Source organism: Notolepis coatsorum (assembly GCF_963971535.1).
Source record: "Notolepis coatsorum genome assembly, chromosome: 2".
NCBI lineage: Eukaryota > Metazoa > Chordata > Actinopteri > Aulopiformes > Paralepididae > Notolepis > Notolepis coatsorum.
In genome coordinates this window covers 50386422-50530600 of record NC_140166.1, presented here as the reverse complement: position 1 = coordinate 50530600, position 144179 = coordinate 50386422, and the positions used below count along the sequence as shown (strand labels likewise).

Sequence of the window (144179 nt, the reverse complement as noted above, 5' to 3'; positions counted from 1 at the left end):
GGAATCAACCACCCTCTTGGTACAGACGGTGGTTGTTCCTATAACCCCTCAAGAAAAACTCCAAAACACACCTGCGGGTATACACCAGCTATACCGCAGTACAAGTGTTTCAGTTTCCAAAAGGGTTATCCCAGGCCTACGGTATCAACGAAACTTTACTTCGGACCGGGCCCGGCGGCTCGGGAAGCACAGGGTTACCAGAGGAGGTCCAAAAGACCACCCCAACAGCCCCCTCTTCGCCATGCGTGAGAGAGGAGCGAGAAAAGAGAACCAGCCCCTTATGATAGTGCAGAGTACAACATGTACCCAACAAGGGTCTCCATAACGCCTAACCTTGCGACACCCGGGCCGACCCGGCATTTTTCCCCCTGAAAAAAGCCCAAGTCCCTCAGGGTACCAGAACAGCAGATCTGCATCCCCGGCGGACAAATGGGTTAACTGACCTGGACCAGCGTGACCAGAACCAGTCCCGTGCCCTAACCACGCCGACATGCCTACTCCAGGAGAAGGGGCAGATATGCGTGTTGATCTAAAACATGAAAAGAGGGCGCCACCCAGACGGGCCGGTTTGAACCGTGCTCGGTGGCCCACCCCAAGGGCGTGAGACCCCTCTACCTATGTTCTGATCTATTCCGTTAACATCCCCCAGATAGGAACGAGAATTCATCGAGACAACCTAGTAAACTGGCGCTCGGAAGAGACAAAACTCCATCCCAGTTGCCCTATAAAAACGCTGTTTTAATAACAAGCAACCAAGGCGCACTTAGCCCCTGCGTGATTCTTAACAGAAACACACCGAGCCAGCACTATGTATGCGTCGAGACCCAAACACATCAATGGATAGTCTAGCAAGACACCAAACATTGTTCCTCCAAGTCGCCTGGGAGAACGACACGGAGCCGTCGTGCTTCATGTCCCTTCCTCTTTTTATTCAAAAAAGAAAGAAACACAGACTGACATGAATCCCACGTGACGCAGCTGAGGGTAAAAATTGTTTACATTCAGGGAGGAGACGGAAATCCCACGCGAGCTGTATAGATTGAAAAGAATATATTGCAACATTGAGCTATGTAATACTTGGGTTAGGGCTCTCCGAGGAGGAGGCACTGAACCAATACACACTCAATAATCGAATTGAATCGAATACACACACAATAGAGCAGAACTCCTTTTTGAAGTTCTACTCACCTTGACAATCTGAGGAGGAGGCTCTGAACTCTGAGGAGGCTCCCTCACAGGGAAGGAGAGTCCGAACTCACAGAAGGCCCGAGGAGGAGCTTTGTGAGGAGGAGCTCTGACAACTCCCTGAAACAGATCCATAACATGGACCTGAACAACCCACGGAAGTCTTACCAACAGAGACGCGCTCAGTGACGTACTCTATGGCGGGGGAATTTCCGCGGTACACACGCCCAATCTTCCAGGGCGTGGGACCAGGAAACTCCCTCCCCCCCCCCCCTCTTACCCTGTAACGTGCCGAACAGCAACGTAACAGGAACCTTGACGGACAGGAGGTTTTAACCCCTGACCAATCAGAAAAGGGGAGGAAAGGATTACCAGTTCACCCCTTTACGACCCCACACCCATGATATGATGTAATGACAAATAGAGCATGACACAGTCATAGCCCACTACATGAAGCATCGAAAAGCCTCACATAACTCATGTGCTAACCTGCTATCTGATTTTTACTAAGGAAAAAACACAGAACAGAGAGGGCCCCCTTTAAGAGCCCCGGTACCAGACTTACATATGTGCTTCTGTGGGCCAAACCTAACCCAGTTGTAGATCACAAGACACACAAAACCCTTCATCACAACAAAAAATGGCAAAAGTACACTCTTGCTACAGAGGAACGCCGTTTTTCATAACGAGAGAATACAGAATCCTCGATTACGTATTGGCCACAGGCCTTGCCAAGCACACATGATAAGTGACCAAACAATCTTTTCTTTAGGAAAAAATAGTTTCTCAAGCGGAAAGCACAACCCCAGCAATTAAGCAGAGGGTTACATCGTATCCCCACAAACACAGTGACATAACCTCCCACCTCTTGCAGAGACAAGTCGCATTTCTTTCCTCTCTCCCAAGGCCTTCAAGGCCGTTCCTACCGCCGCCTCTACTGCACCATGGAGCCGGACGCTGCTATGCCCTGCTTCGTGCCGGTGGCCGGACTATACTCAAATCAACTCTAAATGGATCTAATCAGTGGATTGCATATTTTCTTCAAGAAGCAGAATAAGGCTAACCCTCTCTGCCTATTGGGACATCATAATTGGGCTACAAACTTGAAGACGTGGTATTATTTGGATTATCGAAGCTTTTGGACTGCAATAAGAAGATTTTGGATCTGTTTACCACGCACAGGATCTACCAAAATGAACTGATAAGACACTTGGACACTTGTTAAAACTCACTCCACTCAAATCAATAGAGTTATATTCCACTCTATTCAAATCAAATTTAAAGGGACGTGGCTGGGATAAATTGTGCCAGTCAGTCAGCCAAAACAAATTCTTGGACCAAGGTCGAACCGAGAGCTCTGGAGTCGAAGGATCTCTGGGAGATAAGAGTGGCGAGCGGCGTCCCACAACCCCAATCCCTAGTCCCCCCCCCCCCCCCTTCCTCTGCATTGGCGCTGCACTGTCGGCTGCCTCGTGTGAGGGAGACCTCCCCCACCCAGGACTTGGCTTGTGCACTCCCCCCCACCTCCCCCCCCTCCCACTCCCCCCCCCCCCCCCTACAGCCCTGTAACAACCCCAACCCACTCCCCCCTCCTTCCGTAAATGGCGCTGCCTATGACGGCTGCCAGTCTGTTTGCGGTGGTGAATATGCATATGTTTGTCTCAAGGCTCTGTACCATTATTACTATCTAAAATGTAATAATTGTGGAATATTACTGTAATGAGCTGTATGTGTATGATCCAAGCGTCCTATGATCCTCATAGGAGCATAACAGAAAAAAGCATTCCATGTGAAGGTATTCTGTATCTTTGCATGTCAACTAATAAAGAAACTTGAAACTTGAACTTGAAACAATATAATGTAAACAACATGTCTGAGAGGAGGGTGGGGAAGCCCCAGGGAAACCGGGGGGACCACCCCTCCTTCCTTACCCTTGATACGACCAAGTTGAACAGGTAACCCTGTTAATATGTGAACACACTGTTCATTGTCATTACAGGCTGAGAAAAGAATTCATTCCTCAATCACATGTCACTAAGCATAGCTTCATAAGTTAATTAACCCCCTTAGTTGTGAGTTCACGTTACATGAACACACATGTTCTCATCACAACTAACCAGATAATTTTTACACATGTAAACAACAACCCGATTTATATGGAGAGAGAAGCTATACCAGTGACAAGACAATTCACACACAACACGCGTCGTATCCTCAATGTATTGCAGCAACAAACGTTTTGGAAAACATCGTTATTACAAAACATTTAGAAGGGAAGGAAAGATGGGCGGTTAGGTGGTTGAGCGGAGATTGCGTTCGTCACCAGCCCCGGAGCTGTGAGCTTGGTTCGCCTGTTCGAATCCAGCTCACAGCTCCGGGATTGTCACCAGCTTGGCTGGCCGTCTGCACTGATACAATTGGCTGTATCAGAGGGTGGGAGAAGCTGGCGGGGTGGGTCCGGGTCGTTGTAAACAGCGACTCCTACAGTTCGGTCGGGGCGCCTGCTAAGCGCGGATTGGACGTGAGGGGGATAGTGTGGTCCTCCCACACGCTACGCCCTCTCAATGAGAATCCGCGCTGCCAGGTGAAAAGAAGCGGTGATTGGCTGGACGTGTGTCGGAGGAAGCACGTGGTAGCCTCCACTCTCCCAAATGATCTGACTGTGGGGGGTAAAGCGCAGCGACCAGGAAGGGACTGGGAATTGGCATACGACTAACATTGGGATGGGAGAAAATCGGAGGAAAATGGAGGGGGAAAAAGACAAAAAAAAAAAAAAAAAAAAGCAGGGAAGGAAAGAAGAAGTGTTTAAAGTCCGGTCGGGACCTTCCTTCCTACCCTGAGCGCAGGCCAAGAGAACTGCAATCTGGCTAACGGGACACCGAAGTTGAACACAGCATCTCCTGTGTCGGCGACGAGGGTAGCGTCGCTGCGCCACCCAGCCGCTACGTTTCTCCATGTTGACGCAGTCCTCGCTGGCAGGGCTCCCGGTGTAGGTTCCACTAACATCCTCTGTCAAAGATGACGTCGTAGTCAGAGTGTTTAAGGCATGTTATAGTCATAGAAAAACGTTCAACAGTGTAGCATTAAGCTAACAGCCGTCCGACTGATAGCAACAAGCTAACGTTTACTAGCCTGGTAAACACAGCGAGCTAACGCCGCAGCTAACAGCTGACTGGCTAACACAGTAGGCCACAACTAGCACGCCAGCTAAGCAGCTATCCGACTGATAGCAACAAGCTAACGTTTACTAGCCTGGTAAACACATCGGGCTAGCGCTGCAGCTAACAGCTGACTGGCTAACACAGTAGGCCACAACTAGCACGCCAGCTAAGCAGCTATCACCTGAACTGTACACAACGACATAACAAGCCACACTTCAGACAGGCCGCTGTCCCTCCCCTAAGAGGGAAAAGAAAAAGAATGTCAAAACACAGTTTTCAACGGTGATCCAGACATACAGTGGGGCCAGCACAGTTCCCATTTCGGGCTGCAGCCAACTTTGAGCATGGAACTCCCGATAAAGAAGATCCTATGCCCACATTTCCTCGTTTAGGGTGTACTTTCATTTTTATATGAAAGATGGGGCCTGCACGGGACAGAGAAGCATCCGCTCGAGAATCCTGGGATCACCAGGTCCTGGTCACGGCCCACTAGATTGACCATCATGGGCGTCAGACCAAGATCCTCCGACCGCCGTTTAAGCCGAGCAGAGGACCCCAATCTGGAGTCTGCGTTTCGTAAAATTGTCAGTTAACCCCCACAGCATCAACAACAACCAGAGCTCGCAAGCAAAACAGTACTTACCCCACCCTGGAATACAACCGCTTCCCACAACAGTCGGTGTTTCCCACAGTCCAGCTGTATGGCCGGAGGGCCAAACCCATCCAGCCGCAGCAAGAGGACTGTAGATGGGGAGCATGTCAGCGGCGTGAGCTCCTAATACGAAAAAGCCGTTGAAGGTCAGAATGATCATCATCCTCCAGACACTCCAGTGACGAAGACAATATCGCCGTATTTTCTCGAAAATAGTGAGAGAGAAAATACAGATATAATGTCAACGTATCTCCTTGTTCTTCTGTTTTCCTTTCTCCAGCTAATACTTTCTTCCTCGTCAAGTGATTGGTATACAGGCACTATCTTGTGGATGAAATTTGAGAAGGAGATGAGTGTGTGGCCCCACCCCTGCTTATGTAGGCAGCAGATGGGGGTGTGGTCAGACGGATGTTGGTATGTAAAGGTACATTTTGAAATTTATTCAGTGCATATCCACTGAAGCGAGATACTATGCAACTGGTGCTGAGCGAAAGCCATAACGAAATAGAACTAACTAGTAAACCAAAAAAGCGCCAAAAGATAGAAAAGAAACTAGCAGAGCCAGAATTGTTCAACTCCCCTGGTGCCACAGCCAGCAGAGAAGCCTGTTTACTTTCGCTTTCAAACCAGCTGCAGCCTGAGAACTGGAGTGTGAGGGGCTGTAACACTAAAGATGGCGGCAACGACAGAGAATTGCTGCAAAATAAACATACATCTGTTGTTTATAAAAATATATATATAATAATTTTTTGCCATATCGCAACGCCCTACAAGTGGTTATAGTGTAACAGAGTATTTTCTGTTTCCCAAATAATAGATTCTTATCAAACTGGTGAACTACACACCTGTAGCCCCTAAAGCTGCTAAAATACACATTTTGTTTTGTTTCTAGAAGTAGAGTAGGTTGAAAACTAAAAGTATTACTCTCCCCAAAACCAAGACTTCTCCCCAAGCAGATTTTTTTTGAGTAACGCATACCTACTCCCATTATCGGCGGTAAGTGTGTACACAAAGTTAAAACACAGATATACACATTCTCTCCTCAAGTAGATAATGGTTCTTTTTGGGTTATCAATGAATACAATTTTTTTACATGTATTAACTCTAGAATTGCCACAGTTACCTACAATAGCAACGATAAAGAAGTGCCAACCACACATTATTATAATAATTCATGCAGTTTTGGGCGGCTAGGTGGCGCAGTGGGCAAGGCGCTCGCCACCAATGCAGGAGATGCTGGGTTCGAGCCCAGCTCTCGGCGTGGCCACCAGCTTGGCTGGTCGCTCATACTAATACAATTGGCAGTATTAGGGGGTGGGAAGCTGTTGGGTGGGGATCGGACGTTGTGGACAGCGACTCCCACAGGTCAGTTGGTGCGCCTGCGCAGTAGAATCAGGAAGCGACGAGGGCGGCATGTCCCTCCCACGCAGACCTTCACCGCTGAGAGATCGCGTTATGCAGGTGAAAAGATGAGACGGCTGCCTCCTCGAGTACCGGAGGGGACACATGATGCAAGGCTTCGTCCACATTGCAGCCGGCTTGTGGGAGGCATGGCCTAACAACGTTCGAGACAGGGGAGGGTAGTGTTAAAGTTAGATGTTATGTATGATTGCAAGTAACTGTCTAACTGTGTCTAACTGTTTCCACAAGAGGGCGCTATAGGCGGAGCTGCTAATGCTGCCGCCAGGTATAGAGGTATAAAAGGAGATGTCGACTCCCCCTCTGTCTCTTCCACCGTCGCTCTCGCAAGAGAAGGACTCTCATGTACTGCTGTGTACCAATGTGAAATAAACCACGCCGTTTAATGGCTAAAGAGAGAAACCATGCCTCATGAACATATTATTGTCGCCCCATAGCTGACTCTGTCAACAGGTTATGGGCCCAGATCACGCAGGGGCGAAATAATAAAGGGTAGCAAGTTTAGCTGAAGTATAGGCTAGGTTAGCACCGGGAGCACCGCGTGGCTAGACGCTAGGCCAACAAGAGCTAAAGCTACGCCTACCATCAAAAGAGCAACATGGAATCCAACACGACGATCCTGCGCATCAAGAGGAAGCGGGGCACCGACCCCACCGACGCGCTGCTGCTGGTGTACAAGCGGACCCGCCCAGAGAGCAGCACGCAGAGCCCCGGGGAGGCGGCACCGGGGGAGATGGAGCCTGCTGAGCCCAATGGAGACGAGGAGGAGAACTCCGTCTTCAAACTCGTGGCGACAAAAGGAAAGAGCAAATGGCCCTTGTTCAACGGAAGAGCCGAGGACTATGAGCTCTGGGAAGAGCGCATGTTGTGCTGCATGCACGGTGTGGGACTGAAGACGACGATCTTGGCGGCCCTCACGGGACCACTAACGGTGGAAGCGCAAGCCCTGGACAACAAGCATAATGCAGATGCATACTGTGAGTTAGCACCAATGCTCGACGACACAAGCTTGGGGCTGATATTCCGCGACACTAAGGACAAAGGCCGAGAAAGCCTGAAAGTGTTGAGAGAACATTATATCGGACAAGGAAGACCCTGAATCGTATCCCTCTACATAACACTAACAGCACTGAAGAAGGGGCACACCGAGACTGTGACCAAATACGTCATCAGAGCTGAGCAGATCATTACGGCGCTGAAGAGTGCAAGAGAAGCAGCAAGCGATGGACTAATGATGGCGATGGTGATGAGAGGACTACCGGAGCTGTACAAACCGTTCACACTACTGGTAACACACGGTTCAGCGGACATGACGCTGGGAGAGTTCAAGGCCAAGTTGCGAAATTTCGAGGCCTCAGAAGATACCCACCCAGCCGCCGTGGAGGCGGGAGAGAGGGTGCTGAAGGCCCGGGCGACGCCGAGAGAGAAGACCAGGCCCACGACGGAGCTGGCGTGTTGGCGATGCGGAGAAAAAAGGCCATCGGAAAGATAACTGCACAAAGACTGTTTGATGTAGCTTCTGCAAATCCACGGGGCACACAGACAAAGTGTGCAGAAAGAAACGCGACCAGAGCACGCAGTATGCGCATGGACAAGATGGCGGCAGTGGACAAGATGGCGATGACGGTGGACGTGAGACGAATCGAGACGACGCCCGGAGAGTAGCGGGACAAGAGGACTTCATCTTCGGGGCGCAGACAGCGTACGTCACCCGGCCAACGCAGCTGCAGCAGGCCCAAAGGAAGGGACTGATCGTGGACACAGGTGCGTCATCAACGACAGGAATCGATTCAAGAACTTTGACAACACCTTCGACCCGGAGAGACACAGCATGGAGCTGGCAGACGGGAAGCGCACCTACGGGTTGGCGCAAGGGAGAGGAGATGCACAGGTATGCCTCATAGACAGTGAGGGGCGCTGGTGTACAGTGACGTTAAAGAACGCTCTCTACATACCCTTGTTCCCACAATAACTATTCTCTGTCAAATCTGCTACTGCGAACAGAGCCAAAGTGTTCTTCAATGAAGGTAAAAATGTTCTTGTAGAGCTGTTAAGTGCCACAAGTCAACGAGTGACACGTTGTATAATGACATCCTGTTCTTATGGTTATTATATATGATTATGAGGAATGTCTGTATATTCTTCCTCCCACTTGTGTAAAACTGTGAGAACTTATATAACCTGTATATTCTTTATACACTTTAAAAAACTAATACTACATTTAATGATAATGTTATGTTATAGTGTTGTAGTCAGAATGGAGGCAGAAACAGGGGGCTGCTCCAGTCTCTGCTAGAAGGGAGTCAGAATGACAGGGGCCTCTGGGCTGTACAGGAATGTGTGGGGAGCTCGCGGCACTGGCCTGGACGGAGGAGCCTGCAGGGTTGAACTCATGCAGTCTGGAGGCAGAGAACTAGTGTACATTGTAATGATGTGTGAATCAGTATTGTTATGATTGTGATGTAAATGATTGTGTGTGTATATCTGTATGTATATATAGCCATATAAACTATTTTTCACATGTAATAATTATGGAAACATATATACTGTTGGTATAAAGGTATATATATGTATAATGCTATATTAATTATATGTTTCATCGGCAAATTATATGTTTCTGCTTAAGAATGATTTGCCTGGTCTGTACAGATGTGTCTGTAAGAGCAACATGTAGAAAGGGAGTTAACTATAAAAATGTGGCCTTGGCAGGCAGGGCCTCTTTCCTTGAAGAAGGGATTTTACCCACAGAAGGCCTTGCCTATCCTGCCTGCATTTTTACTGCCTGTTCCGTACTGATCCGTCTGTTTTTCTTACTGATAGTGTGAGGCAGAACGAGAGGCCCCAAGCCAGGGGAGGTAACGGCGGGAATGTGAAGGCCCAGAGAAGGCAGCCCTAGCCAGACGAGAGCTAACTAGCTCACCATCGGCTAACAAGCCAGAGCTAACTGGAAATGAACTGGCCCTAGCCAGACGAGAGCTAACTAGCTCACCATCGGCTAACAAGCCAGAGCTAACTGGAAATGAACTGGCCCTAGCCAGACGAGAGCTAACTAGCTCACCATCGGCTAACAAGCCAGTGCTAACACAAATGAGCTGGCCCTAGCCAGACGAGAGCTAACTAGCTCACCATCGGCTAACAAGCCAGAGCTAACTGGAAATGAACTGGCCCTAGCCAGACGAGAGCTAACTAGCTCACCATCGGCTAACAAGCCAGAGCTAACTGGAAATGAGCTGGCCCTAGCCAGATGAGAGCTAACTAGCTCACCATCGGCTAACAAGCCAGAGCTAACTGGAAATGAGCTGGCCCTAGCCAGACGAGAGCTAACTAGCTCACCATCGGCTAACAAGCCAGTGCTAACACAAATGAGCTGGCCCTAGCCAGACGAGAGCTAACTAGCTCACCATCGGCTAACAAGCCAGAGCTAACTAGCTCACCACAGGCTAACAAAGCCAGGAGCTAATTGATGGCTAACTAGCCAAGAGCTAATTAGCTCCCAACAGGCTAACAAGCCAGTGCTAACAGGAAGTGAACTGGCCCTAGCCAGACATGAGCTAACAACTGGCTACCAAGCCAGAGCTAACGGAAGTTAGGGAGGAGGTAGGCACTCCGAACCTCTAGCTTCCAACAGGCGGCGGTGGGACTGCGAAGTCCCGAGGGCACGTTAAAATATGATATATAGTGCTGGGGAGTTACTGAATGGCCCCCATGTCTGATGAGGTATGAATCAACATACCACCGTGGTACCGTCTAGTCGGCGTGTGTGTCGCACGTAAGTGTGGGGGCAACACGTGGTACGTGGATGACAGTCCACACCTAGCAGAAGTGCACTGGCACCTCTGTGAACAGGCAAGGTGGGTGAAAACGGTCAAAGTTTCCATACCCAAAGCAAAGTGGGGTGGGGATCAGACCGTCGGTTCTTACCTGGGTGGCCAACAACCACTACGGGGTCTAGGATCGCTATCGACTGGGTCACCTGTCGGTCGGATCGCATATGGCAGTAAGACCATGGGAATGGCCACCGCGTTCGGCTCAATGTACAGTCAGGCCACTATAAGCTGAAACCGAATGAGTTAGTAAGCGAGTAGTGTTTCTGTGATCGGTGTTTTTGAAAAGAAAATGCCGGGAAGCAGAAAGCTAAGGCTCGTCGGTCCAGAGGAGTCTGGATTGTAAAGCCTAGGGGTGGAAAGGGACCTAGCCTAGAACTGCACCCTGGTAAGGGAGGTTCAAAGGGTCTAAGTGACTAGTAGGCTAACTAGCCATTGCTAACAGTATCTGAAAGCAGGACTGAAACTACTGGAGGAAGCGGGTGTAATGGCCCAATACTCTGTACCCTACCAGCCCAATACGAACGGGGTGGCAGAGAGAGCTGTACGCTCTATAAAGGATCAGATGATCAAAGTGAATATGTTGCGATCCTGGAATGAACCGACCTCCCTCCTTAGGATACACCAAGGAGACCGACAGTACAGTTCGGACCGGAAGGATCAGAACCTGCCCTATCTCGGGCCAGGGGCATTCTTAGACAGGGGGGGCTGTCCCCCGGAGTCAGTGGACGACGCAGCGAATGGCAAAAAGGAATATACTGACCCAGATCAGAACTCAGAAATGGAGGAAGACCAGGATAGGTCAAGCTCCAGAGCATCCTCAAGGTCCTCATCTAGATCAAGATCTAGGGAGAGAGTTCGGTACCCAAGGGACGAACCTCCTAGACCGAACTAGACCTAGACCTCCTAGACCTCCTAGACCTCCTAGACCTCCTAGACCGAACAAGAGAGACATCGGCCTGGACCCAGGTTACAGGGCGACGAGAGCCCTGAATGGACCTGAAAGAGAGAAAATAAATGAGTCCTCTGTGGACTGTATCTGTGATGTCCTGCGAGGCCTACGGACAGGGTCACACGACCAGGCCAACCACACTTCAATAGAGTGACCCGGGGGGTCGCCCGAGAAGTGACACTTCGACCTACCTCAAACTACAGGAGAGATCCAAGAGGTCAGAGGGGGTGACCCCAAGATGACCAGATGACCAAGATGTCCAAGATGACCAAGATGTCCAAGATGACCAAGATGACCAAGATGACCAAGATTAGGGAGGGGATTAGGCCCCCCGAACCTTAGTCTTGAACAGGCGGCGGTGGGACTGCAAAATTCCGAGGGCACGTTAAATATGTTATATAGTGCTGGGGAGTTACTGAATGGCCCTCGTGTCTGATGAGGTATGAATCAACATACCACCGTGGTACCGTCTAGTCGGCGTGTGTGTCGCACGTAATTGTGGGGGCAACACGTGGTACGTGGATGACAGTCCACACCTAGCAGAAGTGCACGGGCACCTCTGTGAACAGGCAAGGCGGGTGAAAACTGTCAAAGTTTCCATACCCAAAGCAAAGTGGGGTGGGGATCAGACCGTCGGTTCTTACCTGGGTGGCCAACAACCACTACGGGGTCTAGGATCGCTATCGACTGGGTTAACTGCCGGTCGGATTGCATATGGCAGTAAGACCATGGGAATGGCCGCCGCGTTCGGCTCAATGTACAGTCAGGCCACTATAAGCTGAAACCAAATGAGTTAGTAAGCGAGTAGTGTTTCTGTGATCGGTGTTTTTGAAAAGAAAATGCCGGGAAGCAGAAAGCTAAGGCTTGTCGGTCCAGAGGAGTCTGGATTGTAAAGCCTAGGGGTGGAAAGGGACCCAGCCTAGAACTGCACCCTGGTAAGGGAGGTTCAAAGGGTCTAAGTGGATCACAAGACGACAACACCTGGGTGCATTGGCCGGGAACAACAGATGCAAGTCTTCCCGCCGGATACCAAGCAACGACGTGGCCCCTATCCTATCGGGCCGTCCAGCCAGGGAACAACAGATGCAAGTCTTCCCGCCGGCTACCAGGGTACCGAGGTACCAAGATGACAGAGGGGTTGTGGAGAGTCACAGCCATGTGACCCTGCAATCGCCATCTCGTCCCCCCGTACAGACGCTATCAAGACAGTGGAAAATGACAGAACAAGATGACAGAGGGGGTGTTAAGTGCCACAAGTCAACGAGTGACACGTTGTATAATGACATCCTGTTCTTATGGTTATTATATATGATTATGAGGAATGTCTGTATATTCTTCCTCCCACTTGTGTAAAACTGTGAGAACTTATATAACCTGTATATTCTTTATACACTTTAAAAAACTAATACTACATTTAATGATAATGTTATGTTATAGTGTTGTAGTCAGAATGGAGGCAGAAACAGGGGGCTGCTCCAGTCTCTGCTAGAAGGGAGTCAGAATGACAGGGGCCTCTGGGCTGTACAGGAATGTGTGGGGAGCTCGCGGCACTAGCCTGGACGGAGGAGCCTGCAGGGTTGAACTCATGCAGTCTGGAGGCAGAGAACTAGTGTACATTGTAATGATGTGTGAATCAGTATTGTTATGATTGTGATGTAAATGATTGTGTGTGTATATCTGTATGTATATATAGCCATATAAACTATTTTTCACATGTAATAATTATGGAAACATATATACTGTTGGTATAAAGGTATATATATGTATAATGCTATATTAATTATATGTTTCATCTGCAAATTATATGTTTCTGCTTAAGAATGATTTGCCTGGTCTGTACAGATGTGTCTGTAAGAGCAACATGTAGAAAGGGAGTTAACTATAAAAATGTGGCCTAGGCAGACAGGGCCTCTTTCCTTGAAGAGGGGATTTTACCCACAGAAGGCCTTGCCTATCCTGCCTGCATTTTTACTGCCTGTTCCGTACTGATCCGTCTGTTTTTCTTACTGATAGTGTGAGGCAGAACGAGAGGCCCCAAGCCAGGGGAGGTAACGGCGGGAATGTGAAGGCCCAGAGAAGGCAGCCCTAGTCAGAGGGGGCATTCAAGTTCAAGTTTCAAGTTTCTTTAATAGTTGTCATACAGAAGTACAGAATACTTTTGTACAAAATGCTTCTTACTGTTGCGCTCCAGAGACTGTGCATGACAAGATAAGTATGAAATAAAAACATAGTAAAAATTAGAAGAAAAAAAAGAGGTCACAGTGTTCAGTTTAGACATATGTACAATGTTCGTAGACGTAGTTACCATACAATATACAATACTGTGCAGTGTACTAATATACAATACTATATAGTGCAAGGCATAAATGGACGAGGTGCAGTTTAGGTACAATTCACAGTAGGTGTACGAGTTGTAGTGCAAATCCTTTATCAATAAATATAAAGTGTAAGTGTGTTTGTGTGATCTAAAGTGTGGAGAGTGGGTGCTGCAGTGTGTTGTTTGTTTGAGTGAGTGTGTGTGTGCGTGTGGGTGTGTGTGCTGTGTGCATTTGATGGTTGTTGCATAGTGATTATTGTTCGTTTAGCGATTATTGTTCGTTTAGCAGCCTGATGGCCTGGGGATAGAAGCTCCTTCTGAGTCTTTCTGAGTCTTTCTGTGCTCGCCATAAGACTCCGGTATCGCTTGCCTGACGGCAGCAGTTCATTGTATTCTTGTGTATTCTTATGAATTACTTGATTTGATAATGTAACGACAAAGTAACAAATAACTGAAGGAGGGATATGACACGTACTGTACAATGATTGGAAGCCAAGTACTGATGATGGCGTGACGTGACAAACCTTATAAAAAGGCTGGCTGGCTAGAAACAGGCAGATTTTTGGATGTTGCATTCTGACATGTTTTAGATGAACTTTTTGTACTTGTAAGCCTGATTGTGCATTTATTGTAATCTTGTATTTTTAAAATAAAACCTTTTGGAACCTACTTTGTGTAAATCCTTCTGACCATCCTGGTAAGCATTGAAATATGTTGCACTTGTAACTTTACCCATTTTTTGCATGATGAAGGAGGATCGGCAGAAACACTGCCCCGTGATGTTTATGATTTATGATGTAAAACTCTAGTGGTAATGATCACATATGTCTTTCTTCTCACAGAGACCTAAAAAAGGAAGTAGATAATATGGGCTTATTAAAAAATTATATAGAATCTTGACTCTGGATAATAAGCGTTGTATTGTGACTTCGTAAGAGTAACTCTCTCCTAGTTGCCGTGTGACGGATTAGGGAAATGGATATCATCTGATTAACGACAGTGTCATACTGGTCAGATAAATCCTTCCCGGTGATCAAATAAAATAAGAGATTCCGCAACTTCAATCACTTGACCATGGTCAATGACTGGGGGGGTCGGAACGGTGCATATGCTATCTCTGTCGGTCAGGTGTAACCACAGCATTTTGTAGACGCATTGGGTTCTGAATATCAAAGACATTGCAGGACGCTGCTTGATGTCGAGATGAGCGGACCAATGAGTTATGGAGTTATCAATCTGACCTGAGACCTAGCATGGGCATATATCAAGAGCCTAACGGTACGCGATTTAACATAGAGGTGTACAAGAGAATGTATTATCTACAAACAGAGTGTAATGACAACGACAAGTGTAATAATAATGATATGTGTAATGTGACTGTTAGTCACGATATTCAGACATGGCATGAGATTATGGGTCATTGTAATTACGAGGATTTACTGAAACTGCAAGCAGTGACAGAAGGCATGCACATTGAAGGTGAAAAGCGTAGACCTGACCAAGAATGTGTAGTGTGCATAAAGGGGAAGTTCACTCAATCGAGAAACAGAAATCCCACAGAAAAAGTAAAGGTACCACTTGCGCTAGTCAACACAGAGCTAGCCGGTCCAGTAAGCAATGAGTCCATAGGAGGCTTTAGATATGTACAGTATTTTACAGATGTGTGTACAGGGGCAGTGTTTGTTTACTTTCTCAAAGCAAAGAGTGACACACTCCAGGCCACGGAGAAATTCCTGGCAGACGTAGCCCCTTATGGTAACATAAGATGCTTGAGGTCCGACAACGGAACACAAACAGCTCACTGGTTTCGTGGAAAACAAAGAAGCAGCCCACAGTGGCACTATCAACTTGTGAAGCCGAATACATGGCTCTAGCTATGACAATACAGGAATGTATTTATCTAGAACAACTGCTTGAAGGAATGGATACCTATGTATATAGGAAAACTATTGTTTATGAAGACAACCAGGGAACCATTGCGATTGCTAGAAACCCACATGTTTACAGAGGTGTAAACATGTGGATATAAAATATAATTTCATCAGATCTGTCATCAGAGAAGAAAGAATGACACTGATTTATTGTCCAACAGACGACGGTAGCAGACGCTATGACGAAGCCTGTTTCCAAACTGAAATTGAGAAGATTTGCAGAGGTCATGTTTGGTGTGTAAATATTGACTTATCTAGTATTGACTGCCATATCCTTTTTGATGCTCTGAACTGTATTATTTTCTTTGTAAATTGTTTTTGAAGAAGTTGCACAGTATACTAGACAACCATAAGTGGGAGTGTTAAAGTTAGATGTTATGTATGATTGCAAGTAACTGTCTAACTGTGTCTAACTGTTTCCACAAGAGGGCGCTATAGGCGGAGCTGCTAATGCTGCCGCCAGGTATTGAGGTATAAAAGGAGATGTCGACTCCCCCTCTGTCTCTTCCACCGTCGCTCTCACAAGAGAAGGACTCTCATGTACTGCTGTGTACCAATGTGAAATAAACCACACCGTTTAATGGCTAAAGAGAGAAACCATGCCTCATGAACATATTATTGTCGCCCCATAGCTGACTCTGTCAACAGGTAGTATTGGACAATACGAAATTGGGGACGGGAGAAAAATAGAAAAAATGGGGAGAAAAAGTAGATAAAAAAAATTATTCATCCAGTTTTCTTAAGTGTTTTGGTTAATCAGAGTGTTTACCAATCGTATATTATCGTTTTTTTGTTCTAAGTGTTATTTTTGATTACATTACTAACAAAATAATAAAAGAAAAGACAAATTTAATCAGATTAATCACTTTATTCAAATTGAGGATTTAGTTTGAGGATATATAAAAAAAAGAATTTATAAAAAAAAGAATGAGAATATAATTATAAAAAAAATATTATAGGAGTCAAGTATGTCCTATGGATATAGTTAAGATTGATTTGTTGATGGTCCGGGTTCCTTGATGCAAGTCGAACATTTGCCCAGGCTTCTTGCCATTCAAAATCTATTTCCAGGTCTGGTATATCCCTCCTCCAAATAGAGTCTAGGTGGAGGGTTTCATACGAGGCCGTTAGTAATTGATGATAAAAATCTGATACAAAACCTCTCAATGTCTCTCTTTCATAGAAAAATGTGTGGTATCTGTGGTGTGCAATTGGTATCCTTAATGGAACACCATGAGACTTCAAACATAACAATAATTGTGCGTAAAAAAGGTATGTGGAACCGGTGAGATTAATTTTTTTTTTCTATTTCATCATAGCTACAAATACCCTGTTTGTTGAAAACATCTCCTAATGTATGTATGTCTTGCTTTTCCCATCTAGGGAATCTTATAGGTCGTTTTCTAATCAGGAGTGCATTGTTATTGAATAAGGGAGTATGATTATGCCATTTATGTGGTTTTTTTTTGTGTTTCACGCCATATCCGGATCGCATGTGTAATTATGCAGCCAAATTTCAGTTTGCATTGCTTAATTGATATTTTGGTGTATACTATGTCCTGCAGTCTCTGTGGTGCTACTATATTTACTTCTAAATTTCTCCAGGATACTGATGCTTGGGGTTCAAACCAGGTTGTCAGTGGTCTTAAAGTGTACGCCTTAAAATAGTGAAAAAAATTTGGAATTGCCATCCCTCCGTCGGCTTTGTTTCTCTGTGCGGTGGATCTTTTTATACGTGGTGGTTTGTTATTCCAAATAAATTTATATGCGGAAGAGTGTAATTTTTTCCAGTAACCATCTGGAGGGGGTAACGGAAGCATTGAGCTGATGAAGTTGATTCTAGGTAAGACATCCATCTTAACTATTGAAACCCATGCCTGTACTGAGTTTTTAAGTTTTGACCACCTGTCAAGGTCGTATCTGATTTTATTTTGGATTTCTATGTAATTGTGTTTCACCGTTTGGCTTATGGTAGGGAATACTTCAACTCCCAAGCATCTAAAGTGTTTAACCATTGGTATTTCTTCTGGAAGACTTGTATTCTTTGCAGGGGCGTTCAGTGGAAGGAAAGCCGACTTTGGCCAGTTTATTTTAAATCCCGATAGGTCGCTGTTGAAAGCTACAGGTCGCCTCTATACATCTCAATCACCTACTCGAGATATAAACCTGCGGCCGCTCGATATCCCCCGGCGAGGTGCTAAACTCGCCAAGTTCTCGAGTCAATTTACTATTTCTGTCTAGATTACTTCAAGTCACTGGTCTTGTGATATCCAGTTGATATGAAATGTAATCATGAAGAGTTGTTAATCTCTTCTTGTTTGAAATAAACCGAATGTTTTGTTTAGGAGAACTATTATATCATCCACCATCACCGTCCTCATTTGTGAGGAATGGTCTGTAATGCTGCTCATTTGAAAGCTTGATGATATTACTTCATCGTTTAATAAGTATTACCACTGTACTAACACGTAATCATTGTTTGCACTCCCCGGCCCCTCCTGTCCTCCTCCTCCTCCTCCTCCGTCAACGGAACCGACCGTCTGACCCTGCAGTGATTCAGACGGTCGAGATCCCACATAAGACAGAGTCAGTCTGGACACAGAGACACCGGAACCCGCAAACAACATCCATCTCCATGTATAGTATTTCTTATCAGTACATATCATATACACATATATATTTATATCTCTTAGCTGAAAAGCATTAACCAGTCAAGTGATTCAATCTGTAGTATGTTGCCAGTACAAATAGTCACCTTCAGAGGAAATCAGGGCGCGGCTGGTATTTTCTGGCATTGCTGGCAGGGATCAGTCCAAGAACTCAATGGATTATAAAAAGTCATTTTTATTTCAATGAAGTTACAGAAAAAGACTATATAAAAAATATCCATTACAGTTTAAAAGATTATATAAAACAAAACATGTCATCTCTTAATCTCGGCTTGTGCCTGCATCTTGTCTTCCAAGTCACACACTGGTAAAAACTTCAAAATCTGACTGTGAGCTGGCCAGTTGGCCTTTATAAAGGGCCCCAGATCTCTTTGTCATTGGTTCAGATACAGTGATGCAATTTTGCTAGCCAGTCAACGCACCATACGCAGTATATACTCATCCAATCGTTCCACTTTACGTGCACAGCAAGTGTCCCTCCCTTTCTAGTCATTACATCTACTGGGAAAAACCCCATTACCTCATTTGAACATGAATGCATGTCTGTTCTGCTTCCTTACTGTAAGGGTTAACTTCCTTACTTTCCTCCTTCTTCCATGGGCCTCTTTTGTTCTGAGACGAGGACGAGGCAGACTGCCGTAATATATCTTACATAGCCCAACACATACATATACAGATATATACAGGTACAATAGGTTACAGGTACAATACAGTACTCGGTGTACTATATTACATTAGTTTACATTACATTATAGTCATTATAGTCTGCTCTCCTCTCCTTCCTCTTCTGCGGCCTTTCCTGCTGCCTCTCAGGGTCACATTCTTTATGGTTAACTCCCTACTGCAGGCTTGCTCTTACAGACACCTCTATGCAGACCAGGCAATTCATTCTTAAGCAGAAACATATGATTTGCCGATAAAGCATATAATCAATATAGCATTATACATATCTATACCTTTATACCTACAGTATATATGTTTCCATCATTATTACATGTGAAAAATAGGTTAGATTCACACAATCACTGTCTTCCAACCAGAGTTTAGTTTTAAAGTGTATAAAGAATATATAGGTCATATACATGGCTCCAATCATATATAATGAACATAAGAATATTATACAAAGTGTCACTCGTTGACTTGTGGCACTTTAACATGTGTTTACACATAACGTGTTTCTATTCCATTGTCCAGGAAGAATCTACAGACATTCCCCATAATCATATATAAGATCAGGATGTCACCCTCAGTGTCACTTAGTTGGCTGTGACACTTTACACCCCCTCTGTCATCCTGGTCGGTCATTTTCCATTGTCTTAATAGCGTCTGTACTGGGGGACGAGATGGCGATTGTGGGGTCACGTGGCTGTGACTCTCCACACCCCCTCTGCCATCTTGGTACCTTGCTACCCTGGTAGCCGGCGGGAAGACTTGCATCTGTTGTTCCCTGGCTGGACGGCTCGACAGGATAGGGGTCACGTTGTTGCTTGGTATCCGGCGGGAAGACTTGCATCTGTTGTTCCCGGCCGATGCACCCAGGTTGTTGTCGTCTTCGTCATCTTGGTCCACTTAGTCATCTTGGGGTCACCCCCTCTGACCTCTTGGATCTCTCCCATAGTTTGAGGTAGGTTGATTTGTCACTTCTCGGGCGACCCCCACGGGTCCCCGAGAATTGTAGCAGCAGTCCTCCATTGAAGTGTGGTTGGCCTGGTCGCGTGACCCTGTCCGTAGGCCTCGCAGGACATCACAGATACAGTCCACAGAGGACTCATCTCTTTTCTCTCTTTCAGGTCCATTCAGGGCTCTCGTCGCCCTGTAACCTGGGTCCAGGCCGATGTCTCTCTGTCCTGTCTACGAGGTCTGGGAGGTCTGGGAGGTCTAGGAGGTCTGGGAGGTCTGGGAGGTCTAGGAGGTCTAGATGAGGACCTTGAGGATGCTCTGGAGCTTGACCTATCCCGGTCTTCCTCCAGTTCCGATTTCTGACCTGAGTCAGTATATTCCTTCTTGCCATCCGCTGCGTCGTTCGCTGATTCCGGGGGACCGCCCCCCCCCCCCCCCCCCCCGTCTAGGAGTGTGGCACTGATTCAGGTTTTGTCCCTTTACCAGCGCACCTTTACCAGCGCACATTGTTCACAGATCCTTCGGACTGTTGTTTCCGTCCACTTCCTTCTTGCACAGGGGGTCTACCCTGTGTTGTGCTTGTCTCGGTCCAGACTGGGTAGTTAGTTACTGTTTATGTCTGGTATTAGCTCCGGCTAGTTAGCCAGCTTGTAGATTCAGGCTATGTAGCCTCTTATAGACTCAGCTCCTGCTGATAACACCAGCCTGTATTATTACGCCGGTTCCATTTCCGTCCCAGTAGCAGGACTTATTCTGATTTTAAGTAAACATTAGGTTACTTCTGGTTGAGGTGACCTGGTACCTATTTTTTCTACTTAGGTTTCGACTGTAATTACGTTACTTTTTAGTCGTGAGTAAACTTTTACTGCTATCACAGAAATATACTTTAAGTGTGATTCTTTCTTTGAGTAGAAGCTTCTACGTTTTTTGACTGTAAGAAAACATTACGTAACTTTTTAGTCGTGAGTAAACTTTTACTGCTATCACAGAAATATACTTTAAGTGTGATTCTTTCTTTGAGTAGAACCTTCTACGTTTTTTGACTGTAAGAAAACATTACGTAACTTTCTAGTCGTGAGTAAACTTTTACTGCTATCACAGAAATATACTTTAAGTGTGATTCTTTCTTTGAGTAGAACCTTCTACGTTTTTTGACTGTAAGAAAACATTACGTAACTTTTTAGTCGTGAGTAAACTTTTACTGTTATCACAGAAATATACTTTAAGTGTGATTCTTTCTTTGAGTAGAACCTTCTACGTTTTTTGACTGTAAGAAAACATTACGTAACTTTTTAGTCGTGAGTAAACTTTTACTGCTATCACAGAAATATACTTTAAGTGTGATTCTTTCTTTGAGTAGAACCTTCTACGTTTTTTGACTGTAAGAAAACATTACGTAACTTTTTAGTCGTGAGTAAACTTTTACTGCTATCACAGAAATATACTTTAAGTGTGATTCTTTCTTTGAGTAGAACCTTCTACGTTTTTTGACTGTAAGAAAACATTACGTAACTTTTTAGTCGTGAGTAAACTTTTACTGCTATCACAGAAATATACTTTAAGTGTGATTCTTTCTTTGAGTAGAACCTTCTACGTTTTTTGACTGTAAGAAAACATTACGTAACTTTTTAGTCGTGAGTAAACTTTTACTGCTATCACAGAAATATACTTTAAGTGTGATTCTTTCTTTGAGTAGAACCTTCTACGTTTGGTTTTTTTCAAATCTGTAATTAATTCTACTCCAGAGGCACCCGACAGCAGTCATTTCGGTTCATATTCTTTCGGTTTTTGATACCTATTTAAATAGTATAAAGCCCAACTCACTTGAACTTATGTTCTTAGCCCCGGAACCTCCAATCCGTTTTGACAGACCTATAAACCAGTGACTTGGCCGCCCAAGCACCACAGCGTCCTGTATGCTGAGGCTTCCAAGTCCCCACAAATCTGATAGGACCGTCGGATACAGAGACCCTGATGCTCGCTCTGTCCCCCCGCGTCAAGGTGCTGAGCTTGATGAGAGTTTGCAGAGTCTCAATTTTTTACCCATAGGTGCTGGTGAGTGTACATCTCATGCAGCTGATATGGCTGGTAGGGTGCTAACCCACCAAATGGTTGCTGTCAGGAAATCCCTTCCGAATGAAATAGATTACAAATTCACTTTACTTTACTCTGGGTTTAGAGCAAGGACGGACATCTTTATATATTATACTTAGAATATATACAAAACTTTTGTAGTATTCTATGTCATGTTTCTTCCTAAATGACAATAACACTTTATATTATTCCTCTTGACAGATGAGCTGTATGTCAAGTGCAGTTTGCACTTGCTTGAGTCACTTGTGTCAGGGCCCCAGAGGGTAAGGATACTATTGATTCTCCTTCCGGGCTTTGAATTCCTCCCTTGTTGTCCTCACCTCTGCTTGCTGTTCTGGGGTTAGTGCGGCCCACTCGTCTGCAGGTAGGTATTGGTACTTCTTTTTCCCTGTTCTGTCCTTGGTTGTTTTCGGGGGGAACTCCTGGGAGGCCCCCCTTTTGTCAGATAGCATTTTAACTTGGTCATACAGCATACATTCGATACGTAACTGGTCTTGTGACCATGCTGCGCATCGGGCTGCCAGTGGGTTACCCCCTGGGACTCCTCTGAATTGCTTTTCAAGCAGTGAGCATGATCCTTGCATAGGTGTTCCATTCATGACTGATCCTGCTGCATCATTGAGAGACATGCTCCCACCTCGCACCTGTGGGATTAGTTTCTCCACCATCTTATACCCTGGATCTTGACCGGGGGTCCTTACTTCTCTTTCCATCAGTTGGTCCATTGAGCCCCTTTCGGGGATCTCTAGTCCTTTGAGATGTCTCAACATGCGAGCTAGCGTCTCGTGTGCTTGTATCTCCTGAGCGAGCATCTGCTGCGCCAGCTTCTCATGAGCTAGCATCTGCTGCGCCAGTTTCTTCTGAGCTACCCGTGCCAACTTCTCCTGAGCTAGCATCTCCTGGGCTAGCTCCTCCTGAGCTAGCTTCTCTTGTGCTAGCTTCTCCTGAGCTAGCTTCTGGCGTGCCAGCTCCTCCTGAGCTAGCATCTCCTGGGCTAGCTCCTCCTGAGCTAGCTTCTCTTGTGCTAGCTCCTCCTGAGCTAGCTTCTCTTGTGCTAGCTTCTCCTGAGCTAGCTTTGGGCATGCCAGCTCCTCCTGAGCTAGCATCTCCTGGGCTAGCTCCTCCTGAGCTAGCTTCTCTTGTGCTAGCTTCTCCTGAGCTAGCTTCTGGCGTGCCAGCTCCTCCTGAGCTAGCATCTCCTGGGCTAGCTCCTCCTGAGCTAGCTTCTCTTGTGCTAGCTCCTCCTGAGCTAGCTTCTCTTGTGCTAGCTTCTCCTGAGCTAGCTTTGGGCGTGCCAGCTCCTCCTGAGCTAGCGTTGGTCGTGCCAGCTCCTCCTGAGCTAGCTTCTCTCGTGCTAGCTCCTCCTGAGCTAGCTTCTCTCGTGCTAGCTCCTCCTGAGCTAGCTTCTCTTGTGCTAGCTCCTCCTGAGCTAGCTTCTGGCGTGCCAGCTCCTCCTGAGCTAGCATCTCCTGGGCTAGCTCCTCCTGAGCTAGCTTCTCTTGTGCTAGCTCCTCCTGAGCTAGCTTCTCTTGTGCTAGCTTCTCCTGAGCTAGCTTTGGGCGTGCCAGCTCCTCCTGAGCTAGCGTTGGTCGTGCCAGCTCCTCCTGAGCTAGCTTCTCTCGTGCTAGCTCCTCCTGAGCTAGCTTCTCTCGTGCTAGCTCCTCCTGAGCTAGCTTCTCTTGTGCTAGCTCCTCCTGAGCTAGCTTCTGGCGTGCCAGCTCCTCCTGAGCTAGCATCTCCTGGGCTAGCTCCTCCTGAGCTAGCTTCTCTTGTGCTAGCTTCTCCTGAGCTAGCTTCTGGCGTGCCAGCTCCTCCTGAGCTAGCATCTCCTGGGCTAGCTCCTCCTGAGCTAGCGTTGGTCGTGCCAGCTCCACCTGAGCTAGCTTCTCTCATGCTAGCTCCTCCTGAGCTAGCTTCTCTCGTGCTAGCTCCTCCTGAGCTAGCTTCTCTTGTGCTAGCTCCTCCTGAGCTAGGTTTCGACTGTAATTACGTTACTTTTTAGTCGTGAGTAAACTTTTACTGCTATCACAGAAATATACTTTAAGTGTGATTCTTTCTTTGAGTAGAACCTTCTACGTTTTTTGACTGTAAGAAAACATTACGTAACTTTTTAGTCGTGAGTAAACTTTTACTGCTATCACAGAAATATACTTTAAGTGTGATTCTTTCTTTGAGTAGAACCTTCTACGTTTTTTGACTGTAAGAAAACATTACGTAACTTTCTAGTCGTGAGTAAACTTTTACTGCTATCACAGAAATATACTTTAAGTGTGATTCTTTCTTTGAGTAGAACCTTCTACGTTTTTTGACTGTAAGAAAACATTACGTAACTTTTTAGTCGTGAGTAAACTTTTACTGTTATCACAGAAATATACTTTAAGTGTGATTCTTTCTTTGAGTAGAACCTTCTACGTTTTTTGACTGTAAGAAAACATTACGTAACTTTTTAGTCGTGAGTAAACTTTTACTGCTATCACAGAAATATACTTTAAGTGTGATTCTTTCTTTGAGTAGAACCTTCTACGTTTTTTGACTGTAAAAAAACATTACGTAACTTTTTAGTCGTGAGTAAACTTTTACTGCTATCACAGAAATATACTTTAAGTGTGATTCTTTCTTTGAGTAGAACCTTCTACGTTTTTTGACTGTAAGAAAACATTACGTAACTTTTTAGTCGTGAGTAAACTTTTACTGCTATCACAGAAATATACTTTAAGTGTGATTCTTTCTTTGAGTAGAACCTTCTACGTTTTTTGACTGTAAGAAAACATTACGTAACTTTTTAGTCGTGAGTAAACTTTTACTGCTATCACAGAAATATACTTTAAGTGTGATTCTTTCTTTGAGTAGAACCTTTTACGTTTGGTTTTTTTCAAATCTGTAATTAATTCTACTCCAGAGGCACCCGACAGCAGTCATTTCGGTTCATATTCTTTCGGTTTTTGATACCTATTTAAATAGTATAAAGCCCAACTCACTTGAACTTATGTTCTTAGCCCCGGAACCTCCAATCCGTTTTGACAGACCTATAAACCAGTGACTTGGCCGCCCAAGCACCACAGCGTCCTGTATGCTGAGGCTTCCAAGTCCCCACAAATCTGATAGGCCCGTCGGATACAGAGACCCTGATGCTCGCTCTGTCCCCCCGCGTCAAGGTGCTGAGCTTGATGAGAGTTTGCAGAGTCTCAATTTTTTACCCATAGGTGCTGGTGAGTGTACATCTCATGCAGCTGATATGGCTGGTAGGGTGCTAACCCACCAAATGGTTGCTGTCAGGAAATCCCTTCCGAATGAAATAGATTACAAATTCACTTTACTTTACTCTGGGTTTAGAGCAAGGACGGACATCTTTATATATTATACTTAGAATATATACAAAACTTTTGTAGTATTCTATGTCATGTTTCTTCCTAAATGACAATAACACTTTATATTATTCCTCTTGACAGATGAGCTGTATGTCAAGTGCAGTTTGCACTTGCTTGAGTCACTTGTGTCAGGGCCCCAGAGGGTAAGGATACTATTGATTCTCCTTCCGGGCTTTGAATTCCTCCCTTGTTGTCCTCACCTCTGCTTGCTGTTCTGGGGTTAGTGCGGCCCACTCGTCTGCAGGTAGGTATTGGTACTTCTTTTTCCCTGTTCTGTCCTTGGTTGTTTTCGGGGGGAACTCCTGGGAGGCCCCCCTTTTGTCAGATAGCATTTTAACTTGGTCATACAGCATACATTCGATACGTAACTGGTCTTGTGACCATGCTGCGCATCGGGCTGCCAGTGGGTTACCCCCTGGGACTCCTCTGAATTGCTTTTCAAGCAGTGAGCATGATCCTTGCATAGGTGTTCCATTCATGACTGATCCTGCTGCATCATTGAGAGACATGCTCCCGCCTCGCACCTGTGGGATTAGTTTCTCCACCATCTTATACCCTGGATCTTGACCGGGGGTCCTTACTTCTCTTTCCATCAGTTGGTCCATTGAGCCCCTTTCGGGGATCTCTAGTCCTTTGAGATGTCTCAACATGCGAGCTAGCGTCTCGTGTGCTTGTATCTCCTGAGCGAGCATCTGCTGCGCCAGCTTCTCATGAGCTAGCATCTGCTGCGCCAGTTTCTTCTGAGCTACCCGTGCCAACTTCTCCTGAGCTAGCATCTCCTGGGCTAGCTCCTCCTGAGCTAGCTTCTCTTGTGCTAGCTTCTCCTGAGCTAGCTTCTGGCGTGCCAGCTCCTCCTGAGCTAGCATCTCCTGGGCTAGCTCCTCCTGAGCTAGCTTCTCTTGTGCTAGCTCCTCCTGAGCTAGCTTCTCTTGTGCTAGCTTCTCCTGAGCTAGCTTTGGGCGTGCCAGCTCCTCCTGAGCTAGCATCTCCTGGGCTAGCTCCTCCTGAGCTAGCTTCTCTTGTGCTAGCTTCTCCTGAGCTAGCTTCTGGCGTGCCAGCTCCTCCTGAGCTAGCATCTCCTGGGCTAGCTCCTCCTGAGCTAGCTTCTCTTGTGCTAGCTCCTCCTGAGCTAGCTTCTCTTGTGCTAGCTTCTCCTGAGCTAGTTTTGGGCGTGCCAGCTCCTCCTGAGCTAGCGTTGGTCGTGCCAGCTCCTCCTGAGCTAGCTTCTCTCGTGCTAGCTCCTCCTGAGCTAGCTTCTCTCGTGCTAGCTCCTCCTGAGCTAGCTTCTCTTGTGCTAGCTCCTCCTGAGCTAGCTTCTGGCGTGCCAGCTCCTCCTGAGCTAGCATCTCCTGGGCTAGCTCCTCCTGAGCTAGCTTCTCTTGTGCTAGCTCCTCCTGAGCTAGCTTCTCTTGTGCTAGCTTCTCCTGAGCTAGCTTTGGGCGTGCCAGCTCCTCCTGAGCTAGCGTTGGTCGTGCCAGCTCCTCCTGAGCTAGCTTCTCTCGTGCTAGCTCCTCCTGAGCTAGCTTCTCTCGTGCTAGCTCCTCCTGAGCTAGCTTCTCTTGTGCTAGCTCCTCCTGAGCTAGCTTCTGGCGTGCCAGCTCCTCCTGAGCTAGCATCTCCTGGGCTAGCTCCTCCTGAGCTAGCTTCTCTTGTGCTAGCTTCTCCTGAGCTAGCTTCTGGCGTGCCAGCTCCTCCTGAGCTAGCATCTCCTGGGCTAGCTCCTCCTGAGCTAGCGTTGGTCGTGCCAGCTCCACCTGAGCTAGCTTCTCTCGTGCTAGCTCCTCCTGAGCTAGCTTCTCTCGTGCTAGCTCCTCCTGAGCTAGCTTCTCTCGTGCTAGCTCCTCCTGAGCTAGCTTCTCTTGTGCTAGCTCCTCCTGAGCTAGCTTCTGGCGTGCCAGCTCCTCCTGAGCTAGCATCTCCTGGGCTAGCTCCTCCTGAGCTAGCTTTTCTTGTGCTAGCTTCTCCTGAGCTAGCTTCTGGCGTGCCAGCTCCTCCTGAGCTAGCATCTCCTGGGCTAGCTCCTCCTGAGCTAGCGTTGGTCGTGCCAGCTCCTCCTGAGCTAGCTTCTCTCGTGCTAGCTCCTCCTGAGCTAGCTTCTCTCGTGCTAGCTCCTCCTGAGCTAGCTTCTCTTGTGCTAGCTCCTCCTGAGCTAGCTTCTGGCGTGCCAGCTCCTCCTGAGCTAGCATCTCCTGGGCTAGCTCCTCCTGAGCTAGCTTCTCTCGTGCTAGCTCCTCCTGAGCTAGCTTCTCTTGTGCTAGCTTCTCCTGAGCTAGCTTTGGGCGTGCCAGCTCCTCCTGAGCTAGCGTTGGTCGTGCCAGCTCCTCCTGAGCTAGCTTCTCTCGTGCTAGCTCCTCCTGAGCTAGCTTCTCTCGTGCTAGCTCCTCCTGAGCTAGCTTCTCTTGTGCTAGCTCCTCCTGAGCTAGCTTCTCTTGTGCTAGCTCCTCCTGAGCTAGCTTCTGGCGTGCCAGCTCCTCCTGAGCTAGCATCTCCTGGGCTAGCTCCTCCTGAGCTAGCTTCTCTCGTGCTAGCTCCTCTTGAGCTAGCTTCTGGCGTGCCAGCTCCTCCTGAGCTAGCATTGGTCGTGCTAGCTTCTCCTGAGCTAGCTTCTCTCGTGCTAGCTCCTCCTGAGCTAGCTTCTCTTGTGCTAGCTCCTCCTGAGCTAGCTTCTCTCGTGCTAGCTTCTCCTGAGCTAGCTTCTGGCGTGCCAGCTCCTGGGTGTTAGCACTGGCTTGTTAGCCGATGTAGTGCTAGTTAGCTTCCGTCTAGCTACGGCTAGCTCATGGGTCTTCCGTCTGGCTAAAGCCAGCTCATGGGTGTTAGCACTGGCTTGTTAGCCGATGTAGTGCTAGTTAGCTTCCGTCTGGCTACGGCCAGCTCCTGGGTCTTCCGTCTAGCCAGCTCATGGGTCGCACCGTCTGGCTAGCTCATGGGTCTTCCGTCTGGCTAAAGCCAGCTCATGGGTGTTAGCACTGGCTTGTTAGCCGATGTAGTGCTAGTTAGCTTCCGTCTGGCTACGGCCAGCTCCTGGGTCTTCCGTCTAGCCAGCTCATGGGTCGCACCGTCTGGCTAGCTCATGGGTCTTCCGTCTGGCTAAAGCCAGCTCATGGGTGTTAGCACTGGCTTGTTAGCCGATGTAGTGCTAGTTAGCTTCGCCTTTCTGTGAACGGTCGTTTTGACTGCGCTTCTGTCTCTCTAAACTGCCAGACATTTTAGAGAGAGGGTTTTCTTTACCCCCTTTTTTTTTTCTTTAATCCAATTTTGCGGGCTCAACCGCTCCACCAGCAATGCCCCCACTATGCAGATGCCTTTAATTTGCCACTGCTCTCCATCGAGGGCCCTACAGATCAATATCCTTTGACTGGTGTATTCTAAAACTCGGTTCTCCGTTTTTTTTTTTTTCAATATTTCTAGTTTATTTTATTTTGGCTGTTATCTTACCGATCTCAGCCCTAACCAGGGACGCCATGTTGAAAGCTACAGGTCGCCTCTATACATCTCAATCACCTACTCGAGATATAAACCTGCGGCCGCTCGATATCCCCCGGCGAGGTGCTAAACTCGCCAAGTTCTCGAGTCAATTTACTATTTCTGTCTAGATTACTTCAAGTCACTGGTCTTGTGATATCCAGTTGATATGAAATGTAATCATGAAGAGTTGTTAATCTCTTCTTGTTTGAAATAAACCGAATGTTTTGTTTAGGAGAACTATTATATCATCCACCATCACCGTCCTCATTTGTGAGGAATGGTCTGTAATGCTGCTCATTTGAAAGCTTGATGATATTACTTCATCGTTTAATAAGTATTACCACTGTACTAACACGTAATCATTGTTTGCACTCCCCGGCCCCTCCTGTCCTCCTCCTCCTCCTCCGTCAACGGAACCGACCGTCTGACCCTGCAGTGATTCAGACGGTCGAGATCCCACATAAGACAGAGTCAGTCTGGACACAGAGACACCGGAACCCGCAAACAACATCCATCTCCATGTATAGTATTTCTTATCAGTACATATCATATACACATATATATTTATATCTCTTAGCTGAAAAGCATTAACCAGTCAAGTGATTCAATCTGTAGTATGTTGCCAGTACAAATAGTCACCTTCAGAGGAAATCAGGGCGCGGCTGGTATTTTCTGGCATTGCTGGCAGGGATCAGTCCAAGAACTCAATGGATTATAAAAAGTCATTTTTATTTCAATGAAGTTACAGAAAAAGACTATATAAAAAATATCCATTACAGTTTAAAAGATTATATAAAACAAAACATGTCATCTCTTAATCTCGGCTTGTGCCTGCATCTTGTCTTCCAAGTCACACACTGGTAAAAACTTCAAAATCTGACTGTGAGCTGGCCAGTTGGCCTTTATAAAGGGCCCCAGATCTCTTTGTCATTGGTTCAGATACAGTGATGCAATTTTGCTAGCCAGTCAACGCACCATACGCAGTATATACTCATCCAATCGTTCCACTTTACGTGCACAGCAAGTGTCCCTCCCTTTCTAGTCATTACATCTACTGGGAAAAACCCCATTACCTCATTTGAACATGAATGCATGTCTGTTCTGCTTCCTTACTGTAAGGGTTAACTTCCTTACTTTCCTCCTTCTTCCATGGGCCTCTTTCGTTCTGAGACGAGGACGAGGCAGACTGCCGTAATATATCTTACATAGCCCAACACATACATATACAGATATATACAGGTACAATAGGTTACAGGTACAATACAGTACTCGGTGTACTATATTACATTAGTTTACATTACATTATAGTCATTATAGTCTGCTCTCCTCTCCTTCCTCTTCTGCGGCCTTTCCTGCTGCCTCTCAGGGTCACATTCTTTATGGTTAACTCCCTACTGCAGGCTTGCTCTTACAGACACCTCTATGCAGACCAGGCAATTCATTCTTAAGCAGAAACATATGATTTGCCGATAAAGCATATAATCAATATAGCATTATACATATCTATACCTTTATACCTACAGTATATATGTTTCCATCATTATTACATGTGAAAAATAGGTTAGATTCACACAATCACTGTCTTCCAACCAGAGTTTAGTTTTAAAGTGTATAAAGAATATATAGGTCATATACATGGCTCCAATCATATATAATGAACATAAGAATATTATACAAAGTGTCACTCGTTGACTTGTGGCACTTTAACATGTGTTTACACATAACGTGTTTCTATTCCATTGTCCAGGAAGAATCTACAGACATTCCCCATAATCATATATAAGATCAGGATGTCACCCTCAGTGTCACTTAGTTGGCTGTGACACTTTACAGTCGCCAAAGTCATTAATCAACTTGAGAAGATGAGGCATTGCGGTGTTTTGCATGAACAGTATTACGTCGTCCGCATATAGAAACATTTTGTGTTGTGTGCCCTTGATTACGATTGGTTCTATGAGTTGGGATTGTCTTATATATTGTGCTAAAGGTTCTAGTGATAAATCGAATAGTCCGGGACTAAGAGGGCAACCCTGTCTAGAAGAGCGTGATACCGGAAATATTCCGGAGGTGATTATACCTGTTGTAATCATGGCTGATGGGTCTTTGTATAATACTTTAATCATATCAATTAATCCTTTTCCTAACCCCATCCTTTCTAATACTGCCCATAGATACGACCATTCCAGCCTATCAAAAGCTTTCATTGCATCCAGGGACAGCATCGCCTTGGGTGTGGTGTCGTCCTTGCTGGCATCTAGTACGTATAGTAATCGTCTTATGTTGTCAGTGATCAAACGGTTTCTTATGAAGCCAGTTTGATCCGGATGAACTAAAGACGTCATATACTTTTGAAGTCTGATGGCTAATACCTTAGAGAACAGTTTGATATCGGTTCCGAGGAGGCTTACGGGTCTATAACTACCGCACTCGGTGGGGTCTTTGTCTTTTTTAAGGAGGACTGTTATGAGTGCAATATTGTCATTCTTATGAAAGTTCCCCTCCTTGACTGAGTATAAAATCATATTAAGTAATAGGGGTCCAATTATGTCCCAACATGAGAGGTACATTTCTGGTGGGATACCGTCTCTTCCAGGAGCCCTACCATTTTGCATTTCGGATATGGCCTTCCTGAGTTCCTCTAGTGTGATTGGTGTTTCTAACTGTTTAGCATCATCCTCTGAAAGTTTGGGGAGGTTAATTTGATTAAGATATGTGTCCATTTTGTTTTGATCGAAGGTCGTTTCTGATTTATACAAATTGGAGTAGAATTCTTTGAATGTCGCGTTTATTTCTTTGGTGTCTGTTATAGTCCTTGTTGTGCTTTAATGGAGGTTATATCTGCAAATGTTGCGTTAACTCTTAATCGCGTAGCTAGTAGGTGACTTGGTTTGGAACCTTGAGAGTAATGCTGTTGTCTTGTGCTATGTATTTGTACTTCAGATTGTTGTCTGTAAATGGCGTTAATCTCTATTTTTAGTAAATTAACTTGAGATTCCAGTCGAGCCGAGTCGTTATATTGTAAAGAAGTAAATAATGTAGAGTAAAGTGTTTCTAATTTCGCCAGGTTTTGAGCATCGATTCTTGCGTATTTTGGATGAAAAGCTATCCGTGAAATCCTTGATCATTCCCTTTACCGACATCCATAATATTCTAGGGTCCGGCACCGAGTTCACATTCTCTGGTAGGAATACTGAAAGAGCTTCTTTGAGTTGTGTAATGAATTCCTTGTTATTCAGCAGTGTTGTGTTAAAGCGCCATCTTGGGGCTCGGGATGATAGTACACCAAATTATCCTTTTAGGAGTAAATAACAGTGATCTGATAATGCATTGGGTACCATCTCCACTTCATAGTTATCAAATAGTCTCGGTGTTGCGAAAACATAATCTATTCTGGAGAGTGTTTTATGTCTTGCTGATCGACAAGAGTACTTCCGGGTCGTGGGGTTGAGTGATCGCCATAGATCATTTACACCTGTATTCTTTGCCCAATCCTTTAACGCATTAGATCACTTTTTTTGTTCGTTGGAAAAGTTGGGATAAGATTTATCCAACCCACGGTCCCAAATGGCATTAAAATCCGCACCAATTATAAATGAGTATTCTGGAAGGTTTAACATTTCCCTAGTGAGTGCAGTGTAGAAATTAGTTTCGTATAGATTTGGGGCATATACCGCTACCAGCGCTATTTTCCTATTCTTGTGTATAATCTTAGCTATGGTTATCCGACCATCTGCATCAGACCATACTCCCTTCAATTCAATATTCAATTTCCGTTTCACGACTATAGCAACTCCACGGGTTCTCATTCCAAAGGAAGAGTGACTAATGTTGTGGTATGTGTTGTCCGCTAACATAGCTTTGTCTCCCACTAAAATGTGCGTTTCGCTTAAGAGAGCCACATCAACCTGTTTGTTTTTCATCAATGTGAGCACGCTTTTGCATTTATGTTGATTATTTATTCCCCCAGTGTTCCAGATCATTATATTCAAACTAGCCATAATCTATACATATTGATTTGTATTTGTTGGTAATATTTCTGGAGTGCGAATTCACAATGGATTTACATCCCACCGTTGAGGTCCCGTTGAGAGCCGAGCATAAAAACATACATATATACAAAAAAAAAACTCCCTTACAGAGTCGTACAAGGTACCTATTTGATACCTCCTTCGCGTACAACTTCTTCCTTTCCTGCACCTCCGGTCTGCCCAGAATGAGCAATTTATCCTAAGCTTTCCTATGTATACCATAGAATCTTTTAATTCTAATTTAATAGAATGTCACCTGTGACCAAGCCTCTCTCCCGTCAATGTAATTATAACAGAATGAAAATTATACCTCAATTGGTATACTCATTTAAACCTATTTTTTTCTCTTTTTTTTTAAACCTTCTATTAACATTTATTGGTTAGAACATTTCAGAATAAAGAAATAAAGAATAAGAAATAGTGATGTTTAGAATTAGATATCGAAAACCCATATAATCCGGGAATATCTACTTAAATTTTTTTTAAATACCTTTGCATGTTTACACATCTAAACGACAAGGAGAATTTTAAATATTTGTATGCAGATCGTCCCCCGTCATGCGTGATCATTAATCTGTTATGGTGGTCGTTGTTCTTCACATCTATTTCCTGACCAAGTTTCATATCGTTGTTATTTCACGGGGCCATCATTGAAAAAGGTATTGTATTCCAGAGTGCTGCCCGCCGCTCGTGACTTGCAGATTGATGTTTTAATGTTCCAGTACATTCCTCGTGCCATAGAACAATAAACAATCCAGTATATTCCAGAATATTCCGTTATGACTCATGGCCTTCATGTAAGAAAAATAGAGTCGAAAATTCTAGAATGTTCCAACATGGTCGGTATCAACTCAAGATCTGCATATTACCGTGAATCTATATATATATGGTGTTTAGCGTTTTATATCAAATTACTTATTTCTCATTGTTGTCAAAAGTTTGTATGTTGCTGTTTTTGATGTCCATGCAATTGTAGCGTTTTCCATGAAAGATGAGTCTTGTCATCCACTTTTTATATTCTTCATGTAATCTTCTGCCGCCTCAAGCGAACGTAGCACGAATCTCTTTCCTTCTCCCTCAACTATGGAAAGATTAGCCGGATACCGTAAGATGGGGTGGAAACCTTTCTCATATAGCCGGTTTACTACACCCTTGTAGCGGGTGTAGTAGAATCCTAACAATAATCTAAGGTTATTGTACAGTACAAGGAGGTCACTTAACTGGAAGGAGGAAAAAGGATCATAAGTGATAGAATTTTGTCTACTCATCTGACTTCCAATATAGCCAGCAAGTAATAAAAGTGCAGTCCAGACAATAGAGTTCGAATTCAACTCATGGATTTATTTGTCTCTGCGGCCAGGAGTGAATAAAAAGGTTGCTTTTCACATACAAGGATTATCAGAATACATTAATCATGTCTGTTTTGTACACAGGATCAACAAGGTTTGCATCTCAAAACCCCAACATGTAGGTACATACAAGAGTCAAGTTAACATAAATGAACATAGAGAATTTACTGTAAGCCGCTTTTCATATAAGTAAGCCTGGTTTCTAAGATAAGTATCTTTATATTCTATTCTAACCAACATAATGGGTCCATCCAGCCTACTTACATGAACATCAGCCAACAGCCTTCTCTGGGTGGGTAGCGGTGGAGCCGCAGACCTGGGGAGGGGTCTGGGCTCCTGAATACCACTATGTTTTGCTCTTAAGTACTATGATTCCCCACCAATAATAGCACATGTTACTAATACATTTGGTCCAATCCGATTGGTCCTTCCCCCTGGTTTCCTCGGTGGGGGCTGGCTGCCCCCACCTCCTCGATTTCCTGTGTGGGTCTTCCTTTAAACATAGGGGGCCGCCAATGGCCCCCGTCGGTGTGGTTCCTGTGTGAGTCTTCTTTCAGTAAACAGAAGGGGGGGTCTTGGTGGCCCCCCTTGGTGTGGCCTCTTGAGGAGTACAGAGGCATGTTCCAATAAACCTTTTACCAGATGTATCTCCCGTGTATATGAATTTACACACTTCTAATATTATGGTTTTACTCTTGGCTTACCTTTTGATACTAAACAGTTGATTAATAGATAACTTTGTTTGTGAATTAGTGTCCATGACTAATCATCTCTTCAACAAGTCTAAACTGGTCTGCCCTGTGTTCAACCCAGCTGTCTCTGATTGATTGATTGAAAAGTTTATTAACAGATTGCAGAATGGGTACAGTACAGTACAGCTCAATACATACAATTGTTAAGGGGATGCAGACCAGAGAAAGACTTTCGTCTTGTTTACATCAGGGTCCCCCATTTTCAATTCATCATAACATATATGACATACATGACATACAGATAGACAGTACTGCTACATCTATACATTTATGACATATCAGATTTGCAAATACAGTACTGTTTGTGATACAAAAGTGTCCAGAAAAGGAATGTATATACATTTGGCGTAGAAACTGTACATTGGAGGAGGTTGGATGGGTGGGGTGGGGTTGGGTGGGTTGGGTGAGGGCTGTACATTGGAGGTGGGGGTTGGGTAGGGGACACACACACATTTTACACTGTACATTGGAATACTGACAAAGCCTTACTTGGTCATTTACTGTACAACTAGGTTAGGACATTTGTAGGGGCCAGTTTCTAATTGCAGTCTCACGTAGGTGTTTTTTGAGAGTGTTTTTGAAAGTGGGTAGTGATTCACATTCCTTTACAGCTTTAGGTAGGGCGTTCCACATTGATGTGGCATAATTGCGAAACGTGTTTAGTCCCTTGTTTGAGCCGAATCTGGGTTTTACATGATTTGTGGAGCTCTCTCTGGTGTTGTGATCGTGGTATTCACTGACCTTTGGGAAGTATTTTGACTCTGCTCCTACATTTACATACAGTCAATTCGAGAAGGTGTTGTTTGTTCTCTAAATTAGTCATTGCTTGAGTGGGGGTTGAAATACCTGTTCCTGCAGTTATTTGATGCAACTGTCTCAATCGTTCCTCATTTAGCCCTGCAACCCACTCTGCTGCTAAACAGTATACAAGGCATTTGCATATATTTTCTATTTACAGACATATTGATTATGAAATCCCAGTCAAGGGTACCACACCCGCAGAGTTATGGCTTCTTTGCACATATCTTCATAGAACCACACTCTTTTCCCTTTGTACATCAGTTTCCCCCATTTCTTGCGTGATTCCCTGATAATCGTGTCTCTTGTTGCAGTTTCCCGTAGACTAGCAATTATCACTCTTTCCTTGTTGTTATTATTGTAGTTTTCAGATCCAATTCTGTAGCGTTTGTCCACTATCGGTTCTGTAGTTAAAATTTCAGAACCTAGGATTTCGAATAGCACTGCAGCAAACTTGTCATCTGTGCAGATGACTGATTCATCCAAACCCACTATACGGAGATTGAATCTGCGGGCGTGCCGTTCTATTTCTATCAGATGGATCAAGTTTTCCTCCTTGTTGTCATGGATTGCCTGCCGGAGCTGTTTGTTTTCCAGTTGCATTTCCTTCAATACTTCGGCGATAGCTTCAGATAGTTCCTTATTCTTCTCCTCTTGCTTCCGTGAGTATTCGATCCCAGTATTTGCAACCGCCGTTATGCGATCGGATTGGGCTACAACCTGTGTCTTGATATATTCAAATTTAGCCTCTATGGCTATCTTAAATGCGGTAGCATTAATCTCGGCTCTTTCCACAGCTTTAGAAATATCAGTAACCTTGTCGGTTAAGATCTTCATCATATCTGTCATCAGCGTTTTGAAGTCGGGTGAAATACTCTCCATGACTGTCTCGGCTGAGGTCGTTTGGATGTTAGAATCCATGCTATTATCTGGCTTTTTATTCTCTATAGCAACTGCTTTTCCCTTCCCTGTGGAACGTGTGACCGCGCCGTCTGCCGTTGGAGAATCTGCTTCACGTCTTTTCGAGTTATCTTTCTTTGCTGGCATGTCTCGTTTGACTGTTTGATTGATTGATTGAAAACTTTATTAACAGATTGTAGAATGGGTACAATACAGTACAGCTCAATACACACAATTGTTAAGGGGATGCAGACCAGAGAAAGACTTTCGTCTTGTTTACATCAGGGTCCCCCATTTTCAATTCATCAGGATGAATTGATATAGTTAGTTGAAGGTCTTAGTTAATATATACGTCGAGGTTTAAACACATTAGTGTTGTATAAAGTAGGTTTTTAAGCGAAATTAACAAAAAATGGAGCGGAGCTTGTGACAGATGCGACCGTCACATACTGTCGTCAAACCGGAAGTCTGCTTGACCGGAAGTCATACTTGACTCCTATAAGACTGAACAGCATGGGTCTTAAACAAGACTCCAAATGCTCCTTATGTACAAATGGGGACGAGGGGACATTTATGCACATGTACTGGGACTGCCCACCAGTTAAGATATTCTGGAAAGAAGTGACTCAGCAATTATCAAATCTCTTAATTCTGAATATACCTGTACAGCCCTCTGTATTACTGCTGAATGATATTTTTGAGTATGCAGATTGGTTTTATCTGGTATTACAGTGGCTAAAAAAACTGATAGCATCACGATGGATTCAACCGGAAAAAATTTGCCGAAAGGTCTGGATTCTTACATATCTCGATGTGATTTATCTAGAAATATCTACAGCAAGAATTTTGGGTCTCAATGAATCCAAATTGACAATGTGGTTAGAAGTGGTGGAGAGAATAAAAGCTAGCATATAATGGTAGTGTCTGGTTAAGAGCGAATGATAATGGATGGATTATCCATTGGGGGGTCCAGGGTGGGTGTGAGAACTGTAGTCTGGAGCACAGCCCAATTGCTGAATACACGAGAAGAGAAAGGAGCGGTTTCAAGGGTGTTTAATGGAATTGAGCAACACAGGAATTGGGGGGAAATAGAACGGGGTTAATGTTCTGTCCTGTGGCTGCCACGGCGGCAGTGAGCGAGCAAGCGGTCCTGGTGCTTGTCGGGGGAGCTGCTGGGTGGCAGCGGGTGAATAGGTGTTCCTCTTCGGGAACAGGTGACGTCCAGACAGGGACGCTGGAGCTGCTGGGTGGCAGCGGGAGAATAGGTGTTCCTCTCGGGAACAGGTGACGTCCAGACAGGGATGCTGGAGCTGCTGGGTGGCAGCGGGAGAATAGGTGTTCCTCTCGGGAACAGGTGACGTCCACACAGGGACGGCGGTCCTTTGGGGCACAGGAGAGAAACGGGTTAGAGTAAGCCAATACACGGAGGGTATCTAGCAGTAGAGCTTGTGGCAGAGACGTCGTACCTGGGCAGTGGTAATTAATACCACGACAGCTTCTGGTCAGCGTCGAGGTGCAGATATAGTCCCCTCATCAGGGGAGGATAGGGTGCAGCTGGGGAGAGTGGGGTGTTTGCCCGTGTGTGAATTAGGGGGATGGACTACAGCTGGGTGAATGAGGGTGAAGGAAGGGGTGACTGAAGAAAGAGAGGATGATGAGGAGTGCGCAGTGGATAGAGAGGGGGATGAAGAGGAGCGTGTGGAGGACGTGAGGGGAAAAGGAGGGGGAGTGAAGTAGGCCCGTGCTGTGATTATGACAGTGGGGGGTGCGAGCAAGAGCATATGTGTGTAGGGGAATAGATAGCAGGTATTAGGGGCATATCTTGTATAAGACATTTATTTAAACAGTGATTTAATTTGATGTGCACTGTGAACAATGCTTGTATATCTAATCGTGTGTTGTCATGTTTGTTTATGTGTTTGTTTAAAAAATTATAAAAAAATAAAATACAAAAAAGAAATATATATATATATATATATATATATATATATATATATATATATATATATATATATATATATATATATATATATATATATATATATATATATATATATATATATATATATATATATATATATATATATTAAAACCCCTGATGAAGTTGAATCACTTTATTCAAATTGAGGATTTAGTTTGAGGATAAAAAAAAAGAAAAAATAATTTATAATTTGTATTATTTTTTATTTTACTTTTTAAATTAAAAACGAAGATTCGAACGTCCGTTCGAAGAACCCTGACGAAGTTTGAATCCCAAAAACAGGCTTCGGGGACAGCCTTACCAAACATTATTTATATTATTCAAATGAAACTCATGTTCCGTTGTGATGTCACAGTATGATGTCATAATAGATCATTCTAGAACATTTGTGATGTCACAGTATGATGTCATAATCAAACATTCTAGAACATTTGTGATGTCACAGTATGATGTCATAATAGAACATTCTACGCATTCTGTTAGATGATTATCCATTAGAAGAATATATTGGTCTACAATTGTGTCCATCAACGAGTTTCGTGACCATCAGCCAATGGCCATGCAGTATCATGTGGCCTGGCCTTCAGAGGGCGGGTTCAGTTGTCACATATAAATGGGGATTTCCTCTGTTTCGCGCACTAACAACTCGTCTTCCCTTGTTGTGATCAGACGGACCTCCAGACAAAATGAGGGAAATTGTCCATCTCCAAGCCGGTCAGTGTGGAAACCAGATTGGAGCCAAGGTTAGTAAATATTCTGTGTTTAATACAGTGGCGTCGCGTGGGTAAAATAACAGGGGATGCCACATTTTTTTTATTTATTTTTTTATGTATTAAACATTTGTATTAATATTTTTTTTTTCTTTTTAAGTCAAGCAGTCACCATGTATGGCTCGGCGGCCAGTCAAACTTTATTTTTATTTATTTAACAGATTGCAGAATGGGTACAATACAGTATGGCTCAATACACACATTTCTTTTTTTTTATCAAATATTTTTCTTTTCTTTTTCTTTTCTTTTTTCCAACATGAAACAAAACATATCACAATACAACAACAACAATACATAAAAAGACTTCCCAAGACAGTAACTCAACACCACATGACAAGACAACAACTGATACAACTGTACAGTGATCATCCTAACATGGACACTCGCTCGTTCTCTCCCCCCCTCCCCCCGCTCACCCCAGGACCTCAACATGAGTCACACTCACAATACATCACAATACATCACTCAGCAAAAAAAAACAAGAATCAAAACAAACATTTCCAAACTTATATGCGTTCCCTCAACTTTGCCACTGTAGCCAACCAAATTACGATATCAGATTCCCTAACCCCTATAACACGTGCCGTGGATATCTCCAAATAGATCACGTCAAGGTAGGTGAGAAACCATACCTTTGGACAGAGTCTATCTGGATGAAACCAACGTGAGGCAATACAAATTTTTGCGGCTGTGAGGCCGGCCAAAATGAGTTTTTTCACCTGTATAGAGGTCGGTAATTTAGAGAGATCATTCAGTAATAATACAGAAGGAGATGCAGGTATGGTTAGAGAGAAAATGTCTGAGAGCTGATATGTAAAATTTTCCCAAAAAATCACAACAGGAGGGCATTCCCAGTACATATGCATAAATGTACCTGTGGCGCCATTTGGACACAAGGTACATAGAGAGTCAGGTCTGAGACCCATTGAATTCAATCGTCTAGGGGTTAAATAAGTCCTGTGAATAAAATTTAGATGAATCTGTTGGTGATCTGGGTTGTGTGAGGATAACCGAACATTTTCCCAGACTGCATCCCAATCAAAATCTACATCCAACTCCGGAACATCCTTTCTCCAAATCGTATCCAGGGCGAGCTCTTTATACGAGGTCATGAGTAAATGGCGATAAAAGTCAGAGACAAAGCCTCTCGATGTCTCCTTGTCATAAAAGAACTTGTGAAAGCGGTGATGCACTAGTGGAGCATCCCATGGCACGCCATGAGCCTTCAGAGCTGCTCTTATTTGTAAATAAAAGAAAAAGGAGGTTCCGGGGAGATCATATCCGTTGGATATATCCTGGAAAGATCGGAGGCCAGAGTTATCAAAGATATCCCCCAATGTGTGGATGCCTTTCTTTTCCCATCTAGGATACCTAATAGGTTGTTGTCCAATAAGGAGAAGATTGTTATTAAATAGAGGGGAATGCGTGTGCCATTGATGGCGGTTTGTACCCACTTTCTGAGTGTCACGCCAAGTTTGGATCACATGTGTGATTAAAGGGCCAAATCTTAATTTACATTGTTTAATTGATATGTTGGTATACACAATATCCTGAAGTCTATATGGGGACACCAACTTCTCCTCCAATGGTCGCCAAGATACAGCTGCTTGAGCATCAAACCAAGTGATCAAAGGTCTCAGAGAGAAAGCCTGAAAATAATATTTAAAGTCTGGAAATGCTAAGCCCCCATCGAGTTTACTCCTTTGGGCAGTTGATCTCTTCAAGCTCGGGCGTTTATTGTTCCAAACGAATTTATACGAGGCAGAGTGCAATTTCTGCCAGTAACCAACAGGAGGAGGTAACGGGAGCATGGAGCTGATAAAGTTAATTATGGGTAAAATATTCATTTTAATTATTGACGCACAGGCCTGTAATGAATTTTTTTATTTGGACCATCTGTTAAAGTCATTCGTAATCCTGTCACCCAAGCTGGAGTAATTATACTTTACCGTCTGGCCAATAGTGGGGAATATTTCAATCCCGAGACATTTAAAGTGCTCCACCATAAGCATGTTTGCCGGTAAGATGGTAGCCTTCACAGGCTCATTAAGTGGAAGAAAAGCAGATTTTGGCCAGTTGATCTTAAAGCCGGACAGGCTGCCGAATTCATCTATCACGCCGAGCAGATGAGGTAGAGAGACGGAGGGATTTTGCATAAACAGGAGTACATCATCTGCGTATAAGCTAATTGATGATGTGTGCCCTGAATTGAAATAGGAGACATAATTTGGGATTGTCTTATGTATTGAGCTAGGGATTCGAGGGATAAAGCGAAGAGTCCGGGACTAAGAGGACAACCCTGTCTGGAAGAACGCGAGACAGAGAAGAGTGGCGAACAGAACTTTCCCGTTAAGATCATGGCCGAAGGCTCAGTGTATAGAACTTTGATCATATGAATGAAACCCTCACCCAACCCCATCCTTCTGAGAACTGCCCATAAGTAAGACCACTCCAATCTGTCAAATGCCTTCATTGCGTCCAAGGATATGACCGCTGTAGGGGCTGCAATATCCTTGCTGGCATTAATCACGTGCAGTAACCGTCTGATGTTGTCAGTAACCAGGCGGCCTCTTATGAAGCCGGTCTGATCAAGGTGAACTAGAGATGTCATGTGCTTTTGAAGTCTGGTGGCTAGAACCTTGGCATATAGCTTAAGATCGGCTCCGAGGAGACTTAGGGGCCTGTAGCTGCCACATTCGGTGGGGTCCTTATCCTTCTTGAGTAAAACAGATATAAGCGCCATATTGACATCTCTAGAAAAATGGCCCTCTTTGATTGAGTGTAAGATCATTGAGAGTAATAAGGGGCAGAGTACATCCCAGATTGCAAGATAGAGTTCCGGTGGAATGCCGTCCCATCCGGGAGCCTTGCCCCGTTGCATATCCGCAATCGCCTCTCTAAGTTCAACCAGCGTGATAGGTGCAGCTAACAACCTAGCACTATCTTCTGAGATCTGTGGTAGATTGATTTGATCAAGAAAATCCTCCAGCTTGGTATGATCAAAGACCACCTCTGACTTGTACAGATTGGAATAAAAACAGCTAAATGTATCATTAATCTTTTTTGGGTTGGTGGTTACCTCCCCCTGTTGGTTCTTAATGGAAGGGATATCCGCAAATTGCTCACTGGCACGTATCTTCATAGCTAATAGGTGACTAGGCCTGGAGGCGTGAAAGTAGTAGTGCTGTCTTGTTCTGTGCATCTGAAATTCAGATTGTTGTCTTAAAATGGAGTTAATCTCTTTTTTCACTACCTTAATTTGAAGCTCCAGTCGATTAGAGTAGTTGTGCTGCAAGGAAGAGATCAACATGGCTTGAAGCTTTTCCAGTTCCTCTAGCTTGGAGAGACGTCCCTTGCGGAGATTAGATGCAAAGAGAGTAGTGTTACTTCTGATAAATCCCTTAACCGAATTCCATAGGATTCTGGGGTCCTGTACAGAGCCAACATTAAACTGTAGGAATTCAGTGAGCTTCTCTTTAAATTGCAAGTTAAACTCCGTTTTTCAGAAGTGTTGAGTTAAAACGCCATCTAGGGGCAGGGGATGTTATTTTACTGAGTGAACCTTTGAGGAGGATACCTTTGTGGTCTGAGAGTGCTATGGGCACTAAGTCAACATCAAAGCTATCAAAGAGATGTGGGGAAGAAAAAACATAATCAATTCTGGAAGAGGTCTTATGTCTCGACGAGAAGAAGGAGTAATCCCTCGCAGATGGGTTGAGCGAACGCCACATATCAATTACCCCTGTGTCCTTAGACCAGGCATGTAGGGTTGTGGTAGCTTGCTTCTGATCAGAGTTTTCCGCGTGATTGGATCTATCGATCAATGGATCCCAAACTGCATTAAAATCAGCTCCTACTATTAAAGAGTAATCAGGTAGTTTCAACATAGCTGAAGTTAGTACAGCATAAAAGTTAGCATCATACAAATTAGGGGCATATGCAGAAATCAGCGCAATTTTCCGGTTAGAGCATTTGCATCAGACCACACATCTAACATTTAATATTCAAATTTTTCTTCGCCACTATGGCTACCCCTCGGGTCTTGGTGCCAAAAGAAGAAGAACTTATGTTATGATAAAATGTATTTGCCAATTTTGCATTATCCGCCAATAAAAGATGAGTTTCACTTAGTAAAGCCAGATCCACTTGCTTCCTTTTTAGCCACGTTAGTACACTTGTGCGTTTATGTGGTATATTGAGACCCCCTGTATTCCAGATCAGGATATTCAAATTAGCCATAGTCTAAAAGGGATGCAGTCTGGTTGAATGTAATTCGTTTGGAGTAGAAAACTATAATAGATACATATTCACTTGTTAAGGTTCCATTGAGTACCGAGCGTGAGCGTGAAAACAAAAATAAAACAGAGCGAGTCGACTGAAAAGAAAAACAAAAAACACAATCCCCCATTCCCTCCCCCCTCCCCCCCACTACTATAACTTCTCCTATCCGGAGATTAAGCTGCATCCCACCCGGTCGTCTGCAAACTAAAACGCAAACAGCCAGGTAAAAAGCAGACTTCCTTCTCAGTGGCTACATGCCACGCTCCCTCCCGAGTTTCGTGGTCTCTGTCCAGCAGAGAGATTTTTACAACTTTTTGAACTAAACCTATAAACTGAAGCTATGGCATCAGACATGGCCACAAGTAAATGTCTCACATTTAGCAGATGGACTTTATATGAACTAATAACTGCAATAAAGTGCATATACGTATTGCACGTGTGCCTGCGTTAATGCTGCACTTACACACCTGAAATGGGCTTTGAGTGAAAATAATAATAAGTGTGTGCGTGCACCTGCTGCCCATGCATAAATAAAAAAAATAAAATAAAAAAAGGCTTTAGATGAAATAGTAAATGCAGTATTCATACCAATGCAGTGAATGGGCTTTAAGCGAAATCATATTAAATGCATGCGTATAATGTGCTGCACCTATCTGCGCAGTAAGTAGGCTTTTTAGGAGAAATAATAATAAATGGCCCATCCATGATCAAACGTCAGACCTCAGATGGTAGAGCCGTGAAACTAAGAAGATTAGTGTGACAAACTGTTTTTACCATAATTCGTTTTGATAGAATATTGCGTGACTCACTTGATCACACAGTTTGCCTATATACTTTAATTAAGTGTCTCGAAAATAAAGCTGCAATAATAATAATAATAAAAAAAAGAGAACCGTAGTGAAGATGGTCGTGATAATAATAATGACAATAATAATAACACTAAGCAAAACACGTTACATTAATTAACACTTTGATTGCCATGAAACGTCTTTTCACGTCATTGCTGGCCATGCTCAAGTTGCCGGGGGACGCTGTACAGCGTCCTTATATCAATATTTCAAAAATCCGCGATCGGATTCATATGTCCCCTCCGCTGGCCTGAGATCCACCAGCAGGACCCACTGAGCTCTCTGGCGGTTCAGGAGCGCCATCTGGTGGCCGATCGGCGCAATCGCCAAACAGGATGTTGAATAGAGGTTGTCCTACCTAGACGACCGTAGTACTTCCGGCGCTCGCTATAGGTCCCGCGACTCTGGCTCGTCACACTACACAGTGATCGATTGCCAATAACTCGATAAACAACATGATTTGGACGTATATACCATTATACAAGCTGGAGATGGACCGGGTAAATTTACATCCCATAATGATAAGATTTCAACTCGACGATGATCGCCCAACGGCGCGCGGAGACTGGGGTGAGTTTCAGCGTGTAACGTTACCGTCTTCGATACTAACTGCTATTATCAACATTTGACCCACATTAGATGATTGGTATAACGCTGCCCACGGAATTATAAACGCCCCCTAGCCCATCCGGTCAACATCAGATGACGTGTAGTAACTTCTAGAAGTACGTCTAGTTGGAATTTTTTATATCGCGCTGATTGCCATAAAACTGTATTGCATCATCAATATAATGCATTTGGGGCTATAGATCACGTTCTGGAGAAAGCTGCAGAAAGAGATGAAAACATACTTATACATTAGACCATACTTTACTATGAATATGTGAATGAAAAAGTTTAACGTTGCTACACAATGAACAATACATATAGGACTTTGAATGGGCCCTAATAATGGCAATGTAGCAATAGAATTTAAAAAGTTATAGCCATGCAAAGAAGGGGTACTTCTCCATAGACAAATAGAGCCGGCAACCTATGGTATATCATTAATTTAACCCAAGGCAACCAAAGTGTTAAAGTATGTTGCGTGACTCACTTGATAGAGTTTGCATACTTTGATTAAGTGTCTCGAAAAAAGCGAATAACAAGCTGCAATAATAATAATAAATAAAAAATAAATAAAAGACAGTAGTGAAGATGATCATGATAATGATAATAATAATAATAATGGCAATGACAATAATAACACTAAACAAAAACCGCTATATTAAAGTATGGCAAGAGGCTTGACGAGCGAAACTAAACCAATACAGCTGCACTGTATTAAACAACAAGCTACTGCACAGCATAACCAAATTGACTGCTCTAATTCAACACAGTAGATCATTAATTAAATATAAATATGGCTATGGGCAAATGCCTATGGGTGGAAAAAAAATTAAGTAAAGAGATAGAAGTTCAAATGTTCATAGAACAGTCACTTATCTTGATCCGTTGGTTGTCATCTTAGTGTTCAACAGTTGCTGGGCCGCTTTTATTAGTTTTCTGATGAAGATTGTTCTGCTTGAGAAACAAATCAGCGTCCTCTTTTGAATGACACATCACCTGCTTCCCTTTGAAGTCGATCTGTAATGATGTGGGCCAGCGCATTCTATAGACAATGCCATTGTCTTGTAGGGCGATTTTGGCCTCGAGAAACATCTCCTTTCTCATCTTTTGAATGGCCGGTGGGATGTCCTGAAATATTTGGACTTTGGCACCTTCAAATGTGAGGGACCGCTTTTCCCTGGCCAGCTGTTGGATTTTATTCTTCTCTTGGAGACGGAGAAAGCGAACCCAAACATTACGAGGCGGGCGGCCTGCAGGTGGACGTGTGTTCGGGGCCCGGTGCGCTGTTTGTAGCTCGATGCGCCTCGGGAGCGCGTCAGGGCCGAACAAGTTCGAAAAGAACGTCTCGAAAAATGCGATTGGGTCGGGACCTTCTCTCCCCTCGGGAAGGCCGTGGATTTTAAGGTTAAACCTTCTGCTGCGATTTTCCAGGTCGATATTCCTCTCCGTCAGGTATGATATTTCTTTTTCTAATTTGTGGAGTCGGCTGTCAGCTTGTTGGGTGTGGTCCTCCACGTCACTGACCCGCTGTTCCATAGTGTCGACTCTTGTTGTCAAACCTGTCAGCTTTCCATCCATGGCTGTCAATGCAGATTGGATTTGATCCACTTGTTTGGCGATTTAGTTTGAGACATCAGTCCCGTCTTTAATAGCCTTCATTAGGTCACCTAGATTTAATTCCGCTGAGTCTGTCATGACTGTTGGCGGCGTGTGACGTATGCGTCGTCTTGGCTGTATGTCTACAAGCGTGTGTCGGGAGGGCCTTGGCTCCGTAGTCCTTTACTCATTTAATAAATGACATTTAAATTAAATCCGACAATAAACGAAATGTCTAAGCAGACAGGGCGGTTTCAGTGTAAAAGTGGCATTCGTCAATTCTTTAGGCAAGCATTAAGTTGCTATAATAAGATTGGCATCGGGAGCACAGGGAGCGTGCGACTACTCTAGCACTGCATCTCCCCCTCCAATACACAACATTTTATAAGGGATGCAAACTAGAGAAAGACGTTTGTCTTGTTTACATCAGGGTCCCCCATTTTCAATTCATAGTGACATTTATGACATACAAGACATCATGACATTTATGGCATAGGGACATACACAACATACATGACATTTATGGCATAGGGACATACATGACATACAGGTATTTAGTATGGTTACATTTGTGACATATACGATATTCAAATATACAGTACTGTTACCCATAGATCCTGACAGAGTATATACATATGATGTGGAGGGGACTGTACATTAGGAGGGGGTGGGTGGGTGGGAGAGAAATATACATACACAAACGTCTAGAGTCTAGACAAACAAGACAAGACAAACGTATTTCTCTGGTCTGCATCCCCTTAACAATTGTGTGTATTGAGCCGTACTGTATTGTACCCATTCTGCAATCTGTTAAATAAAGTTTTCATTCATTCATTCACGTGTCTGTTGCTCGGCGCGCCCAGCCATCAGAGCGCTCCTACTGTAAATGCGGAAGCAGCCATTTTAGCGAAGGCTAGCTCAGCCTCAGTTTTACTCGTTTATAAAAATGATTTAAAATGTTTATTAGCAACGCCGAGCTTTCAAACCCCGCCGCATCTGTGTGTGAAACCCTAATGGAACGCTGGGTACCTTTGACATTTATATCCGATATATTTTGGACCCACCGCTAGCTTTTAAGCAGTGCTTGATGGTGCACATTAACCTGGCTACTACGGAGGAATAAGTGACTGCGTATTCCAGCCCCTGGCTTGCATTGGAGTCATGAAAGGGTCTACAAGCTTGCCTGATAACGTTAGTTAGAAAGTTAGTTAGTCAGGCTGCTCAGTGCTTACCTGGTCAATAATGTGGTCCTCCTCTTGGACAGATAGATTTGTTAAATCATAATATCCACAGTGGTCTGCTCTGCTGGTCCTCAGTAAATGTCCCGCCGGCGAAAATAAGTTGCTATTAAAGTGCTAAATGTTAGATACACTAATAGAGGATTCGAACGTGCCTGCTCTGTTAATAAAATGTTCAATCAATCAATCCCGCGAGGGTATGACGTTCAGACATTGTCACGTGACTCACGTTAGATGCCTGTATGTGGACGCTAGAGTACTTTTCTGTCAGAGGGACCCGTGTTATCGTGTGGAAAGTGCTTTATTAAGCTCGAATCCTATTGGCTAATAATTGCCTCAGTGAGTCTGACAGTGTAGAGCGTGAGAAAATTCAAAAATAAATATAACACAGAGATGAAAAATAAAGATTTTTTATTATTATTGTAAACTATATAAAAATATATATATATTATTTTTATTTTTTATATTTCATATTTCATATTTCATATTCATATTTTAATGGTGAAGCCTGGCTTCCAAGAGGATTCGCCACTGGTTTAATATCTAAGATAAAGCAGAATCCTCTGTGGTTAGTGCAGAGCCCGGTGCTTTGTGTGCGTGTCTGTAACCACAGTACCACACCCTGCCGTTACCAATGTCACTTGTGTATGAGCTGGCCTTCTTCATGTCAAATAATTGTCATCTGTTTTCAATTGTTGTTGCACATTGATATTGTGGTGATGTTTTGTCAAATCACTTCGCATCATTTCATTTAGCCATTTTTGCGACATTATTTGTGACGACGGTTGAAATATTTTCTCGAAACTATCCAGATTATGTAAATTATGAAGTATATTATAAATCTATTTTGGCCCATATATTTTGGATTATTAAATGAAGACGTATATTCTTTACATGAATAAGTTTAATTTAACGTTACTATACATTTGGCCCACTGCAATACGCAAAAGAATAAGTAGGTTTAACGTTAGTCCTGGGGACAACTCGATGCCATCGTTTTAATTAAAGTATTGCAGTTGTAACGAAACTCCCAACGACCTTAATCGTCGCAGTTGTGATGTTTTTCTTTCATAATTAATGGTCAACGGCCTGCTCTTTATGGAATTCATTGAGCGCGCGCCGCGCCCCGGGTGTGGGCGGTTAGTCAATGATGTCAGCACGAACATTTAAAAATGGTCGTTTATGGATTTCAGCCAGCAGTTCCCGCACGTGCACCCAGTGCTGCACGGAGGGAGATTTTTAAATGTCTGCGCCAGTGACACAGTCTACTAATGATGACGACATGTGTTCTAAATTGTGAAATTTTTTACACTCGCCGTGACCAAACCCGATTTGATCCGCAAAGGGGGAGGTGCTCTGAAATGAAGAAAATGTCTTGCTGTTTAGAAAATCCTAAAAATCGATATCTTGATTTTTTTTACATATTTGAATTGTCATTGATGTGTTCCCTTATTTGCCCTTAGTTGCAAACTTAAATACAACTTGTAAATGAGGTAATTATTGTTATAATAGTTCCACAAATTTTCTTCCAAGTGAGGAGAAAAAACTACACGCGCGGGCTGTGGGGCCTGTCCACAGGGGTTAAGTACTGTACTTAATAGGTGTTAACACACAGACGTCATTAGCTTTAGAATAACACACTATTAATACACTATCTTAATGTTATAAGTTCAGATGATTTATAAGCAACGTAACGCAGTGTCTAAAAAAAAGATTAAAAAAAAGAGGCCTTTACGGCCTTTATAAAACGTGTGTTTTAACTTAATTAAAAACCATTAAAACACAGTTCGAATTTTATGAGCGAACGAATTTCGGTAGGGTGCATTTTTTCCAACCTAATGGCTAAAAGTAAATTAATTTAATACGGAAACGGAGTGATAAAAAATGGCTTTTTCATCGGCTTTTTCATTATTGTGGGGGCCCTGATGTAAACTGCTCTGCGGCGCGATGAGGGCGCGTTAACCCTTTCACTGCCACACTACAGAAGCTTAGTAATGCTTCGCCTCAACTCCGTTTCTGGTAGAACTAGTGAGCGAATCTTTAATATTTTTTTTTGATTCATATTCAGAGGTAATTCGTCGAGATATTTATAATTGGTATTTAGCCAAAATAAATATTAGAAATATGGTGAAAAAAACTATTTATCCGTTTTTTTATCCGTCACTACCACACTACAGAAGGTTAACCTTTCACTACCACACTACAGAAGGTTAACCTAGTTGTTGTGTCTTTCACTACCACACTACATGTATTTACATCTAAATGCTTATTGGTCAGGCGGTGACGTCATTAAGTTGATGCCATTGATCGGTGAGTATTAAACAGAGAGCAGGGCAGTGCATGTTTGCCAGTCACCATGGAACCCAGTCAGCAACCCACAGCGAGGGCACTTGCCGAGGCATTAAACCGGTTTGCTCACTTCGGAGCACACTGTGTTGAAGACGAACGCGCTTTAGGAACATTCATCACGGATTTCTTTCCGCAGAAGAAAAATCCAAAAAGAAACTCAGATTCTGGTTCAGAAGAAGAAGACAGTTGTGACGAGTTAGAGGCAGATGATGATGATGGTGACAACACTATTGAAGACGAGGCAGAGCCAGAAAATGATGGTGATGGTGGTGATGGTGACAAAACTAACGGATTTGAAGACGAGGCAGAGCCAGAATCTGATGATGGTGACAACACACCTAACGGATTTGGAGACAAGGTAGAACACGTAATGTGCGTTGTGGAAGTTGAATCTGACGAGAACCACGAACGCCAAATGGAAAGACTTTTGCGATTTACTTGTAAATGCGTCCAGGTTGATAAAGAAAATGACATTCTTAATCGGCGGTCATGTATCACAAAATTGGACCGTGATGAAGTTTACACAAGGCGTTTTGAGATAGCGGCTCTCGAAGAGGATCATAAAGACTTGATTATTATGGCGCAGCTCCAGGCTTTTGGTCGAAAGTCAGAATGGACTATCGGAAATAAATCGTTTTCCAAAAAAAGACAACGTGCTTACACAAACTATTTCTTCGGGGCGATACAAATCTGCCGTGAAGCTTTCCTCTTCATCCACGGGTAAGTTATTATTATTGTCTATTTAAAACTAATAGTACATCATGCCTATTTTTTTTAAATGATAATAAAATCTTGAAACTTGATTAGTCTTGTTTATTATCAGGGTCCCCCATTTTATTAAAACTAATTATAGTACATTATAGTAGAGTATAGTAGCATAGTATAGTATAAAGTACCGGTACTTGACAGGTACCGGTACTTGTGATGATGATGATGATTGATGATGATGATCTAACTATCTCTCTCTGTCTCCACAATCATGTAGACTGGGTGTGGTACAGACAGGTACCGGTACTTGTGATGATGATGATGATTGATGATGATGATCTAACTATCTCTCTCTGTCTCCACAATCATGTAGACTGGGTGTGGTACAGACAGGTACCGGTACTTGTGATGATGATGATTGATGATGATGATGATCTAACTTCTCTGTCTCTGTCTCCACAATCATGTAGACTGGGTGTGGTACAGACAGGTACCGGTACTTGTGATGATGATGATCTAACTATCTCTCTCTCTGTCTCCCCCCCCCCCCCCTCTTCTCTCCCAAGAATAGGTAAGGATCGCTTGATTGCAATAAGCAAACACATGTCAGAAAATGGCATGTGTCTTCGCACAAAAAAGCGATCACCACACAACAACAAGCATTGCATAAAATATGAAGATATCGAAAAAGTAGTTCAATTTGTGTTGAATTATGCAGAAGATCATGCTGTTCACCTCCCTGGACGCCAGGCACACCAAAAGAACTTTACCGGTCAGCTGTTACCATCTTGCGTCACGAAGGCATCTGTGTGGCGTTTATATACCAAGGCAATGCCAGTTGGTAGGTGTAAGCAAATCTTTGTCAAAGAAATAGGTCAAATAGGTCTTTGTCAAATAAAAACAAAGCTTGAAAATGAATGACATTGTGCTAACATGTGTTCTTATTAATCTTTCAGACCAGCGAGCAGTGGGCCTGTCCACATTTAAGTCCCTCTGGAGGCAATTACTGAGTCATATCAGAGCAATCAAACCAATGTCTGATCTTTGCTGGGTGTGTCAGAAGAACAATTATCTGGTTAGTGAACATCACAGTGTTATGAACTTTGAACTGCAACTTCTGTATGAAAAGTGTTATACAAATACAGTTTATTATTATTAATATTAATCATCATTTACTTAACTTTTTTTTTTCAGATTTTCAAAAGTGCCAATCTGCCAGAGGCTGAGAAGTCTGCAAAGCTGAAGCAGCAGGAACAACATCTGGCGCATGTAACCTCAGAGCGGGCTGCCTACAAGGGCATGCTTAAAGCCGCCAAGGAGATCGGTGATGGTCTTTCTCTGGGTGGTCATGTGCCACCGGCAAGCAAGCCCTTGACAATGCATTACAGTTTCGACTACGCTCAAAAGGTGACTACATACCAAGCCCTCTTTCACAACATCATGTTATAATTGTTATAACTACTGCATTGCTCCCTTTTTTTTCTTTCTAAAATCCTTATTCATTTATTGCAGGTGCACTACCCATCAGACCCCCTTCAACCAGGGCCCATGTACTTCTTGGCTCCACGCAAGTGCAGCATATTCGGTGTTTGCTGTGAGGCGATTCCACGGCAAGTCAACTATTTGGTGGATGAGGGGATGGAGTCCAGCAAAGGTAGCAACGCCGTCATAAGCTACCTGCACCACTTCTTCAAAGACCATGGTCTTGGGGAGACAGATGTTGACCTTCACTGTGACAACTGCAGTGGCCAAAACAAGAACAAGTACATGTTGTGGTACTTAGCGTGGCGAGCGCTACATGGTCTTCACCATCGTGTCAATCTCCACCTGCTGATTGTAGGCCACACAAAGTTTTCCCCGGACAGTTTCTTTGGGCTTCTCAAGCAGCGTTTCAGAAAGACCAAGGTGAACACTCTTGATGAGATTGCAGCAGTCGTAAGGGACAGCTCAGTGGCTGGAATCAACATACCACAGCTAGTGGGAAAGGAAGATGGCACTGTAATCGTGCAGTCCTACAACTGGCAGGAACATCTGGGGCCTTACTTCAAGCCACTGCCACAGATCAAGCAGTACCAGCACTTTAGGTGGGTGTGGTCACTGTGTGTTGTGTATTTACTGTAATTAATTATTCACACTTTAGTGCAAAGAATGTCATTGGTAAATGATACAAATGCATTGATATTGTTATGTGCCCTGTACTAACGTTTCACTTTATTATTGCAGCTTTGATTCCAAGGAACCTGGTGTGGTTGTGGCAAAGATGTCTATTGATGGCGCTGAAACCAGATTCCAGCTGCTCCGTGACGTCCGTGTCCTGCCGCCTATAGATGGACTTCCTGTGCTGCCACCACCGGGACTGGACTCTGCAAGACAACACTATCTGTTCCACAAGATCAGAGAGTTCTGTGATGAGGAAGCCCAGGACGTAACATGCCCGGCACCACCAGCCAAAATATCCAGCGGCGGTTCAAAAAGACCACGGTGATCATCTGGAGAGGCCATCAGAACATTGAACATTGACTTTAGCATGTCTATTTTTATCTCGTGTTATTTTAAATGCTAATAAAATCTTGAAACTTGATTTTGTCTCTTGTTTATTATCAGGGTCCCTTTCACTACCACACTACAGAAGGTTAACCCTTTCACTACCACACTACAGAAGGTTAACCTTTCACTACCACACTACAGAAGGTTAACCTTTCACTACCACACTACAGAAGGTTAACCCTTTCACTACCACACTACAGAAGGTTAACCTTTCACTACCAGACTACAGAAGGTTAACCTAGTTGTTGTGTCTTTCACTACCACACTACATGTATTTACATCTAAATGCTTCTGGAGAGGCCATCAGAACATTGAACATTGACTTTAGCATGTCTATTTTTATCTCGTGTTATTTTAAATGCTAATAAAATCTTGAAACTTGATTTTGTCTCTTGTTTATTATCAGGGTCCCTTTCACTACCACACTACAGAAGGTTAACCCTTTCACTACCACACTACAGAAGGTTAACCTTTCACTACCACACTACAGAAGGTTAACCTTTCACTACCACACTACAGAAGGTTAACCCTTTTACTACCACACTACAGAAGGTTAACCTTTCACTACCAGACTACAGAAGGTTAACCTAGTTGTTGTGTCTTTCACTACCACACTACATGTATTTACATCTAAATGCTTCTGGAGAGGCCATCAGAACATTGAACATTGACTTTAGCATGTCTATTTTTATCTCGTGTTATTTTAAATGCTAATAAAATCTTGAAACTTGATTAAGTTTCTTGTTTATTATCAGGGTCCCTTTCACTACCACTACCAGTCACCAGACTCATTTTAATAACAAAGAGCCTCAGACTGGAAAGCTGCCAGGTGTTAATTGCCCTAGAGAGAGGGGGGCCATGGATTACAATGACTTCTGGGTAGTGTTGTAGTTGTTTCACTATTGTCACTGAATAGCCTGCTCGTCTCTTGAAGGCTATTATCTCTGAATACGTTTTGTGATAATCACCATGAATCATAGGAAGTAGCTTGCAAAGTATCCCACCAAAATGTTCAAGTGATGGCTTATTTTGAAGGTATGAATCTGTACTTTCATAATATGTAAAAAAAAAAAAAATGAATATCCCTCAACATGACCCTGAAGTCCATACCTGGGCACAGTATTACATAAACATGGAAGTAGTTGATCCCCTGGGCTTGGAAGAATAATAGGGTTTTTGCCATTGCTCGTATATTATTGCTTAATGCTTACCTAATTCAATTACTTATCTCTTTCAGTTCTGGGAGGTGATTAGTGATGAACACGGCATTGACCCAACGGGCTCATACTGCGGAGACAGTGACCTGCAGTTGGACAGGATCAATGTCTACTACAATGAAGCATGCGGTAACTTTTAATTTTGGGAATTCCTAATTGGATGATGATGACATTCCATTTAGCCGATTTCAATTGCTGTTGTGTTTTTCTGACTTGCTCTCCCCTCTCTTTCCCCTAGGTGGTAAATACGTGCCCCGTGCTGTGCTTGTCGACCTAGAGCCAGGGACTATGGACTCAGTGAGATCCGGACCCTTCGGCCAGATCTTCAGACCAGACAACTTTGTGTTCGGTAGGTAATGAAATTGTCATAGATTGTGTGACAGACACAATGTGATTGTATTTGTGTTATTTAGTTGCAGTGCCATGTTTGGCCACTAAGTGGCGCTCCATTGTTTGTGCCTGATGTAGCTACAGGTTTAATTTGATTTAACCTGAGCCAGTGACTTCTTCACTTCCTGTTCCAAATGACGTCAGACGGCAGCATCAAGGGTCAACTTGTTATAGTAGTTTCCCTAGTAACGATGTGGCTAGTAGTTTTAATATAGTTGTGTATATTGAATAATGCTGTATGGCCATAGTCCTTATTGTATAATTTGTAAATAATAAATGAGTTTGTGCCAAATCCCAAAAGCAATGTCACTCTAAGCTATTGTGCTAAGCTATCCTGGTACTGTTCATGCTGACAAGTTGACGTCACACAGCCAGACATGTTACATTTAATGTTGCCACATGTCCTGTGCAATGGTGTAAAGTATTTTACTCAAAAGCACTGTACCAAGGTACATTTTTGAGGGAACTTTGTACTTCTACTGTACTACATTTCAATGGAAATATTTATCAGTTACTTTGAAGAAATATAATTTTTCATGCGAGACATGTCATGAAGCTGATTCACATTTTAAGTCTTGTCCAACTTCAAGAGGACATTGATGGGAGCAACCATAACTGGACCACACATAAAAACTAGAATATATACACATACAATTTTATATTTAATAAAGAAATACTTGCTAGTTCTAGCTGAAGCCGAACTAGAATGGAGAATTAAGACAACTCCTTCCCTCCACTAGTCTGAGGGTCCACCTTGGGCAAGTGTTGGTACCCTCTCTAGCCTCCCTACTTAGGGATACAGGGGCCGCACTGCCTTGTGTGTGTGCATAGGGATACGCAAAGGCTAAGGGGAGAACCCTGAAAGAAAACCGCACTGCCTTGTGTGTAGGAATACACAATGGCTAGGTCCTCACCATCAATGGGGTTACCTGTAAAGAAGGGCATCCGAGGTATAAAACGAGCTACAAACCAAAAATAATTACCCCAGTGGCGTGGAGTCATCGTCCGTCCAACTTCACTGTAGTGGGAAAATAGGGACGTAAAACGAAGATGATGATGATTCAATATCACTTTCTTTCTCTTACCAAGGTAGAATTGTGCATTTTAAGACCTGAGGTTTTCATCTGGGTATTTCTACTTTTTTTACTTGGTAAATGTAAATAAACTATGTTCCACCACTGGTCCTGTGAGATTAGTGCTGATGTGTTGTTGTTGTTTGCAGGCCAGAGCGGTGCAGGTAACAACTGGGCGAAGGGCCACTACACGGAAGGAGCGGAGCTGGTGGACTCTGTGATGGACGTGGTGAGGAAGGAAGCGGAGAACTGCGACTGCCTGCAGGGCTTCCAGCTCGCGCACTCCCTGGGCGGCGGCACGGGCTCCGGCTTTGGCACCCTGCTCATCAGCAAGATCCGTGAAGAATATCCAGACCGCATCCTGAACACGTTCAGCGTGGTGCCGTCGCCCAAAGTGTCGGACGTAGTCGTTGAGCCTTACAATGCTACGCTGTCGGTCCACCAGCTTGTAGAAAACACAGACGAGACCTTCTGCATTGACAACGAGGCCTTGTACGACATTTGCTTCCGCACCCTCAAACTTACAACCCCCTCATACGGCGACCTCAACCACCTGGTGTCGGCCACCATGAGTGGCGTCACCACCTGCCTCAGGTTCCCCGGACAGCTCAACGCCGACCTGCGCAAGCTGGCCGTCAACATGGTCCCGTTCCCCCGGCTGCACTTCTTCATGCCCGGGTTTGCCCCGCTCACCGCCAGGGGCAGCCAGCAGTACAGATCCCTGACAGTTCCAGAGCTCACCCAGCAGATGTTCGACGCCAAGAACATGATGGCCGCCTGCGACCCCCGTCACGGACGCTACCTCACCGTGGCGGCCATTTTCCGCGGGCGCATGTCCATGAAGGAGGTCGACGAGCAGATGCTGAATATACAGAATAAGAACAGCAGCTACTTCGTTGAGTGGATCCCCAACAACGTGAAGACCGCCGTCTGCGACATCCCTCCCCGCGGCCTCAAGATGGCGGCCACCTTCATCGGCAACAGCACGGCCATCCAGGAGCTGTTCAAGCGCATCTCCGACCAGTTCACCGCCATGTTCCGGCGCAAGGCCTTCCTCCATTGGTACACTGGCGAGGGCATGGATGAGATGGAGTTCACTGAGGCGGAGAGCAACATGAACGACCTGGTGTCGGAGTACCAGCAGTACCAGGACGCCACCGCCGACGATGAGGGCGAGTTCGAGGAGGGAGAGGAGGATGTAGTTTAAATTGGGTGTAATGGTGCCTCTACCAAGCTGTGTAATTCACTGACCTGTCAGATTACCTTTCCAGTTTGTTTCCATCATCTGTCCTTATGTTTTGTCACCTTTTTGCTGGCTCTTCTCTTGTCTGTTGATGAGTGTAGTTCAAAGAGTTCCACTATCTATTAAAGATAGATTGATGGGTGGGTGTAGTTCAAAGAGTTCCACTATATATTAAAGATAATTGATGGGTGGATGTAGTTCAAAGAGTTCCACTATATATTAAATATAGATTGATGGGTGGGTGTGGTTCAAAGAGTTCCACTATAAAGAAACCTTTATTAGACTACGACCAGAACTTTGTAACCAAATACTTTTTGAATACTTGAGAATCCAAGTATTGTGTGTACTTGTCATAGAGAATGCGTTGAGAGACCGTTTGCGGACGATTTCAATAAAAGCTCTATTCTTGATACCACTCTAATTTCACCGGTGTGGGACTCGATTCATCCGCATTCCTACATCGCATCTGACCAGTGGTCATTCACACACGTAAACAAAGTACTGGCCAAGATACGACAGTTTTGGTGCCGCGACGAAGACTTCATTGACCGCAACGGGGCCCCTGCGTAAGCTGACCAGAAGTTCGACAACTCAGGTGAGTAGACAAGTGATGCTTGGGGTTAGGGTGCCTGGGCCGCAGCGGGCACTGTCGCGCGGTTGTCAAGGGCCGGGGAAGCGGGCGACGTAATGCAGTAAGCAGTGGGAGTAGCGCCGGCCGCCAGGGCCAAGGCAGGGCGGGGACAACATCGACACTGTCGGAGGACGGGCTCGGTGCGGTCTCTGCCAGGTCAGGGCGAGGCGGGGATCAGGAGTGTGTGTAATGTGTATTGAAGTACGTGGTCAGCAAATATTTCAATTCAATAATTTGTTAGGGATAGCTTAGGGCAAGTAGGCGTTATGAGAGTGAGGTAGGGGGATGTGAATATACCGAAGTTAGGATAGAAATTATACGGATTTGGAATGAGTGATTTTTTATTTTGTAAGACGAACGGAACATGATTGCAGAACAGCGAGGATGCTGGATGGTAGGTTTGAATGTGGCGTCACGGAACGTGTCACCGCGCCGTCTGCCGTTGGAGAATCTGCTTCACGTCTTTTTGAGTTATCTTTCTTTGCTGGCATGTCGCGTTTGACTGTTGATATAGTTAGTTGAAGGTCTTAGTTAATATATACGTCGAGGTTTAAACACATTAGTGTTGTATAAAGTAGGTTTTTAAGCAAAATTAACAAAAAAAATGGAGCGGAGCTTGTGGCAGATGCGACCGTCACATACTGTCGTCAAACCGGAAGTCTGCTTGACCGGAAGTCATACTTGACTCCTATAAGACTGAACAGAATGGGTCTTAAACAAGACTCCAAATGCTCCTTATGTACAAATGGGGACGAGGGGACATTTATGCCCATGTACTGGGACTGCCCACCAGTTAAGATATTCTGGAAAGAAGTGACCCAGCAATTATCAAATCTCTTAATTCTGAATATACCTGTACACCCCTCTGTATTACTGCTGAATAATGTTTTTGAGTATGCAGTACATCCACAGCTAAAGAGATTGGTTTTATCTGGTATTACAGTGGCTAAAAAACTGATAGCATCACGATGGATTCAACAGGAAAAAATTTGCCGAAAGGTCTGGATTCTTACATATCTCGATGTGATTTATCTAGAAATATCTACAGCAAGAATTTTGGGTCTCAATGAATCCAAATTGACAATGTGGTTAGAAGTGGTGGAGAGAATAAAAGCTAGCATATAATGGTAGTGTCTGGTTAAGAGCGAATGATAATGTCCAAGTTCAAGTTCAAGTTCTTTAATAGTTGTCATACAGAAGTACAGAATACTTTCATACAAAATGCTTCTTACTGTTACGCTCCAGAGACTGTGCTAGACAAGATAGTATCAAATAACATAATAACATAATATAGCATGAATTTAGAAGAAGAAAATGAGGTCACAGTGTTCGGTATAGACATATGTACAATGTTCTGAGTTACCATATAATATACAATACACAATACTATGCAGTGTACTAATGTACAGTACTATCTAGTGCAAAGCAGAAATGGGATGAGGTACAATTTTAGGTACAATTTACAGTAAGGTGTACGAGTTGTAGTGCAATCCTTCATCCATAAATATAAAGTGTGGGGAGTGGGTGCTACAGTGTGTTTGTTTAAAGTGGGTGTGTGCTATAAAGTGTGTGGAGTGGGTGCTACAGTGTGTTTGTTTAAAGTGAGTGTGTGCGTGTGGATGTGTGTGCTATGTGCGTTTGGTGGTTGTTGTTGTGTAGTGTTCATTCATTGTTCGTTTAGCAGCCTGATGGCCTGGGGATAGAAGCTACTTCTGAGTCTTTCTGTGCTCGCCTTGAGACTCCTGTATCGCTTGCCTGACCGCAGCAGTTCGAAGAGGCAGTTGTTCGGGTGACTGGAGTCTTTAATGATTCTCTTAGCCTTGCCCTTGCAACGCTTGTAGTAAATGTTCTGGAGGGTGGGGAGCCCCCCTCCAATTGTGCGTTCGGCTGAACGTGTCACTCTTTGTAGTCTGCTTTGGTCTTTTGCAGTGCTATTCCCAAACCAGGAGGTGATGTTGCCGGTCAAGATGCTCTCTATTGTACATGAGTAGAAGTTCTTAAGGATCTTCTGGCTGACTTGGAACTTCCTTAGGCGCCTGAGGAAGTAGAGGCGTTGTCGTGCCTTCTTCACCACACTGTTAATGTGTGTGGTCCATGTCAAGTCCTCGGATATGTAGGCTCCGAGGTACTTGAAGCTGTTGACTCTCTCAACCGGTGCCCCGTCGATGCTGAGGGGGCTGTAGTCCTTGACCCCCGACCTCCTGAAGTCCACAATCATCTCCTTTGTTTTGCTGACGTTCAGGGAGAGGCTGTTTTCCTGGCACCATCCCGCCAGGACCTTGACCTCTTCCAGGTAGGCCCTCTCGTCGTTGGCAGAGATCAGGCCCACCACCACTGTGTCGTCAGCAAATTTGACGATTGTATTGCTACTCCGCTGAGCCACACAGTCGTGTGTGTACAGGGAGTAGAGGAGGGGACTCAGAACACAGCCCTGGGGGGCCCCTATGTTGAGGGTGATGGATGAGGAGGTGCAGTTGCCTGCTCTCACCACCTGGGGTCTGCCAGTCAGGAAGTCCAAGACCCACTGGCAGAGGTCATAGCCCAAGCCCAGGTCCCTGAGCTTGGCTATGAGTATGGAGGGGACTATGGTATTGAATGCCGAGCTGTAGTCGATGAATAGCATTCTCACATAGTTCCCCTGCCTCTTGTCCAGGTGTGATGCTGCTGTGTGCAGCACATGGGATATGGCGTCCTCCGTGGACCTGTTTGGGCGGTATGCAAATTGCAGGGGGTCCATGTTGATGGGGAGGGAGGAGCAGATGTAGCCCTTTACTAGCTTCTCAAAGCACTTCATGGCTATGGAGGTGAGAGCTACAGGGCGGTAGTCGTTGAGGCAAGCAGGCTTGGATTTTTTGGGTACAGGGATAATAGTGGACTTCTTCAGGCAGGTGGGGATGACAGCCTGTTCTAAGGACAGGTTAAATATGTCAGTGAATACTGGGGCCAGTTGGTCGGCACAGACTTTTAGGACGCGGCCGGGGATGCCGTCCGGACCTGCTGCCTTCCTGATATTCACTTTTTTAAAGGTCCGCCTCACCTCATGCTCTGTTACCCTGAACACTGCGCCTCCATCAGCAGCCGACCCCCCCCCCCCCCCATTGCCGAGGCTTGTGAGCTGGTGTTGTTATTACCAGCATCAAACCTCGCATAGAAGGTATTGAGGTCGTTTGCTAAGGAGATGTCACTGTTCAGTTTGAGGGAGGCGCCTTCAAATTGGATTATCCATTGGGGGGTCCAGGGTGGGGGGTGCGAGCAAGAGCATATGTGTGTAGGGCAATAGATAGCAGGTATTAGGGGCATATCTTGTATAAGACATTTATTTAAACAGTGATTTAATTTGATGTGCACTGTGAACAATGCTTGTATATCTAATCGTGTGTTGTCATGTTTGTTTATGTGTTTGTTTAAAAAATAATAAAAAAATAAAATACAAAAAAATATATATATATATATTAAAAACCCTGATGAAGATTGAATCACTTTATTCAAATTGAGGATTTAGTTTGAGGATAAAAAAAAAGAAAAAAGAATTTATAATTTGTATTCTTTTTTATTTTACTTTTTTAATTAAAAACGAAGATTCGAACGTCCGTTCGAAGAACCCTGACGAAGTTTGAATCCCAAAAACAGGCTTCGGGGACAGCCTTACCAAACATTATTTATATTATTCAAATGAAACTCATGTTCCGTTGTGATGTCACAGTATCATGTCATAATAGATCATTCTAGAACATTTGTGATGTCACAGTATGATGTCATAATCAAACATTCTAGAACATTTGTGATGTCACAGTATGATGTCATAATAGAACATTCTACGCATTCTGTTAGATGATTATCCATTAGAAGAATATATTGGTCTACAATTGTGTCCATCAACGAGTTTCGTGACCATCAGCCAATGGCCATGCAGTATCATGTGGCCTGGCCTTCAGAGGGCGGGTTCAGTTGTCACATATAAATGGGGATTTTCTCTGTTTCGCGCACTCTCAACTCGTCTTCCCTTGTTGTGATCAGACGGACCTCCAGACAAAATGAGGGAAATTGTCCATCTCCAAGCCGGTCAGTGTGGAAACCAGATTGGAGCCAAGGTTAGTAAATATTCTGTGTTTAATACAGTGGCGTCGCGTGGGTAAAATAACAGGGGATGCCACATTTTTTTTATTTTTTTTATGTATTAAACATTTGTATTAATTTTTTTTTAATTATTTTTTTTAAGTCAAGCAGTCACCATGTGCAGTATGGCTCGGCGGCCAGTCAAACTTTATTTTTATTTATTTAACAGATTGCAGAATGGGTACAATACAGTATGGCTCAATACACAAAATTTTATAAGGGGATACAGACCAGAGAAAGACATTTGTCTTGTTTACATCAGGGTCCCCCATTTTCAATTCATAGTGACATTTATGACATACCTGTACAAGACATCATGACATTTATGGCATAGGGACATACACAACATACATGACATGTATGGCATAGGGACATACATGACATACAGGTATTTAGTATGGTTACATTTGGCGAGCACAGAAAGACTCAGAAGAAGCTTCTATCCCCAGGCCATCAGGCTGCTAAACGAACAATAATCACTATGCAACAACCATCAAATGCACACAGCACACACACCCACACGCACACACTCACTCAAACAAACAACACACTGCAGCACCCACTCTCCACACTTTAGATCACACAAACACACTTACACTTATATTTATTGATAAAGGATTTGCACTACAACTCGTACACCTACTGTGAATTGTACCTAAATTGCACCTCGTCCCATTTCTCCATTTCTGCCTTGCACTATATAGTATTGTATATTAGTACACTGCACAGTATTGTATATTGTATGGTAACTACGTCTATTCTGCATCGAACATTGTACATATGTCTAAACTGAACACTGTGACCTCATTTTTTTTACTTCTAATTTTACTATGTTATTTTATTTCATACTTATCTTGTCTTGCACAGTCTCTGGAGCGCAACAGTAAGAAGCATTTTGTATAAAAGTATTCTGTACTTCTGTATGACAACTATTAAAGAAACTTGAAACTTGAAGAAACTTGAAACTTAGTATGGTTACATTTGTGACATATACGATATTCAAATATACAGTACTGTTACCCATAGATCCTGACAGAGTATATACATATGATGGGGAGGGGACTGTACATTAGGAGGGGGTGGGTGGGTGGGAGAGAAATATACATACGGCCGGAGAGAATATGACTTGTCTATTAGACAAACGTCTACTCTAGAGTCTAGACAAACAAGACAAGACAAACGTATTTCTCTGGTCTGCATCCCCTTAACAATTGTGTGTATTGAGCCGTACTGTATTGTACCCATTCTGCAATCTGTTAAATAAAGTTTTCATTCATTCATTCACGTGTCTGTTGCTCGGCACGCCCAGCCATCAGAGCGCTCCTACTGTAAAATGCGGAAGCAGCCATTTTAGCGAAGGCTAGCTCAGCCTCAGTTTTACTCGTTTATAAACTGCATAGACTGCAACTCGAAACTGGCCCCTGTAAATGTCCGAACACAACCCCCTCCAATGTACAGTAAATTACCAAACTCTTGTCAATATTCCAATGTACAGTTTTGTTTGTACAGTTGTACAGTGTCCCCCACCCACCCCTCCTACCCAACCTCCCCCCCCCCCACTCCCACCCAACCCCCCCCCCCCCCCCCCACCCAACCACCTCCAATGTACAGTCCCCCCCCCCCACCTACCCAATCCAATGTACAGTTTCTACGTCAAATGTATATACTCTTCTTTCTGGACTCTTTTTGTATCACAAACAGTACTGTATTTGCAAATCTGGTATATCATAAATGTATAGATGTAGCAGTACTGTCTATCTGTATGTCATGTATGTCATATATGTTACGATGAATTGAAAATGGGGGACCCTGATGTAAACAAGACGAAAGTCTTTCTCTGGTCTGCATTCCCTTAACAATTGTATGTATTGAGCTGTACTGTACTGTACCCATTCTGCAATCTGTTAATAAAGTTTTCAATCAATCAATCAATCAATTTAAAATGTTTATTAGCAACGCCGAGCTTTCAAACCCCGCCGCATCTGTGTGTGAAACCCTAATGCAGGGCTATTCAACTGGCGGCCCGCGCGCCAGATCCGGCCCGCGGGATGATTCTGACCGGCCCGCCAAAGATTACATGATAATAAAAAAAATGTAAAAAAAATATTTTTTTTAATATTTTTTTTTTTTTTTTTTTTTTTACTTTTTTCTTTTCATGTCAACGTTAACACGCACAATTGAGCCAAAAGTCACTCAATTAATGACAGATTTCATTGATAAATTGAGGGAAAACTTTGCAAGTCGATTTGATGAATTTGACATGTCCAGAGAATTGATGCATTTTGTGAGCAACCCATTTGCCAATGTAGCTGCTATTTCCACAAAAGGACAAGAGTTCCTTGCATCACTTCACATTGATGAAGGTCTCCTGCAACTTGAAATAATTTACATACAAGCATCATCTGCTCTGAAGCAGGCACTTGAGAATGAATCCACCACAACATTTTGGATAAAGTGTATTCATGTCAAGACATTCCCCAAAATAAAAACGCTGTGCTAACAATGTTTGGCTCAACATACACCTGTGAATCCAGTTTCTCTCACATGAATGCCATTAAAACAAGCAACCGTGCCTCCTTGACAAATGAGCATTTGCATCACTGTTTGCGGGTAGCCCTCACTTCCTATGAACCCTCTTTCTCTGCCATTGCCCAGTCAAAGAAGTGCAATCGCTCTCATTAGATGTGTGTATGTAGGCTAGGCCTGTCTGCCCCCCACCCCCCTGATGTTTGAGAGTTAAGAGTGGACAATAAGTGCTAATAAGATGCTGTGATTTGCTGTTGTTGCACAGACATGAAGCACTTTTTCATAAGCTCAGCTGCACTATAAATGTGTTTTTTTGTTCAAGTGTTGATGTTAGAATGTTCAGATGCACATCATGCACTTTTTTTATTTAATTTTTATATTGAAATGTTGAAGAGGAGATGTTGCAGTTGTTGCACAGTCATAAATGAAGCACTTTTTGCAGGAGATGTTGCAGATGTGGCACATAAATGAAGCACTCTTTTTGAAAAGTATACTACTTTTGCAATGTAGTTAAATAAAAGTTGTGAAAATGTGGTTGCGTGTTGTGTCAAGTGTACATATATTCATAGCACGGGGAGGCGCCGTGGCAGTCCGGCCCCTGGCCCCTTGGGTTTCTGACAATGTGGCCCCCTGAACAATTTAGTTGAATAGCCCTGCCCTAATGGAATGCTGGGTACCTTTGACATTTATATCCGATATATTTTGGACCCACCGCTAGCTTTTAAGCAGTGCTTGATGGTGCACATTAACCTGGCTACTACGGAGGAATAAGTGACTGCGTATTCCAGCCCCTGGCTTGCATTGCAGTCATGAAAGGGTCTACAAGCTTGCCTGATAACGTTAGTTAGAAAGTTAGTTAGTCAGGCTGCTCAGTGCTTACCTGGTCAATAATGTGGTCCTCCTCTTGGACAGATAGATTTGTTAAATCATAATATCCACAGTGGTCTGCTCTGCTGGTCCTCAGTAAATGTCCCGCCGGCGAAAATAAGTTGCTATTAAAGTGCTAAATGTTAGATACACTAATAGAGGATTCGAACGTGCCCGCTCTGTTAATAAAATGTTCAATCAATCCCGCGAGGGGATGACGTTCAGACATTGTCACGTGACTCACGTTAGATGCCTGTATGTGGAGCTAGAGTACTTTTCTGTCAGAGGGACCCGTGTTATCGTGTGGAAAGTGCTTTATTAAGCTCGAATCCTATTGGCTAATAATTGCCTCAGTGAGTCTGACAGTGTAGAGCAGGGGTCAGCAACCTTTTTGACATGGAGTGCCTGTTTGAAATATAGTTGTAACTAGTGTGCCTCAACAATATTCCATGCATTGTATTTATTTTTTTCTCATAATCAGGTCTTTTTAATGATAATTTTTACATTATTACATCATTATTGTTATTATTAACAATATTATTATGATGGTTGTATCAACCCTAAATCTGAGTGGGGGGGGGGAATGCAATGCAGACAAACAGCTGCATACAGTGCGACCATTTCACTCACATTTGCCCATTCATTTTTGGACACATCACACACCATCAGTGTGTGTACTGTACGTGTGCTGTCATAGCTCCACCTACAGGCCTAATGGAGAACACCAGGAGAACACCAGGATGTGAATGGAGGGTGAATGTGAGGTATATCGTGTAAATACGTTTTGATTGATCGCAAGACTACACTGTAAAAGAATAAATAATAATAAGTTACCAGAACTTAAAAATATTGAGTTCAGTTACTGTGCATTAAGGTTTTCAGTTTTCAATCCATAATTAGTTAACAGAAAAATAAGTACACAACCACATTATTTCAACCTAATAAAACTATGTTTATTGTCATTGTTTTAAGAACACAAGTTGACTTGGTAATACTCACATTTTGAGTAAAAAATTGCTTTTAACATGTGCAATGTTCAATGAAATAGAAAAATAAATAATAAAATGTGTTGATTAATCCCTGGTCACAATGGTGACCGTAATAATGTTTTTGTTATAAGGCTCTGCAAATGTTACTGAATGTTGTAGCAATGTATTTCCAGCTAAATTGAAATAATAAACAAATAAAGGGTCTCAATTAAATATGTGGTAGTAGAAATAACCTGTGGGAGGATTTCAACAAGATAAATGCGACAACAGTGCAAAATATTTCACTATAATATTTCAAAAAAAATATATATATATATTATTATTATAATTTATTTGTTAATTTTTTTAATGCTGCCCCCTGTGCCTATGAAAATGCCCCCGCGTGCCTGTGCAGGCACGCGTGCCTAGGGTTGCCTACCCCTGGTGTAGAGCGTGAGAAAATTCAAAAAAAAATATAACACAGAGATGAAAAATAAAGATTTTTTATTATTATTGTAAACTATATATTATTTTAATTTTTTATATTTCATATTCATATTTTAATGGTGAAGCCTGGCTTCCAAGAGGATTCGCCACTGGTTTAATATCTAAGATAAAGCAGAATCCTCGGTGGTTAGTTCAGAGCCCAGTGCTTTGTGTGCTTGTCTGTAACCACAGTACCACACCCTGCCGTTACCAATGTCACTTGTGTATGAGCTGGCCTTCTTCATGTCAAATAAATGTCATCTGTTTTCAATTGTTGTTGCACATTGATATTGTGGTGATGTTTTGTCAAATCACTTCGCATCATTTCATTTAGCCATTTTTGCGACATTATTTGTGACGACGGTTGAAATATTTTCTCGAAACTATCCAGATTATGTAAATTATGAAGTATATTATAAATCTATTTTGGCCCATATATTTTGGATTACTAAATGAAGACGTATATTTTTTACATGAATAAGCTTAATTTAACGTTACTATACATTTGGCCCACTGCAATGCGCAAAAAAAGAAGTAGGTTTAACGTTAGTCCTGGGGACAACTCGATGCCATCGTTTTAATTAAAGTATTGCAGTTGTAACGAAACTCCCAACGACCTTAATCGTCGCAGTTAAAACATTATTGTGATGTTTTTCTTTCATAATTAATGGTCAAGGCCTGCTCTTTATGGAATTCATTGAGGGCGCGCCGCGCCCCGGGTGTGGGCGGTTAGTCAATGATATCAGCACGAACATTTCAAAATGGTCGTTTATGGATTTCAGCCAGCAGTTCCCGCACGTGCACCCAGTGCTGCACGGAGGGAGATTTTTAAATTTCTGCGCCAGTGACAGACAGTCTACTAATGATGACGACATGTGTTCTAAATTGTGAAAAATGTAACATATTACATAAACATGGAAGTAGTTGATCCCCTGGGCTTGGAAGAATAATAGGGTTTTTGCCATTGCTCGTATATTATTGCTTAATTCTTACCTAATTCAATGACTTATCTCTTTCAGTTCTGGGAGGTGATTAGTGATGAACACGGCATTGACCCAACAGGCTCATACTGCGGAGACAGTGACCTGCAGTTGGACAGGATCAATGTCTACTACAATGAAGCATGCGGTAACTTTTAATTTTGGGAATTCCTAATTGGATGATGATGACATTCCATTTAGCCGATTTCAATTGCTGTTGTGTTTTTCTGACTTGCTCTCCCCTCTCTTTCCCCTAGGTGGTAAATACGTGCCCCGTGCTGTGCTTGTCGACCTAGAGCCAGGGACTATGGACTCAGTGAGGTCCGGACCCTTCGGCCAGATCTTCAGACCAGACAACTTTGTGTTCGGTAGGTAATGAAATTGTCATAGATTGTGTGACAGACACAATGTGATTGTATTTGTGTTATTTAGTTGCAGTGCCATGTTTGGCCACTAAGTGGCGCTCCATTGTTTGTGCCTGATGTAGCTACAGGTTTAATTTGATTTAACCTGAGCCAGTGACTTCTTCACTTCCTGTTCCAAATGAGGTCAGACGGCAGCATCAAGGGTCAACTTGTTATAGTAGTTTCCCTAGTAGCGATGTGGCTAGTAGTTTTAATATAGTTGTGTATATTGAATAATGCTGTATGGCCATAGTCCTTATTGTATAATTTGTAAATAATAAATGAGTTTGTGCCAAATCCCAAAAGCAATGTCACTCTAAGCTATTGTGCTAAGCTATCCTGGTACTGTTCATGCTGACAAGTTGACGTCACATAGCCAGACATGTTACATTTAATGTTGCCACATGTCCTGTGCAATGGTGTAAAGTATTTTACTCAAAAGCACTGTACCAAGGTACATTTTTGAGGGAACTTTGTACTTCTACTGTACTACATTTCAATGGAAATATTTATCAGTTACTTTGAAGAAATATAATTTTTCATGCGAGACATGTCATGGGTAGATGAAGCTGATTCACATTTTAAGTCTTGTCCAACTTCAAGAGGACATTGATGGGAGCAACCATAACTGGACCACTCATAAAAACTAGAATATATACACATACAATTTTTATACTTAATAAAGAAATACTTGGCTAGTTCTAGCTGAAGCCGAACTAGAATGGAGAATTAAGACAACTCCTTCCCTCCACTGAGGGAACTGAGGGTCCACCTTGGGCAAGTGTTGGTACCCTCTCTAGCCTCCCTACTTAGGGATACAGGGGCCGCACTGCCTTGTGTGTGTGCATAGGGATACGCAAAGGCTAAGGGGAGAACCCTGAAAGAAAACCGCACTGCCTTGTGTGTAGGAATACACAATGGCTAGGTCCTCACCATCAATGGGGTTACCTGTAAGGAAGGGCATCCGAGGTATAAAACTAGCTACAAACCAAAAATAATGACCCCAGTGGCGTGGAGTCATCGTCCGTCCAACTTCACTGTAGTGGGAAAATAGGGACGTAAAACGAAGATGATGATGATTCAATATCACTTTCTTTCTCTTACCAAGGTAGAATTGTGAATTTTAAGACCTGATGTTTTCATCTGGGTATTTCTACTTTTCTTACTTGGTAAATGTAAATAAACTATGTTCCACCACTGGTCCTGTGAGATTAGTGCTGATGTGTTTTTTTTTTTTTTTTTTTTTTGCAGGTCAGAGCGGTGCAGGTAACAACTGGGCGAAGGGCCACTACACGGAAGGAGCGGAGCTGGTGGACTCTGTGATGGACGTGGTGAGGAAGGAGGCGGAGAACTGTGACTGCCTGCAGGGCTTCCAGCTCGCGCACTCCCTGGGCGGCGGCACAGGCTCCGGCTTTGGCACCCTGCTCATCAGCAAGATCCGTGAAGAATATCCAGACCGCATCCTGAACACGTTCAGCGTGGTGCCGTCGCCCAAAGTGTCGGATGTAGTCGTTGAGCCTTACAATGCTACGCTGTCGGTCCACCAGCTTGTAGAAAACACAGACGAGACCTTCTGCATTGACAACGAGGCCTTGTACGACATTTGCTTCCGCACCCTCAAACTTACAACCCCCTCATACGGCGACCTCAACCACCTGGTGTCGGCCACCATGAGTGGCGTCACCACCTGCCTCAGGTTCCCCGGACAGCTCAACGCCGACCTGCGCAAGCTGGCCGTCAACATGGTCCCGTTCCCCCGGCTGCACTTCTTCATGCCCGGGTTTGCCCCGCTCACCGCCAGGGGCAGCCAGCAGTACAGATCCCTGACGGTTCCAGAGCTCACCCAGCAGATGTTCGACGCCAAGAACATGATGGCCGCCTGCGACCCCCGTCACGGACGCTACCTCACCGTGGCGGCCATTTTCCGCGGGCGCATGTCCATGAAGGAGGTCGACGAGCAGATGCTGAATATACAGAATAAGAACAGCAGCTACTTCGTTGAGTGGATCCCCAACAACGTGAAGACCGCCGTCTGCGACATCCCTCCCCGTGGCCTCAAGATGGCGGCCACCTTCATCGGCAACAGCACGGCCATCCAGGAGCTGTTCAAGCGCATCTCCGACCAGTTCACCGCCATGTTCCGGCGCAAGGCCTTCCTCCATTGGTACACTGGAGAGGGCATGGATGAGATGGAGTTCACTGAGGCGGAGAGCAACATGAACGACCTGGTGTCGGAGTACCAGCAGTACCAGGACGCCACCGCCGACGAGGAGGGCGAGTTCGAGGAGGGAGAGGAGGATGTAGTTTAAATTGGGTGTAATGGTGCCTCTACCAAGCTGTGTAATTCACTGACCTGTCAGATTACCTTTCCAGTTTGTTTCCATCATCTGTCCTTATGTTTTGTCACCTTTTTGCTGGCTCTTCTCTTGTCTGTTGATGAGTGTAGTTCAAAGAGTTCCACTATCTATTAAAGATAGATTGATGGGTGGGTGTAGTTCAAAGAGTTCCACTATATATTAAAGATAATTGATGGGTGGGTGTAGTTCAAAGAGTTCCACTATATATTAAATATAGATTGATGGGTGGGTGTGGTTCAAAGAGTTCCACTATACAGCTACCAGAATTATTATAATTTTTTACATATAGATTGATGGGTGGGTGTAGTTCAAAGAGTTCCACTATACACCTACCAGAATTATTATTATTTCTTACAGATAGATTGATGGGTGGGTGAAGTTCAAAGAGTTCCACTATACAGCTACCAGAATTATTATTTTTTACATGTAATAATAATAAAGTTCCTTTTGCTTAATCTTGGTCTTGGTGTAAACTAGTGATTGATTATCTGGTCTTCAATTCACTGATTCTTGACACAAATGACTGAAATGCAAGGTCTCAAATGATTTTATTATGAAATTTGACAAGTGAAGTGTGATATACTCGGCTTGTGTGGAAGATGGTGCTTTTTCACAAAAGGAATCCAGTCCATGGCAACCTAATGCCAAATCATGTGCTAGCTGTATGATTCATAACGTGGGGGATTTGCTTTTGAACCAGATTAGTGCACTTATTATTTCCCTTGATGGCCAAATAATCCACCACTGCTAAATGACAACTTTGTTAGGTGTTAAGTCACAAGACTAGTAAAGAACATTAACTTCACATTTTGAGATCTTCCCTCGGTAGCAATGTATCCCTAAGGCCAGATCAGGGTAAATTTACCAAAACAAAGTAAATGTATAGCATGAAATGATGTTCATCTGATATGGGTATTCCTCTGGTCTGGCATAGGGTCATGTGACTTTGACTAGGTGACATGTTCCCCACACAACTCTGATCGCCCAGTCTACACTTTCAGCTTAAAGGGGACCTGAATTAAGCGGTTAGGTGGCCGAGCGGAGATTGCGTTCGTCACCAACCCCGGAGCTGTGAGCTGGATTCGAATCCAGCTCACAGCTCCAGGGTTGTCACCAGCTTGGCTGGCCGTTCGCACTAATACAATTGGCTGTATTAGAGGGTGGGAGAAGCTGGCGGGGTGGGTCCGGGTCGTTGTAAACAGCGACTCCTACAGTTCGGTCGGGGCGCCTGCTAAGCGCGTATGGACCTGAGGGGGGTAGTGTGATCCTCCCACACGCTACGCCCTCTCAGTGAGAATCCGCGCTGCCAGGTGAAAAGAAGCGGTGATTGGCTGGACGTGTGTCGGAGGAAGCACGAGGTAGCCTCCACTCTCCCAGATGATCTGACTGTGGGGGGTAAGTGCGCAGCGACCAGGAAGGGATTGGGAATTGGCATACGACTAACATTGGGATGGGAGAAAATCGGAGGAAAATGGAGGGGGAAAAAGATCAATAAAAAGGTTTGCTAATACAATTTTATTTGGGCGTCATGCACCGTATCCAATGAGGTTAACACTTTCAGTGCCCAGCAGGGGGCGCACATTTAGTGCTTGAATGGCCACCATCCACTTCAATGTTAGCATTAATCGCCTAATCTATGTTTTAAATTATTTAAATTATGTGTCTAATCTGCCCCGTCGCTTATCAATGACTCATTTCCAGTCAACATTGTCCAAGCGGATTGTTTTTTTGTCTTCAATTCCGTTTTATAGCATTTTGAAAAGCCCTCGTTTTCACACAAAAAAAAAGATTCCATGATAATCGCCCTGTACTGTAATATTCTAGAACATTGTAATTTTTCGGCCTATTTATGAATAGTTTTCAAATAAACACTAGATTATTGATAGTATATGTGTACGTGTGCACGCTGGTGCCGTGCGCTGAAAATCGATTCTCTCAGTTCCTGATCGCTCTTACAGTCAAACAGCCATATCACATTATAGGGGAAAAGCTTATATCTCCGTGAAAACGGGTCTGATTATCCTAAGACTGGTCAAATAGATTCCTTACCTGAGATCAGATGGTATCAAAATGGATTCCAATTCCTGATCGCCATTCCAAAAATCAATCCTTTTATTGATCCAACGTGTATACTGTAAAACACATATTACACGCTGTGCTGAGGGTCCAGAATGAATCTGATTGGCTCCGGTTACATGCGTGAGAAGTAAAATGTGGATTCCGGAGTTTTTTTTTCATCAAGTCCAATCCAAAAGGGTGCATTACCATCTGGGAGACGATAGGGGGCGCTTTTTTCACATCTGAGCGCCTGGCGGGGCAGGTTCACCAACGGTAGACTCGGTTGATGAAATATGAATTCAGATGAAGAAAAAATAAAACGAGAATTCTCGTGATGGGCATTCAACCCGCGGGCTGATAACCCGAGATATCTCGTGATGGGCATTCAAAGTGTTACGGTAGGGTGGGTTTACAGTAAGCGGTGCCTAAAGTAACCCATCTGTACTTAAGTACAATTTCCAGGTGCTTTACTTCAGTATTTACATTTTAGGGAACTTTTTACTTTTGTCAAAGGAAATATTGTCCTTTTATCCAAACCCATCGGTCACTAGTTACTTTGCATAGAAAACAAGGCAAAATTTTAAGCTAGTCAAATAATCAGCCAGCATAACGACCATGTGACACTTTAACACAACCTTTACAAGTCGATGGATGAAGAATGAATGCTTCAGACCACTGAATACACAAATTATATATTACATGTACTTTTACTTTTCAATGTCAAAAAACGTCTCAACCTTTACTTATGTAGAATTTTCAATGGAGGACTTTTACTGGAGTACCATTTTATCTGGGTATTTATTCTAATACTTAAAATAGTGGTACTTCCTCCACCACTGCAGATGAGATACCAAGTTTTTAGGGAGTCCTATTTGCTAATATCAATAGCTGACAGAAAATGTACTTGGGTCCAATCTGTTCCCTAGCAACGCAATTCCAGTCCAATTTCCGCTGGCGCCCAATTCCTGTGGCACGTGTCTTCAATCATGACGAACTTATTAGATCCCTTAAGCCTAATGCAGGCAGTGTCGGCGTCAGAACGAACGAATTTAACAGGGGGGCATATGGTAATTTCGTGGGGGCATAAAATATACGCTTCAGAAAAACGCATTTCCCGCAAACCAACACGCATTTCAAAACAGTGCACTGAGTGCACTGCAGGCATAAGAGATAAGACAGTCTCTCTCTCTCTCTCTCTTTCTCTCTCGCACGTCACGTCACAAACACACTGGCGTCTTGCGCACACACACAAAGTGAAAGATCACGTATTTCGTTTTCGTATTATTAATACTGACAAGGGCCAAGGGGCAAGGCAGCTTAAATTAAACAGTATGAAATAAGCCCGAGGCTGGGCTTCACATTCAAGTATTATTAATAATAACAATTGGGCCAAGGGGCAAGGCAGCTTAAATTAAACAGTATGAAATAAGCCTGAGGCTGGGCTTCACATTCAAGTATTATTAATAATAACAATTGGGCCAAGGGGCAAGGCAGCTTAAATTAAACAGTATGAAATAAGCCAGAGGCTGGGCTTCACATTCAAGTATTATTAATAATAACAATTGGGCCAAGGGGCAAGGCAGCTTAAATTAAACAGTATGAAATAAGACCGAGGCTGGGCTTCACATTCAAGTATTATTAATAATAACAATGTATATGACTTACCGATTAAAAGAGTTGTAGGCGGCGAGTCGTGGCACTGAACCTCCTCAGGACGGTGTCCTTCCATTCCGTGGTACATTTTCGCGTGAGGTCCTTCTCAAACGCCAGCTGAACCAATTGGGCCTTTCGTCTGTGGAGCATTGTCCGTCTGTGATCCGAAAAAACGAGTTCTCGCACATTGCGGTGGAGGCGCCGAAAGTTAATGCGTGCTTGAACGCAATCAATACACTGGGCATTGCCACAAGAGTTTTGTGGTAGTGTGACAAAATGTACTTTGTGGTCCAGATCCCCTCCTCGATTGGCTGTGATTCCTTTTCTGTCTTGAAAAACTCTTTTGCTACTTCAAACTCTGCCTCAATTATAGGTGATCGTGACAGGTCCATGATATGCTTCACAGCTGTAGCATCTAGAAATGTGTCACTTTTTGGATCGAGTGCAGCAAGTGCCCTAGCCAGTTGAGTGTTGCGTTCACTAAACCTCTGATCCATTTCTCCAACAACTGACTCGATAATGCTAATGTACATTCTCTTGAGTTCTGTTTTGCAGTCAGCATTCCTCTGGCCTGTTGTTCCCTCAACCACATACCCATCCATGTTCGTGTTTGTTGTGCGTTTTCTTTTAGGGGTTTCTGTTTGTCTCAGTGATGCACTGGTATCTGTGGTCATGTCCCACACCTTGTCAAACTCCTCATCACAACGTAGTTTTCGTACGCATTCTTTTGAACTAGCCACAACACGCAGACCTGTCAACAAGTCAGCATCCTCTCTTTGTAGCATTTGGTTTGCTGGGTCAAGCAGGGCAAGCACTCTGTGCACTACGTTTGCAGTGAATGCAAATCTGGGCTCAGTCATCTCTCGCAGCAGGCCCACAGCTTCCATTCGTAGCTCTGCGCCAAGCCTCGGCAATGGGGGGGGGGGGGTCGGCTGCTGATGGAGGCGCAGTGTTCAGGGTAACAGAGCATGAGGTGAGGCGGACCTTTAAAAAAGTGAATATCAGGAAGGCAGCAGGTCCGGACGGCATCCCCGGCCGCGTCCTAAAAGTCTGTGCCGACCAACTGGCCCCAGTATTCACTGACATATTTAACCTGTCCTTAGAACAGGCTGTCATCCCCACCTGCCTGAAGAAGTCCACTATTATCCCTGTACCCAAAAAATCCAAGCCTGCTTGCCTCAACGACTACCGCCCTGTAGCTCTCACCTCCATAGCCATGAAGTGCTTTGAGAAGCTAGTAAAGGGCTACATCTGCTCCTCCCTCCCCATCAACATGGACCCCCTGCAATTTGCATACCGCCCCAACAGGTCCACGGAGGACGCCATATCCCATGTGCTGCACACAGCAGCATCACACCTGGACAAGAGGCAGGGGAACTATGTGAGAATGCTATTCATCGACTACAGCTCGGCATTCAATACCATAGTCCCCTCCATACTCATAGCCAAGCTCAGGGACCTGGGCTTGGGCTATGACCTCTGCCAGTGGGTCTTGGACTTCCTGACTGGCAGACCCCAGGTGGTGAGAGCAGGCAACTGCACCTCCTCATCCATCACCCTCAACATAGGGGCCCCCCAGGGCTGTGTTCTGAGTCCCCTCCTCTACTCCCTGTACACACACGACTGTGTGGCTCAGCGGAGTAGCAATACAATCGTCAAATTTGCTGACGACACAGTGGTGGTGGGCCTGATCTCTGCCAACGACGAGAGGGCCTACCTGGAAGAGGTCAAGGTCCTGGCGGGATGGTGCCAGGAAAACAGCCTCTCCCTGAACGTCAGCAAAACAAAGGAGATGATTGTGGACTTCAGGAGGTCGGGGGTCAAGGACTACAGCCCCCTCAGCATCGACAGGGCACCGGTTGAGAGAGTCAACAGCTTCAAGTACCTCGGAGCCTACATATCCGAGGACTTGACATGGACCACACACATTAACAGTGTGGTGAAGAAGGCACGACAACGCCTCTACTTCCTCAGGCGCCTAAGGAAGTTCCAAGTCAGCCAGAAGATCCTTAAGAACTTCTACTCATGTACAATAGAGAGCATCTTGACCGGCAACATCACCTCCTGGTTTGGGAATAGCACTGCAAAAGACCGAAGCAGACTACAAAGAGTGACACGTTCAGCCGAACGCACAATTGGAGGGGGGCTCCCCACCCTCCAGAACATTTACTACAAGCGTTGCAAGGGCAAGGCTAAGAGAATCATTAAAGACTCCAGTCACCCGAACAACTGCCTCTTCGAACTGCTGCGGTCAGGCAAGCGATACAGGAGTCTCAAGGCGAGCACAGAAAGACTCAGAAGTAGCTTCTATCCCCAGGCCATCAGGCTGCTAAACGAACAATGAATGAACACTACACAACAACAACCACCAAACGCACATAGCACACACATCCACACGCACACACTCACTTTAAACAAACACACTGTAGCACCCACTCCACACACTTTATAGCACACACCCACTTTAAACAAACACACTGTAGCACCCACTCCCCACACTTTATATTTATGGATGAAGGATTGCACTACAACTCGTACACCTTACTGTAAATTGTACCTAAAATTGTACCTCATCCCATTTCTGCTTTGCACTAGATAGTACTGTACATTAGTACACTGCATAGTATTGTGTATTGTATATTATATGGTAACTCAGAACATTGTACATATGTCTATACCGAACACTGTGACCTCATTTTCTTCTTCTAAATTCATGCTATATTATGTTATTATGTTATTTGATACTATCTTGTCTAGCACAGTCTCTGGAGCGTAACAGTAAGAAGCATTTTGTATGAAAGTATTCTGTACTTCTGTATGACAACTATTAAAGAACTTAAAGAACTTGAACTTGGGCCCGCACAGCATCGATCTCAGTCAGAAGAGATGTGATGTTGTCAAATGATTTTAAAATGACAGACATGGTGGCAAGGTGCCCTGTCCACCTCTGTTCTAGAAGGCGTTTAAGACGCTCACCCTTGTAATGCACAGCAACTGTGGGCTTCTTGCAGAATTTGTACAACATGTTACACACATTAAAAAAGTCCACTACAGCTGGCTCGGCTGACATCGCATGTACTACGACCAAATGTAGCTGGTGGTTCAGGCAGTGTACATAAGGTATCTCGCAAGCCAGTGTCTGTTGCATTAGCTTCTGCATGCCACCGTGCCTCCCTGACATCACTGAAGCCCCGTCATACACCTGGCTGAGAATCTTTGACGAGTCCAAACCAGCATTCTTTAGCTCAGCTAAGACTGTGTCTGTCAATGTCCATGCATCACCTGCGTCAGCTGTCGCTATGGTTACCAGGCGCTCTGTCACTTCAAATGATTGGTCTACAAAACGAATGACAACAGATATATTTTCACATCCCGTGGGATCGCGTGTTCCGTCCACTTTTAATGTGTAATGCGAGTCGCCTACTTCTTCCACTATAGCCTCAGTCACCACACTGCTAAGTGTACTTATAAGTTCATTTTTCATGTCATGACAAGTGTATGTGGCGTTTCGAGGGATAGTTTTCACTAGGTCAGCCAATTCTGGGTCCTTTTTAATTGTGTAGTCCAATAAGGACAGGAAAAGACCACTTCCCCCCTCAGACATGTCACCAAAAGCATCTAGCTTTCCACGTAAAGGCAACTGGTTTTCTACCAGAAACCCGACAACATCCACGAGAGCCGAGAAGTAGTACCTATGATGAATTGAAAATGGGGGACCCTGATGGAAACAAGACGAAAGTCTTTCTCAGGTCTGCATCCTCTTAACAATTGTATGTATTGAGCTGACCCCAGGTGGTGAGAGCAGGCAACTGCACCTCCTCATCCATCACCCTCAACATAGGGGCCCCCCAGGGCTGTGTTCTGAGTCCCCTCCTCTACTCCCTGTACACACACGACTGTGTGGCTCAGCGGAGTAGCAATACAATCGTCAAATTTGCTGACGACACAGTGGTGGTGGGCCTGATCTCTGCCAACGACGAGAGGGCCTACCTGGAAGAGGTCAAGGTCCTGGCGGGATGGTGCCAGGAAAACAGCCTCTCCCTGAACGTCAGCAAAACAAAAGAGATGATTGTGGACTTCAGGAGGTCGGGGGTCAAGGACTACAGCCCCCTCAGCATCGACGGGGCACCGGTTGAGAGAGTCAACAGCTTCAAGTACCTCGGAGCCCACATATCCGAGGACTTGAAATGGACCATACACATTAACAGTGTGGTGAAGAAGGCACGACAACGCCTCTACTTCCTCAGGCGCCTAAGGAAGTTCCAAGTCAGCCAGAAGATCCTTAAGAACTTCTACTCATGTACAATAGAGAGCATCTTGACCGGCAACATCACCTCCTGGTTTGGGAATAGCACTGCAAAAGACCAAAGCAGACTACAAAGAGTGACACGTTCAGCCGAATGCACAATTGGAGGGGGGCTCCCCACTCTCCAGAACATTTACAACAAGCGTTGCAAGGGGAAGGCTAAGAGAATTATTAAGGACTCGAGCCACCCGAACAACTGCCTCTTTGAACTGCTGCCGTCAGGCAAGCGACACAGGAGTCTCAAGGCGAGCACAGAAAGACTCAGAAGTAGCTTCTATCCCCAGGCCATCAGGCTGCTAAACGAACAATGAATGAACACTACACAACAACAACCACCAAACACACATAGCACACACATCCACACGCACACACTCACTTTAAACAAACACACTGTAGCACCCACTACACACACTTTATAGCACACACCCACTTTAAACAAACACACTGTAGCACCCACTCCCCACACTTTATATTTATGGATGAAGGATTGCACTACAACTCGTACACCTTACTGTAAATTGTACCTAAAATTGTACCTCATCCCACTTCTGCTTTGCACTAGATAGTACTGTACATTAGTACACTGCATAGTATTGTGTATTGTATATTATATGGTAACTCAGAACATTGTACATATGTCTATACCGAACAACTGTGACCTCATTCTTCTTCTAAATTCATGCTATATTATGTTATTATGTTATTTGATACTATCTTGTCTAGCACAGTCTCTGGAGCGTAACAGTAAGAAGCATTTTGTATGAAAGTATTCTGTACTTCTGTATGACAACTATTAAAGAACTTGAACTTGTACTGTACTGTACCCATTCTGCAATCTGTTAATAAACTTTTCAATCAATCAATCAATCAAACCTGTTCCTTCGTAGCTGGTCTGTGTTGACAAGTGTCGAAATCTCCTTGCCGGTATTGACACGTCTCACTCGCTCCTTCCACATTGTGTAGCTATAGAGAGATGCTCCTTTGATGTTTCATGTTTATGAAATCCCCTGTCCCTCTCTGTGGCATTTTTCCAATTACGGTATCCAAGATTCACAAAACCATCCACTCTCCGATTGGTGCTACTGCCAATAGAACAAAAATTCCGGCAGCAGAAACAAAAAGCTGCATCAGCATGTTCACTGTACTCGAGCCAGTCTCTGTTTTGGAACCACGTCGCTACAAATGACCGTTTCCTACCGCTAAAAATGCTGGCAGGGTATGGTTGTAAAACCATTTGTTTGGGATGCTCAGTCCCGAGATCATTTACCGTTACCGTCAACGGTTGTGGATCTGGTGGATCATCATCATGATGGCCTATAACCACCACGTTAGCTTCTGCTGTAACAGATGCAGCACCTCCAAGTGCAGCACCGGCGGGGGGGCCTGGGCCTGGCGCTTCTTGGCAGACTTCTTCAACCATGTTAGATGTTGGAAGGCCTTCACCAGGAGGAGGCATTCTTGGAGGAGGCCGTGAAGAAGCCTTAGGTGCGCCTGCCCCAGCCAACCATTTTCGTATATCCATTTTATTTGTATGTCCGTCTCCAAGACGTGATTATTATATTTTACCTGACTCTATCTTTCGCGCTCACTGACCTCACTCAAGTCACGCCCTACCCATATCAAAATCAAGTCAAAAGCAGTCACGCCTACCCGTCAACTCAACGTGACCAATAATAACGCAATAGCAAATTCAAACAGACACCAATTAGCGTCAGGATCACATTGTGTCATGTTTTGTATATGTTTATTATTCCGAATAGATCTACACAGGCTTATAGCCTATAATACGTGACATTTGAAGCAGGCACCACTGCTGTTGTATATAGAGATATGAAGACAATTTTAACTGGGTATAGGAAGGCAGTAATAATAAACACTCAAACAGCTATTACCAGACAATTACAACAGCAGTGGTGCCTGCTTCAAATGTCACGTATTATAGGCTATAAGCCTGTGTAGATCTATTCGGAATAATAAACATATACAAAACATGACATGCTGTCATCCTATCTCCGATAGAGCGGCTGGTCTGAGTTGAACGAACACATCGGGAGGAGAATGAATGAATGAATGAACCTGATGTAAACAAGACAAAAGTCTTTCTCTGGTCTGCATCGAAGCAGGCACCACTGCTGTTGTAATTGTCTGGTAATAGCTGTTTCGAGTGTTGATTATTGGGTTGTTGTCGTCGCAGACTCACTGCATGTTCAATTTGCGGCTCTGTCTTCATGCCGCGCGCACAGGGCAGCGGCAGAAGCAGCGGTGGATAGGGGGGCGCGTCACGTGGCCGTCGCGAACCCGGAAACCGAAATCCAACTAAATCCGTTGCGGAAGTGATACACGCAGCCTGGGGCCGGCCTTCGTAAATAGTGCAGCTAACCCCCATAGCAACACAACTGGCACTCGCATAGCAAAAACATCACTCACCCAGAGGCAGCCAGTTTCTCACAACAGCCGACGCCTACTGCACAGTCCAGCTGCAGACCCGCAGGTAATACCTGTCTAGCTGCAGCTTGGAGGACTGCAGGTGGGGATTAGACCAGCGACGCGAGCCCCTAATACGAAAAAGCCGGTGGAGGTCAGAATGATCATCATCTTCCAGACACCCCAGTGACGAAGACATTATCGCCGTATTTTCTCGAAAAAAGTGAGAGAAAACAAAGATATAACGTCAACGTATCTCCTTGCTCTTCTGTTCTCCTTTCTTCAGACTAAACAACCTAGCTCAAGTGATTGGTATACAGGCACTTCCTTGTGGTGAAAGTGAAGAAGGAGGTGAGTGCATGGCCACACCCCTGCTTATGTAGGTAGCGGATGGGGGTGTGGCCAGACAGATGTTGGTATGTAAAGGTACATTGTGAGTTTTTATTCAGTGCACAAGTACTGAAGTGAAGTATGTGCATATGATGCTGAGCAGAGCTACATGTAATATAACCGTCCTGTTGACACAAACTGCCCTTCTCTTATTACCTGTGGGAACAGACTAGTTCATTATATATCTGTGGCTGAGTTATTAAGAAGCATTCTACTCTTACCACAGGACCCAGCAGGTCACCCACCACCATCCACTCCCTGGAGGGGACATGAGGCGGGATCGCTTTGTCGTCCTCTTCTTCATCATCGACGTCATCATCAACGCCGTCCTCTTCCTCACCGCCCCCATCACCATTGTCCTCTGGTTCATTCTGAGGAAGTCTCTGGGTAGTACCCAGCAGGTCACCTTCAACCCCTCCAATCCACTCCTTGGAGGGAACATGAGATGTGATGAAATCCTCATCCTCATCTTCATCCTCGCTGCCCTCTTCTTCATCGATGTCCTCTTCTTCATCGCTGTCCTCTCCTTCATCGCTGTCCTCTCCTCTGGACTCCGACCACGACTTGCGAAGTTCAAGGGGAAGTTTATGTATTTTGTGCTTGCACTCCTTGGAGCACAGTGATTAATAAAAACATTATCAGCATCATTATTATGATATTCATTGGCCGGTTCAATGCTGCGCCTCTCAGTCAAGACTCTTATCGATGATGCTTGCTTGGCTGCTTGCTTGGCTGCTTGCTTGGCTGCTTGCTTGGCTTGTCTGTTTTCCAATTCCAATGTTTCATATTTAAAATCTCTTTGTTGTTTCTCAAGCTCTTGTTCTTTCTTTAAATTTGCAAGGGCAGTTTCATATTTCAAATCTCTTCTCTCTTTCTCAAGCTCTTGTTATTTTTTTTTATTTTTTTTATCTACTTTTCTCCCCATTTTTAAATGTTTTCTCCCGTCCCCAATTTCGTATTGTCCAATTCTACCCTCCCCTGTCTTGAACGCTGTTAGGCCATGCCTCCCACAAGCCGGCTGCAATGTGGACGAAGCCTTGCATCACGTGTCCCCTCCGGTACTCGAGGAGGCAGCCGTAGCATCTTTTCACCTGCACAGCGCGATCTCTCAGCGGCGAGGGTCTGCGTGGGAGGGACACGCCGCCCTCGTCGCTTCCTGATTCTACTGCACAGGCGCACCAACCGACCTGTAGGAGTCGCTGTCCACGACGTCCGATCCCCACCCACCAGCTTCCCACCCCCTAATACTGCCAATTGTATTAGTATGAACGACCAGCCAAGCTGGTAGCAACGCCGAGAGCTGGGCTCGAACCCAGCATCTCCTGCATTGGTGGCGAGCGCCTTGCCCACTGCGCCACCTAGCCGCCCCCTTGTTTTTTCTTTAAATTGGCAAGGCGTACCATTAACACTTTCAATGCCGGAGCTCTGTGCAAGCTTTAGTGCTTCCTTGCCACCACCCACTTCAATGATAGAGCTCTCATATTTGCAAACGCATAACTATGTCTTAAATTATGGCTATGTGTCTAATCTGGCCGTCGCTTATCAATGACTTGTTTGCAGTCAACATTGTCGGTTCATTTCCGTTTTATACCATTTTGAAAAACTCTTGTTTTTTGAAAGTTTCAGGAAAATATAAAGATCCTGTGATAAACGCCCTTTACTGGAATATTCTGGAATACACAAAAAACGTTGTAATTTTTTGACCTATTTATGAATAGTTTTCAAATAAACGCTAGATAATCGATAGTATGTGTACTTATGCACGCTAGAGAAGCGAGCTGAAAAATTGAATCTCTTATTTCCTGATCGCACAGACACACACACACACACACTACATACTACATAGGGCACACGCTGATATCTCTGTGAAAATAGCTCTGATTATCCTAAGACTGGTAAAATAGATTCCTTACCTCAGATCAGATGTTCTCCAAAAAGATTATTCCAATTCTTGATCGCCATTCTAAATATCGATCGCGTTTATTGATCCAATGCTGGGTACTGGAAATATGTATTCCACGCTGTTTTGGGGCTCGGAAATTAGTTGGATCCCCTCGGGTGGCTTACTCGAGAAGTAAAATGAGGAAGCTGGATTCCCCCCCCCCCCGTGTTTTCATGCAATCCATTCCAAAGGGGTGCAGTACCACATTTGAAATACCAGCCTGTATTTCAAATATCTTTGTTGTTTCTCAAGCTCTTGTTTTTTCTTTAAATTGGCAAGGCGTACCATTAAGCTTGCCTTTTCAGCTTCAGCCTCTCTTAGCATATAGGCTGTCTTCATACCTCCATGACTGGTTTGCCTCTTCCTCATCTTGGCTTCAGACATTGTTATTTATTCTTTTTATTTTTTATTTATCCTTTTGTCATTTGAATGCATTCACTTAACGTGACGTCAGAGCTTTCAAAGAGGGTTTGCGTTTCTTCCTGCTTATGAATGCAGTAATGTAGTATAGCATTTGCCACACATCTACAATGTCCAAGAGAACAATTTAGTTTCCACACGTCCAGTGACGACACTAATTACAATGGCTCCACTTCCAAACAATACGGCACACAGTCAGTTCCATATCCACGTGGTTGTAATCAATCAGTTTGTCAATGTGCCAACGTTATTTAGTTTCCACGCGTCCAGAGTGACATTAATTGCAATGGTTCCAAATATTACGGCATCCAATACGTTCCATAATCCACAGCAGTGGCGGTTCTACACCTCGCTGTGGGTGTAGCCTCTTGAGTGCTTCAGGGCGGTGTGCTGTAGGGGGGAAGGGCCTGCTCTTGGATGGGCCCTGTCCGATACGCTGGCGATGTAGGGGGTGGTGTCACTAGTGACCGCCTGGTGGGGTCTCAATGCTGCGGCGTCGTTGGCCTCACCAGGCCCCCTTTTCTGGGGGGTCCCGTCCCTTCCTGGGGCTGGGTCCTCCTTCGCGCTCCTCTGCTACGGCCTTGCCATGGGGTTGGGTTTTTGCCCTTGTCCCTGTGATATTAGGGATTGTAACAGGGGTTTTGTTTCTTCCCGTTCGTTCCCTAGTGGCATGTAGGTTGCGCTTTTGTGTAGTCGTGGGTTCTTCTGTGGCATTTGTCGAGCTTCCGCTCTGCTCAGCTCCTGTGTTCCAGTAGAGCGCAGAGCGTAAGCTATGACGTAATATAACATACGGTTATCTATATAACCATAGTTATATGAGTAATAGCGAGCGCTCTGCGCTGGACTCACTGAGGACCCCATGGTCTTCGCCTTCGGTGGTGAAAGACTTGGGAAGGAGCTGTTAGTATGGCCACACCCCTGCTTATGTAGAGGAGCGGATGGGGGTGTGGCCAGGCGGATGGGTGTGTACAGGTACATGTGGAGAAATGTATTCAGTATATAGGCTGATATGGGATATGTTCCAGTAGAGCGCAGAGCGTAAGCTATGACGTAATATAACTGGAGTGTGAGGGGCTGTAACACTAAAGATGGCGGCAACGACAAAGAATTGCTGCAAAATAAACATACATCTGTTGTTTAAAAAAAAAAATATATATATATATATATATATTTTTTTAATACTTATAACAATATCGATTTATGGATATCGCGTGATATTATATAGTTATCAATATTGTTATCACGATATAATTTTTGCCCATAACCCCCAGCCCTACAAGTGGTTATAGTGTAACAGAGTATTTTATGTTTCCCAAATAATAGATTCTTATCAAACTGGTGAACTAGACGCCTGTAGCTCCTAAAGCTGCTCAAATACCCATTTTGTTCACTGTTTTGTTTCTAGAAGTAGAGCAGGTTGGAAACCCTAAGTATTACTCTCCCCAAAACCAAGACTTCTCCCGAAGCAGAAACAATTAATGAGTAACGCATACCTACTCCCATTATGGGCGGTAAGTGTGTACACAAAGTTAAAACACAGATATACACATTCTCTCCTCAAGTAGATAATGTTTTTTTTGGGTTATCAATTAATTAAAAAAAAATTACATGTATTAACTCTAGAATTGCCACAGTTATCTACAATAGCAACGATAAAGAAGTGCCAACCACATATTATTATAATAATTTATCCAGTTTTCTTTTAAGTGTTTTGGTTAATCAGTGTTTACCAATCGTATATTATTGTTTTTTTTTGTTCCAAGTGTTATTTTTGATTACATCACTAACAAAATAATAAAAGAAAAAATACTAATTTAATCAGATTAATCACTTTATTCAAATTGAGGATTTAGTTTGAGGATAAACATTTTTTAATTAAATTATTGAAAAAAAAAATTGAATTATTGACTTCCGGTTTCGCTCCACAGCACATGGCTGGCTGATATTTCGGAGCTCAGCAACCGGACCACATTATACCTGAATACGTTTTATTTTTTATACCATTTGTTTTCTCCAGAAGTTGGAATTATGTCTAAACACACGCAGAGCAAGCTGGTATCTCTGACCGAGTTGGATAAGGATATCATCAGGGCGATATTCCGAGAAGAAACGGATGCTATCTTAGCTAAGCTAGGGGGCAGGGTAGATGCATTGCAGGATGAGGTAGCTGAAATAAGCACTCGGTTAACCGTGGCGGAGGAAGATATATCCACGGTCGTACAAGTTGCCGAGACCAACGTCGCGGGGATATTGATCTTGGAGGACAGGCTGCGTGATTGTGAATTGAAGGCGGCAGACCTGGAGGACCGCGGACGGAGATGCAATGTGAGAATCTACGGTCTGCCTGACGAGACGGAGGATGACGACCTGATTGGGTATATTGCAGAAATGATCCCAAGATGGTTTCCTAAGCTAGCTCGGCCTGAAATCGAGAGAGCACACAGGATTTATAGGCCCGCTACCCAGATGAAGGGCGGACGTGCAAACCCCCGCACATTTATTTTCTGCTGCCTGAGATTCCAGACGAGGCAGCACATACTAAGCGAGGCCAGGCAGAAACCTCCGGTGGTAAATGGACGTACGTTAAGATTCGCCGCGGACTTTAGCAACCATACGGCTAAGCGGCGTAGAGCGTTCGCAGGAGCTATGGACCTGGCACGGGAGAGAGCTATGGAGGTGATTCTGCTATTCCCAGCAACGTTAAAGGTAAAGACGGGCCGGGGAGAGGTATCGTGCAACCGGCTGTTCAAGTCACCAGCCGAGGCGGAGGACTACATCAGAAGAAGCAGCACGGTCGCTCCGACGAGGGGGAGCGGACAGGCCGCGGTGGAGCAGGCGCCGAGCGACGGGCAGTGAGAGGCTGGAGCGGGTACCTGAGGCGGGCTTCACACGTGGCCTGCTAACATGCTAGCTTCCAGGCTAGCATCACTATAGGAGCGACAGTGATTCCACGTGTGGGCGGCTAGCATACAAGCTAACCAAGCTACCATCCTCACTGTACGAGTGCTTTTAGCACACCGGCTAGCTAGCCAGCCCAGCATTTTGGTATTCACTTCAAGTTCCGACCGCTGCTTGTGCAATCTTCAAGACGATAATACCTGACTTCTCTATACGGTACTGTCTCAATCACGAACATGATTACGGACTAATTGAATGTAATTCAGACGCCCTATACTCTTATCAGTTTTTTCATTATTATTTATCTCTTGCCCTTTTTACCATCCAGCACTTGAGCTATCCAGTAAACGGCGCGAGGATTTGTTACGGTTGTTTATCTTTATTCGACTCTAACCGGGCGGGATGAAGATCACAGTTTTCACTCAAACAGACTGAATACTGTATGTTTATGATCCGTCCATTCGAGGGGGTTAGTCCCCCTTGCAAAGAACTGTATGTGTGTGGCAGGTCGAAGCTATCCTGCCGCAGCGGACAATGTTGTTTGCATTTAACTCTCCTTCTTGTCATAACAGAATACAAGTATGCCGCCGGCGCTGCGCAACTTCAACGTGGAAAGCACGGTAATGATCGGGGTTTGTTTCCACAATGGTGTTATTTCGACATGTGTTAAGAGTATGTCACTTTAATCAAGTTCAGTTCGGACTAACTATGTTTCATGTGCCTTTTTCGTGTGAATAATGTTCTATGCACTGATTTCTATATAGACATAGATTGATACTCTCTGTTGAGAGACAGGGGATTCCCCCTAGTCCTAGTTTGTTACAATATACAATTCTGGTTAGAATGGTAAAGTTACATGGGGGGGACACAGGGTTTTTTGTTTTTTATTTCTTTTCGCTCGCTCTATTGTATGTCTGATCTCGCCCAACAGGTCCTTAGCGTGGGGTTGTGTATATATTATGGTGCTATACTTCAGAGGAATCATGTTCAATCATACTGCAACCTGGTTGGACTATGGCTAACTTAAACATTTTGATATGGAATTCAGGGGGGCTTAATATCCATCACAAATGCACAAGTGTACTTACATGGATGAAGAGACAGGAGGTCGATGTGGCTTTGCTGAGTGAAACACATCTTTTAAAGGCTGACAGTGCTAAACTTGCGAAAAAATTTTATCATAATATAGGTTCCTCCTCTTTTAGCACTAGATCCCGGGGGGTAGCCATAGTGGCTAAGCGGAAGCTCAATATTAAATTAATAGACGTGTGGTCGGATGCTGAAGGACGAATCACTATAGCAAAAATGGAATACACTAACAGGAAAATTGCTCTTATAGCTGCATACGCCCCTAATGTGTATGATGCACAATTTTATACTGCACTCACTACAGAGATGCTGAAGCTACCTGAGTACTCATTCATAGTGGGTGCTGATTTCAATGTGGGATCCATTGGTTGATAAATCCGGAGATGCAGTCACCCACAAGCAAAAGCAGGCTTCCGCGGCCCTACGTGGCTGGTCTAAAGACACCGGGGTTATGGATATGTGGCGGGTACTCAACCCAACCTCGCGAGACTACTCTTTCTTCTCCGCGAGACATAAGACTTTCTCCAGAATTGATTATGTCTTCTCCTCCCCTAGACTATTCGAGAGTTTTGACGTTGAATTGAAGCCAATTGCACTGTCAGACCACAAATACATCCTCCTTAAGGGTTCACTCACCAAATTGACATCTCGTGCCCCTAGATGGCGCTTTAACTCAACACTGCTGAAGAACGATGAATTTAATCTACAATTTAGAGAGAAGCTCATTGAATTCATGCAGTTTAATGCTGGTTCGGTGCAAGACCCCAGAATTCTGTGGAATGCGGTCAAGGAGTTTATTAGGAGTAATACGACTCTATTTGCTTCCAATCTCCGCAAGGGGCGTCTCTCCAAGTTGGTGGAATTGGAAGAGCAGCATAAAACATTGATGTCATCTATGCAGCGCAAATATTCTAACCATCTGGAACTCCAAATTAAAGCGGTGAAAAGGGAGATAAATTCCATTTTGAGACAACAGTCTGAATTTCAAATGCACAGAACAAGACAACACTACTACTTTCATGGCTCTAGACCTAGTCACTTACTGGCTATGAAAATACGGGCCAGCAATCAGTTTGCGGATATCCCTGCCATTAAGAACCAACAGGGGGAGGTAACCACCGACCCCAAGAAAATCAATGACATATTTCGCTCATTTTATTCCAACCTGTACGAGTCAGAAGTGGTCCTTGATCACGCCAAGCTGGAGGACTATCTTAATCAGATTAACCTACCACAAGTCTCAGAGGAGGACGCAAAGCGGTTAGCTGAACCTATCACACTGGAGGAACTCAGGGAAGCAATTGCAGACATGCAGCGGGGCAAGGCTCCAGGCTGGGACGGCATCCCACCGGAGCTCTACACTGCGTTTTGGGATATACTTGGTCCCTTATTACTCTCAATGATTTTACACTCAGTCGAGGAGGGCAATTTTTCCATGGATGTCAATATGGCACTTATATCCATTCTACTCAAGAAAGATAAGGACCCCACTGAATGTGGCAGCTATAGACCCTTAAGTCTCCTCGGAGACGATCTCAAGCTATACGCTAAGGTGCTAGCCATCCGACTTCAGAAGCATATGACATTTCTGGTTAACCCCGATCAGACCGGCTTTATAAGAGGCCGGCTGGTCACGGATAATATCAGACGTTTACTGCACGTGATTGATGATGTCGCCACCCCTACGGCTGTCATGCCCTTAGACACGATGAAGGCCTTTGACAGATTGGAGTGGTCATATCTATGGGCAGTACTTAGAAGGATGGGATTGGGTGAGGGTTTCATTCACATGATCAAAGTCCTCTACACAGGTCCCTCTGCCATGATTTTGACAGGGAAGCTCTGCTCACCACTCTTCGCGGTCTTGCGCTCTTCTAGACAGGGGTGTCCTCTTAGCCCAGGACTCTTTGCTTTATCGCTCAAACCTTTAGCTCACTACATAAGGCAATCCCGGGTTATATCCCCTGTGTCGATTAAGGGCACACATCACCATATCAGCTTATACGCGGATGATGTACTCCTATTTATGCAGAACCCAGCCGCCTCTCTGCCCTACCTCCTCCAAGTAATAAATGACTTCGGCAGCCTATCTGGATTTAAGATCAACTGGCCAAAATCAGCCTTTCTTCCACTCAACGAGGCTGCGAAGGCAACCCTCCTTCCAGCAAATATTCTCATGGTAGAGCACTTTAAATGCCTGGGGATTGAAATATTCCCAACTGTCAACCAGACAGTAAAGTATAACTACTCCAGCTTGGGTGACAGGATTACGAAGGATTTTGACAGGTGGTCCAAATTAAAGAACTCATTACAGGCCCGTGCCTCGATAATTAAGATGAATGTCTTACCTAGAATTAATTTTATCAGCTCCATGCTCCCGTTGTCCCCTCCTGTTGGTTACTGGCGAAAACTGCACTCTGCTGCATATAAATTCGTCTGGAATAACAAACGCCCATGCTTAAAGAGATCCACTGCACAGAGGAGTAAGCTCGACGGGGGTTTAGCATTTCCAGACTTTAAGTATTATTTCCAAGCTTACTCTCTAAGACCTCTTATCACTTGGTTTGACGCTCAAGCGGCTGTTTCCTGGCGCCCATTAGAGGAGGAGATGGTGTCCCCACACAGACTTCAAGATATCGTGTATACCAACATCTCAATTAAGCAATGCAAATTACGATTTGGACCTCTGATCACACATGTGATCCAGATTTGGCGTGACACCCAGAAAGCACGCACTAACCGTCATAAGTGGCACACGTACTCCCCGCTATTCAATAATAATTTGCTCCTTATTGGACAATGACCCATTAGATTCCCGAGATGGGAGGGGAAAGGTATCCAGTTATTGAGGGATATGTTCAATGACTCTGGTATCCGGACCTATCCAACAAATTTGATCTCCCCGGTAACACCTTTTTCTTTTATTTACAAATGAGGGCAGCACTAAAGGCTCACGGAGTTCCATGGGACGCTCCACTAGAACGTCATCGGTTTCACAAATTCTTCTATGACAGAGAGACATCGAGAGGCTTCGTCTCTGACTTTTATCGGCACCTACTTAATTCCTCATACAAAAACCTACCCTTAGATACGATTTGGAGAAAGGATATCCCTGAGTTGGATATAGACTTTGACTAGGATGCGGTATGGGAAAATATTAGGCTATCATCACGCAACCCAGATCACCAACAGATTCATAAAATTTTTGTTCATAGGACTTATTTGACCCCCAGGCGATTGAACTTGATGGGTCTCAGGCCTGACTCTCGATGTACCTTGTGTCCAGCCGGTGCCATTGGAACATACATGCATATGTATTAGGAATGCTCACCTGTTGAGAGCTTTTGGGAAAATGTCACCACTCAGATTTTCTCTCTAACTATACCGGCTTTGCCTTCAGTTTTGTTGTTAAATGATGTTTCTCAACTGCCGACCTCTGCACAAGTAAAGAGACTCATTTTGGCTGGTCTGACGGCTGCCAAAAAGCTGATTGCCTCACGCTGGATACAACCAAATGGCAGAAAACGACACAAGAGGCTTATGGCGGGGACTGAGGACAATAACTGACTACAAAGTCAGCGCCCCCTCAATGGGGAGCGACGACGCATCTCTCGCGGACAAACTCAACTCTTTCTACGCTCAGTTTGGTGTAGACGGTGGCGCCGCTGGCTCAACGGCTAGTGACGTCACTGGCACACCGGCTGTTGTGGAGGGGGGGGGGGGGCAACCGCGGGGGGGTGGGGATGCTCTCTCGTTGTCGGAACACAGTGTGAGAAGAGCATTTATGCAGGTGAACACCAGGAAAGCAGCTGGCCCAGATGGTATAACAGGACGCATACCAAGTCCTGTGCCAACCAGCTAGCCCCTGTGTTCACCGCCATATTTAATCAATCCCTGGCGGAGTCAGTGGTCCCTGCCTGCTTCAAGATGTCTACCATCATCCCTGTACCGAAGAAACCCTCCCCAACATGTCTCAATGACTACAGACCGGTGGCACTCACCTCTGTGGTCATGAAATGTTTCGAGAGGCTGGTCAAGGATCACATTTGTGCCTCCCTCCCCAGTGATATGGACCCTATGCAATTTGCATACAGGACAAACAGGTCCACTGACGACGCGGTCTCCCAGGTACTGCACAGCACCCTCTCTCACCTTGACCGCCAGAAGGGGGGCTATGTGAGACTGTTGTTCATTGACTACAGCTCAGCGTTCAACACCATAGTCCCCACCAGTCTGAGCTCCGCTCTGAGCGCCTGGGTACTGGACTTTCTGAGTGAAAGACCCCAGGCGGTCAGGGTGGGGGGTCAGACCTCCAACACCATCACCCTGAGCATCGGGTCCCCCCAGGGCTGTGTTCTGAGCCCCCTGCTGTACTCACTCTACACACACGATTGTGTGGCCAAGTTCAGCTCCAACTCCATAGTGAAGTTTGCAGACGACACGGTGGTGGTGGGGCTGATCTCGGACAACAACGAGAAGGCCTACCGGGAGGAGGTTGAGGTACTGGAACGCTGGTGCCAGGAGCTGATCGTGGATTAAAGGAGAGGACAGCAGGAGACACACACACCACTGAGGATAAACGGGGCTACCGTGGACAGGGTGAGCAGCTTTAAGTACCTGGGGATCCACATCTCAGAGGATCTGACATGGTCAACACACATAGACACAGTCGTAAAAAAGGTGAAGCAGCGCCTCTACCACCTGAGACAGTTAAGGAAGTTCAGAGTATCTGGGAAGATACTCCAGTCCTTCTACTCCGGAGCTGTAGAGAGCATCTTGACTGGAAACATCACTGCCTGGTATGGAAACAGCACGGCACAGGACAAGAAGGCCCTACAGAGAGTGGTGCGCTCAGCCGAGCGTACCACGGGTATTGCACTACCTCCCCTGCAGGTTCTATACAACAAGAGGTGCAAATCCAGAGCCTGCAGAATAATGAAAGACCCTCACCACCCCAATAACAGCCTGTTCCAGCTGCTGAGGTCAGGCAGACGCCTGCGAACCCCAGCTACTAGGACAGAGAGGCTTCGGCTCAGCTTCTTCCCCCAGGCCATCAGAGGCTTGAACACTGAACACTGAGTGCCACAGAACACTGAACTCTCCACACACAAGCACACATGAGCACACACACGACACGCACGCTGTACACGCTCGCACACTAGCAGCCACTTTAACATGAGCAAGCACACACTCATGCTGCACACGCACACACTTATGGCCACAAAGGAAAGGTCACTTTAAAAATAGTATAGCAACAGTAACAGTGTATTGCACTACCAAAGGACCTAGCATGTCCCCCATACTCTGTAAATAACTTATGTACAAATACCGAGATGCCCCACTATGTTACCTGTTTATTGCACAATGTTGTTTTATTGGATTCTATTATATGTACTACTGTATTGCACATCGTTGCGGGCAAGACCACCCGCATTTCATTGTATACTTACAATATGCTGTGACAAATAAAAACTCTTGACTTGAAACCAAATAAATTATGTCCGAAGGTATGGATTCTCACCTATCTTGATGTTATTTATTTGGAGATTTCCACTGCACGTATCATAGGTGTTAATGAGGCCAATATCGCGGTATGGTGGGCAGTGGTGGAAAAACTAAAAGAACACATATGATTCTGGAAGATGAGCACTGAATAAGGTGTTATATTGATGTCTTACGTTGGGGTCCTGGGGCGAGAGGGGGGGGGGGGGGGGGGGGAACGAGCGAATATTCATGAGTGTTGATGGTTATGGTGTTTTTTGTATTTTTGTTTTATTTATTATTTTTCATTCAATGTTGATTCTATGTATATTTTCTGACCCCATTTTCTGACCCCCTTCTGATCTGGGGCTGGTGATCGTGGGCTCTGGCTGGGGGTGGCCGCGGTTCGGGGTCTCTGCGGGTCGAAGCGCTAAAGAGGCATGGTGCTTTGGCTCGCGGGGGGCCGGGCTGGGGGTCCTCCGGGATGGGGCTTGCGGTTGCCGGGCCTGGAGGTGGAGGGGATTCGGTAAGCAATTTTATAGTATATATTTTATTTGATTATACTTTTATTTGGTGACAACCTTATTGTCTAATCAGTGTTGTGTTAGTTTATGTTCTTGGATGTCTTTTGTGTATTATTGTTATTATTGTGTTGTGAGTTGTGTCGTTTCATGTCTGAAAATTAAAAATTAAAAAGATTTGGTCACAAAAAAAATTAGTATTATTTTTTTTTATTAAATTATTTTAATTAAAAAATAAGGTTCGAACATCTGTTCGAAAAACCCTGACGAAGTTTGAATCACTATTCAAATTGAGGATTTAGTTTGAGGATAAAACATTTTTTATTTGAATTTTTTTATTAAAAAATAAGCTTCGAACATCCATTAGAAAAACCCTGACGAAGTTTGAATCACTTTATTCAAATTGAGGATTTAGTTTAAAAAAGATTATAATAATAATAATTTATAAAATAAATAAAAAAATATTTGAATTTTTTTATTAAAACGAAGGTTCGAACGTCCGTTCGAAAAACCCTGACGAAGTTTGAATCACTTTATTCAAATTGAGGATTTCGTTTGAGGATATATATAATATAAAATAAAAAATTTATAATTTTTTTTTTATTATTTTACTTTTTAAATTAAAAACAAAGGTTCGAACGTCCGTTCAAAGAACCCTGACGAAGTTTGAATCCCAAAAACAGGCTTTGGGGACAGCCTTACCATACATATTATTTATATTATTCAAATGGTATGATGGATAATAGAACATTCTAGAACATTTGTGATGTCACAGTATGATGTCATAATAGAACATTTTAGAAGATTTGTGATGTCACAGTAATGATGTCATAATCAAACATTCTAGAACATTTGTGTTCTATATATATTCAAAAGTGAGAAGGAGGTCTCGGAGATGGTGGAAGACAAAGGGAAGGAGTCGGATGGTGTAAAGAAGAAGAAGAAGGAAGAGGAAGAACGGCAAATGGAGCTACGAATGTCCAGAACGACCGATATTCGCGATCAGTCGGAGTACAGTGGGGAGGAGAGGGAGAAAGAAGAGAGGGAGGAGGAGGGGTGGGAAACGGTGGGGAAGAAGAGGAAGAAGCGGACGGAGAGGAACGACAGCGATGGGGATAGCCAGGGCAAGGGTGAGAGTAGGGGGGAGGAGAGGGGGGGAGAAGGGGGGAAGAGGAAGAAAGGGGGGGACGATAGCTCAAGTGGGCCGGGAGACGAGGGTGCTGGAAAAGATGTGGCAAAAGCGGAAGTGATCCATATAGTGGTCAGGCTTGAGGGGGAGAGGGATGAGAGGAAAGTAGGTAGGCTCGAGTGGCCCAAACTCATTGCCGAGCGATTAGGAGAGGTAAAGTACGTGAACGTTTTGTGGGATGGGAATCTGGCCGTAGGGTGTGGTAGTGAGGGGCAGGTGGAGGTGGCTAGGAAGATGCAGAGCATTGGGGGGGTGGGTATAAGTAAGGTGGCGAGAGTAGGGGAGAAGAGGGGGGGGGGATGTAAGGGGGTGATAGCTGGGGTACCGGTCGAGGTTATAGTAGAGCAGCTGGTGGAAGAGCTAAGGGAGAACAGGCGTAATGGCATAGTTAAGAGTGCAGAAAGGATGAAGAGGGGAGCAGAGAGGGCAGTGACGGGGACGGTAGTGATTACGTTTGAGGGTGGGGTTGTTCCTAGGGAGGTGTTTGTAGGGAGTAGGATGTATAGGGTTAGGGAATTTGTTCATAATCCTCTTAGGTGCTATAGGTGCCAGGGGTTTGGCCATATAGCTACTACGTGTAGGAAGGGGATGAGGTGCGCTAGGTGTGGCGGGGAACATGAATATGGGAAGTGTGGAGAGGGAGTGAAGCCGAAGTGCTGTAGTTGTGGTGGGGAGCATAGTGTAGCGTTTCGGGGGTGCGAGGTGATGATGAAGGAGGTCGCGGATCGGAGAGAGAGAAGGGAGGGTAAGTTGACGTATGCTGGGGCGGTTAGCAGGGCAGGACAGGGTAGCCAAGAAAGGGTGCAGGGGGTTGAAGGAGGGCATTTGGCAGTGAGGGTAGAGCAGGTGGAAAGAGAGAGGGGAAGGGAGGAGAAATTAGGTATTGTGGCCTTTGTGGCAGGGGTAGTTACTGGTATGGCAGAGGCTAAGGGTAGAACAGAGATGGTGAAGATGATTGTTAGGATAGCGGTTCAACATCTGGGATTGGAAGGTCTGGACTGGAAGGAGGTGTGTAATGAATTGGCTGAGGGGGCTGCGAGGGACAAGGCTGCGAGGGACAAAGCAGCCCAGGATAAGATAGCAGGGGGCAAGGAGGGTCCCGCGGAGGGGGGCTCAGGCAGGAAGTAGCAGCAGTAGCTGCACTCCAATGGACAATGTAGTTGATGACGGGGTCCAGTAGAAGAAGAAAAAGAAGGTGAAGAAGGAGAAGAAGGAGAAGAAGAAGAGCCCATAAAAAGAATTGCGGAGGGCAGTAATACGCCACGATGCGTCTACTCTGCCGGAAATTCAAATAAGAAGAAGAAGAAGGGTCGGTGATTTTAATGCTCGTAACCCATTGTGGGGAAGCAATAGTAAGGACAGTAATGGAGTCGTGGTTGAGGAGATCCTGGATAAGCATGAGCTAGTTATGATAAATGATGATAGACCGACTAGGTTTGATGTCACAAGGAATACTTGCAGTCATATAGATTTGTGTTTTGCCTCCTCAAATTTGGCTAGAATTGGAGAGTGGGAAGCGCTGGATAGTTATACTCTGGGTAGCGACTGTCCTATTCTGTGCAAATTTGGAAGGGATCTGATAATAGAAATTGAGGAGAGAGTGCCCAGGTATAATTTCTCGAAAGCGAATTGGGAAGAGTTCTTGGAGGCGGCCCGAAAGTGGATAGGAGAGATTGACTCTGAGGGGAGTGTAGACGAGTGGAATGCTTCTCTTAGTGAGATGATACATAGGGCAGCGCAGGACACAATCCCTATAAAGGAGGAACCCAGAGCTAGAAGGATGGTTCCCTGGTGGAATAAAGAATGTGACGTAGCTGTAAGGAATAGGAATAAAGCATATAAGAGGGTGAGACAGTATCCAGGGTTGTGCCAGGCAGTAGAATATAAGAGGTTAAGGGGAGTAGCACGAAGAGTTATTAAAGATGCTAAAAAGAGTAGTTGGAGGAAGTTCTGTGAAACACTAGGCCCTGAGACTTCTGTGAGGCAGATGTGGGCAGTCGTACACAGAATGGCTGGAATATATAAAAAAAGCTCGATTCCAGTGATTCAGAAGGGGGGGGGGGGGTAGAAGCAGTTACCAATAAAGAGAAGGCAGACATGCTGGTGGAGGCATTTCAGGCAGTGCATAGCTCTGGGAGTCTGGGGGAGGAGAGAGGGAGAAAGAGGACTGAACTGCTATCGCAGAATGAGTGGAAGTTGAGAAGGAGCTCAGAAAATACTAATCCGATTAATTTGTACTTTACAATGAAAGAGTTAGGGGATGCTATCCAGGCTGGTGCAAATACGACGCCTGGCAGAGATGGATTACCCTATGAATTATTTAAGAATTTGGACGAATTTGTAATGGTTGAAATACTGGGTTTGTTTAATAATGTGTGGCTAGAAGGCTGCTTGCCAAAGGAGTGGAAGCATGCCGTCATCATTCCTATTTTGAAGCCAGGTAAAGTAGCGGCTGAACCAGGGTCATACCGACCCATAGCCTTGACGTCTGTATTGTGTAAAATTATGGAAAGGATGATTACTAATAGATTAGTTTACTTTTTAGAAAGTAAGGATCTTTATGTTGGGTATCAGAATGGGTTTAAAAATGGCAGGTCTACAATGGAATCAGTAGCTGTTCTAGACCAGGACATTAGACAGGCTTTTGACAATAAGGAAGTAGTGATAAGTGTATTTTTGGATATTGAGAAGGCGTATGACTCTTTGTGGAAAGAGGGGTTGCTTTTGAAATTGTATGACTTAGGAGTTAGAGGGAGATTGTTTAATTGGATAAAGGATTTTCTATTAGACAGGACGATCCAAGTACGTGTGGGGGGGCAAACCTCAAAAACTGTAAAAATAGAAAATGGCACCCCGCAAGGAAGCGTGATTAGTCCGGTCCTCTTCGATGTGATGATTAATGACATTTTTGGGCAAATTGGAAGAGGGTATGGGTTGTCTTTATTTGCGGACGATGGGGCCATATGGAAAAGAGGGAAGAATGTTGAGTATTGTTTAAAGCAGGTACAAAGAGCTCTGGGGGATGTAGAGGAATGGGGAGACAAGTGGGGTTTTAAAATCTCCGCCTCTAAGTCTAATTATATGATTTTTGGTTTTAGAAAGAGGGTCCCTTAGAGAGAGTAAAGGTGTTTAAATTTTTGGGAGTTTGGTTCGACGAAAGACTGAATTGGGCTGTTCATATAGAGAAAACCCTGGCAAAGTGTGAAAGAATAGTGAATGTGCTGAGAAGTTTGGCTGGGAGTGGGTGGGGAGCGGATAGAGAGACCACGTGCATGATATACCAGGCGATGATCAGGTCAATAATTGATTATGGCTGTTATGTGTACGGCTCGGCGGCCAAGTCTAATTTGCGAAAGCTGGATGTGCTTTAGTGCAAGGCTCTGAGAATCTGCTGTGGAGCTTTTAAGACCACCCCAGCTTCAGCACTATTGGTGGAAATGGGGGAGTTGCCCCTAAACCTGAGGAGAGTAAAGTTAGGGCTACAGTACTGGGCAAAATTGAGTGGGACAAGTCTGTCCTTCCAAGCTAGGTGTTTACTTTCAGGAGATGGGGATAAGTATAAGCCTTTTTTGGCCAGTATTGATCAGTGGGCCAGGAAGTTGAGCTTGCATCAGGGGGGGGGTGGCGGAGCACACTCGGTGGCTATCAGTGCCATTTTGGCTAGTGCCTGATCGAGTCATTGAACTTAGGTTCTTGAAGGAGGATGATAAGGGCGAGATTGTGGAAGAAATAGAGAGGTTCCTTCTGGACTCAGGGTCTCTGGAGGTGTACACTGATGGCTCTGTGGATCCTGAAAGTGGGAGGGCAGGCTTTGGGTGATGGGTGCCTCGGTTAGGGATCGGTAAGGGACGAAGAATATCCGATGGCAGCTCTGTATTTGTGACAGAGTTGCTTGCCATCCTCTGGGCATTGTGGTGGGTGGAGGAAGTGGGACCAAGCCAGGTGATTATATGCTCTGACTCGGCTGCTGCACTGATGGCTCTGAGTGCAGGTGGGTCTAAAGCTCGCCCTGATCTCATTCAGGAAATAATGGGGGTTTTATAGGATTGCGAAGGCAGGCTGGTCAGTGGAGATTTGTTGGGTCCCGGGGCACGCTGGGATTGCGGGAAATGAGATGGCTGACTCCCTTGCCAAACAGAGCCTGGGAAGGGAGGAAGAGATAGGCATTTCAATGGGAAGAGTAGAACTCAGAGAGAAGATAAAGAAAGGAGTTGAGGCTGAGTGGCAGGCTGAGTGGGAAAGGGGGACCAAGGGAAGACACTATTTCTCTCTGCAGCCTCGGGTCAAAATCAAGGTGGATGGATATGGGTCAAGGAGTGATAGGGTGAAGATGTGTAGACTGAGGCTGGGACACTGTGGGTTGAACAGTACCTTGTGCATTGTGGGCAAACATCCAGATGGGGTGTGTGAATGTGGAGAGACTGAAACTGTCGGGCATGTCTTCCTAAAATGTGAAAGGTATAAGAAAGAGAGGGAAATCTTTTATAAAAGTCTGGTAGAGTTGGGAGTCTCTTCCTTCTCTCTTAAATCATTCTTTGGCATGGATAATGAGAACCACCAGCTGACATTTCTGCATGCTTCAGAGTTGTACCAGAGGATATAGCGTTAGTGTATTTATTAGTATTGAGGCAAGAGGAGCAGAGAAGAAGGAGAAAGTGTGTGTTGAAGAGGCCTAAATATGGCACACCACTAGTGTAGTATAAGAACTGAGGAGGGAAGCAATACGCCAAGAAAGAAGAAGAAGAAGAAGAAGAAGAAGAGACCATCAAAAGAAGTGCGGAGGGCAGTAATACGCCACGATGCGTCTACACTGCCGGAAATTCTAAAGAAGAAGAAGAAGAAGAAGATCTCATTGTGCATCTTTGAACAGTACTGAACAGTGGCGGACTCAGGCTGTTTGAAGGGCAGGGGCGAAAAGAAAAAAAGGGCACCTACTGCACAACATGGGACCCCATCAGTGAGCAAAAAGATATGATGCGTCATGTATGGTGAGATAGTCTTCATCCTTGATTAAGATTAACATTAGAATAACATAGACAATTCAGATTAATAGTATAACCACACCTCTATGATAATGTTCAATGTTCTAATGTTTATTTCACCTCATTGTCATGGTGTTTGAAAAGTAGATTATCATGGTGTTTGAAAAGTGGATTTATCATAGTGTTTGAAACTTAAATTTATCATGGTGTTTGAAAAGTAGATTATCATGGTGTTTGAAGGCCTAAACCATTGCTGCAGTGGTACATTTCTCAATGCTAAAGATATCAGTGAGGAATATAAATATTTGGGAAACAACATTTTAATATGGTCTGGGTTGAAAAATAGTGAACCTATTCTTTAAAAGCTATTTACAACATATATTTTACAGGATATAAAACAGTTAAAGTTAATTTGAGTGCCGTTGAGCTTCTTCCTTTCTCTCTCCCAACTCTTCTTCTCTCCTCCTGTACTCTCCTTCTCTCCTCATATCCTCTCCTCTCCTTCTCTCATCCTGTCCTCTCATTCTCTCTTCTATCTCTCCCTCCCCCCTGTCTATCTTCCCCATTCTCTCCATTAAAGTTAATATATTGTACCTGGATACTGGCTGGATCAGTGGGATATTTTAATGGTAACAGGAGAGCATTCAAGTTATTTGTTGTGTCGTTTGAATAATTTCTCTCCCTATCATCATTTTCATCCTCGCTTTCTTTAGCATCTCCATGACCGTCTTCATCATCATTTCTCTCCATAGCATCATCTGCATTCTCTTTCCTCAACTTCTTCATAATTTCTGAATGAATGAATGAATGAATGAATGAATGAATGAATGAATGAATGAATGAATTAATTAATTCATTAATTCATTAATTCATTAATTCATTAATTCATTAATTAAAACTTTATTTAACAGATTGCAGAATGGGTACAATACAGTACGGCTCAATACATACAATTGTTAAGGGGATGCAGACCAGAGAACGATTTTTGTCTTGTTTACATCAGGGTCCCCCATTTTCAATTCATAGTGACATTTATGACATTACACAACATACATGACATCATGACATTTATGGCATAGGGACATACATGACATACAGGTATATAGTACTATTACATTTGTGACATATATGATATGCAAATATACAGTACTGTTACCCATAGATCCTGACAGAGTATATACATATGATGGGGAGGAGACTGTACGTTAAGAGGGGGTGGGTGGGTGGGAGAGAAATATACATACGGTGGGGAGAGAATATAAACATACGGTGGGGAGGAGACTGTACATTAGGAGGGGGTGGGAGGGTGGGAGAGAAATATACATACGGTGGGGAGAGAATATATACATACGGAGGGGAGGAGACTGTCTATTAGGAGGGGGTGGGGGGGGGGGGTTGGACATTTATGGTGGCCAGTTTCGAAATGCAGCCTCCCATAGGTGCTCTTTTAGAGCGGTTTTGAATGTGGGTAGGGATTCACATTCCTTTACAGCTTTGGCATTCCACATTGATGTGGCATAATTGCGAAACGTGTTTAGTCCCTTGTTTGAGCCGAATCTGGATTTAACATGATTTGTTGAGCTTCCTCTGGTGTTGTGGTCGTGGTATTCACTGACCTTTGGGAAGTATTTTGACATGTACATGGGTACCTTAGTCGTATAGTGTATCTTGTAGACCAGGCCCATTGCAAGTTGCTGTACTCTGTCGTCTACTCTAAGCCATCCTAGGTAGTCAAAGTGGGCAGGGGTGAGGTGGGTTCTAGGAGTAAGGTCAAGTAGTAGTCTGACCAGTTTGTTTTGAGATGTTTGTAATCTTGTTTTTAGCGCCTTTGAGGTGTTTTGGTACCATGAGGTGCAAGCATAGTCGTAGTACCCTTGAATGAGTGCTCCTGCCAGAGTCTTCAGGGTATTCTTGTTTACCAGAGAGGAGATCCGGTACAAGAATCTAGTTCGTTGGTTGACTTTTTTTATTACCTTGGATGCCATTTTGTCACAGGAAAGATTTGCCTCTAGGGTGGACCCTAGGTATGTAATTTCATCTTTCCTTGTGACAATATTGTCACCCACTGTAACTGAGAAGCCGTCGGTCTTGCTGAGTTTTTTAATTGATCCGAAGAGAATGGACTCTGTTTTACCCAGGTGTAATGATAGTTTGTTATCAGCGAGCCAGGTGCAGATTCTGCCGAGTTCTGAGCTGAGGGTTTTTTCAACCTGTAACTTGTTCTTGTCAGAGACCAGCAGGGCTGAGTCATCCGCGAACAAGAACAAGTTGCAGTCACAAGCTGACGACATGTCATTTGCATAAATTAGGAACAGTAGCGGTCCTAGTATGCTTCCTTGTGGAACACCACAGCTCACTGTGAGGGGGGGGGGGGGATAGAGTACCGTTTACCTACACCATCTGTTCTCTCCCCTCAAGGTAGGATTGCATCCAGCTCACTGATAAACTATCAAAACCAATAGCTTTTAGCTTGTCAATCAGAATGGAGTGATTGACAGTGTCGAAGGCCTTTTGTAGGTCCAGCATGACTATGCCGCAGTATTTGCACGCGTCCACCTCTTGTTTGATGTGGTCGTTCAAATAGAGAAGGCATGTGTCAGTGGAGTGGGATGTTCTGAAGCCAGATTGGAATTCGTAGATTAGATTTTTTTCCGCTAGGTACTTTTCGACCTGTTCGTAGACTCTTTTTTCCATGACTTTCGAGATGGAGGTAAGAATAGAAACAGGGCGGTAGTTGCCTGGGTCTAATTTGCTGCCCTTTTTGTGCAGAGGGGTCACTCTCGCTATTTTGAAGTCCTTTGGGACGTGTCCCTGTTTTATGGAGAGGTTTATTATGTGTGTGATGACTGGGGTGATGGCGGCTACTGAGTCTCTGAGGAATTTGGAGGGGATGTTGTCATGGCCAGTGGCGTTGTTAGGTTGGAGGGCGCTCAGTTTTTTGAGTACCTGGTCTGTTGTTACCATTTCCAGTTTGAAGTCGTCTTTGCGGACCCCTAGGTTTTTGTAGTATGCTACTATGTGTTCTACCCCATAATGCCCTGAGTGGGAGAGTAGTTTGTTTACCAGTGTTGTGGCTATGTTTGTGAAGAAAATGTTTAAGTAATTGGCTACATCCAGCTTGTCTGTGATGAGCGTGTTGTCCGTCTTTATGTTTATGTTTGAGAATCTGGTTTTACGTTTTTTACTGCAGCCTAGTTGATTATTGAGTAATTTCCAAAATTCACGTGGTTTGTTTTTGTTTTCCTCAGTTTTGTCATTGGTGAAATATTTTTTTGCGGTTTTGATCATGGTGTTTACGTCATTTCTTAGTCTGTTTCTTTGAATTTTTTGTTCAACCACGTGGGCTTGGAGTTCACTGTTTGAGCTTTTGGAAAGCTTTGTCTGACTTTTATGAAGTTCAGAGCATTTTTTGTCTCTGGTTTTCATAGCGGTCAGTATTTCAGTGTGCATCCATGGCTCAGCGCGATTTTTAACCCTGGTGGTTCTTACGGGTGCCATGTTGTTAAGTATTGTTGTGAATTTAGTTTTGAATCCAAGCCATGTTTCTTCAACCTGTGTACCACTGAGCTCATCTGACCAGTCCATGCTCTCCAGTTCTTGGTTTTGAGGTCCCTAGATGTGACTGTTTTGTGACAGTCTGCCTTTTGTTTTAGCTTTTTGCGGGTACAGAAAATCATATAATGATCACTTAACCCGCATGCTATCACCCCTTTGTTGGAGATCATGGACTTGTCAGAGGTCAGAATGATGCAGATGATTCTCCATAGAATCATCTGCATTTTCTCTTTCCTCCACTTCTTCACCATCTCTGTTCCTGATATCATTATTTCCCTCTTGAATATCTCCATCTTCATTGTCTGTACTGTCTTTATCTAAGGTGGAGCAAATAATATTTGTTTTATAATAGTAATATAATTGTACTGTATATAATATTCGTACTGTAGCCTACAATGTTATAATTGTATTATAAAATAATATGTCATATAGCACTACCACCACTAGCCCGCTTGCCTTGATTGGAATAAAAAGGGTTTATTCAATTTAAATGTTTAAGACACATTTTTCTGTCCAAAATAAGCATTATTGACCATGTTAGCACCAGATTCTCAGTTATAATCCAAACTATGGCTCTGTGAGACAAGCTTGTACACATATCTAGTAGTGAGGACTTACAAATACATACCTGTATCCTTATCTCCTCCCTTACTATTGTTGCTTTGGACCCAATTTTTCAAAGAGAGGCTGCCTCTCGCAGCCTTTTTCAGCTGCTTTTTAATATTCTTCCGATTTCTTTCTCTCCTTGGCATTCTGTAATCATAGAATATAGGCCAATGCTAAACCCACTTTTAAAACCTCTTATCAGGTGGGGGCCCACAAGTTGCCCACCTGCACTTTGGCGACCTCTAGTGGCTCGGTTGTGCATATCTTTTAATACAATATATATCGAATTAAAGCCCCATTAGTTGCCTGTCGATAGCCCTTTCAGGTGACAAGATCCATTCAGCGGTTCTCGAGTTGCATGCAGATATGTGAGGCTTGCGCGAAGTACATGGTATTGCGCAAATATTACTTCCGACTCTTGGGGCTCTAGTTCCGTCAATCATTTGGCGATCTCGAAAATGATTGGACAGGGTTGTAGCCAATGAGTATGGCTTTCCAATGATACCCCACCTGGGGATGTACGAATCAGGGATCTAGGTGAAAAGTCACGAGCAAAAAGAGAAAGACAGCAGAATTAGTTGACGTCTATGAGAAAAGCTTTTATTTTGTACACAGTTTACCAAAATCACTCCTAATCACTCATTTCTGAACCGATCTTTATGATCTACATAAGACTTCAGGCTATGGATCTCAGGTGTTTTTTAAGCCTCCAGCCATTCTGGGGAAATACTACTTCTGGACTACTACAGAAAAACATGAGTAACAAGTTTTTCTACAACTCAAGTTACTCAAAACCTATGTTACTCTATTTCATTAGCACTAAAGGTGAGTTTCCCTTATTGTATCAGAAACTCCAGAATGCCATCTTTTAAAAGAGACCAGGCTCATGCATGTGGTATAAGTATAAAGTATAGTATTTTGGTTTGCAAAAAAAGTATACAGTCCTCAAAAACGAAAACTAAAATGGCCAATTTTGGGGTTTACTACCACTCTTAAATTAGCTTTAAAAAGCAATTCACACTGAACTTTAAAGTGCTATGGGTATATTTTGTGCAAATAATCCTAAAATAATTTGTACACTTTATTGCTAAATTGAGAACACAGGTTAGCATAGAATCAGCTAAGCAAGGTACCCAGTGTCGGCGTCAGAACGAATTTATCAGGGGGGCATATGGTAATTTTGGGGGGGCATAAAATATACGCTTCAGAAAACGCATTTCCCGCAAACCAACACGCATTTCAAAACATGAGCGCACTGCAGGCATAAGAGATAAGACAGTCTCTCTCTCTCTCTCGTGGGATCGCGTGTTCCGTCCACTTTTAATGTGTAATGCGATTCGCCTACTTCTTCCACTATAGCCTCAGTCACCACACTGCTAAGTGTACTTATAAGTTCATTTTGCATGTCATGACAAGTGTATGTGGCGTTTCGAGGGATAGTTTTCACTATGTCAGCCAATTCTGGGTCCTTTTTAATTGTGTAGTCCAATAAGGACAGGAAAAGACCACTTCCCCCCTCAGACATGTCACCAAAAGCATCTAGGTTTCCACGTAAAGGCAACTGGTTTTCTACCAGAAACCCGACAACATCCACGAGAGCCGAGAAGTACCTGTTCCTTTGTAGCTGGTCTGTGTTGACAAGTGTCGAAATCTCCTTGCCGGTATTGCCGTGAAGAAGCCTTAGGTGCGCCTGCCCCAGCCAACCATTTTCGTATATCCATTTTATTTGTATGTCTGTCTCCAAGAAGTGATTATTATATTTTACCTGAGTCTGACTCTATCTTTGACTTTCGCGCTCACTGACCTCACTCAAGTCACGCCCTACCCATATCAAAATCAATTCAAATGCAGTCACGCCCTACCCGTCAACTCAACGTGACCAATAATAACGCGTGCGTGAGCCGTGGCGTGAGATCAAACATACACTTCCTTTAAGACTTTTGTCGTATATTTCTAAATGAAAACATGAACATAAGCAACTATAAATGTACCGAATGATAAAACAGAGAAGTTGATTTGAAAGACAGGGTGATTTGAACACCATGTGAAGTTATTTCATGAGACAAGGAAGGAATTTCAGGTTACAACACGGCAGCTGCTGACTAACCCAGAGGTCAGAAAGGTGACACAGGCTATTTGGAAATCGCCCCTTACACAGTAGAATGCCACTCTAATAGGTAGACTAGACGGTTTTTAGACCTTAAGGATATAAAGAAAACTAATGGCTTTGTCAGAGAGATTAGTTAGATGGCTTTAGAAAAACATTGCAACACATATGTAAAGAAAAGGACCATTATGTTAAAAGTGAGCTGTCATACCAAATCACCTTAAATAAATAGGTTTGGCAGGCATGAAAAGTTGACCATAAGTGAACCAAATACAAAGACATTGTTTGTAAATTAATGTTAATACTGAACAAAATAATAAGTGATCAAAATAGAGCTAAAACCTAGATTACAGCGTACTTTAGAATAGGAAAAACAAACAGTAAGATAAATAGTTCCATCAAATAAAGTAAAAAATGGACCCAACTGAAGACAAGACAGTGAGTCACTGGCTAGACAATAAAATAATTATCTTAGTATTCTAAAAATGCAATTACAGAATGGTAAAGAGTTTGTAGATGGAAATAGCTCATGTTGTATTATCTAGGGATCAAGAGCCAGTCTGTCTCCCCATAGACTATGAAAACGGTTGTGTCAGCAGAAGAAATTGTGTAACATGTGGTCACAGGACACCCTCAGACATGTTTCTGCTGGAATGTGACCAAAAATAAGTGGACGTGAACAGGCAGGCAGGGTCTCCCCCCTCCCTCTCGCTCTCTGTCTCCCCCTCCCCCTCTCTATCTCTCTCCCCCTGATAAAAAGGGCGAATGGCGACGGACAGGAACACACACACACCCGGTGACACTCAGAGGAGACGGAGAAGGATCCCTGCAGAGCCAAGCCGTGACACAGAGGGACTGAGACCCGATGACAGACGAAATCGCTTCGCATCAGGAGAAGCGCTGACACACCAGAAAGGACCTGAAGACCCAGAGACATGGGGACAGACGATGACAGAGATCGCATCGCAACTTGAGCGCTGAACCTCCACCGACGGAGAGAGGATCACCACCCGGAGCTTGAGAGCCGAGCCGGAGACTCAGAGCCACTGACACCCAATGACAGAAGATCGCTTCGCAGCAGGAGATCCTGCCACGGAGAGAGATGAAATCAAGCGCTCCTTGCTTGAGCGCTGAGACTGAGGAGACCAGGTTGTCTTGACAACCAGACCAGCGAACCACAAGAGAGGACTCGGTGTTGGCCATGGACAACCTAAGACAGCGAACAGCACCGAGAGACGACAACAGCCAAATGAAAGAGACGATGTACTGTTTTAATTCCTAAAGCTGTTTTATTAATAAACACCGCCGCCCGTTGATTTTGACCATATCGTCAGTCTCCTCTTACTTGAAACCGAACATCTGAAAATACCTAAAACCATGCAGAGGAAAGGGTGAAATAGAACACTATACGATCAATGAACTTAGAAAGAAGATACACTTCAATTGGTGCCATGACCCGTCCTGCATTCGGCCAGTACCGTTTTAAAAACCATAGCAGCCACTTCTCAAGGACACAGAGAGGTTCTCTCCCCCTCATCGATGCTCTCTACGACTGAGGACTGAGGATCGTCACCGTTGCGACCGAGGCCAGTGGGAATAGGTAAGTAGTACTAATGTGTTTAAAATTGGTAAATGGTCGAAGCAGTCTCGCTTTTTGGGGTTGCTGTTGCATTAGGTAGAAATGTGTTGGAAATGGACCAGGATAATGTTGGTGTTGGAGGGGTACCGGGGTCCAGGTTTCACAACCTGGCTCTGGTCTCAGCCACACACCGGCGCTGCACTTATGTTCAGTTAGGATGCCTATAATTGGTACAAGGCCAAGTGAGGAGAGGAAATAGATGTCTGTATTTAGTTATATCAGCTTAGCGGATAGGCTAGGGTTTAGGAAAAATATTTGAGGGGACCGGCGTAGGAGCAGAGGAACGGAGATTAGTCACAGATAGCGGGAAGTGGGACTGTGCGTGACGTAGTGGTTCATAAGAAGGGTAAAGAGGAGTAGTCAGATTTTAAGGTAGAGTAGAATAAAAGAACCGTGGTAGTACGGGGGTAGCCGGGTTCCACGAAGAGAAAAGAGAATAGAGAGTTTAATGGGAGAACCGGGGTAGTACAGGGCAGCCTGGTTCCACGAAGAGAAAAGAGAACAGAGGACGGAGTGTAGGGTACTGAGGACCGTGGTGTAGTACAGGAAATCCTGGTTCCGCGAAGAGAAATAGAGAACAGGGAGGTAATTGGTTGCTTTTTTTTCCGCGCCATCATTCGCGGACTTCACTCTTAGAATCGGCACGTATAACAGACGAGTTTAGAAAGACGTTTTCATACAGATCTGTTGTAGTGTGACCCGACGGAATCTGCTTAAAAAATTCGCCTTTGGTACGGATTTTTAAGAAGGTATTTGGTCGATTTGGGGGTGAGACAGGTAAAAGCTCCCCAAACGGCGCTGAATATGAAGATTGAGAGGCTGAGAAGAGGAATGATGGGGGGGGGGGAAAGTAACCTTTGGAGATAATGCACTTGTGGGGGAAATGCGTGGGGTAACTGCACATGGGATTGGAACATAGGAGGATGTTGTGTGAAAAAAGCAAGGAAATGCGTTTGGAATAAATGTGTGCATAAATGAATGGTATGTTTATGAATGAAACATTGTTTTGCTTAGTATATGTGTTTAAATGGATGAATGTTAGGAGCTCTGAGTGAATGCCAAGGTATTTTTTGTATTATTATGAACCAGGTGGCCAGGGCTGCAACGGAGAAACCACACCCCTGTCCTGCCAGCATTAGCTGAGCGCGACGCGACTAGCGTGTGGACGCTGTGTTGCGTTTTCAAGTGAATTGAATGAATGACATGTGAGATGGAACCTAGGAGATGTGTAATGTTCGTTGAAATTTTTCAAATCGGGGCTGTAGAAGTCTAAAAGTAATGTAGTAAAGATCAAAGAAAACGGGGATTTTGAAGCTGGTGACGTCACTGGAAGCGTCGGAGCTGGGGGTGCGTTTGATACTGTGTATTTCGGTCGGCGGGGCCAAGCGGGCGAGCATGCTAGAATGAGGATAATAATATAGGTTCTGTAAACGGGGGCTTAATAGGATTAAAGTTATGTTACGGGGTGTAGCTGGGGTTGTGTAAACGTCGCGATGTGTTGTGCCGCTCGAGTCAACAGGACTGGGCCGTTTAGGAGAAGTGATGTTGGATGCTAAGCTAAGCTGGTGCTAGCGGCACTGAGCTAACGAAGCTAAGATGCTAAGCTACCTGTGCTAACAATATAGCATGATTGAACTCTCGGGGAATCTCGCGTGTTGCTACTCTTTGCTAGTGCGGGATCTTAGAGAGGCGATGGACAGGTACTTCCGGTGTAGAGGGTTCTGGGAATTGTAGTTTTGTGGTTGAGGTAGAACGTCGAGTTGACGTCTTGGGGTGGTTTACGTAATGACGCACTTGCGGGGGAGGCGTGGCGCCTCCTACGGGAAGTGGTGAGTGTTGTGGTGCGTTGGTGATGGACAGGACGTTCCAGCGGAGGGCGCTGTTGCCTCTTTTATAGTTTCACCTTTACAGGTGGAACGGGGTGCAGTTGGCAGTAGAGAAGGGTTTGTAATTATTATAAGCTTTGAGTAGCGACCATTTGTGGGGATTTATAAATTCTTTATGTTCGGTTTGTTCTGTTGTTGATGATGGGGGTGTTTACTGGTTTGATTATAGGTCTGTATTTGTTATGGGCCAGGTGTAATGGCGCTGGTGGGATTGGCGTGAAACCCCCCCCCCCCCTTTTTCCTCTGTCTCTTCCTCCCTCGTTCACACTCCCTCCTTCCCTCCCTCCCTCCCTCTCTCCCTCCTTCCCTCCCTCCCTCCCTCCCTCCCTCCCTCCCTCCTCCCCCCCCCCCCGCCCCCCTCCGCTCCATCCCTATCTCCCAGCTTAACTTTGTGAGATGACAGGTGGACGGAGGGAGTTTTGTTTAGGATGGATTGCCTGATTGATTGATTGATTGAAATTTTTTATTAACGGATTGTTTAATGGGTACAATACGGTACAGCTCAATACACACAATTGTTAAGGGTATGCAGACCGGAGAAAGACTTTCGTCTTGTTTACATCAGGGTCCCCCATTTTCAATTCATCATGGGCGTGGAGTATTGGTTATATTAGAATAATGTTACTTGCTAAAATAGGATTACATAAGGATAAATAGAATATTCATGGTCATTTTTTGGTCTGATTAAAGTTAAGGTTGATTTAGACGGTTTTGGTAGTAGTTAATGTTGCATTGTGTGCTCCCCCCCCCCCCCCCTTTCCTCCCCTTAGTCCCTGTATCCCTGTATCCCTCCCTCCTTTTTTCTTTTCCCTTCCCTGTCTCTCCTTGTATTTCGCCATCCCTAGATTGCGGCGTGTGTTGTGGGCATTTGGTTGTAGGTTTATTTGTACTGCGTTGGTATTATGTATGTGAAGTAGGTACCGGATGGGCGTTGGACTGTCTAGGTGCAGGTGGTGGTAGGATAATTTGTAATATTCTTGGTGTGATAAAGCTTGGGGTGTTTCCGTTCAGGTTCGAAACTGAAGGGAGGACGCTTTGGGCTGTGAGTTGACGGTTCTTTGTATATTCAGAGAACTGGGTGAATATTGCGGTGGCATAGTGCGGGTGTCCATGAAATTATTAACGTGGCCAGCTGTACTATGTGTCGGTCAGGGTTTTAGTGATCTAAGTTGCTAAAAGTTTATTGTTTTCCCTGATTAGGTGGTTGGTAGCAGTAGCAACACTGATTAATTTTTATTAAGTGTTGTGGGGGGTAATGGTTGTGTGTAAGGATGAATGAAATGGATGTAGTATGAGAAGTGAAGCGAAAGCGAACAATACATTTAGTCGATACGCTAATCGGGCATTTAAAAGTAAGAAATAAGGTTAGGATGAACAGATTCATCAAGCAAAGAGAGATTAGAATCAGATGAAGGACCAGGTTTACAAAGGATTATTAGACAATGGATAGGAAGGGGATTAATGATTATATTTCCCAGGAAATCAGGTGGAGAGAGCACACATGGGGATTGGAAAACCTCCAGTGTTCCTGTTGAAGGAACGGACAAAAAACAAGATAAGCTGTATCGTTATTTTTTCAAGCAAATCACACTGTGTCTCTTTAAAATATTAGTATAGTGTTGCCCGACATTTCCAATGCGTAACGAAGAGTGGAAATAATAAGGGAAATGCCACTGTATTAAGTCTGGATTTCTGCTTTCTTTCTGTACAGGTGCTCGGCCGGACAGGTGCTCTAACGACTTCCATAACCATCTAGGGAAAACGGTTTTAAAGGCCTTGGTATAAGTATGAATGATAAGCCAATTATCAATCCTTGTCTGCACAGTAAAATTTTGACAGTGTGAGTGTTTTAACTCAAGTAAGTAGAAAATAGTGTAAGACGGAGAAATTTGTTTTTTCAAACGGTGATTACAAGAGAGTGTTGAAAGTGGAATGAATGACAGTAACATAGGAAGTTCACTTTAGTGGGACATTTGATAGGAACAACTGAAGCGTTAGATGCAATAACAATAGAATAACAACAACGACAATATGGAAGAGGGCCTTAGTGATCGGGCCATTGGGGGGAGTAGGCCGAGAGCCTCTGCAGACATTTCCCAGATAGACTATACCAGTGATGATCTGATTGATTTGAATATGGACTTCTCTCATGTGACCAGTACGACAGAAGGACTTGGAATGATGACTTTGATTCCAACACAGGGGAGTGAACCAGTGACAACGGTGTTACTCCAACCAGAACCGATTCAAGCTGGAGTGTCCATTGCAGGCGACTGCGGTTTAACCAAGGGGCAGAAAAAGAGACTGAGGTTACAGCCGTCCCACGAAGTCCACTCTGGCCGGATGGCTGGAACTGAGACCGACAGCAGGTATGGAATACACGAACAGTTTCTACAGCCCACCCGTTTCCCACATCCATCCTGCCCTCAGCACCAAAGCCAAGATGAGAGGCGGAGCCCAACGATGGGACGGCAAGCCGCCCGTGCTGAGATGGGGGAAGAGGCAGCATACTATAGACAACAGAGAGCGTTTGTGACAGCGTTCGAACAACACGAGGCAGTTCATCGAGATCTGATGAAGACACAGCTGGAGATCGGTCAAGCCGCACACGAGACTCAGAGATTGGAACGGGAACTGGCGAGAAAGACTGTGCTACTAGAAGCGACAGCTGTTGAGATCATGCTTCGGGCGTCTGACCTAGGCCGCTGTGATCAAAGAATGCCCTGTGCTCTGTTGCCCGGACAGGGAACTGGGCCGCAACAGGGTGAACAGAACCGCAGGAGGGGTGAGTTTCCAGGCCCCTCCCAACAAGAGAAGGCCCGAGGAGAGGCAGCAGAAAAGGACAGGTATGCCCCTCTCTCCTCCAGGCAACAGGACATGCGACCAGAGGACAGGAGAGGGGTGGACCTGGAGAGGACGGTGGGAGGCCAGCCGAGAGACTGTGGGAGTCGTGGTAAACTGGGTGAACTGGAACCCCTGGGATGGCCGGCGTCGGCTGTGTGCTGGGGTTGTGGGGAGGTTGGCCATTTCGCTCGGTCATGTGACAAAGGGTGGAGGCCTCAGCGAACGTCCAGAAAGAAGCAAGAGTCCAAACAGGGTTGCTGGGAATGTGGAGAGTTGGGACATTGTCAGAGGGGGTGTCTGCATAGGTCATAGGTTAATTAAGAGCAAAGTGGAAATGCACAAACAAAGTCTTTTGGGTGCTCGGGAAAATAGAGTTATTAATAAATTAAAATGGGAAGAAGGACTGATTGGAACAAAAAATAGAATAAAAAATATATAGGAGCGTTGATACATTAGATTATGAGTGGAAGCGACTAAGATGGATGTGCAACTAACAGGGAGAGGTGAAATGACTGACAGATGCATGAGCCAATCGTACTAACAGTTAATTAATAGACAAATCATGGGTTTTCCTTTTTGCTACAGTGTGTCTGATCAACTCTTGCTGTGGCAGTGAGGAAAACGTAAGGGAGAATGGTATGGTGGACGATTTTTGGTATCTCCCACCTGTGCAGCCTGGCCCGGCTGCACAGATTGGAGAGAGAGAGAAAAATGGTCACCGCAATGGCTCTTGTGGTCATGTGAACTCTGAACCAGACGGTGTCAGAGAAGGGTTAAACAGTTGGGTTTTAGACAGGAACAATGGAACATATAATATTAGACAGAGTTAGAAACAAAGGACTATTTATAGTAGTGATTACAATACTTGATCAAAGGGTGGTCAAGGTTGAATTAAGGAATTAAAAAAAAAAAAAAAAAAGAACAACAATAATATTATTTCATTACTTATTTTATTCTTTTTGGATTTCTAATTTTGCTGTCTTAGTTTTGCGGGGGTATTTATGCCTCTGGATGATAGTTTAATTCTGTTGGATGGGTGTGTAGCATGTAGGCACTCACAGTTTTTTTTGTTTATTTTTAATTTTCTTTGTTTTTGGTTGACTATATTTTTTTTTAGGAACTGGCTGGCTGGGGGGGTTCTCTCGCCGGTCAGGGGTAGCAGGTGGTGGTGACACAGCGAGACTGGTAGGAGGTCTGATATAATGTGCTGGAAACTGAGAATGGACGGGAGCTGGTTCATGGTTTGTTTTCCGCTCATTAAGGCTCCAGATGTAGAATCTGGAGGGTTGTGTCACTTTTTGGGTTATGGTAAGTGTTGGGGAAACATATTTCTCTGTCTATAAGAAAGCTCTGTAGGTTGTTGGTCGCAATTTGGCCAGTTAGTGTTCATGTAGGGTGCAGACATGTGAATTTGATGATTGACTTATGGAAGACTCTGCACCGGCTTGTTGAAAGCTGGCGGAGTGTGTGTGATGTGTGTTTAAAGGGACTGTGGTTTGTTGACCATGCACATAGGTTCTGTTGGTGATTGGCCTCGTCTAGAGCTGACTGTCCGGACCGAGGAGCTGTCGGGAAACGAGGTATTTGGAAGTGAAATAATGGTTATTCCACTGTCAAGGGTGGAGGTAGTTGTGTTGATCTTGAGATATTGAATCTAGTAAAACAGTACAGCACAAAAAGAAATGAGACAAAGATGATTTGATTGAATGCTAACGTAAGAAGCTGTGAAATACATAGATAATGAATTGGAGAAAAATGTATTGTCAAAATGCAGAACAGTAGAGATGTATCTGTGAAAATAACTGTTTCCAATCTATTGTGTGTTTTGTAAATAATAATCCAAAATGCAAAAAGGACAGAGGGAAAATCTTTTCCTTCTGTGGAAAATCGGAGCAGTACCAGAGACCTGCATACAACGAAGAAGGGGCGGTGATTAGCACAAGATACAACAAGAAGAAAACGGTCAAAAACGAGTTAGCAGTAAAGGCCTTAGGAGGTTTAAACAGGGATAACTGACAGGGATGAAAGCAAAGGATAATTGAGGCCTCAGTGGTCTTTTTAAGGAGTAAAAATGATTTATGTTGCTTGTTTGAATTTCCCTCAAATGTTTAGAGAGTTAATCTTTTAGTGGTGTGATGTATTAATCTTTTCTTGCAGAGTCCATTACACAAAATAGACATTTAAGCTAAGTACATGGATAAATATAGTCTTAAACGAAAAGAAGTTGAGAATGGTACGATCATCTCTTTGCATAGAGAGACGGACCTAGACTGGATGTCATAATAATAACTGATAAATGTGTATAACTGTGAAAGGAGGAAAAGGTAGGTGAAATGATGATTTTGTAACTGTACAGATGGAAAGGGGTTTTGTAGTTTGATTTGGGTCAATTTTGGATTTTTTTGAAATTTTGAAAAATATTAGCAAAAATTATGGATATGATTTTTAACATGTTTTAATTTAGAATATTGATGTTGTATAGGAGGTTATTAAACCCCCTAAGGGTGGATTGTCGTATATTTCTAAATGAAAACATGAACATAAGCAACTATAAATGTACCGAATGATAAAACAGAGAAGTTGATTTGAAAGACAGGGTGATTTGAACACCATGTGAAGTTATTTCATGAGACAAGGAAGGAATTTCAGGTTACAACACGGCAGCTGCTGACTAACCCAGAGGTCAGAAAGGTGACACAGGCTATTTGGAAATCGCCCCTTACACAGTAGAATGCCACTCTAATAGGTAGACTAGACGGTTTTTAGACCTTAAGGATATAAAGAAAACTAATGGCTTTGTCAGAGAGATTAGTTAGATGGCTTTAGAAAAACATTGCAACACATATGTAAAGAAAAGGACCATTATGTTAAAAGTGAGCTGTCATACCAAATCACCTTAAATAAATAGGTTTGGCAGGCATGAAAAGTTGACCATAAGTGAACCAAATACAAAGACATTGTTTGTAAATTAATGTTAATACTGAACAAAATAATAAGTGATCAAAATAGAGCTAAAACCTAGATTACAGCGTACTTTAGAATAGGAAAAACAAACAGTAAGATAAATAGTTCCATCAAATAAAGTAAAAAATGGACCCAACTGAAGACAAGACAGTGAGTCACTGGCTAGACAATAAAATAATTATCTTAGTATTCTAAAAATGCAATTACAGAATGGTAAAGAGTTTGTAGATGGAAATAGCTCATGTTGTATTATCTAGGGATCAAGAGCCAGTCTGTCTCCCCATAGACTATGAAAACGGTTGTGTCAGCAGAAGAAATTGTGTAACATGTGGTCACAGGACACCCTCAGACATGTTTCTGCTGGAATGTGACCAAAAATAAGTGGACGTGAACAGGCAGGCAGGGTCTCCCCCCTCCCTCTCGCTCTCTGTCTCCCCCTCCCCCTCTCTATCTCTCTCCCCCTGATAAAAAGGGCGAATGGCGACGGACAGGAACACACACACACCCGGTGACACTCAGAGGAGACGGAGAAGGATCCCTGCAGAGCCAAGCCGTGACACAGAGGGACTGAGACCCGATGACAGACGAAATCGCTTCGCATCAGGAGAAGCGCTGACACACCAGAAAGGACCTGAAGACCCAGAGACATGGGGACAGACGATGACAGAGATCGCATCGCAACTTGAGCGCTGAACCTCCACCGACGGAGAGAGGATCACCACCCGGAGCTTGAGAGCCGAGCCGGAGACTCAGAGCCACTGACACCCAATGACAGAAGATCGCTTCGCAGCAGGAGATCCTGCCACGGAGAGAGATGAAATCAAGCGCTCCTTGCTTGAGCGCTGAGACTGAGGAGACCAGGTTGTCTTGACAACCAGACCAGCGAACCACAAGAGAGGACTCGGTGTTGGCCATGGACAACCTAAGACAGCGAACAGCACCGAGAGACGACAACAGCCAAATGAAAGAGACGATGTACTGTTTTAATTCCTAAAGCTGTTTTATTAATAAACACCGCCGCCCGTTGATTTTGACCATATCGTCAGTCTCCTCTTACTTGAAACCGAACATCTGAAAATACCTAAAACCATGCAGAGGAAAGGGTGAAATAGAACACTATACGATCAATGAACTTAGAAAGAAGATACACTTCACTTTTTTTGTTTAATTTCGTTTAATAATATGCTAAATAGCCTATTTATAAAGGAAAACATCTGACTTTTACTATAATAAAAAAAAATTATGTTTAATTATTTTATTTTTTTATAATAATTGATCATGCCGGTTGGAGGGGCACAGTGCCCCATCTGGGGGGGCATGGCCCGTGAATGCCCCCCCCATGGCGCCGACACTGAAGGTACCTGTTTAGTTAGCAACCTACAGTAGTAATACAGCTAGCCTAGGCTAAAACATACTGCCATCAATAAAAGCACTTGCAGTGTACAAAGATTGAGTTTGTTTTACCAATTATGCATTACTAAATACCAATAGTGTATTTAGTAATGCATAATTGGTCAAAACAAACTCAATCTTTGCTACTTCAAAGAAAGCTTGATGTATTACCTCAGACACACAGCAGTAGGATGCAGGGTTACAGCTCAGACTGCATTAAGCCCTCTGGCATCTGAACATTCAAGAGGGGATGTGTCTAAAACTGAACATTTAAATGGATGGAATATTGTAGTGACTGCGCTGCTCAGAGTTGTAGCTAACACTTTTGCGTGACATTATTTAACCGTCTGGGTCAAGTTTACACCATTGGAAGGGCACCAATGGGCACGTCCTCTCATTTTCGCCACTCAAAATGACATTTTAGCATGATGTTTTCAGCTGTGGGGGCACATAGTCAAGTTTAACCATTGGAAGGGCACCAATGGGCACGTCCTCTCCAGGGGCGGATTTAGGATTGTAGGAGATCCGGGGCTTAGCCCAGATAGGTGCTCGCGATAGCGGGCACGGATTTTTTTTACTTCGACACCACAATTTTTTACTTATACCACCACCTTGAAAGTGTTAATATGCGTATTTGTTTACGGTTTGATTATCACTGATACAAAGTAAAATAGTGCAGTGCAATAAAATAGTTAGTAAAATAGAATAAAATAATGCAATAGTGCATTGCAATAAAATAGTTATCATCGGATTTTTTCGGGAGGCCGGTAAGGAGTGCATTACAGTAGTCGAGTTGGCATGAGATAAAGGCATGGATCTGGTTTTCAGCGTCCTTTTGATTTATAAATGGCCGTACTTTAGCTATGTTTCTAAGGTGGAAGAATTAAGTTTTTGTCAACTTGTTGATTGTGATTTAAAGCTTAGGTCTGAGTCTACCATAACACCAAGACTTAACTCACTCAAATACAGTTAGCAGCTGGATAGACCACAGATGGAAATTAGCTTCTGCTAAATCTGGTGCAAACATATTTGCATGTAACAATGATGAACTGTCCAAAAAAAAAAAAAAAAAAAAAACGTATTTATAATTTTTTTTTTGTTTGTTTGAAAATAGATTCGGGGCTTTTCAGAAAACATTCGGGGCTTGAGCCCAAGTAGCCACCCCCTAGCCCCGCCCCTGGTCCTCTCGCTTTTTCTACTCAAAAGGGCACTTTAGGTTTAGCGCAATGTTTTCAACTGTGGGGGCACATGGTCAAGTTTAGACCATTGGAGGGGCACATCCTCTAGTTTTTTCACTCAAAGGGGCACTTTTGCGTGATGTTTTTCAACTATGGGGGCACATGGTCAAGTTTAGACCATTGGAAGGGCACCAATGGGCATGTCCTCTCATTCTCGACACTCAAAAGGGCATTTTAGCGCAATATTCTCAACTGTGGGGGCACATGGTCAAGTTTAACCATTGGAGTGGCACCAATAGGGCACGTCCTCTTGCTTTTGCCACTCAAAAGGGCACTTTAGCGCGATGTTTTCAACTGTGAGGGCACATGGTCAAGTTTAGACCATTGGAAGGGCACCAATGGGCACGTCCTCTAGTTTTCGCCACTCGAAAGGGCACTTAAGTGCAATGTTTTTAACTGTGGGTGGGGGCACATGGTCACGTTTAACCATTAGAGGGGCACCAATAGGGCACATCCTCTAATTATTTCCACTCAAAAGGGCACTTTTGCATGACATTATTTAACCGTGGGGCACAAAAGCACTCAAAAGGGCACTTTTGCATGATGTTTTTCAACTGTGGGGGCCCATGGTCAAGTTTAGACCATTGAAAGAGCACCAATAGGGCACACCCTCTAATTTTTCGCCACTCAAAAGGGCACTTTAGCGCACGTTTTTCAACCGTGGGTCCGCCAGTGAGTACTGACAGATAGACTAAACACAACATAGATTGAAGCCTGCATTTCTCAACCAAGGTGAGTGTCCACAACGGCTAGCTAGCTGTTCTACTTGAATACTGAATGTTAATATTGAATCAGACAATATTGAATACTGAATGTTAATTCAGGTTGACAGTTGACATCATTTGACAGTTGACAGGGGGCTGGAAAGTTGATTTAATAAAAGAAAAAATACTAATTTAATCAGATTAATCACTTTATTCAAATTGAGAATTTCGTTTGAGGATAAAAAAATATATATTCAACAACTCTCTCAAGATCTCATTGTGCATCTTGAGACAGGATAGATAGACTGTCTATCCTACAACACATAGACTGAAACCTGCAGTTCTCAACCAAGGTGCCTTGCCTACCGTTTTGCTGTGGAAAGGTGAGTGTCCACCATCAGCGTATTTAGACCACTATCAGTAAGGCACGTGCCCTACTGATGATCATCTGTGCCCCACTGATAACAAATGTTTTTTATTTTCCCTTTTTTAACATGATCAAATGATCATTTAACATGATCAAAAAAAAAATTTTTACTTCGCTTTGAAATATTATAGTGAAATATTTTGCACTGTTGTCGCATTTATCTTGTTGAAATCCTCCAACAGGCTCTTTTTTGTAAGTTGACTGGTTTGCACACCAATAATACAGTGCAATAATAGAATAGTAGAATAGATAGTAAAATTATGCAATAGAATGGCCAGAGTAAAATAGTGCTACAGTACAATCAACAGCGGGGTGTATTAGAAGGCTATGGTGAAGAGGTACGTTTTTAGCTTATTTCTGAAAATATTAAGAGATCTAGCTTCCCTAATGTCCATAGGTAGTGTGTTCCATAACTTTGGTGCATAGTTAGCAAAGGCTGCATCCCCGATTTTCTTTAGACTGTGGCTTGGAACCTTCAATAGACCAGTAGTAGATGATCGCAATGTTTATACTTTGTATATAAGGAAGAGGACCTTGAAATCAATTCTAAATGTTACCGGACGCCAGTGTAGGTTACTTACTTGTAACTTCGGGTTTGATCCAGGAGTAAGTTGCCCCATATTGCTCTGTAACATTTCTCTTTTTGTTATAGGACCGACTAGTAGGATTTCAGTTTTGCCCTCATTTAATTTTAGGAAGTTGTTCGTCATCCATTTGTTTATTGCTAAGAGACAGGCGGAAATGGAGTTTATAGCTGTGTGATAATTTGGTTCAGCGGAGACATACAATTGTGTGTCATCTGCGTAACTATGGAAACATACATTGTGCTTTCTAATGATGTCTCCTCAATGTTCAATGTTCAATGCAATGTTCAATGCAAGTAAAGCACTTTAAACTTTAAGTATGACTAAATGCTTTCTTGACTATATATAGTAACTGTTCCAAAATGCATAGATTTCTATGTATTTTAGGGGTTTGGGGGGCTAGCTCTTTTTAATATAAATGTCAGATTGTTTTATTTATTACATAGATTTCTATGCATTTCAGGAGTTTGGGGGGCTGGCTCCCCAAAATAATTAAATAACATAACCCTAACCTAGCCCAAAAACCGGCAAAAAAAAATTTGCTGACGCGCTGCGCACGCCCGCTTCATATATTTCTGTGCCCCCATGTGCCTAAGCAAAGTGTGGGATTTATCAATTTGAACTTGTGCTTGACTTTGTGCGTATATTTAAGCACAGGTCGGACCATGTCTAGCTGGCGCCGGTGGTAGAATATTTTTACAACGCGGAAATAAGCACTGACTGCGCTCCGCGTAACTCAACTCGTTATTATTTTGTGCAAATGTAGCAGGGTGGATTATCCCTGCTTTGTGGGAACGGTTGCTGGCAGTCACAAGGTAGTAGGACGCAGCAGAGCTCAGTCTGACTGCCCCCTCGTCTTTGGGCCTGGAGCGTCAACCTGGAGGCCGGCAGTAGGAGTGGATGGGGCCCGGGATTTATCAACCTGGGTTCGGTGCTCTGGTCTTGTCGCCTCTCCAGGGCGGTTAGCAGTATTTCCCCAACACACTCTCACTTCCCCCAATACCTCCGTTAGCCCTCCCACACCTGGTGACTGGTAGATGAATAACAATGTTCGTTCCCCCCCAAGCAGTTCCCTCCCTCAATGACCACTAGAGACCTTAATGACTGGAAGGGGAAGGTAGGTAAGAAAGGGTTAATTGCATTAACGTTACCCGCACCAAAAGGGTTAGTGTTAAGGCTCAGGAATTGACACACACACAAGATGCCCATCCACAGCTTTAAGTGTTATTTAAGGACTGGTCAGTTACAAATATCAAATAGCAATGAGTCAAATTAAATGTAGTTCTCCTATTATTCGAGTCGTAACTCAATACCTTGCAGACAACTGATATTGTACACCCAAATAATATAGACTCAGATATTGCAGACTCAAAGATAACCGACTCATTACCCACGTCTGGGCTAGTACCAATAATAATACCCCTCTAAGGCTTTACATATATGGCAGCGTTACGTTACCCCCAAGAAGAGAAGGGTTAACTGGATGGGAAATTATTATAAATGAACATACACGTTATTACACTCAAATGAAATGAAAATGTGGGCCCACTTTACCAAACAAAAGTCCTAACTAATGCCGGCATGAAATGTTTGTGGGGTACCCCTATGCACTGTGGTTAGCAACCATTATCTTCGCCCGTAGGCCGCGACACACTGTGTAATGTACGATATGGTCTTGGTCACCGAAGTGCCACTGTACTTAGCCAAGATGGCGGCCTCGCCCTCACCACCACTCGTCCGGGTGGTAAGATGGCGTCGAACGCTCTCGTCCCAGGAGCTAGCAAGCTGTGGTAGGCAGGGGGGCAGTAGCAGGTTGGAGGCGCGTGCTGTGTGGTGGCGACCTCTGCTGGAGAGGCGACCTCTGCTCCGTCGAACCGAAGCCTGCTGCTGGTCTGCTGAGCTGCCGGTGCTGACAAGCTGCTGGTAGGTGAGCTGGGTTGGCGCGCATGCTAATCTGAAGCCTACCTTAACTGAAGCTACTCTGTGGGTCTGAGAAGGCCCTCCTGCTAATCGAACATGCAGCAACGCACGGTGCCTCTAACCACCAGCTCTCTTCAGGCAACGCTTGCCAGGGGTACCTCGCTGGAGGGGATACAGTTAGCATTAGCCACTTCAATATACCGCTTACTTCTAGGATAACTCGCTGTATCACTAGGGTTGTTCCGTTCGGATGTTCAACACGCTACTAACGCTTATATTTCGATCATAACCCGAAATATACTTGAGTCCAATTACATTCACCCGTGTGCTCCACGACGGGGCTCCTCAACGATACGTCCTCTCAGGTTCACGTTCAACGCCGAAGAGGCTGTTTCTCTCCACTTCCGTTCAGGTGACTTGCTTCTCCTCGACGCCTCCCTCCTGCGCTCCGCCTGCCACCGCCGCCCCCTGCTGGCACCGCCAACTAGTCCCACAGGAAGAACTGGGTGAATTGAATATGATTCAGTTAGTGTTTATAATCCATATTCCAGCCGGTGAGAGAAGGAGAAACTCGCGTAATTTTTCAGGAGAATATCAAGGGAAACTGGTTAACATGTCACAAAGGGGAGATAAAAGGTTAAGTCAGCACTTCTGAATAATAGTCGAATATTCAGGATGCTACACATATATTGCAGAAATACGGGAACGTTTTGATTATATTTAAAAGGCTTTGCCATTGAGAGGACGCGACCCCGGTCAGACGCCTCTGGTTTAGCTCTGCACTCTGTACACACTTTTAGCTATTATGTTTGTTTTTTCTACTTTTTTTATTAAAGCAACACTGGCGGGGACGTCATACAACCGCCAGACACTTATGGACCTAAACCCCGGGCTCAAAGAGGAGTTTGGAGACACTTTATGCCTAGAATGGCCAGCAGAAATCAGACGGGAGAACGACGGCAAGGAAAAGAACAAAGGATACGGCAGGAAGAGGCACAGAGGGAGACGTGGAGGTATTAGGCTGAGATTAAAAAGAGCTGCTTACCGCCCAGCAATTCCATCCATCTTTCTGGCGAATGCCCGTTCGTTGGAGGGTAGGATGGATGACCTAAGGGCGAGGGTCCGCTTCCAACGGGAGATGAGAGACATCAACCCTGATGAGATCCCCCCCCCCCTCAATGTACTCCCCCCCCCCCTCAATGTATTCCCCCCCCCCCTCAATGTACAGTGTTACTTGTTTATACAGTGTGCCCCCCGCCCCCCCCCCCCCCCCCCCCAACCACCTCCAATGTAAATTACCCAGTATGGTTGTCAATATCCCAATGTACCCAACCCCCCCCACCCAACCTCCTCCAATGTATAGTTTCTACGTCAAATGTATATACTCCCTTTTCTTGACTCCTTCTGTATCACAAACAGTACTGTATTTGCAAATCTGGTATGTCATAAATGTATAGATGTAGCAGTACTGACTATCTGTATGTCATGTATGTCATATATGTCTATATGAATTGAAAATGGGGGACCCTGATGGAAACAAGACAAACGTCTTTCTCAGGTCTGCATCCCCTTAACAATTGTATGTATTGAGCCGTACTGTATTGTACCCATTCTGCAATCTGTTAAATAAAGTTTTCATTCATTCATTCATTCAACATCATGTGTTTCATGGAAACATGGCTCACGTCGGCGACTCCGGACAAAAGCGTCTCTCCCTCGGACGCCTTCACCGTTTTACGTGCAGATCGAACGGCAGCCTCAGGAAAGAGCATCGGCGGCGGGGTCTGCATCCTCACAAACAATTCCTGGGTTAATCCCGAAGGGGTGCATGTTCTCTCAAGCTCGTGTTCCCCGGACATGGAACATCTTTCTATCCTGTGCCGTCCGTTCCATCTCCCCCGGGAGTTTACCGTGGTCATCATGATCGCCGTATATATTCCCCCACAGGCGAATACTGGCAAAGCGCTGGGAGAACTACATGATCACCTCAACAGACACCAGATCAAACATCCGGACGCGGCGATGATAGTGGCTGGCGATTTCAACCAGGCGAACCTGAAGAAAGTGATGCCGTACTTTTTTCAGCACATCGCCTGCTCCACGAGAGGGAAGAACACGCTAGACCACTGTTATTCCCCGTTCAGAGCCGGCTACAAGGCAGTAGCCGCTCCGCCATTAATGGGGTCTTCAAGCTCGAGTGATCACGACTCCATCTTGTTATTCCCCGCGTACCAACAAAGATCACGTGACGCCGTCGTGTCACGTGAGACAAAGAAGTGGACAGACGAATCAGAGGCCACGCTCCAGGATGTGTTAGCAGACACGGATTGGGATATGTTCCAAGGCAGCGCCAGTGACATCAGCGAGCTCGCAGACACAGTGGTGAGCTACATAACAACAATAGCTGATAGTATCATCCTCACGAAAAAGGTACAGGTTTTCCCAAACCAGAAACCGTGGGTGGACGGTACTATTAGAGCAGCTCTGAACTCTCGCACCACCGCTTACAACCTGGGTAGAGAGTCAGGAAACATGGAGGAGTATAAGGCTTCAGTCTATACTCTGCGCAAGGCTGTTAAACTTGCTAAGAGGACATATGCTGACAAACTGGAGACACAAATGGCACAAAACGACACAAGAGGATTATGGCAGGGACTGAAGACAATAACTGACTACAAAGTCAGCGCCCCCTCAATGGGGAGCGACGACGCCTCCCTCGCGGACAAGCTCAACTCTTTCTACGCTCGGTTTGGTGTAGACAGTGGCGCTGCTGGCTCGCCGGCTAGTGACGTCACTGGCGCGCCGGCTGTTGTGGAGGGGGGGGGGGGGCAACCGCGGGGGGGCGGGGACGCTCTCGTTGTCGGAACACAGTGTGAGAAGAGCATTTATGCAGGTGAACACCAGGAAGGCTGCTGGCCCAGATGGTATAACAGGACGCATACTTAAGTCCTGTGCCAACCAGCTGGCCCCGGTGTTCACCGCCATATTTAATCAATCCCTGGCGGCGTCAGTGGTCCCTGCCTGCTTCAAGATGTCTACCATCATCCCTGTACCGAAGAAACCCTCCCTAACATGTCCAAATGACTACAGACCGGTGGCACTCACCTCTGTGGTCATGAAATGTTTCGAGAGGCTGGTCAAGGACCACATTTGTGCCTCCCTCCCCAGTGATATGGACCCTATGCAATTTACATACAGGACAAACAGGTCCACTGACGACGCGGTCTCCCAGGTACTGCACAGCACCCTCTCTCACCTTGACCGTCAGAAGGGGGGCTATGTGAGACTGTTGTTCATTGACTACAGCTCAGCGTTCAACACCATAGTCCCCACCAGACGGGTGGACAAGCTGATCGAGCTGGGTCTGAGCTCCGCCCTGAGCGCCTGGGTACTGGACTTTCTGAGTGAAAGACCCCAGGCGGTCAGGGTGGGGGGTCAGACATCCAACACCATCACCCTGAGCATCGGGTCCCCCCAGGGCTATGTTCTGAGCCCCCTGCTGTACTCACTCTACACACACGATTGTGTGGCCAAGTTCAGCTCCAACTCCATAGTGAAGTTCGCAGACGACACAGTGGTGGTGGGGCTGATCTCGGACAACAACGAGAAGGCCTACCGGGAGGAGGTTGAGGTACTGGAACGCTGGTGCCAGGACAACAGCCTGCTCCTGAACATTGGTAAAACCAAGGAGCTGATCGTGGATTATAGGAGAGGACAGCAGGAGACGCACACACCACTGATGATTAACGGGGCTACCGTGGACAGGGTGAGCAGCTTTAAGTACCTGGGGGTCCACATCTCAGAGGATCTGACATGGTCAACACACATAGACACAGTAGTAAAGAAGGCGAAACAGCGCCTCTACCACCTGAGACAGTTAAGGAAGTTCAGAGTATCGGGAAGATACTCCAGTCCTTCTACTCAGGAGCTGTAGAGAGCATCTTGACCGGAAACATCACTGCCTGGTATGCAGGTTCTATACAACAAGAGGTGCAAATCCAGAGCCTGCAGAATAATGAAAGACCCCCACCACCCCAATAACAGCCTGTTTCAGCTGCTGAGGTCAGGCAGACGCCTGCGAACCCCAGCTACTAGGACAGAGAGGCTTAGGCTCAGCTTCTTCCCCCAGGCCATCAGAGTCTTGAACAATGAACATTGAGTACCACAGAACACTGAACTATCCACACATAAGCACACATGAGCACACACACGACACGCACGCTGAGCACGCTCACACACTAGCAGCCACTTTAACACTTTAACATGAGCGGGCACACACTCATGCCGCACACACCCACACTTATTGCCAAAAGGAAAGGCCACTTTAAATTAGTATTAGCAACAGTAACAGTGTATTGCACTACCAAAGCTACCTAGCATGTCCTATATGCCCTGTAAATAACTATGTACAGATACCAAGATGTCACACCATGTTACCTGTTACCTGTTACCTGTTATTGCACAATGTTTTTTGTATTGGATTCTATTATATGTTGTACCACTGTATTGCACATCGTTGCGGGCAAGACCACCCGCATTTCATTGTATACTCGTATGCCGTGACAAATAAAACTCTTGACTTGACTTGACTTGATTGTTAAACGTAATAAGTGGAACCCCGAAGCTGTAAGCAGAATACAAGTCATATGAACACCCACGATAGTGTTCTTCCCCCTTCCTATAAGAAAGAATAAAAAACGCATTGCAACGAGAACAGACTGAGGTTATTTGTTGAGTGTATGTGTATACAAAACCCTTGCAATAAATGTGTCTTAAATTAATGAAAAGCATACATGCTCTGGACACAGAGCATATATCGTGTGGGTGATATCATGACTTGTATTCTGCTTACAGAATTTCACTTATTTAGTTTTACAATGTCAAAGCCTAAATCAAAACGTTCCCGTATTTCTGCAATCTATGCGCAAAATAATGACGAGTTGAGTTCTAACAAAGAACGTATTACATGCTGGTAGGCTGATAGAGTAAACTATGATATGAATATGATATGATATAAAGGTATACTGGTCCGTCCGCGAGGATGGATAGCCATTAAATGCAATTTGAGAATATAGGCTAAAGCGACGGCCTATAGCCTATACATATTATTTAATGTTTTCATAAGCGTAAAGATACAACAGCTAGATTAATGATCAAGTTAGTTTACTGTATGCAGGCTTCGCAGGGCTGTGTGTTATTATATATGCGCAAGTTACTGTTGCATAATGTAAGCTATGGGCTGGCTGCTATATGTAATTCATATAGGCTACCTAATACCAACAACAAAATAGATTGTATCATATGCCTCTACACACATTATATTATACACATCATATTATATCTTGGTTCGGCAGCGCCCCTGTGAACAATCTCTCAGAGTTTGCTCCATCAATAAACAAATCCAGTAATGTGAACGGGATTCCACTCTGTCAATGTACAGATAATCTGCGATGCGCATTTTGGCTGATAATGTGCCGGTGGCCGGAGTCTCATTCAGGCCTAATTGTATTTAATTCAATTGTAATGTTATTACTGGGGTATCTAAGACATCACTTAAATGCAGATCAGGGTTATCCACTGAAGCCATAATGACTCTGACCAGAACCACAGGCTCATGACGAGCGCACATAATAGGCATTGTAGAGCGCAGAGTTGGCCTGCTGAAATTGATTTAATTTCAGTCATTACAGTGCTTAATGTCAGGTCAGCTTGTCATTTATTTCTGTCAATGTGCTGGTTCTGTAGCAGGACTGGGTCAGTCAACATCCTTGGCTCCCTGTTACGACCCTGGCTCAAAGGGACGCAACCTATGTGCAAACAGACACCAAAAACCCGTGTTTAACCCAAAAGACTACTCTAACAATGAAATACTGGTACAAACTAAAGAACAAAAAATGGGAGAACGTGACAAGTCTCTGTTTCCACACACTCCTCTAGCCACAGTCAGGCCGCATGTGTGACTCAGAGACTGGCTTTAAGCTGCCAGGCATGTTTCCAATCAGCAGCAATCAGCTAATTAGCAGCCATCACCTGCCTTCAGTGACACAGGAGTAATTAAGCTCATGGTACATAACACCTCCCCCACCAAAATGGTTGCCCAAGAGGCAACCACTACACATCAAACCCGTAAACAAGAAAATATTGTGACCCATTAGTTGTCAGGGCCACCACCACAACAGCGATAACGGGCCGGCCCCTGTCGAACACGACCATCAACCGTGTCGCATGCTCCCCACTGTGGAACATTCGCCAATGCTGTGTAAAACAACAAACAACCCTGTCCCGACTCTCGGGCAAGCTAGACCTCACAAAAGGTTCCTCCACTGCGGTATATGGCTGGAGTGGGGCAGGCTCCTCCTCCACTGAGGCGAAAGACTTAGGACCCCATCGACAAACCAAGACCTTATCATATATGAGCTTCCTTTCAACAGGCCCCTCCACCGATACCGACCTGTCAAAAATAGACTGCAAACCAAAATCAATATGAGAGCTAAGCTCACTGCGCTCAACAGGACAGAACACAGAAAAACAAAAACCATAGATCTCTGATACCACCACAGCGCCCATATCCATCCCACCTGGCACTGGCAGTTCAGGATACTGCAAACCGTGAACATCCAGAGTAGGATGCACCGCCTCAGGTACAACCCCACCGTCCCTGGAACATGGCAATACATCAGTCACAAAAGCGTCTGGAATAGCATCCAAAATGGCGTCACACAAAATAACCTTGTCCTGATCAAAATGGTTGCCACTCATCAGACCAGGTTGCGAAGGTGGCTCCTGCTCCACAGGACACAGGTAACTAGGTTGACTAGCACAGCTAGTGCATGGCAGAGAGTCAGTGTGGACACGTGAATCCATGTCAGAATCATCAACTGACATACTGGGACCATCTCTGCCCACAAGTGAAACATCAGGAACAATAGAGCTACTGTGGGAAGGCTGGCAGCCTAAGCCAGGCCTTGTAGCCTCTTCAACTAGAACGGTGGCACATGAATCAACAGCATCTCTCATAGCATCCTCCAATTCGTTCGTGGCCTCAGCCACCGTACAGGCTGGGAAGACCTTGAGACACTGCGCTGCCAGATCATCTCCTGCCACATGCATATCCGGCACGCATGTCAACTTTGGTTTCACCACCGGGCCTGACACAAAGGCACAATCAAGAGAATCATTATGCAGAGATACATCCACAGTGTGCTTTCCAAAATTCTCAACAGGTTCACTTTTCAATTCAACAAAGAATGTGTCACTAAGTGTAATGTCACAAGTCGAAGTATCAACAACATCACTTTTGTCCTTTGATATTGCCTGTGTCACAGCACACACAGGGAACACTCCTGGATGTTTCCGTGTCAGCTCATCAGGGACCTCAGAAACCACAGGAATGGGAGTTACAACTGGAGTAGCCAGCACTTTGTCACCAGCCAAATCATTCCCTAGAATGAAGGACACCCCTCTTATGGGGATGTGAGAACATACATTGCCTGATACTAAGGGAGAGTTGAGTGTGACATCATGCAAAGGTGCATCCACAAGTCCACCTCCAAAGCCACGAACAACGACACCGGAATGCAAAGAAGGCTTTTCTGAAAACGGCAAAATCCCCTCCAGAATGAGGGACTGAAAAGCTCCGGTATCTCTCCAAACTGTTATAGCCTGTTTGGACTCTAGTGCATCAGTCAGGGAAACAAATCCATCCATCATAAATCTTGAGGAACCCTCGAGCTCTTTGTCCACACGTTTTATACTTTCCCCATCATCCTCTAATGTTGGCATAGGTGTTCTGCATACGGTTTCTACCAGAGCCACCGTTCTGACATTTTTCTGTTCAAGCACCGGGCACCCAGCAACGATATGACCAGGCTCTTTACAGTAGAAACAAATAATCCCTTCTGGGAATGCACTAGCAGAACCACCCCGCCTAGGAGGTGAAGTTAACTGACCAGCAGACACAGGTTTTGGGAAACAGCCCCCCTGAAAAGGACGCCTATCCCTGGACTCAACACGGTATTCCTCCACAAAAACGGATTTGTGTGTCAACACAAACTCATCAGCGAAGACAGCGGCGTCGCCTATCTTCAATACCCTACGCTCGTTTAGATGAGTGGAAATGGTATCAGGAACACATCTTTTAAATTCCTCTAGGAGAATCAACTGTCTAAGCTGCTCTCTTGACTCTGTTTCTGAGAGGTGCACCACCTGTCAAACAGGTTCTCCTTCTCTTTTCCAAATTCAACATACGACTGTCCCTCCGACCTGCGATAGCCTCTAAAACGCTGACGATAGGCCTCAGGGACTAACTCATAAGCCCTCAATATGGAAGCTTTAACAAGCTCATAGTCAGCACTTTGTTCAAGGGACAGAGCAGTATAGGCTTCTTGTGCCTTACAAACCAGAACACACTGCAGCAACAGCGTCCAGGCCGTATCAGGCCACTTCAACGTGGTTGCCACCCGTTCAAAAAGGGGAAAATACTTTTCCACATCCTTCTCAACAAAAGGAGGCACCATCCTAATATTTTTGCCGACATCAAAACCGGAACGCGACTCTGAAGGCAGAGCACCCGTCTGCAAGGCAGCATGCTTATACTCAAGCTCCTCCTGCGCACGTTCGTGCTCTAAGTCCTTCAAGTAACGCTCTTGTTCACGCTCCTCTCTCCTCTCTCTCCTTAAGCTCACGCTCCTCTCCTCTCTCCTTAAGCTCATGCTCCTCTCTCCTCTCCTCACGCTCTTGCTGTAGCTGTCTTTCCTTAAACTCTAACTCTCTAAGCCTCCACTCACCCTCCGCCACCCCAGATAGTAGCGGAGACACGTCAGACAAAGGAGGCTCCTCCACCCTTGCCGCAAGCACCTGCTCCCTAACGAGCAAAGCCCTCAAAGCACACAAGGCAGTTGGTTTCAAACGCTTCTCACTGGCAGTAAGCTCCACCTTGTAGTGCACAGCAAGCTCCAGAAGCTGTTCCTTGGAAAACCTTTCCAACACCTCATCAGAAGGGTGATCAACAAAATCCTTTATGGAAGCCATCCCTACTGCACCAGCACCACAACCTGCTCACTTTAGAGTCACCAAAAACACCCTAGCATACACACAATTTACCTGAGAACCACGAAGAACCACTGAAGAACCACTAAAGAGCCACTAAAGAACCACTGAAGAACCACTAAAGAACCACTAAAGAACCACTGAAGAAACACTAAAGAACCACTGAAGACCGCTGAAGCACCCCTTGTTAGCGTTAGCATGCTAATGCCAATACTAATAACTACAAGGAGACGTGGTGGAAATGTGTGCTCTACTGAGCGCACCTTTCTAGTTTGCAAAAAAAAAAAAAAAAAAAAACACCCTGAAATAAATAGATGTGTCATACGCGCAGGAGGTCAGGTGCTAACAGGTAGGTTATCCAACACTGAGTTACACTCAAAACAAAAACAAAAAAAACACAACAAACAAATTCAAACAGGTGCCCCTTGTAACCTGACCTGACTACTTCTAGATCTAAACTGCAGTCAAACGGCCAACCACATGTCTACCCTAAAAAAAAACTACATCAGGCCCTACCACACTACCTGTATTTTCTGGCCCCCTATCCTACCTACCCTTAAGCTAACGCCCTGTAGACCTAACCCTCTTCAACCACACCTGCTACCAGCCAAAGATCATATTGACCATCCACCCGTCAAGTATATGGTATGGTACAAGACAAGTAGATGGTACTAATCACTTCTATGACTGCCCCAGGAGTAAGTGGTGCACAGGAAGCTAACAAACAACCAGAAAATAATGTCCCTACCTACATGTGGTGTCCACTAAACTATATATTTTAACAGCATATAAGTAGTCAAATCAAATTACAAAGAAATAAGGGCATACTCACCTGTTTGATGATCGGCTCAAGCCCCCACGTTACACAACATGTAACGACCACCACCCACACTATAGCACCACGCACACCATGCAAAACACACACAAAAAAACACCAAACAAATTCTAGGGGTATTTGTTTCCAAATTCACTCCTGGACGAGCGCCCAACTGTTACGACCCTGGCTCAAAGGGACGCAACCTATGTGCAAACAGACACCAAAAACCTGTGTTTAACCCAAAAGACTACTCTAACAATGAAATACTGGTACAAACTAAAGAACAAAGAATGGGAGAACGTGACAAGCCTTATTTAACAGATTGCAGAATGGGTTTAGGTTAGGTTTAGGTTTACTTTATTTGTTCAAGGGGGACAGTGTACAGTAATAAAACATTTTACAGATGTAAATGCACCCAATTTTAGCCAAAAGGCTAATTTCCATTGGCAGTCCCCCTGCCAGAAGGTACAGGCTAAAATCCTGTGTGAAAAAAGGGTTAGCAATAAAAACAGAATAAAATCAAGATAAATAACATTAGAATAAAAACACAACAAAAGCACATAGACATACGATAGGGATACAGGTCACAATACAGTCATGGACACAAGGACAGAGCACATCATGACATATTAGTTTCAAGTTTCAAGTTTCTTTAATAGTTGTCATACAGAAGTACAGAATACTTTTATACAAAATGCTTCTTACTGTTACGCTCCAGAGACTGTGCTAGACAAGATAAGTTCAAGTTCAAGTTCTTTCAAGTTCAAGTTCTTTAATAGTTGTCATACAGAAGTACAGAATACTTTCATACAAAATGCTTCTTACTGTTACGCTCCAGAGTATCAAATAACATAGTATAGCATGTAAATTAGAAGTAGAAAATGAGGTCACAGTGTTCAGTATAGACATATGTACAATGTTCAATGCAGAATAGACGTAACTGAGTTACCATATAATATACAATACTATGCAGTGTACTAATATACAATACTATATAGTGCAAAGCAGAAATCGGATGAGGTACAATTTAGGTACAATTTACAGTAAGGTGTACGAGTTGTAGTGCAAATCCTTTATCAATAAATATAAAGTGTGGGGAGTGGGTGCTACAGTGTGTTTGTTTAAAGTGAGTGTGTGCGTGTGGATGTGTGTGCTATGTGCGTTTGATGGTTGTTGTGTAGTGTTCATTGTTCGTTGAGCAGCCTGATGGCCTGGGGATAGAAGCTTCTTCTGAGTCTTTCTGTGCTCGCCTTGAGATTCCGGTATCGCTTGCCTGACCGCAGCAGTTCAAAGAGGCAGTTGTTCGGGTGACTGGAGTCCTTAATGATTCTCTTAGCCTTGCCCCTGCACCGCTTGTTGTAAATGTTCTGGAGGGTGGGGAGCCCCCCTCCAATTGTGCGTTCGGCTGAACGTGTCACTCTTTGTAGTCTGCTTCGGTCTTGTGCAGTGCTATTCCCAAACCAGGAGGTGATGTTGCCAGTCAGGATGCTCTATATTAAGAGACCCAGACATAGACAGACGCACCATATCCACACACACACACACATACACACACAGACACCTCAGTGTTGACAGTGCTGGTTTTCAATGAGCCATTCCCTAACCCTGCACTTGAATGAATGGTATGATGTGGACACTCTAATTGTTTGAGGAATTGAGTTCCATTGGTGGGATGCTCTGTATGAAAAGACGGCCTGGCCAAATACACTTTTTTTTAAAGGGATTGTACAGTCCCCCCTTGCCCTATTGGGTACAATACAGTACGGTTCAATACACACAATTGTTAAGGGGATGCAGACCAGAGAAAGACATTTGTCTTGTTTACATTATATATATATATATATATATATATATATATATATATATATATATATATATATATATATATATATATATATATATAGCCTACGGCATAATGAATGAACACAGTATAGGCTCATCATTCCATTAATGACGTGCCTCATTACTTCATTAGGACCCAGCAGACACCACACACATGCTCCGCCCTACGTACAGTACAGGCACAGTCCGCATACATACAGACTGTACCTATACTGTATGGAGGGCAGAGCACACACATAGCATCCACTAAATCCCAATGAAACAAGCAACCAGAATATATTAAGCCTATACTGTTCACCAGGGCCGGACTGGGGAAATAATTCATACCGGGAGATATAGCGCGAAATATAGCCCCAATCAGGCCACTTTTTAAGCGGGGGGGTCTGGGGGTCCCTGACAATATAAGCCTTCAGAGACGTTTTTTATTGTCCTTTTAATGAAGGAATACTCTCCAAATCAGATAACACGGACGATTGCTTCTACTGTGCGAGCTGCCTGCCATTGCTGTTTGAATGAAGATTCGCTTCTGTGTCGTCAAATGTTGTGCTTAGTGAACAACGTGAGGCTGCCTGGAGATATAGCTCTAAGGTGGAAGAGCTGATCAGCAGAGGGAAGCAGTAATCTAACAACTGGGAGAATTTCAAACAGTAAATCTTTCCTTCTTTCAGATTTTTTATACACTGTTTCTCCATCAAGAAAGCTTTTTCATAATTCGGATGGCATTTTACTAACTTCAGTGTCAACCAAGAATGATATGCAATTCGTAAAAAAAAGAAATGGTGGAGCTGAAAAAGCTAGAATTAAAAAACTAAAATTGCTAGTAAAAGACGCAGAACAATATAAAATTACAGACCTGTTTAGTAGAGGAAGGAACAAGTGACTTGCTGCGAAACATGCTGGTGATGTAGAGTAGGACAGTTTAATTGGGGGAGAGACAGAGAAGAGAGAGAGAGAGAGAGAGAGAGAGAGAGAGAGAGAGAGAGAGAGAGAGAGAGAGAGAGAGAGAGAGACAGACAGACAGACAGACAGACAGACAGACAGACAGACAGACAGACAGACAGACAGACAGACAGACAGACAGACAGACAGACAGACAGACAGACAGACAGACAGACAGACAGACAGACAGACAGACAGACAGACAGACAGACAGAGAGAGAGAGAGAGAGAGAGAGAGAGAGAGAGAGAGAGAGAGACCTGGAAAGCAAACAGGCTCTTGGAATGGGTGTCTGGGCGGAAGTGGGGGGTCTTTCGATGTTGATTAAACGGCAAGCAACTAATGTCATGAGTGCAAAATTAAAGGACAATAAATCGAATCTAACTGAAATTGTGTAACACAGACATTTCTATGGATCAAACCCTCAATATTATTATGGTGTAGTTAATACTTCACGTATTAACTACACCCCCCCTCACCCACCCACACCCATCAGCACCGGCACCCCACCGCCAACATCAACAGGCTGCCTACCACCCCCAACCCTGACGATCACAAGCAGTCAGGTCAGTAGGCAGCTCTCCAGGATTAGTATAAACAAGGCCAGAGGACCGGACAACACCAATCCCAGGGTGCTCAAAGTATGTGCGGAGCAGCTGGCAGCACCGCTCCAGCATCTTTTCAACCTCTCCCTGAGGCTGGAGAGGGTGCCCCAGCTCTGGAAGACCTCCTGCATTGTCCCGGTGCCCAAGAAGGGACGTCCCAGCACCCTCAACGACTACAGGCCAGTCGCTCTGACGTCACACGTCATGAAGACGTTCGAGTGACTCCCTCGACCCCCTGCAGTTTGCATACCAGGCAAACATCGGGGTGGAGGATGCCATCATCTACATGCTCCACAGAGCGTACACGCACCTGGAGAAGCCGCGCAGCTCAGTGAGGATTATGTTCTTTGATTTCTCCAGCGCCTTCAACACCATCAAGCCGTCACTGCTAGCGGAGAAGCTCTCCGCGATGCAGCTGGAGCACGGCTTGGTGGCCTGGATCAAGGATTACCTCACTGAGAGGCCACAGCACGTCAGACTAAAGGACAGTCAGTCTGACGTACTGGTGAGCAACACCGGCGCCCCCCAAGGAACTGTGCTGTCACCCTTCCTCTTCACCCTCTACACCTCAGACTTCTGCCGCAACTCAAGCGGGTGTCACCTGCAGAAGTTCTCAGACGACTCCTCCATCGTAAGCTACATCACCGACGATGATGAGGAGGAGTACAGAGCCCTGGTGGAGAGCTTCGTGGGGTGGAGCGACAGCAACCACCTCCAACTCAACACCAGTAAGACCAAGGAGCTGGTGGTGGACTTCCGGAGGGGCAAGAAGAGGACCCCCCCGATTCCCATCTCCATCCGAGGGGTGGATGTGGAGATGGTGGACTCATACAAGTTCCTTGGGGTACACCTGAACAATAAACTGGACTGGTCGGATAACACAGAGGCCCTCTACAGGAAGGGACAGAGCAGGCTGTTCTTCCTGAGGAGACTCAGGTCCTTCAATGTGTGCAACAGACTGCTGCAGTCCATTTACCAGTCTGTTGTGGCCAGCATCCTCTTCTATGCTGTGGCATGCTGGGGAGGCTACATCAACTCAAGGGACACCAACAAGCTCAACAAGCTGGTGAGGAAGGCTAGCTCCGTGGTGGGAGTCGAGCTACCTAGACTTGAGGTGATGGCAGAGAGGGGGATGATAAGAAGCTGGCTGCCATCATGGAGAACCCCTACCACCCCCTCTACGACGAGCTAGTCAAGATGAGAAGCTCGTTCAGCCACAGACTCATTCCCCCACGACACTCAACTAACCGCCTCGGACAGTCCTTTATACCAGCGGCCATCAGGCTCCACAACAGTGGGCAGCGACTAGCAGCCTCCAGGCTCCACAACAGGGGGCAGCGACAGCGACTGCTACCAGACATTGACCTGGGACTTATAGGAACACAAGGAGGACAACCTACACTACCTTAGGCTTACTGCACCTTATGTGGATACTGTGATACTGTGAATAATGTATATTTCAGTGGATACCGTGATACTGTGAATAATGTATACTCAGTAGATAGTAAATTATAACACTACCTTATGCATACTGCACCTTATGTGACACTGTGAATAATGTGAATATTTCTTCTGCTAGTCAGATAGTAAATTATATTGACCATATTGACCAAATTGTTTACACTGCCTGTGTTGTTTTTACTACCTGTACACTGTGTTGTTGTTTTACTACCTGTACCCCCCCCCCCTCCCCCCCATGCTGCTATGATGCCTGAATTTCCCCAAGGGGATCAATAAAGGAATATCTTATCTTATCTTATCTTATTTTATCCTTAATCCCTAGGCTAATGAGGCACTAAGATGTTAGTAAAAAAAAGAAAACGTATGCCAATGACAGGAAGTAACGGTATATGTGTGTGTGTGTGTGTGTGTGTGTGTGTGTGTGTGTGTGTGTGTGTGTGTGTGTGTGTGTGTGTGTGTGTGTGTGTGTGTGTGTGTGTGTGTGTGTGTGTGTGTGTGTGTGTGTGTGTGTGTGTGTGCCCTAGATGTGCACTCGAGTGCACATCTAGGGGCGGGGTGTAGATTTGGTCTCCCTGATGTTGACTCCTTAGCCACAGCCTTGGGTTGTTTAATACTGGACGAGTGTTTCATAACGACCGCTGTGTGGGCCGGTTTCGGGGCCGGTGCGTGGGCCGGTTTCGGGGCCGGTGCGTGGGCTGGTGCGTCTGAATGTTCCGGACTGAATTTGTGTCCCAGTCTGCCCCTGTCGGGGACACACACATACACAAACTTGACTGCGTGTGTGTCGGGACGTAGGCATAATGTAACCCGACACTTCCTCAAGTGGGGTTTGACAGGCAGAGAACTAGCGAGGAGAGGGAGGGAGGGAGGGAGAGAGTGAGAGAGAGAGATAGAGAGAGGAGAGAGGAAGAGAGATAGAGAGATAGAGAGATAGAGAGATAGAGAGATAGAGAGATAGAGAGATAGAGAGATAGAGAGATAGAGAGATAGAGAGATAGAGAGATAGAGAGATAGAGAGATAGAGAGAGAGAGAGAGAGAGAGAGAGAGAGAGATAGATAGATAGATAGATAGATAGATAGATAGATAGATAGATAGATAGATAGATAGATAGATAGATAGATAGATAGATAGATAGATAGATAGATAGATAGATAGATAGATAGATAGATAGATAGATAGATAGATAGATAGATAGATAGATAGATAGATAGATAGATAGATAGATAGATAGATAGATAGAGAGAGAGGGACAGCGGGAGGGACTGCAGAAGTGTGTGTAATGTCACGAAAATGTGAGTCTCTCTCCCTCTCTATCTCTCTCTCTCTCCCTCTCTTTCTCTCCCTCTCTCTCTCTCGAATGCAGTGAGCACTCCGTGATATGATCATGATCATTATGATCGACTGGAATAAAAAATAATAATAATGGGCCTCATGGATGAAGCGATATAAGAACAGATTTAGTTCTTAACTAGCATTTCCTCTTACTTTGTTCTTATTGTTGCTTTTTTCTCAGGCAAGAACAAATTATAAGAGTGGTCGAGAGCACTCTTACCGAAATAAGAAATTCTTACCCCAAAACATTTTAATTAAAAAAAAGCCTACCATTGGTGAATTGCCCCCAAATACGACTTTAAAAATACAGAACTTTTCAATAATAATTATTATTATTATTATAACTTATTGCGTGCGTTCTGTCTGAAATGGATTATATATTGCTGTTAGATCAGTTATGCTCTGGCCGCCCAGGCCATTGATTGATTGAAGATTTTATTAACAGATTGCAGAATGGGTACAATGAATACAGTACAGCTCAATACACACAATTGTTAAGGGGAGGCAGATCAGAGAAAGACTTTCGTCTTGTTTACATCAGGGTCCCCCATTTTCAATTCATAATGACATTTATGACATACACAACATACAGATATACAGATATATATCATGACATTTATGACATGACATACAGATATGCAGTACTGTATACGTAGCATAGAACGCATATTTAGAGATCGTCTATATCAGTGGTTCCCAAACTTCTGTTTTATGCGGACCACTAGATTGTTATCAAGAACATTTGCAGACCACCTCGTATGCAAACAGTAAAACATAAATAAATAAACAACTGACTTAAACCCAGTAATACACGAGACCCTCTTGGACAGGGCTGTACGTTAACTTTTTTTGCACATAGCACTGGTGCCACAGAGGTTGATAGTTTTGTAGCACAGGCCAAAATCTTGTAGCACGAGTATAAAACGTCTCTAAAATCTCTAAAAACAACCACAAGTAGTGCAGTTCATTACTTAAATAGGTATGTGACTGGCAAGGGACATGAATCTTGCATACAGGGCACACAAAATCCAAACTTTAACAAGAAATGCTTTTAGACAAATTCTTTCTTTATTTGCCCATAATGTAAAACAAAAAGAACAAGGACATAACCATATAACCGATATGAAGCAGTCCGAGACCAGGCAGCGCTGGTGTGGACTCAGATTACAGGGAAAGCTAGAAACCAACCTAGAAACACCTAGAAACCAACATAACAAATAGATATAATGCATACAAACACCTGTACATATTTGTGGAACCAAATAAATAAATGTATTATTATTATTATAATTATTCGTGTGTGTGTGTGTGTGCGTGCGTGTGTGTGTGTGTGCACTGCACACGTGTCACAGTTCCAGCATCATGTCTGCTGGCCACTTTTTCAGATACACACACACACACACCAGTGGCGGCTCTGCCACTAGGGGCGCAAGGGCGCCGACCCACCTGCTGTTTAATCAGAGAAGAAGAAAATAAAACTTTTTAGTTTTTTGTTTTATAGCCCTATAAATAATATAAACATGTTTAAAATGAATAATATTTACTCATTTTAAGTATGTTTGTATTTCCAATGCACAATATAACGTTATTATCTAAAATAAAAAAACACTCGTTTTCCTGAGCAGGAAGTGACGTTTTTTTTATTTTTTCGTATTTCTCGGCCCGGGCTAGACGCGATAGCGCTCTGAGTGCGCGTCACAGTTTGATCGCTGTATCCGTCACAGCCAATCAGTGCATAACGCGTTGTGCGTTGAAATATGACTATTATGTTGGAATCCGGGCGCGATTTGAAGCGGTCTAGCCATTAGCGTCAAGAATTTCTGTAGCCGCATTTCGCGGAGACGCTCTCTGATTGGCTGACGCCAGTATTTTTTTGCGTAGCAGAATTTCACAGAGACGATCTCTGATTGGCCGAATCCAATTTCTAATGTTCCAATTCTAGCTTCCTAGGTTGGTCCGTTGGTGAGAGATAGTTGTGTTGTTGTGTTGTTGTGAGATGCAGGCAGCAGAGCGTGCCGTGACTGCAAGTTCTTTAGACGGTTAAGCTTAGGCACTCTTTCAAAGTTGGTTAAGGTTAGAGTTTGTCTTAGAGCATGGCGATAGAACGCCAGGTAGTTTGCAGTCTGTTCGACGTGGAAAAATGGACAAAGAAATGTACTTGTGTTGTGCTAACAAGCTAACACTTGGCTAACAAGCTATATGGCGGATGCAGTCTGGAGACAGTGGACAGTGGTCTGGAATACATCAACAGTGGATTATACACGTTTATCAAGCTCTCCTGCCCTGGACGTTTCAACTAAACAGTGAGTCTCTCTCTCTCTCTTTCTCTCTCTCTCTCTCTCGCTCTCTCTCGCTATACACAGCTGTCTCCGCGAAATGCGGCTACGGAAAAAAGTATTGACTGTGCTTGCTGAGACGATAATTAATAGGCTAGCGATTCAAAACGCGCTGCTGTGTTGTGAACTATAACATTAATTTAGCTGCTGCTGATGCATAATGAATGAATGGTGAGTTGTTTAAAATGACAACATACATGTGTTAATTATTTGATTTGATTGATCCGAGAGACAGAGAGAGATTGCTCCAGAGCATCTCAGAGCATTACATTTTCAACTCGACCTATTAACGTGAACTGCGACCCACAAGGCACCAGCGCCAGCGGCCGCCACTGACACACACACACACACACACACACACACACACACACACACACACACACACACACACACACACACACACACACACACAATTGCATTAATCAGAACTAAGTACAAGGAACTCTGCATGAATGAAAAGGGCTTTATAAATAAAATGAATTATTATTATTATTACCTTATTTGCATATTGTCTCGTTATTAGATAGATAGATAGATTGATAGATAGATAATTAATACTTTATTGATCCCGGAGGGGAATTTAAGTAGCCATACGATGGAGTTCTTTTTACAGAGTAAAATTAGCGGCTTAAATTTAGTGAACAGCATTTCTTCCTTGGCGATGCAATATGCCACATTCATTTTAAACTTTACCTCACGGAGATCAGCATCATCCGCTCTGGTCGTCTGTTTACTCAGCGAGTGCAAGAGGGTGCCGGCCCGCTCAGGGGTTTGTTTACTGTTGAAGGCATCCCGGGCAAGAATGTGTCGATGGGACGTATTGTGTTTATTAATGTTATCCCTTTATAGGATATGATCGGATCTTTTCCGGAGTCTCCCGGCACCAGTGACAGAATAATAATAGCTGTGCTTCCTCATTAAAAAATATCCACGGAAAATCATTTTCCCACTCTGCGTTATATCTGTACATCTTGTTAATCTTCTCCTTTTGTCTCGTTTCTATTAACGGTGGTCCCTCTCGGGCTCGTTTGGGGTTTTGATCTTGTACTTCTTTTGTTGGATTTAATACCTTAAAAAAGCGCTTCATCTTGTCGAAGTCACCCAGTCAGTGTACATTGAGCTCGCAACTTAGTCGCGGGGATATTGTTCGCTAGGGATTATGGGATTTGGTGTTTGATTATGGACTCTACGCGAGACGGGACATTGTTTTTAATCGCACGAGACTACAAGTACCAAGTGGATAGCGTGGCGCTGTGGTCCATTCAATTTACCGTCACACTTTCTTTTTTTTTGCTTGCGCCACGGGCCATCGCACCAGTGCTACTAAAGTCAATTCATTCATCGCACAGACTGACGTCAGTGTCGCACGTGCAACATATATGTCGCACTGTACAGGCCTGCTCTTGGACCAAGTAGGTTTCATCGATAATCCAATGTACAGTTTGTAACAAGCTTGAAATAATAAACAAACCTGTTCAGCAATAAAGAATGAGAGTACTGGAACAGTGTTAAATTCAAAGTGTTGTATTAAACAAAAGGAGGATCAAAATAAATGGGGCACCCCATAGCAACGTATGGTACAACAAAAATCATCTCAAACCAATAAGAACGGTCCTGTCAGCTTTACAGTCCATTAGCCCCAACATAAATGTTACCATGTATAATGTTACCATGTATCATGTTACCATGTATGTTACCATGTATGTTACCATGTATAATGTTACCATGTATAATGTACCGTGTATAATGTTACCATGTATAATGTTACCATGTATAATGTTACCATGTATGTTACCATGTCTAATGTTACCATGTATAATGTTACCATGTCTAATGTTACCATGTATAATGTAACCATGTATAATGTTACCATGTATAATGTACCGTGTATAATGTTACCATGTATAATGTTACCATGTATGTTACCATGTATGTTACAATGTATGTTACCATGTATAATGTTCCGGCCTACCAGACCATGCAGCCTGCATGGTAGAGCTAGTAGTGTCCAACAACACTCAAACCTTTGAGTGTCCAAAAGGTGATAAGTCCTGGGTTGATCCACATCTTAAAAAAGGAAAAGAAAAGGAAGTAATCCACTGGGAAACACCACTGCAGCTGAACTGTCCTTGGTTAATGGAGAATCTTTTAGGAGGCCTGGAAAAATCCCTCCTTCATCTCACAATAGCAGTAAGCAAACAAAACTCCATGAGGCCATGATTCCAATCCAAGATGGCCCCCTGATGGTTAGGACCGCCCCTAACCACACCCATACCTGGAATCTTAAAGGTCAAGTGACCCAAATATGCTGACATTGGCATATCCTAACATATTGGGCCCACACTTCATTTATCAACACATTGACATCTTCTTCATAAAGTAACGCATGTTACACATCCCCCCCACCAAGCGTAGTACCACTGCCATAAAACATCTTCATGTTCTCAACATGCAAAGTTTCATGGGTGTTAGGACTGCTATCCATGGCTACTCTGTAGTTCACTGACCCTAAACGTCTGAGAACTGTGGCTGGCCCTCTCCACTTTGGAGCAAGTTTTGCCATAAACATGGCCTTGGCATCAGACAGTGGGTGCAACTTAACCCATACCTTCTCTCCTACTTGGTATGTGACAGGAGACCTCCTTCTATTGTAGCCTCGAGCTTGATGCTCCTGGGCCTGAGCCACATTTTGCTGAACTTGTTGCAGGATTTGCTGTTGCCTTTCTGACATGGAGTTAAGAGGTACTTTGGGTGGACCCCTTGGTCGGAAGCCTCTGTAGTAGGTCTGTCTCATTGGTTTGTCGCCGCCCTGGTCTGGACCTCTCTGGTTCTCTTCGCCTTCGCCTCCAAAGTATGGCGGGTAGCGCCGTCTGCCTGGGTAGGAGGGCCTGCGCTGCTGTGGCTGCATGTCTCCCTCTGGGGCGCTCTCTGCCCCCTCGCGGCTGCTCTTCTTGCGGCCTTCACGGCTTCCGCTACTCGGCGGCTCGCCCTCGCCATCACTCTGGTAGTTCTCAGGGTATTCTCCATTGCGGGGTGGGCCCCTCCTGCGGGGGTAGCGCCTGTAGCGGTTCCGGTCAGCGGCGTACTTGCTCCCCTGGTCTGGAACGCCTGCTGAGCCGGTGACGTTGGCCGCCTCTGCTCCCTTCTCCCCTTCAACCACATCAAACTCCACAGTGTCTCCATCTCCAACACTGCGAAGGTATTTCCTTGGGTTGTTCTTTTTTATGGCCGTCTGGTGTACAAACACGTCCTCTTTCGTGTCATTCCTGTTGATAAAACCATATCCATTTCTGACGTTGAACCACTTGACTGTCCCCAAGACTTTTGTTGCGATGACGTTCTTATCCGCCGAGGAAGCTTCGGCTGCCGGGCTGGACGGGCTCTCGGCGTCGTCGGCGGGCTGCGGTGGTTGTTGCGTTTCGGCGGCCTCGCTGCTCATGGTTACTGGTTGGTAATGGTGGTCTTGTGCCGGCGGTGACTCTCTAGTGTGTTTCCCGGTGCTAGATAGTAACCTGGACCGGCGGTGGTGGGGGCTGCTGCCTTCGGGCTCTCTGCTTTCCACTCTCCGCTCCCGTTGCCGATCGAACTGGGCTATAGGGGTCGCTGCTAAGTACAGCCCCACCAAGGGCTTCCTCTTTTTATGCGGTGCAGCCATTGCCCCATCCCATAGTGGTGTGAGACCTTGTTCCACAGATTCGTGCTCATTATGCGAATGTTCAAAGGAAGACTCAAACTGGTTCAGCTCACCTGGCTGCCACTGTGGAGGGTCTGGCCCAGGCAGTAGAGGACTTACTCCAGGCAGCAGTAGAGGATTTACTACAGGCAGTAGAGGCAAGGAACCTTGCTCCTCAGTTTCCATTTCAATACCACCATGTTCAAAATGTTCTGAAAAGTGAACAGATGGTGCAT

The 144179-nt window shown here is 44.4% G+C and overlaps 2 protein-coding genes and 1 long non-coding RNA gene across 3 annotated transcripts; 2 read left to right on the top strand and 1 right to left on the bottom strand.

Moving 5' to 3' along the window:
* Positions 1-51589: 51589 nt before the first annotated feature.
* Positions 51590-52611, top strand: LOC311223135. The gene is made up of 4 exons (XR_014619399.1): positions 51590-51708; positions 51824-51942; positions 52062-52274; positions 52380-52611. It is a non-coding gene; the product is annotated as an uncharacterized lncRNA (long non-coding RNA).
* A 686-nt stretch (positions 52612-53297) lies between these two features.
* LOC311223349 (tubulin beta-4 chain-like) lies at positions 53298-70624 on the top strand (the record flags this gene model as incomplete). The annotated part of the gene is made up of 6 exons (XM_084308140.1): positions 53298-53348; positions 54652-54760; positions 54870-54980; positions 56244-56633; positions 68169-68279; positions 69567-70624. The coding sequence occupies 6 exons, from the start codon at positions 53298-53300 to the stop codon at positions 70622-70624; spliced, it is 1830 nt and encodes a 609-aa protein (XP_084164266.1).
* Positions 70625-80003: 9379 nt separating this feature from the next.
* LOC311223348 (uncharacterized protein) lies at positions 80004-143853 on the bottom strand (the record flags this gene model as incomplete). The annotated part of the gene is made up of 3 exons (XM_084308139.1): positions 142879-143853; positions 81725-82111; positions 80004-80126 (listed from the first exon to the last, which is right to left on the bottom strand). The coding sequence occupies exons 1-3, from the start codon at positions 143707-143709 to the stop codon at positions 80004-80006; spliced, it is 1341 nt and encodes a 446-aa protein (XP_084164265.1). The 5' UTR covers positions 143710-143853.
* Between the last annotated feature and the right edge of the window lie 326 nt (positions 143854-144179).